At 38.8% G+C, this 144,179-nt stretch overlaps 3 protein-coding genes across 3 annotated transcripts in view; all 3 read right to left on the bottom strand.

Moving 5' to 3' along the window:
- Positions 1-41,563: 41,563 nt before the first annotated feature.
- On the bottom strand, positions 41,564-79,767 carry LOC139721741 (valine--tRNA ligase-like). Its single transcript, XM_071633063.1, has 24 exons — positions 79,744-79,767; positions 79,381-79,615; positions 77,983-78,058; positions 77,245-77,345; positions 76,142-76,269; positions 71,638-71,802; positions 70,070-70,271; positions 69,074-69,182; positions 68,152-68,331; positions 67,211-67,335; positions 62,875-62,978; positions 61,968-62,126; positions 60,642-60,732; positions 60,269-60,374; positions 58,799-58,869; positions 56,943-57,173; positions 54,348-54,495; positions 52,875-53,002; positions 51,529-51,684; positions 50,411-50,617; positions 48,873-48,984; positions 47,492-47,664; positions 46,779-46,928; positions 41,564-44,278 (listed from the first exon to the last, which is right to left on the bottom strand). The coding sequence occupies exons 2-24, from the start codon at positions 79,603-79,605 to the stop codon at positions 44,204-44,206; spliced, it is 3,222 nt and encodes a 1,073-aa protein (XP_071489164.1). The 5' UTR covers positions 79,606-79,615; positions 79,744-79,767; the 3' UTR covers positions 41,564-44,203.
- Positions 79,768-82,887: 3,120 nt separating this feature from the next.
- LOC139721742 (flotillin-1-like) lies at positions 82,888-111,604 on the bottom strand. The gene is made up of 11 exons (XM_071633064.1): positions 111,467-111,604; positions 107,212-107,378; positions 104,886-105,029; positions 103,223-103,342; positions 102,359-102,454; positions 99,105-99,257; positions 96,904-97,085; positions 96,166-96,211; positions 88,995-89,132; positions 87,429-87,593; positions 82,888-86,327 (listed from the first exon to the last, which is right to left on the bottom strand). The coding sequence occupies exons 1-11, from the start codon at positions 111,513-111,515 to the stop codon at positions 86,304-86,306; spliced, it is 1,284 nt and encodes a 427-aa protein (XP_071489165.1). The 5' UTR covers positions 111,516-111,604; the 3' UTR covers positions 82,888-86,303.
- A 24,000-nt stretch (positions 111,605-135,604) lies between these two features.
- Positions 135,605-144,179, bottom strand: part of LOC139721726 (uncharacterized) — a 9,266-nt gene continuing 691 nt past the window's right edge. The window contains exons 3-10 of the mRNA XM_071633048.1: positions 143,067-143,179; positions 142,527-142,647; positions 141,374-141,453; positions 139,772-139,921; positions 139,231-139,414; positions 137,966-138,119; positions 136,882-136,973; positions 135,605-135,697 (exon numbers count right to left, since the gene is read on the bottom strand). Coding sequence (XP_071489149.1) covers positions 135,605-135,697; positions 136,882-136,973; positions 137,966-138,119; positions 139,231-139,414; positions 139,772-139,921; positions 141,374-141,453; positions 142,527-142,647; positions 143,067-143,179 — 987 coding nt within the window. The remainder of the gene's footprint in view (positions 135,698-136,881; positions 136,974-137,965; positions 138,120-139,230; positions 139,415-139,771; positions 139,922-141,373; positions 141,454-142,526; positions 142,648-143,066; positions 143,180-144,179) is intronic.

Below are 144,179 nucleotides of genomic sequence, written 5' to 3' on the forward strand. Positions count from 1 at the left end.
ACAGCGTTAATCATGGTTGTATACCGGTACTTGTTTCTTAATCTTATATAATTTCCATTAACCAGGTAGGCCATTTTTTTTTTTTTTTTTACCTGAACATTAGGTGCTGAAGTGTCTATCTGGGTTCCCAGGCTGTCAGGGATGTGTACTGAAGAGGCTGACAGGGTTCCCTGGCAGTCAGGGATGTGTACTGAAGAGGCTGACAGGGTTATTGATCCCTGACTGTCAGGGATGTGTACTGAAGAGGCTGACTGGTTCCCCAGCTGTCAGGGATGTGTACTGAAGAGGCTGACTGGGTTTCCCAGCTGTCAGGGATGTGTGCTGAAGAGGCTGATTGGGTTCCCCAGCTGTCAGGGATGTGTACTGAAGAGGCTGACAGGGTTATTGATCCCTGACTGTCAGGGATGTGTACTGAAGAGGCTGACTGGGTTCCCCAGCTGTCAGGGATGTGTATTGAAGAGGCTGATTGGGTTCCCCAGCTGTCAGGGATGTGTACGGTACTGAAGAGGCTGACTGGGTTCCCCAGCTGTCAGGGATGTGTACTGAAGTGGCTGACTGGGTTCCCCAGCTGTCAGGGATGTGTACTGAAGAGGCTATGACTGGGTTATAGATCCCAGACTGTCAGGGATGTGTACTGAAGAGGCTGACTGGGTTCCCAGACTGTCTGGGATGTGTATTTAAGTGGCAGACAGGGTTCCCTGGCTGTCAGGGATGTGTACTGAAGAGGCTGACTGGGTTCTTAGACTGTCTGGGATGTGTATTGAAGTGGCTGACAGGCCCAGACTGTCTGGGATGTGTACTGAAGAGGCTGACAGGGTTCCCCAGCTGTCAGGGATGTGTACTGAAGAGGCTGACAGGGTTCCCAGACTGTCAGGGATGTGCACTAAAGAGGCTGAATGGGTTCCCCAGCTGTCAGGGATGTGTACTGAAGAGGCTGACAGGGTTCCCAGACTGTCAGGGATGTGCACTAAAGAGGCTGACATGGTTCCCTGGCTGTCAGGGATGTGTACTGAAAAGGCTGACAGGGTTATTGATCCCAGACTGTCAGGGATGTGTACTAAAGAGGCTGACTAGGTTCCCCAGCTGTCAGGGATGTGTACTGAAGAGGCTGACTGGGTTCCCCAGCTGTCAGGGATGTGTACTGAAGTGGCTGACTGGGTTCCCCAGCTATCAGGGATGTGTACTGAAGAGGCTGACTGGGTTCCCCAGCTGTCAGGGATGTGCACTAAAGAGGCTGACTGGTTCCCCAGCTGTCAGGGATGTGTACTGAAGAGGCTGACTGGGTTCCCCAGCTGTCAGGGATGTGTACTGAAGTGGCTGACTGGGTTCCCCAGCTGTCAGGGATGTGTACTGAAGAGGCTGACTGGGTTCCCCAGCTGTCAGGGATGTGTACTGAAGAGGCTGACTGGGTTCCCCAGCTGTCAGGGATGTGTACTGAAGTGGCTGACTGGGTTCCCCAGCTGTCAGGGATGTGCACTAAAGAGGCTGACTGGGTTCCCCAGCTGTCAGGGATGTGTACTGAAGTGGCTGACTGGGTTCCCCAGCTGTCAGGGATGTGTACTGAAGAGGCTGACTGGGTTCCCAGACTGTCAGGGATGTGTACTGAAGAGGCTGACTGGGTTCCCAGACTGTCTGGGATGTGTATTGAAGTGGCTGACTGGGTTCCCTGGCTGTCAGGGATGTGTACTGAAGAGGCTGACTGGGTTCCCAGACTGTCTGGGATGTGTATTGAAGTGGCTGACTGGGTTCCCTGGCTGTCAGGGATGTGTACTGAAGAGGCTGACAGGGTTCCCAGACTGTCAGGGATGTGCACTAAAGAGGCTGACTGGGTTCCCTGGCTGTCAGGGATGTGTACTGAAGAGGCTGACAGGGTTCCCAGACTGTCAGGGATGTGCACTAAAGAGGCTGACAGGGTTCCCTGGCTGTCAGGGATGTGTACTGAAGAGGCTGACAGGGTTCCCAGACTGTCAGGGATGTGCACTAAAGAGGCTGACAGGGTTCCCTGGCTGTCAGGGATGTGTACTGAAGAGGCTGACAGGGTTATTGATCCCTGACTGTCAGGGATGTGTACTAAAGAGGCTGACTATGTTCCCCAGCTGTCAGGGATGTGTACTGAAGAGGCTGACTGGGTTCCCCAGCTGTCAGGGATGTGTACTGAAGTGGCTGACTGGGTTCCCCAGCTGTCAGGGATGTGTACTGAAGAGGCTGACTGGGTTCCCCAGCTGTCAGGGATGTGTACTGAAGAGGCTGACTGGGTTCCCCAGCTGTCAGGGATGTGTACTGAAGGGGCTGACTGGGTTCCCCAGCTGTCAGGGATGTGTACTGAAGTGGCTGACAGAGTTCCCTGGCTCTCAGGGATGTGTACTGAAGAGGCTGACTGGGTTCCCAGACTGTCTGGGATGTGTACTGAAGAGGCTGACTGGGTTTCCAGACTGTCAGGGATGTGTATTGAAGTGGCTGACAGGGTTCCCTGGCTCTCAGGGATGTGCACTGAAGAGGCTGACAGGGTTCCCAGACTGTCAGGGATGTGCACTAAAGAGGCTGACTGGGTTCCCTGGCTGTCAGGGATGTGTACTGAAGAGGCTGACAGGGTTCCCAGACTGTCAGGGATATGCACTAAAGAGGCTGACATGGTTCCCTGGCTGTCAGGGATGTGTACTGAAGAGGCTGACAGGGTTATTGATCCCTGACTGTCAGGGATGTGTACTGAAAAGGCTGACTGGGTTCCCAGACTGTCAGGGATGTGTACTGAAGAGGCTGACAGGGTTCCCTGGCTGTCAGGGATGTGTATTGAAGTGGCTGACAGGGTTCCCTGGCTCTCAGGGATGTGCACTGAAGAGGCTGACAGGGTTCCCTGGCTGTCAGGGATGTGCACTAAAGAGGCTGACATGGTTCCCTGGCTGTCAGGGATGTGTACTGAAGAGGCTGACAGGGTTATTGATCCCTGACTGTCAGGGATGTGTACTGAAAAGGCTGACTGGGTTCCCAGACTGTCAGGGATGTGTACTGAAGAGGCTGACAGGGTTCCCTGGCTGTCAGGGATTTGTACTGAAGTGGCTGACTGGGTTCCCCAGCTGTCAGGGATGTGTACTGAAGAGGCTGGCTGGGTTCCCTGGCTGTCAGGGATGTGTACTGAAGAGGATGACTGGGTTCCCAGACTGTCAGGGATGTGCACTAAAGAGGCTGACAGGGTTCCCTGGCTGTCAGGGATTTGTACTGAAGTGGCTGACTGTGGGGTTAAAAGAGACAGTGAAATAATTGGACTGGGACCTTCTGTGCCTTGCCTGCAGTTCAATGTAGCTTTTTTACTGCTAATAAGTACATGGTCATTACCCAAAATGAGCTAGAAACAGTCTGCTCAACAGTGATACACATGTAAAATTTGCATAAGTTAAATCATATTATAGAGGCCTATTCTTTTCTTCTAATATGGCTGCCTTTTCACTTAGTTCTAGACTAACAAGTTCTAGATCTAATTAAACTCGGCCTTAAACTCGAGGGTCATCTCAGCCCACGGGGTCCCAATCAGCTCCCAGCCCCATCATTGCCAAATTTCTCACCATTCCTGACCGAGACGCAGTGCTTAATGTTTTCGAGCAGTTACAGCGACAGCGTGGAAGAGCCTCGACCACTCAATGTGGGCCACCTCAGTACCCCAGGATCTCGGTGAGGACGGAGCTACATCCTGCCCTTAAAGTGCGTCGCAGTATCCTAGCAACAGAAGCCTACAAGCTTCGCAGGGATAGAGGTGTCTCCACCAAGACTGTCCTTCAGGGGGATAAAGTTGTTCTCAAATGGAAAGAGAAAGGCTCTACTAGATGGAATACCCATGAGTAACTGCCTCTAAAGACGTAACCCTGCTGAACCTGAAAAAAAAATGCATTTTCTCATGGTGTATCATTTGATGTCAAGTTTTTTTTAATTAGTCCTTCACTATTTCAGGTAAGGCTCTACACCTGACACATTTGCATATTCTTTAACATTTCTCTACCTTGTCAAAAAAATAAAAAATAATGTGTTTAGTGTCAAGTTTTCAATGACATGTTCTTTCTTTGTTATCCTGACACTAAATATTAACACTGTGTATCCTGGGTGTTTATAGCCAGCCCAGGCCAATTGGTAGCTGGAGATATTTTTTACATTTAATCTTGAATGCTTGTGTCAGATTTTGACATGTTTGTTAGTTTTTTTACTACCACACTGCTGTGTGACTTTTTGTACATGTGCATATGTGTCCTTCCGGTTTTGTGTTTTGTGTGCATAGTTCCCACGGCAACACCCATTATAATCTCTATTCAAAGACAAGTGTTTGGTTATTCGTCAAATGAATTACTGTTATTGAACACAGTAGTTATTAACAATGTCTATTGATAAATTGAATGCAATCCCTTATTGCAGTCTATGCAATTGTTATGTTGATCCGCTGGTATGGAATGAATCTTACTCCTCTTGTATCTTATGTTCTGCTAATATATTACCTTTCAATCATCTTGATGAACTAAATTTTCAATCTGTGTTAAATGATATGCATGGAAATAGTGCCAACCAGAATAGATTGGACGGCCTACAATTTGACGTACTCTCAGCTGGTGATACCCTACTACAAAATCAGGGTCTTGATCCCGATGCATTTTTTTTTCCAAAATTGCCATTTGCAATCCAAGTATTATGATACTGATGATTTTGTTAGTCAATTTAAGGATGCTAATGCTAGTCAAGCTTCTTTCTCTTCAATACATTTCAATTCTAGAAGTGTTCAGAAGAATTTTGATCAAATTTTAAACTCAAAGTTGACTTTGATGTTATTGATTTATCTGAAACCTGGCTCAAAGATGCCGACAAACTGCCTAATATACCAGGCTACAACTCTGTGTGTTATAAAAGACGTGGGAAATTAGGTGGCGGAGTTGGTTTGTACATAGGGCATAAAGGACTCTTACTCTTATTTTGAGAGACCTGATCTGGTTAGTGATGATGGTATGTGTGAGTCTGTTTTTATTGAGATTTGTCAATCAGTAGGAAAAAATATTGTGATAGGCACTATGTATAAGTCCCCAGGTATAAATACGCATAACTTTAATGCTACTTTTGATTCAAAGATCTCACCGCTACTGAAAGAAAGCAAATTGGTTTATATTATGGGTGATTTTGATATTGATTTATTAAAATAAAGCACAGATAATGATGTAACTGATTTTGTTAACACACTTTTTAGTAATTATTGTCTCCCTCTTATAACGAGGCTTACACGCATTACCAATGCCACTACTACTCTGTTGGACAATATTATTACCAACCAGTTCAATAAGCCTGTTCAAAGTGGACTGTTGTATTGTGATATTACTGATCATCTACCTGTCTTCCAGCTAACTGATCTAAATCAAATAAAAAGTGACAGACTAAGTATTGATATTTATGTGAGAACTGTAAACAAAGACAGTATTGACGCTTTCAGGAATAAACTTGGTTCACACTGTTGGGATAACTTGCGTGCTATGGAAAATGAAGCTTATGATTATTTTGAGTCTGTTCTGTCAGGGTGAAATAATAAACACTTTCCCCTGACGGAAAAAAAAAAATCGGTGTGCAAGAAAGCTTAACCCCTGAATGACTGACTAACCACGTTCTATCAAATATAAAAATTTGTTATATAAGAAACATATGAGTAAACCAAGCAACTTTAATGAGTTAAAATATAAACGCTTTAGGAATACTCTGAATGCTGCATTAAGAAATGTGAAGAAACAATATTTTGAAAGGAAATTTGTTGCATATAGAAGTAATATTAAAGCAACTTGAAATCTCATAAATACACGCTTGAATAGAGGTGGTAAATGTGTTACTGATACGCAAATGAAATGTAATGGTGAACTTACTACTGACTCTCACAAAATTGCAAATGCTTTTAATTCATATTTTACTAAGGTTGGTCCAAATCTTGATAAGTTGATACCACAAAATAATTCTAACTTTATGAGTTATCTAGTAAACCTTTGTTTGAATACCACTTGAAGCAGAAATATGTAGCATTGTCAACTCTTTTCGGAATGATACAGCCTTTGGAATTGATGATTTCAGTCCACGTATAATCAAACATACAATAAAAGAAATTAGCAAACCGTTATGTCATATATTCAATTCATCTTTATCATCAGGAGTCTTTCCAGATAAATTAAAAACTGCTCGTGTAACCATTGTGTTTAAAAATGGTAACAAATGTGTATTGTCAAATTACAGACCAATTTCAGTGCTTCCTTGTTTTTCGAAAATTTTGGAAAGGATAGTCTGCAACCGTGCTATTAAGTTTCTTAATCAAAATAATATTGTGGGTAGTTATCAGTACGGCTTTCGCAGCAATTATTCAACTTCCATGGCCCTAACCGACATTGCGAATAAGATTGTTGATACGCTTGAGGAAAATTCCTTTCTTATTGGTGTTTTTGTTGACTTGTCAAAGGCCTTTGACACAATTAATCATAATAATTACGTTATGTTACCTAAATTAAAGCACTATGGTTTTAGAGGTGTAGCATACAGTTGGTTTAAAAGCTACCTCTCCAATCGATATCAATGTACAAAATACAGTTGTATATCAGACTTAAAGAAAATATTATGTGGAGTTCCACAAGGGTCCTTATTAGGACCACTGTTGTTTATATTATACATAAATGATATTGTAAATGTTTCTAATTCCGATACCTCATCGTACATATTATATGCTGATGACACTAACATATTGTTCAGTGGTAAGGATCTTCCTTCTTTGCAAGATCAAGTAAATAGTAACCTCTCAAAATTGTGTACATGGTTTCAGGCAAATCAATTATCTGTTAACCCCAGCAAATGTACTTTTATTGTTTTTAGTAATCGTAACAATTTTAATCATATGACACTGCTTTTGTTAAAGAGGAATTGAATGATATTCAAATTCCCAGGGTAGTGAAAACAAAATTTCTTGGTGTTATTTTAGATTCAAAATTAACATGGAAGCCTCATATACAAGAGACAGAGAAAAAAATATCAAAGAACATTGGTATTATATCCAGACTAAGCTACATGTTACCTACTGATGTATTACGGATGTTATACTCCACTCTTGTTTTACCCTATTTGTCTTATTGCAACATGGTGTGGGGAAGTACTTTTCAGTTCAGTCTAAAGAAATTTACTTCAAAGCAAAATAAAATAGTAAGAGTTATACATGGAGCGAACCCGAAATCTGAAGCAGGCCCGTTATACTCAATACTAAAATTGCTTACTTTGAAAAATATCACCACCTATCAGCAATGTATTTTTGTATATCAGTGTGTCAACAAACTTATGCCTGACCGTTTTGTTCAATTGTTTGATATCAATCAGAATGTGCATAATTACAATACACGCTCCTCGTCATTAATGCATTTGCCCAGACCCAACACGCATTTCCCATAGACGCTTGCCAGAGTATACTCGGGACTCGTCCTCAACGAGTTAAAGGGGAAATCCAGTCTAAAAATAAGTTACTCTGATAAAAAAAGAGAAAAATCTTACGAGTTCAACGGTAAGAATTTGACTGTAATCTGATGAAAAATAAGGAAGTTACTTTTTTTTTGCTAATTTTTGCAAAACATTTCTTGTACAGTGGATAAGAATATGCAAATGAGTGACCTGATCATGTCATAACCTCACAATTTTCCATTGATTGTGTACAAAAAATTAAAAAAATTCAATGTTTCAGTTATTGAAGTCTGACAAATGATGTTATTCCTGGTTGCATAACTTGAGTATAGTGATATTAGATATATCAGGATTTGAGCCTCGAGCATAATTGCGTTTGAATGAAAAACTGGAAATGTCAAAATTTTATGTACAAAATACAGTCAAACTCGGATACCTCGACATCGGATAAGCCGAATATCACTTATGTTCCTATTAGTCTGAGAGCTGGCTGCTGGTCAATTTACCCCATCAAGCCCAAAAGGTTTGACCCCTCAGAGTTGCTGGGGCCACCCTCCTCATTAAAAAAATGCCCGTCAGCCTGGTCCCTGAGGGCAGGTTCGGCCCCCAGGGACCCCCCGAAAAGGCCCTCCGGCGGGTGTAATTTACCCCATGGAGCCCATGGACCAAACTTGGCCTATATGAATGTCCTATGGGTGTACATAATCAAAATATAAAAACTGACAAAATATCTGGTCGGGAAAGGGGTTGCCAGACCGCTTGTTTGCAGGCATAAAACCTTGTTTTTGGTCAAGGAGTCTGCGCCAAGACTACACTGTCCCATAGGCCCTGTACTGTAGCGTCTCCCAACAGGCTAACAGACAGTGCCAGTTAGTGCATGTAGTAGTCTTGGCGCAGACTCCTTTACGCCCAACAAGGGTTATTGCCTGCAAACTACCCGTTATACCCTGGGACCCAGGGTAGTTTGCATGCATAAATTGACCACACACACACCCACCCCCCCACACATACACACATACACACACACACACACACACACGCACACACACACACATACACACACAATTATGTTTACACATGACTCTATGTACAACTGTATATACCATAACACTAAACATGTTACAATTAATAGGTTTTCATTAATGCAGCCATAATACCTAAATGTCAAACCTATAAGATGTTCATACCTTTTGAATGTTTTACATGGATACTATCAATACACCTTTAAGGAACACTGAAGAAATTTGAAATTTGTGTGAAGTTGTATTAGGTTTTATTGGCCACACAGCCTACTCTTTCTGTATGATGTATTCACCTTATGAGACTCAAATAGAGCTTTTCAGAAAATGCTGAAAAACCTTTGTTGTGAGTAAACTTCAGTTTAAGACCAACCACAACAGCGCTAAAGGCCAGTTGTATAACACATTTAAGTAAACATTTTCATCAACCGTGCATTAAACATAACTCTAATAAAGTTTATGTCAACAAGTGGGATGTAGCTTGGATTACTTCTTTTTCTCCTGCTTGATATCCTCTCTTAGATACAAATAACAAGTCTCAATCCTAATATAAGATTCCTTTGAAAACCTCAAACTGATAACATTTTGTGTTTTTGGCTGATAAAAACCACCCTTTGATGGATAAAATTGGCAAGGATTACAGCATCCATGCCAACATTTCCTTTATTTGACTCTAATAAATTCCAAATCAGAATAAACTGCATAACATAAGGAAGGAGCTTAATGGTTTTGGAAATGATATTGATCAATTTTCATACTCAGTAGTGCATGTCACCTCATAGTTTTGGACAAATATCTGCATATCTATAATACTAATGAACATGTAATTACGGTGTTCTATATACATGTATTTCTTCCTTGGAACCTCAAATAAGAAGCTTCACAATAGAATGCTAACTTTCTGTAATGGAAATAAACAGGCCAAGAGCATTTACTTTGATCTTGTGTTCTCTTCATCTCTTCAGCGCTTTTTTTTTTTTTGTGGTCATCTTCTTATTTCTGGAGATATATTTTATTTATAATAGTTCCCAGCCCCACACAAATGGTGTCACATACTGCAAACACTGCCAATGACCGTGACCAGTACACACCAAGTTGAAACATAATAGCCCTCTTTTTATATAGCATATAGGCTGAAAGTATTAACTTGGTCTTGTGGTCTCTTTATATCAGCAGTTTTGTCAACTCCTTATTTCTGGAGATACACTGTACTTCATCTTCAGTTCCCCAGCCCCACACAAACAAAACTCAACCTACGGTGTCACACACTGCAAAGAGCGCATCATAGTATGTGATTGCCGTTAACCCGGGACATATACACACAACGTGAAACATAAAATTACCAGCTAATTGAAATGTTAGCTTAATTTCTTTTCTTTAACAATAGCATGCACGTTGAGAGCATTTACATGTTGTGTTCTCTTTTATATTAGAATTTTTGTCAACTCCTCATTGAGATACTTTGTCTACCCCCCTCCCCCCCCCCCCCAAAAAAAAAGATAATACTTCCAGGGTGTCACATACCATCTACAGTTACAATGCAGGTCCTAGTTCATATTTATGATTTAGTTGCCATTCAAAACCATGGCAATTACACATCAAACCATGCATCACACTCTATGGAAGACTAAAGCTTACATAAATTACGTATAATGTAGGCCTATAATAAGCATTGCACATGTTTCAGTTGCAGTCTTATGATTCCTGAACTGACCAGTATTTGGCATGAATTTATTTCATATAATATAAAACATAATTTCACATTTTAGTCTATCATACAGTATAATGCATGATTTGAGAAATTGAAGTCTACTCACAACAAAGGGTTTATTTCAGCATTTTCCCAATATATATATATATATATATATATATATATATATATATATTTGTCTTATATGGTGGATACATAATAAAGGGTAAGCAGGTTGTGTGGCCAGTAAAACAGAATACAATTTCACACAAATTTCAAAATCTCTTCAGTGTTCCTGCTTGAAGGTTCACTGATAGTATCAATGTAAAACATTCAAAAGTTATGAACATAATAATTATAGGTATGTGCAAGGTATCATGGCTGTATGGAGAAACCACTGGTCATGTTTTGTGTTACGCCTTACGGTATTCTTAGTATACATAGAGTCATGTGTGAATGTGTGTGTGTGTGTGTGTGTGTGTGTGTGTGCGTGTGTGTGTGGGTGTGTGTGTGGGTGTGGGTGTGTGTGTGGTCAATTTGTGCATGCAAACTACCCTGGGTCCCAGGGTATAACGGGTAGTTTGCAGGCACAAACCCTTGTTGGGCGTAAAGGAGTCTGCGCCAAGACTACTACATGCACTAACTGGCACTGTCCGTCAGCCTGTTGGGAGACGCTACAGTACAGGGCCTATGGGACAGTGTAGTCTTGGCGCAGACTCCTTGACCAAAAACAAGGTTTTATGCCTGCAAACAAGCGGTCTGGCAACCCCTTTCCCGACCAGATATTTTGTCAGTTTTTATATTTTGATTATGTACACCCATAGGACATTCATATAGGCCAAGTTTGGTCCATGGGCTCCATGGGGTAAATTACACCCGCCGGAGGGCCTTTTCGGGGGGTCCCTGGGGGCCAAACCCGCCCTCAGGGACCAGGCTGACGGGCATTTTTTTAATGAGGAGGGTGGCCCCAGCAACTCTGAGGGGTCAAACCTTATGGGCTTGATGGGGTAAATTGACCAGCAGCCAGCTCTCAGACTATATGGAGTTTCCGTGTATTAAAATTCGCGTAGCTCGAAAAAGATAACTCGAAGTTCGGTTACCTCGAAGGGAAATCTAATGTCCCGATCTTAATTAACTTATTGTTTTTCCCAGCATGTTGCTCGAATCGAAATTGTAAACATCACTCAGCATCTCCGATTAAGCGCGCGTGGACAGCGAAGACGTGTCACATGTTTTCACACTCGATTGTAAATATTCTGAGACCAGAACAATCGCGCGCCCAAGAAGAAATACCCGATACACAGCTGACAAGGAAAATCCCCAACACCACACGTACATGGTATGCACATAGCACCCGTGCCAATGGAGTGCTTTACGATAGAGCACTACGCGCTGCCCCCATCATTTGCTTTTCTTTAACCACTGTGTTTTGATTTTTGATCGAGACAGTCATACCGTGCGCGTAGATTTCTCAACCGTCGGGGCGCACCTGCTTACGTTGACAGTTATATCTTTGCCATTAATCACGCTCCACTGTCAAAACATCAATCTACCTCGTAGTGCCTTTTTTTAAACTATTTTTTTTTTGCCTTTCACGAAGTTTACTTCCCCGAGAACGCAAGTACTGAAACTTTTTTTTCCAGCAATGCGATTATGAAAATCTGGAAGTATAGGCCGATCACAATGAAGAATAGAATACACAGGGGTCCGCACTAAGTTTTATCGGGCCACCAATATCATTGATTTTTATTTTCTGGTGGTCGAAAGTAAAATCTGGTGACAAAAAAAAAAAATCAGGAAAAACATTAGAAAAACTAAATCGGTCCTACTAAACATAGACAAATTAATATTAAGCATTATTGAAGTGATACAGATGTCCATGTCTAAAACAAATGAATAGAAAATTCAATCATCTTACTTAGTGTTTAAAGATTTGACAAGTTAATAGGCGTAGATATTATTATAAAAGTTGATGCCAATATATTGAGGAGGTCAAAACTTACGTTTGAAATGAGAAAATGGGAGCATTTGCTGACATTTGTTAGCATCCGACATTTGTTTTAGCATTGTAAAAAACCGAAAGTTACCGTTATTCATTTCTAAATGTAAAAGCAAACAACCGACATTCATTTTAGAATCTTATGGAGCTGAATAATATCGTAATCCATTTCCAAACGTGAAAGCAAACATCCGCTATTTGTTTTAGCATCTAACTGAGCGGATTAATACCATTAATCATTTCCAAAATTTAAAGCAACAATCTGTTATTTATTTTTGCATCGTACGGAGCAGAATATTACCGTTATTCATTTCAAACATCCGACATTTATTTCATTATCGAACGGAGCCGAATGTTACTGCTGTCCACTTCCGAAAGTGAAATGAATCATCTGACAATTATTTTATCATCGCACGGAGCCGAATGTTACTGTTTTTCATTTTTGAACGTAAAGGCAGACATCAGACATTTTGGACTATGAAACGTATAGCTGAATGTTACTGATATTTATTTTGAAATGTACCGTAGCAAATATCCAATATATATATATTTTTTTATCATCGTATGGGGCAGAATGTTACTGCTGTTCACTTCCAAACATGCCAAACGTAAAAGCAATCATTCGACATGTATTTTAGCATCTTCCAGAGCTGAATGCTATTGACATTTACTTTCGGACGTATCCGGCATTTATTTTATCAGCGTACGGAGTTGAATGTTATTGTTATTCACTTCAGAACATCAAAGCAAACATTCGACATTTATTTTAGCATCTTTCGGAGCTAAATGTTATTGCAATTTACTTTCGAACATAGAAGCAAACATCCAGAATTTATTTCATCATTGTCAGGAGTTGAATATTATTGTTACTCTTTTCCGAACGTCAAAGCAAACATCAAACATTGACTTTACCATTAAACGCAGCTGAATGTTACTGTTATTCATTTCGAAATTTAAAAGCAAACATCAGACAGTTATTTTAGCATCATATGGACATGATGGAGCAGAATATTACTGCTATTTTCTTCCGAACATAAAAACGATCATCTGACATCTATTTTAGCATCTTCCGGAGCCGAATGCTATTGCTATTTACTTTCAAAAGTATAAGGAAACATCCGACATTTATTTAACCATCGTACGGAGTTGAATGTTATTGTTTTTCATTTCCGAACGTCATAGCAAAAATTCGACATTTATTTCAGCGTCTTCCGGAGCCGAATGTTATCCTTATTCATTTCCGAACGCAAAATCAAATATCTAACATTAGTTCTAGCACCATACGGAGCTGAGTCTTATCGTTATTCATTTCCAAAAGTATGAGCAAACATCCGACATTTATTTTAGTATCATACCGAGTCGAATATTACCGTCATTCATTTCCACAATTAAACGCAAAACTCTGACATTTATTTTAGCATCTTACGTAACCGATTGTTACCGCTGTTCATTTTGAAAAGTGAAGGCAAATATCCGACTTTTTTTTTTTTGGTGGCGCGATCGGGCCACCAAAATCTTTATTTCTGAAATTTTGATTTCATTTCCTATTTTCACTCAATTCATTCATATAAAAGTTGATTCAATTCAAATTGACAAGCATGCAAACAATCACTAGGCACTATAACAGACACCATGTTGAACATCGATAAACGTTGAACATCGATAAACATCAGACAAGTCGAAGAAAATTCGACGTACGCGTACCTCGAAATTCGCGTACGTCGAACCATTTTCTTCAGTCCCGACGAATTCGAGGTATCCGAGTTTGACTGTATATGGCAAGATGTGAGGGGATGACATGCTCACTTTGTCATTTGCCTATTCATATTGACCGTTCAAGAACTATTTCCTAAAAAAATAGCGAAACTTCAAAATGTCATAACTTCCTTATTTTTCATGCGATTTCGATCACAACTTTACCATTGAACTCGTAATATTTTACACTTTCTTGTCAAACTATTTTTTATTTGGACTGGATTTTCCCTCTAGATAAAGGCCTATAACTAGTTTCACGATTAAAACACTTATCTCAAATACGCTGCACTCACTGGCACAATTCTAAATACTGTATCAGCCATGGATAATATTTTGACATGATTTTTCCTCTATTTTCTTCAGAAATTGCATCTACATTGAACTTGTCACCGGAATGACACTATACAATTCATGATGCATAATTGAGACAATGGACTTTTAGAGGCCTAAATTACTTTAATGTTTGTTTGTTTGTTTTTTAACTTCGGAATGCTAACTTGCGGGTTCTTGGCGGTTCTGTGGCATAGTGGTGAACTTTCGACTCCCGATTGGAGGACCCGAGTTCGAGTCACGATTCAATCACGATGTACACTTTCTCGATGGTAATGATTATATTAACATCATTATCTGATTTTTTTTCGAAAATTTGGGAATATGGACTTGCAGGTCATCGACAATGAAGTGGGCATACATGAGGTTGACAAACTTAAAAGTCCACGCAGTTTTTTACAAGTTCTCACGCTAAAACATCTAAATATCCATTATTTGTGGTTAAATCATTAAATGAAATAAAGTCTAGTCTGGATATTAGATAAATAACCATGTTTGATTAAAAAAAAAAACAAATCAGGCATTATCTTAATTCAGGCATCTTCTGTAGACATTTAACTTGAAGTCAACACTTTTGTTAGATGAGCCGTATGGTGCCTTATGGATGTCCAGAAGCTGACGCTGATTCACCGGGTGCACTTCACAAGTTCGACACAAACGAATCATACAACCCATGAGTCATACAATTATACAGCCTGTGAGTCCTAAAGCCCATGAGTTCGACACCCCTGAGTCTGATACTAGGCAAGCCAGGCCCACGAGTTTGACACGTAATAAACAAGACCCACGAGAAAAACACATTTACGGCCCTGCGATGTATCGAACTCGTGGATCGTTTTTAACTTTTTTTTGGGGGGGTGGGGGTTGTTGCTTTAAAAAGTATCAAACTCGTGGACCTTGTTTGCCTAGTGTCAAACTTGCGGGCCTTGTTTGCATACTGTCGGACTCATGGTCCTTATTTGCTTGCTGTCAAAGTCATGGGCTGTACGACTCGTTTGCTGTATGATTCGTGGGTGTCGAACTCGTGGGCTGACAACAAATCCCTTTGCCATCCTTTCAAAGTCTGAAATTCTTTTGAGCTCTGAATCGAATTCCAATGTCACCATCATTGTCATTTTCTGAGTGTATAGGTTTAATGAATTAATTTTTTGCTCCTGTCACTGCTTCTATGCCAGTATCGGGCTTTGATACATCAGCCATGGTGCCTTTCAGGACGTCCACAAGCTGATGCGGTATTACCTCTCCCGAGGTGAAGTCAACAGAGGTCGCATTAGATCTTCATCCTTCGTCTATCCATGATCTTCATTTTGGTCCGTTGCTAACTTCCATATTCTTAGTTTGATAATTGCTACGGAGGACATGCTGTTCAGAGACGTCTCTGAGAAGCCATATCAAAAGTTTTGCCTTTGTGACATAAATCATTTTACCGCACTTAGACAGTATTGTCAAGAATCGCAGAACATTCACCTCCAAATTCTTCTGTTACCATGCAAAGCACAGCAAAATATTTTCTGTTCATCCATCACCTCAGCTGTCCCATTTCATGATTCAGCCCTTGTATGTACATCATTTCTAGGACTCCACGCATTTTAACTGGCTGCAATACCACGAGTGCCTTTTAGGTATAAAGGGGAAGGTAAAAACAATGTCGAGGCTGATGAGTCATTTCATGCTGTATTTCCAAAGCTTGGTGAATCTTGAAATGTTATAACTGAGATGACAATAAACTGGAACGATTTACCTGTGCCTTGCATGGTAACAAAAGAATCAGGAAGGTGAATGCCCTCCAAACTCTTTACAGTCCAAGTGCGGTGAAATGGCTAATGTCACAAAGGCACAAAAACTTTGATCTGGCTATGATACTGCCCTGCTGAAAAGTTTTAAAACAGCATGTCCTATGCAATTATCAAATAAGAATATGAAAGCTAGCAACACACCCAAACGAAGGACATGGATGGACAAAGGATGAAGATCTAATGCGACCTCTGTGGACCTCATCGCAAGGGAGGTGCTGCCGCGTCAGCTTGTTGGCATGCATCCTGAAAGTCACTGTGGCTGATGAATCGGAGCCGATACTGGTATGACAACAGTGACGTAAGTAAAGATGGTTTAATTCAACATATACCGCACTCAGAAAATGACCATTATGGGCATTGGAATTTGATTTGGTTCAGAACTCATGCGCAAATGAATATCAGACACTGACAGGATGGGGAGATGATTCCGCATCAGCTTGGGGACATCTCGTTAGACACCATGACTTATGAATCGGAGCCCGATACTGATAGTGACAGTGAAAGTAGTGAAAATGAATTCATTTAACCAATAGAATCACAGAGATACAATGATAGTGACATTGGAATTTAATTGTAACAGTGTTCATGGGCAAACGAGTGTCAGACTTTGAAAGGATAACTTAGAGCTGGTAGATGACTCCATCATTTTCAAACATATTGGTATTTAGCCAGTGGTAATCATTTGAAGCATTTCGATGTTGTACTCTCAATAATTTCATCGGAAGTAAATAATGCTGGAAAAAATACCTAATAATTAGCAAATAATCTTTATGAAACATCATATAACAAATTCTACTGTGAACAATGTTACATTTCAAAAGTTTCTTTATACTTTCAGATGGAATGGAAATTTTAAAAAGAGGTATCACAAATATAATCGGTTAGTGTTGACTAAGTATGAATGCTAATAACATTTTCAAAGCATAAGTTACGAAACCTGACTAAACAAAAGAATACTCTTGAGAAAAAAAAAGGCTATGGGAATTTGAGTATCTAACAGCAACCGACCTTTATCAAAGAATGAATATATCATATGCCTCATATGATCTATGAAATCAAACTCTTATTACTGAACTATCATTGTCTAATAACCATTTCAGATAATGTCCCATGAATTGGGGGATTGCTTATAATGAACATGCCTCTATAGTCACATTAAATGATTCGTCGTGGTAAATTATGACAGAATTATGTTGTCATTATGATCATTAGAAATGGTGACAAGAGAACTGTATAGTTGCCTCTAATTTCTCATTTTAAGCAAATTTCTCTTAGTTATTTTCTTAATTCAAATTATAATACTTGAAGTTTCTGATCTTTGATGAAAAACTGACAGCAGAAAAGAACTCACGGCGGCTTGTTTCACACACCTTGCATGCACACTAAACATCTTGACTTCAGGATTATAAAAAAAAAACACACATACTAAATTCTCTTTAAGGGATTCGAGTTTGTTGAGAAGGCAAAATGCAGATGTAATCAAAATCTTCTTTTCCTCGTAGCTAATGGTGTTAATTTTTAAGGGTCGTCCTGAACTAATTGCTAAATTCAGTTGAATTTGGTATTTAGACGAAACTCCAATGTAAATTTTGTCATCGACGCCGCTGTCTTTGCCGTCATCGCTGAAGTCAAATGTATTTCAGCAGGTGTTTGATGATTTAAACAAAATGATTAAAGTTCCGATTTTACTTGAAATATACGAGTTAATATTATCAATTTACTAGTCACCAAAAGGGACATTTTGTTGATTCTTATTTCGCACTCCTCCTGCCCTCTTAAACGTCTACAGAAGAGGCCAGGATTAAAATGATGGCTCATTTGTTCCTTTTTAATCAAAGATGGCTATTTATTCAAAAGGCAAGTTCAACTTCACAGACATGTGACATGTGGATTGAGTGAATACAGCAATACTAGTAGAACACATTGGTGAGAGTTTGAGGAAAATCAGACAATCCGTCCAAAAGTTATGAATTTTTGAAGTTTCTGCTCGCTCACTGCTGGATGGGAAGACTGATACAGCTTGTGATGTCACTGTCATGTGTAGAACGATATAAAGAAAATAATACAAAGAAAATTCAACATATTTTCACTTTTCTTACAAAATAAAGAACACTTGACTTGTCTCTGTCAGAAGGCAGGAAGAATAATATCCTTAATATAAGTCACGGACATGTCGAAGAAATATGCACGTTTTGCAAAAAATAAGATTTTGTAGAATTCTCGTTATATTTTCCTTACATTGTATATATCGTTCTACGCATGTGACATCACACTATAGTAGTCTTCTCATCCAGCAGTGACAGTGCAGATACTTTAAAAATTCAAAACTTTTGAATGGATTGTCCGCTTTCCCCAAACTTTTACTGATGTGGAATTCTACGGATATTGCCGCATTTACTTCACCTACATGTACACGAAGCTGGCCTTATCCTTTAACATCCAGAATAAATTCCAATTAATATAGTGAATTAACCACAAAGTAATGAATATCTAAATTAGCATAAGAACTTGTGCTGACTTAGTTTGTCGACCTCACAAATGCCCATTTCGTTGTTGATGACCTGCAAGTCCCTATTGCCAAATTCTCGAAAGAAAATAGTACAAAAAATAGTTTAGGTCATACTGCGTATTAATCAAATGAATATCAATTCACTGAAATCAACTGAAGAAACAAACAATCAGATATTGACGTTAATAAAATCATTACCACAAGGAAATGTACATATTTGACTGACCCAATTACAAACATGACTTATAATATTTGACGAAATTTTAAAAGAGACTAAAAGATATCTAAAATAATCTCTGCTATGTCGTAATTCTAGTCTTTGACGTCGTCTTCATCTTCGATGTCGTGACCAACGTCATAATCAAAAAGAACCATGGTCACCTTTGATTTCTCATTTTAAGGCAACTTTATTCAATCAGGTGGTTGCTGATTGCAAAAATTGGTTTAAGTTGTGAATTTACATTCGCAATATAGGTATTATGAACAGACTGAAATTTTATATCCCTAAAAAGTCCTTGTTAGTGTTATACTCCTCTTTGATACTCCCTTACCTTAATTATGGAATTCTAGCAATACTCATCAGATGCTGCTGAATAGAGTGTTATTACTGCAAAAGATAGCCCTCCAAATCATTTCCAATTCTCCCACTCGTTCGCATACAAATGCATTGTTTGACTGTTATAAGCTTTTAAAAATCAACGAATTATTTTTATTCAACTTAGGTCAATTTATGTATATGTATGATAACAGTTTACTCCCACCTATCTTTGGTTCTATGTTCCAAAAAAAAAAAATCAAACACTTCATAATTACCCCACCCGACGCTCTAACGAGTTTCATTTACCACTTCTTCGAACGATATTAGCAAAGAATACATTTATTTACACTGGACCAAATTATTGGAATTCCCTAAATCATGATTTAAAATCTGCTCCTTCTATATATTCGTTTAAAAGGAGATTAAAGTGTTTTCTTTTACAATCTTATAATGACGACTCCCAGAATCAGATTAGTTTATAGGCTTACTTTGTTACCCGTTCGCAATATCTGCATTACTGTTCTTTTTATTATTGTTACTATTCCTTAAGCCTTGACTATAAGATCTTCTTTAACCTATACTTCGCAGTTGAAGGGTTTGTTCTATACAGCGTGTCCCAGAAAAAACGAAACCAAGTTTCCCCTTAATTTTTTTGGATCAAAATCGTAAGTTATTAAATGTACATGAATGGAAAGATACGTTTCTCCTCTTTCATTTGGTGTACAACACAAAGTTTATCATCCACGCATAACTGAGTTAGAACAATAGACAGTAGTACTAGTAAATTTTCATTGCACGAGGAAATTGTAACTTTGAGCGATTTTTCCGTGCTTTTTCGCCATTCCTTTTTAATGATGAAAGTTATAACTTTAATATTAATTATTTTTCCTGTCATATGACATCTCGTGCGTAAAAAAAAAGGTTCACATATGCTAGAGAAATCTTAATTTGAAAATATGCTTCAATTCTACGCTGAAAGAGGGATGATTAAAGAAGGAGCCATTAAGATTTCCCGACTTCGCACATAACAATGGCCGTCATGCTCCGATGAATTTACACAAATGCGTGTGCGTGTGTGGGAGGGGGCATAAAGAGAACAATAGAAGCAGTTCGATTGAGAATAGGGTCGAAAAAACAGACGATCATGAGCTTGCCTGACCATGCAGCTGACCACAGAGCAAAGAGTGTTCATTGTAACGGAGTGGTCTCGTTCTGGGAGCCTGCAACAAGTTGCAGCAGCCTTCCATGACCGATTTCCAAATCGTGATGTTCCTGCGAACTCAACGCTTTGGAGAAACATCAGAAAGTATCGGCATGAAGGGACAAGCCTCAATCTCAACAAGGGTCGATCTGGTCGAAGAAGGACTGCCAGGTCAGAAGAAAATGTGGCTGCAGTAAGACGTACCATGGAAGACAACCCCCAAGTTTCCATGAGGAGGAATGGGCTGGCGACATCAAGGTCTTCATTCCATCGCATTGTTCGGCAAGATATGAGATGGTACCCCTACAGGATGCTGTGTCGGCATCAGCTCCGACCTGGAGACCGTGCAAGTCGTCTACAGTATTCCAGATGGCTTCTTGATCATGGCGAACGATTTCTGGAAAACATCGTGATCGGCGACGAGTCCTCCTTTTTCATGAACGGCCGCGTCTGCAGTCACAACGTCCGCCAGTACGCACCTCACCATGATCCACCTGCATTCATTTATGAAAGGAATGCAAGCCGAAAGAAAGTTTCTGTGTGGTGCGGTCTCTGCGGCAACGGGGCTCTGATAGGTCCTGTTTTTTTTTTTTCAACGGCAATCTACACGGAGAAGCCTACATGCACCTGATCGACGAAGAGATAGTTCCTCGCCTTGAAAGGGAACATGCACGAGATGGAAACGGCGCCTTTCGTCGCTTGTGGTGGATACAGGATGGGGCGCCCGCCCACCGTCAACTGATCGTGAGGGAGAAATTGCATCAGCTCTTCCAAGACAGAGTCGTCGCCATGAATCATCCCATCGAATGGCCTCCGCGGAGCCCTGACCTCACCCCTTGTGACTTCTTTCTCTGGGGTTTCCACAAGGGAAAAGTCTTCGTCACTCCTCCTCGTGACCTTGAGGATCTGACGGTCAGAATCGTCGAAGCGGTGGACGCTCTCCGACAGGACAGAGGATAAGTCAGTTCGGGGTTCCAGTTTGAGCATGAGCAGAAAAAGGTCATTTGTACCGAGAGACAGGTTGGTTTTTAATTTCACTGAGATAAGCATCTGTAACGCGATGATTATTCATGGAATCCTTATAAATGGTGACTGCCAGTACATCCACCTGACAGCAAGCCTGGTATTTGGCAATTTTAACAGAAAAGGTTTGTTAATGTATTCAATACAGCACAATGAAATAGATGCTTCCCAAAGCGTTGATTGACGAACCATTCTGGTCACTTCATCTACACAGGTTCATTCTTTGTTAGAATGCGAGTTCCATAAATTGCTATGTTGGGCAACTTGCTGCATTATGTCGCTTTGAATTGAGTAAAGTGCCTAACCAACTGAGAAAAATGAAAGGTCATTTGTACCCATGTGCACATGAGCTATCTCCGAACTGGCTCATTGATTCACCGCACAGTGAGAACCATGAGGTCGAGGGCGCAGACATGCCTCTAAAGAGACGGCGGTCATGTTGCATGAACTTGAACTCTCATTGACAAGCTTAATCAGTTTATTTTTGTGTTATGATCATGAAATAATAAAAAAGCACAATAAAACTCAATTTAGTTCAAGTTATTTCATTTTAAATTCCAAACATAATTTATGCTTAATCAGCGAATGATTTGAAAAATTCTTAGTGCGATCTTCCGGTTTGCTTGATTTCATTGATTGTGTTATGATTGATTACTTGTACGAGATGTTGCTTGAAGTGTGTGAATGAAGTAGTGGCAACCAAATGATTGAAGTGAGAGTGACCCGCCTAAAAAAAACAAACAACAACAACAACAAAAACCCCACACGAAACAAAACAACAACAACAACAACAACAACAACCAAAAAAGAAAAACTTGCATGCAAAAGTAAATAAACAAACAAGCAAACACACACACACACACCAAATCACACAAAAAGCTCAAAAGGACTGTCTGCACTGCACTTGTACTTTTGAATTGTTAAGAGTGCAAGTTTAGTGATAAAAAGTGGGGAACCTCATCTCTGTTTTTCCCTCCCTTTAAAAAAAAAACGTCCCGCCTTCCCTTTCAGTTATGAAGGAAGAACCATTATTGTCTGTGAAATGTAGCGAGAAACGAAAAGACTGAAAGAAGCATGAGACTAACAAGAATATTATCAAAATGTTCGGATCATTGTAGCATTGATTTTCCATAGTCATTAGATTCCATGCAGCCTGAAAATACTCACGATATTAGTCTTTAATTATTAGTTAAATCTCAGTTTATTCCAAATATATTACAACAGCAGGCATTCTGTCCCCATACAGCATTCTCTGTAATGCCCCTCCCCAAACAGCATTCACTGTAGCACAGCCACTGCGGTTGTTTTGTGTGAATTCAATAGCGCAGACGAGCCCATTGTCTAATGCGAAATCGGGAGAGCTGAATGATTGTTTTTCGACTATCCGTGGAATCGGTAGAAATGAATCATATTTTCATGCAAATGTTTTCCGACCATGCGTTGTTCATTTTTGAAGAACAAGGTCTCATATAAAAGAGGAAATTATGGAGGCTCGGGTCATGAACTTTGTTTTTCGAAAACATAATTGTAAAAGTCTGAAAAATTAACTTAAAATCACCATTTCCTCGTGCAATTGAAAATTGAGTAGTACTACTGTCTATTGTTCTAACTCAGTCATGCGTGAATTATAAACTTTGTGTTGTACACCAAATGAAAGAGGAGAAACGTATCTTTCCATTCATGTACATTTCATAAAGCAAATTTATGATTTTGATACTAAAAATTTAAGAGGAAACTCGGTTTCGTTTTTTCTGGGACACGCTGTATTCTTTTTTCCTCTTCCTTTTCTTCTTCTCTTTCTTCCTCAAACCTCCGAGGATCATTGTCTTTGTCTTTGTCGCATATTCCTGTCTATTCTGTTACCTCTTTATCACGCTATAGTTTTGTTTCCTCTTGTTTCCTCTTGTGGCGTTTAGTCATTTTTTTTCCCTACAAGTAGTCGTGTTGCAGTCTCAGTCCTCTTTTATGCTCATTACTCTGTTTGTAGTTGTTTCTTGTATAACTGTTTGTCTGTCTGTCTCTAAGTAGGCTGCCAAACTTTTTTGTGACAAACTTTTTGTACCGATTTGTTGTTGTCTTTAATTCAATTTTTGCATCGGGCTTTTAATACAAGAGGGGCCCACACTCTACAAGCTTTGTCTTTTTAGTGGGTCCCTCCGTTTTTTTTCCACAAAATGCATATATTGACAACTATTTCACTATCGTTACCTCGTTCGCTACTGTTTTTTTTTCTATTACTGTTGTTTTCTCTGTACATTTGTATGTATTGTTTCTGTCACTCAGGAAAGTGAGATTTATGTTTGTATATTGTGAAAAAAAAACGAATAAATTTGAACTTGAACTTGAACTTGAACATGACAAAAAGATTCGTTGTAACTCATTTTTGATACTGGACATCAAAAACAGGCATTTCAGAGGCTGATTTCCAGACACCGCGCACTTGAATGTCTACAGAAGAAGATTGGATTACAATTAGGCCTAAATCTTTTTTTTTTTTTCGTAACAAGGGATATTCATTCAATATCCAGATCAAAGTTCAAGTCATTTAACAAATTTTCACAAAATTATACAAACTTAAAGGGTGAAACTTGAAAAATTGCACAATTTTTGTAAAATTTTGTTGAATTTTGTCGACATCGTTGCCCATTTCTTTGTCGATGACGACAAACTGAGGGCTTATATTGCCAAACTTAGCTTTGCATCATATTTCCCATTTTCGGAGAAATCTAGAAATACCAAAATCTTTGGTTATCATTGAAAAATAAAGGCATGGGGCCACTTTATCAGGATAATACCCGAATGCTATTAACCCCACGTTCGCGAAGAGGTCGTTCCGGAAGTGACGTCACAAAACGTCACGGGTCGGGTCTTGGGACCCAACGTTTTGTGTTTCTTTTTTTTTTTGTTAACGTCACTTTCCTCACTCTCCACACCAAGGGCTACATGGAAACAACAATGAATGTTAGGTGCAGAGGGGGTGCAGGTTAACCCCTACTAGCCCATGGCCTAAAACGGACCAGTTATTGTATCCCCCTGCCCGCAGTCGAAAGTGGCGAAGGCCAGCGGCCTTCCGTCTGCGACTGGGAAAGGGGGGGGGGGGAATGGTTCTGAGGAGGCTGTTGGTGCCCCCCCCCCCCCCCCCCACTTTGGAAAACGTTCCGCCGGCCCTGTGTACTAAATGATGTGAAATTATAAAAATCGTATGAAGTTCCCCGTATAAGCTTGTATACCTTTAAGTTAAAGGTACTCCAATATTGTGATCATAATGATGTCAATTTACTTATTGTATTTTTCATTTATTTATTTCCTATTCATTTATCATTTCTGGTTCCAACGCATTCAATCTATATACAATAAATAGAGTTGCCCTATTTAGTAGCAGTTCCAAAGAAGCTATGTAATCATGATGGCGAGAAAAAAAAAGTTAAACCTGCTGATGGAGATACTTGTTTCCTCTGCTACAGTAATTAATCCAAATACCCATATTTACGAACGTGACAATAATGACTACAGCTGAATTTCTGAAAATTTATGGCAAGGGCTCAGGGTTATTGACGTAACCGGGTCAATAATGAGTTTAATCTAGTCTTTATTTGTTTATTTTAGTATTTTATCACTTTTTTATGATGTCCCAACGTTCCAGCTTGTTTCCGTTTATTAACACTTTGGAAAAATTACTGAATAATACAGTCGCGTACACAATGACGGTAGTAAAGCACGCAATTAAGCAAAGCATGAAAAAATAGTTGTGAGCTGTACGTTCACGAAAGAATATAATGCTCACCTGCTCGCGAACAGAGCTATAGGGAGCGTATCATGTCGACGCTTCTCTTGCTGTCTTTGGCGTGCCTTTGCGGTAAGAATATAATGTTTTTGAAGAATGATATCATTGTCGCTACAATGTCATGAAACACTTATTGGCATGTTTGTTTTGCTTTTGAAAAAGCGTCGAGCATTTTGTCTCTTTGATGAATGTGTCATGTTATTTTGGAGTCAAAATTCTTTGTTTTGCTTTCTTCTCTTCTCTTTCTGTGTCTCTTCCCTCTTTTTAAAATATTTCATCATAGAAGTTTGCATTACAAGAATTTATATCGTCGGCAATATAACCATTCTTGGTCTCTATGCATAGTCTATCAAATATAAAATCTTATTCTTTTGATTTTTTTACCGTGCTTTTTTTTTTCAGGCAAAGAAGATGTTTATCATATACGACTTCAATTTAAATGTGAGGTAGTGACAAGTAATTATAAAGATTTTTTAGGCTTATGCCCTTCCAGTTTAACAATCCATGCACAATTGCGGAGATATTTACTTATTCATGATTTTAATTAAGCAAGATTTCCAGGTAACTAATCGTAGCGTTTTGTTAGGTCTAAATTGAAATTCGCTTATCCTCGTGGGGAACTCTATTACCTCAAAATACTTCACCCGTAGTGTTCGTGGATCTTAACTTCTACTGAAATGGCTAGCATTAAAATGTCCCCTACCTGACATGCAATCTTTCAAGAGGACACTAAGTTAATTCTATAATTTTGTACTCCAGCTTATGTAATAATGATAATGATGATGATGATAATGATAATAATAATGATAATAATGATAATAATGACAATAATAATAATGATAATAATAATAATGATAATAATAATAATAATAATAAATGTTTTGCCATAATGTAATTATACGACTCGAGCCAATTATGTTTATCCTGCTATGTCATGCAAAGGCATCAGTCGAGTCGCCGTTACCTCGCAGAGCATTATCTGTCCCAAGGTATGGGCTATGTCAACACAAGAAGAGGTTCAACTGGTTCAGAAAACTATAACATCAACCGTTTCTGCGATGATGCTTCGATCGTTCAACATGACGCCAACACTAGAACTCATCACTTGTGTGAAACCCGGTACGTGACAAGACTTCAAATTAGAATAAAATATACATTAGAAGTAGAAATAGACAGCGAGAGCTATGAAAGAAAGTAAAATGTGCTATGAGTTCATAATCGTAATACGATTGTTACCCAGGTTTGTTAATGATTTAAAGAAAACCATACTCGACAAGAAAGACAACTACCGGTACGTAACCAGCAGTATGAATGTGTATAGTACTATTATATCCTGAGAATAGGCCCTATACATGTATAGTATACCACCGTTTGGAGATTCTATTATTATACCCACCGCGTTTGGATAATATTGTTTGCCTACTTCTATACCGTACATTCTGCCAGACAGGAATATGTGCGAATAATGTGATCACGCCAACAAGAGATCTTAATATCAATAGGCCCCATCTCACTAGACAGGCGACCATCCTGACCATGGCGATCTGTGAAAAATTTACAAATCGTGGCACGATCGCCGTCCGTCTCTATATTTTTGGCCTCCGATGCGATTACACTACGGTTTCTCCACGCTCATCCTGCGCTGTAGACGACAGCGTTACGATGATAATACGACTCTGCCCGTTGTTACCGCATTTCCAGGCCGACGAGATGTGCTGCTACTGCGATCGACTTGCGATATTCTATATGCTTATCAAGACCTTGCTACAACCATGACAACAGTGATACGATCGGAGAGACAGTGATACGTTTACGCTGGGCTCATGCTACGATCTGAAGCGAAATGGATTTCATGATTGAATTTCTTCAGGCAGATGTCAGTGTCAAATTAACATGGATAATTATGAAGAACATGCAAGGTTTTACCCTTACATCTTAGCATTCTAGAACACAACAGTTAGAACATGATGTGAAATTGCACTATTAGTTAATAAGTCATCCATTCAATTAAAAGAGTAAAATGTGTATACAGTATCAAAGAACCGGCTACAAAGATGTGATTATATTTGAAAAGATTACACCTTAATTCACTTTCATTGACTTACAATGGTATATGACAAACAATCAATTTAATTAACAGGATAGATTCGTACTGAGTACACGTGGAAAATGAATATTCTATACGCTTTTCTCCATGTCCCCCTTCCTGGTGTGTGCATCACTTTCTTTCGTTCATGGTTGGTTCCTGTTATGTAATACTGTAAAAGTGGTAATTTCCATGGGCAATGGGGGCCGCTTTCGATGCTCTTGAGTTTCACATAACGCGTTAATTGCTACCCCGTCAGAGTTACGAATGTGGCGCTTTTAATTCGCTCGTGAGGTGATTGTGATACGCTCTAAAACTACAGCGACCTCGCTATGGAGGTTTTGGACATGTTCAAAACTTCCGTAGCGAGGTCGCCGACCATGGCGATGGTGGCGACCCTCCGCAATTCTGAACCGCTCAAGATATAAGATGGAGAAGATTTAAAGCGATCAAGCCACGATCCGCCACGCTTTGTAGATTTTTTATCATCGTAGCGGAATCGCCGTCCAGTGAGATGGGGGTATTAAGAGTTGTTATTGTTTTCTAATTTCAACGACACGTTGCAAATTTTGTCGTTTCGAGCATTATACATCAGAATCTTTTATTAAATGCAAAATGATTTTGCTCCGTTCATCCTTCGTTACACACGTTTCTTTTTCCTTTGATTTTCTTCGGCTCGTTTATATACAGAAAATAAAAATCAGACAATAGTAACAGCAAAAACGACGGTGGGCAGATTTGATTTCTTATACTCTTGTATTTGCGCTTGTTTTGTTTGTTTGTGTGTTGATTTATTCATTTGTATTGTCCGCTGCAAATACCGTATTAATGAATAAACAGAAACCCTAAATACATTAATGAAAATAATATTTATAGTAATACTAATAATAATAATAATGACAATAATAATAATAATAATAATAATAATAATAATAATAATAATAATAACTTCAAAAAATGATATGGTTAAGACGCATACAAAAGAAGGAAAACGACATAAACTATAATGTTATTGAATGTGTGTAGACATTATGCAGGTAATGTGCATGAATAATTCGATTTTCGATGATATCATCTAGATGGATATATTCATATATATTTTCTGTCAGATATAATTGCAAAGATATATGTAGGCCTATATATATATATATATATATATATATATATATATGAATATTGCTTCATGTTATCTGGACTCATTTGTCGAGATTCCTTGTCATCATAACTGTCTCATTGTCTCATTGTAATGGATTTCAAACAGTCTGCCATATTTCCACTAGAGGCGGGTACGTAGGGGTTGGTGTAACGGAGAGGGCCCTTGCCCCTGTACCCAGCGCAGTTCGCCGCTTGAGATTCAGCGTGAAGGGGTCATGCTTCGCCCTCAAGATAGCCGCGGTTGGTCAACAACTTGTCTATCGAGCTAGTAAGATTTTGACCTCCAGAGAGGTAAATCTATTATTTTTTTTATCATTAAAAAAAAATAAGATTGCTTCATATTTCCTTTATGTCACTGTTCTGCTGTGACATCATCAACTGTTGTAGTCTTCTTATCCGGCGATGGCGGCACCGAAAGTTTAGAAATTCATAACTTTTGAATGGATAGTCCGATTCTCCTCAAACTTTCACTGATGCGTTTCAGTGATATTGCTGCATTCACTCAATCCACGTATGTGAAAACTTCCCCTATGACTGAGTGTGTTGCGAACATGAAAGGTTCTACGATGTTTTCAGTCAGATTTACTTTAAGAAAAAAATGATGGCAAGTAGGCACACTAAAAACTGTTAACACTATAATTGTATACTCGTCCTCCAATACATATACATACATAACTTCTTTAACTAATTTCATTGCTGTAATCTAGTTAGCAGTTATAACCCAGCTGACACTTAGACGTCACTGAACGTTCTTGAAATGTTCCAAGTTCGTTATTTGGACGTTTTGTCAAAACGTTTTCAGAACGTCTTTTTGTGGAAGGTTTTCGACGTATTTAAAACGTTTCAAATGGACGTTATAAAAACGTTTTTTAAACGTTTAGAAAACCAAAAAAAAAAAACTTTCGGAATTTTTTAGGACCTGCAGAAAACCTTTTGAACGCTATAGACGTCAGTGAAGCCTTTTAAGAAGATTCAAAACGTTCTGTGGACGTTCTGCGGACGTCCAGAAAAACCTTGAAAACCGTCTAGAACGCTAAAAAAAAACGTTTTAAGAACGTCTAAAAAGTCGTATGACCCGTTCCAGAACGTTTAGAGAACATTTCATATCCGTCTATAGAACGTAAAGAAAACCTTTTAAGAATGTCTAATGTTTATTTTTATAGGGTATTTTTTAAAAAAAATTATAGTTATGAGATTATACAGGCACAAACTGAGATTAATGTACCCTAATCCTAATCCTATATAATCCTATCCTAACCTGTTCCTAATGTCCTATACCACCCATACCTTATACTACACCGTATTTCCAATTGATGTATCTGTATCATATGTGATTTGATTTGATTTGAATTTATTTTCCGTTAAAAAGTCACATTACATATAATCATTGCATAAACAAAATAGTACATAAAATGAACGGAAGGATAGCCCTACTCAGCTATGTTTGTCATAACACAGCTGTTTTCCAGAGGGGTCCTAGAAATAGCATTGTTGTGATACACATAATGATAAAAACATGAATTACTAATACATAATAAAGAAGAAAATCGATAAGTCTTAAATCAAACCAAAAAAATAAGATTAAGATAAGAACAAAATGGAAACATACCTCTGACACCTACCAGTTGAATCAAATAAATTGCAACCCCAAATATCCCATCATTATGACTCACTCTCCCCCCCCCCCCCGCCCAAAATATCCATGATACCTTTATATATATGTATATATATATATATATATATATATATATATATATATAAACAAATCCATTAAAGCCATTTTGGTATATATTGATCAATTTCTTTCAGAAACAAATTATATGAAATTAAAAATTTAGCGTCACGTGGTAAATCATTAAAGTAAAAAGCTCCACGATATGAAAACATTCTTTTACAATAATCAGTGTGAGCCTTTGGTATGGAGAGATTTCCATAGGAGCGAAAATTGTATGGATGTGAAACAAATTGAAATGAATTTTGCATATATGGTGCACTGAGATCATCTAAACTTTTATACACCAAAGATATAATATGTTTAATACGTCGAGATTTTAGAGATTCCCAATTCAAAATTTGATGTAATTCATGATTGGATATATGTTTATACGGACTTATTCCAGGTATTATTCTACCAGCCCTATTTTTTAATTTCTGCAGTCGATCGGTATATTTCAGGTGGGAGGAATCATACACTGTATATGCGTAATCAAACAAAGGAAGAATTATTGTGCGGTAAATCAATTTCAAATTACATTTATTAATATAAACTCAAAGACGACCTAAAAAAATTAACCAATTTACCGATATTTTTACAAAGATATTCAATATGATCATTCCATTTTAATTCTTGGTCTATTATCACCCCTATGTATTTCACGCCTTCTTTGCATTGAATATGTTTTCCACTATTACAAACATATAAATCTTTGCGTTTTGTCAACATTGAACGGGTACCAATCAATATACTCTCCGTTTTATCGATATTCACGCTAAGTTTGTTCAAACACATCCAATCATGTATGCGTTCCAAGTCTGCGTTCAGAAAATAATCGTTACAATTAACATCTTTATGAGAGTAATACAAAATGGTATCGTCTGCATAAAGTTGTAGGTCGCAGTGTTGTACCTGCTGAACTATATCGTCTATATAAAGAGTGAACAGTAGTGGTCCAAGGATTGAACCTTAAGGTACGCCGTAATTGGCATCAACAAACTCAGACATTTCAGAATAAAAATAAGTACATATTTGACGATAGGTCAAAATCCTTGCGCACCAGCATTTTTATATTCTTGTATGTTGTTGCTGTTGTTGTTGTTGAGTTTTTTGGCATTTTTCAGTCAGACTTGACTATTTACGCCACTCTGTACGGTGCGTTTGCAGGTGTGCTTGTGTACAAGCACAACTGCAAACTGATATTCTTTTATACCATTTATACATTCTTTCATATACCACCAAAATGCTGTAATGCATGAAGACATGGCTACTAAAATTAGATCACACATACCTTAATTTGAATATTGATAATTAGGCACGAATATTCATGATAAAGAAACCAATGACGAACAAGTAGCGGACCAAATAAAAACGTTTTTAAACGTTCATTAAAGACGAGTTGACATAGCAGACCTAATAAAAACGTTTCGTGGGCGTTAATAAAGGACGAAGACGTTGCAGACATAATAGAAACGTTTTGTAACGTCCATTGACGTTTTTAAAACGTTTTCCAAAAAACACGTCCATTTTACACGAAGACGTACGGAATCTCAAAAAAAAAAAAAAAAAAAAACGTCTAGGAAACGTTCTGAAAACGTTACGTGTTTGCTGCTGGGGAAAGTCCTTCTTCAATTGCTTTCTCAAAGGGAATGCAATCACACCCAGATGCAGCTATCTGAAATTTAGCAAAGTAAAGACTTCAGTGTTTAGTTGGTCAGTGGAATTTCAGCTTCAGTTCCAGTTTATTTCATTTTTGCACTTAAAACCATGTACAAATAAAATTATTATGACAAATCAACATGGTTCAAAAATCAAAATATAGATAAGCGTATACTTCGGCCTATACCAACTCGCTAATTGGCACTGACCTCTGCATAGTTCGCAAGCGTACTCGGAGGGAAAGACAAAAAAAAAAAAAAAACACCGATGATCAAAAGATTTAAATGCTCCCTGAGCTCTGCAATTTCTTGGAAAAAATCATTAAAAAAAGGTGAAAAAAAAACAACAAAACGTAAAACATATGCACTCTGAATTTACGCAAATTGTGCACAAAAGTGAATAGGTGAATGCGAATAGAATGGGAAAAATAAACAATGTTTACACTTTTTTCAGGATTTCGAAGAAACCCACCAAAGTAAAGGCACCTAGATTTTCAGGATGTACTGAAATCAAGGATAAGAAGAATAGTTTTTTGGATGAATGTCATTACGCAATCAGTCGGAAAGTATATTGATTATATTTCAACGAAGCAATTGTCCTCTTGTTAACTGACTGAATCGAAATTAAACTTTGGAATTGACAGAAGTGTTTTATGTATGACTCGTTCGTAGGCTTCTGCTTGGTAGGGAAGTCGGCAGACAGCCATACGTTGGTAACGTGGCCACCCTGTCCCCCGGGAAAAAGATCGTGCGGCAAGAAAGCCGCATTTCGCCACCCGAACGTGTGTAGTGACTCGAGCTTCGTCCACTTTCGGCTAGATTTTGAAGACACCCGTTTCGTGTTGCGAATACAAGGACGACAACGGCCGGTTGTGAACAAGAAGCACCCAACGACGGTCGATCCGACGGCAATCATAAATGTTCAACCGCTGACGATGTATCACTGCGCAGCTGAGTGGTTCTGGGAATGGTCGTGTGCAAAGGGTGAAAACTAGGTCCCAATTAAACTGTCAAAGTATACGATTCTGCATCATGTCGACGCTGAATTTGGTCAACGCAGTAAAATGAAAATGAGCTTCTTTCATAAGACTCTGATTTTTACGGTGAGCACAGTTTGGTGTTTTAGAGTTTCACAGTTGATTTTTTTTTATTACCACTTCTATTAGCTTAATATTAAACAAAAAGGAATGTGTAAATTAGCGGAGGTGATCATGTAATTAAATTCAAGCCCTCTCGTAGCCTGTGCAAAAACATCACAACTTAAAAATCGATGGACTACCTGATAAGTGAGCAACTGCAATTTTTCTAAAAAACTAAATGTTATTACTGATGAGTTATTATAACGCAAGAAAATTTTGATGACGAGGATACAATTTTTTCTTCATTGTTTTATGTTATGAAAACAAAAACAATAGTAAGATTTGTGCACAGTCGAAGGGAACCTTGTGAGGGTATACCCCATCACTTCATTTAATGTTAGTAAGTGGTTGCTTATCATATCACTTTCTGTTTCAATTTGGTGATTAAGATTTCACAAAATTCTTATATTATTACAATGTACGTCCCATTTTGATGAAACTTTCTTCTATTTGTTCAATACAGTCGTAAGTTGCCACGAGCATTGCGAGGAATTACTCGTTACTACTACGTTTACTTTTCTTTATCTAAGTATGTGTGTGAATGTGTGTGTATGTCCACCGTAACAGCTAGGTAGAATCATTGATTCTCTTTAAATTCATAGATTGCAGTATTCAAATGTTTCTTTGAGTAATGGAAGTTTTTTCCATGCCCTAGATGCCGTGCTTCATTGTTCAGATTGTTGGCTTGAAAGAATTTCCTTAAAATCAAGCATTTGAAAGGGATATTACCCGAAACATAAGTGATGTCAGTTCATGGGAAAATATCAATAAAAGACATTGGTGAAGTTTTAAGAAAATGGCACTATATCCGTTAAAAAAAAATTTCTACAGTTTGGTTAAACCCATTTTGTCTTCATTGATGGATAAGAAGAGTACAATCATATGAAAAAGGTCCGTGACGTCAAAGAAGGAGAACGAAATAGAGAAAACTTGCAGAAAATCCCTCAAAATTTCATATTTCTTTATGAAAATTACATAATTCATATATCGATCTGTTACTTACACAAAGGGTATTGTTAGGGGAAAATGTCAAAGCTAACTGAACTTTGGTAACAAAGGAATTTAAAGGTGTTACTTTGAGTAAAGATTTCCAAAGCAGTGTGAATGAATATACAATTACGAGTTAAAAGTAAACTAGATATAATTATAAAGAAAAATGAAAAATTTACGCCAAAGCACTGATGATAGCGCCGTTAGATTTCACTGAAGTCGGCGCATGAATGTTTCGCCATGCTATTCAATTTTCAATTCAATTCATTCATTTTTCATAAAATCGCATTCGAAATAATTACATAGATGTGTGAGTCAAAGGAGGAAATCACGAAAAAGCCTAGAGCTTGGTGGTACTCGAGATTTCAAGCTCCTCAAATTTATACCTTAACCCGTTGAGGACGGGCTGATTTTGCTACAACACGCAATTCCCATAGACATTTGCCCGAGTATACTTGTTTAATAAAGTTGTTATTTTTTTCGACTTTTTGCGTTTACTGTAAATGACTGGGATTTCTCAAGAAAAAAAAATGAAGCTGAAAAACACTAGTTCACCCTTATTGTAAGTGGGCGTGTATAGGTATATCAAAAAAAAAAAATCCATTGCACCGAAATGTAGGCTTATGTTCTTGAAACTCGACCATTAAATTTCCATGATCTTATAGATAACTGGCACTCCTAGGTGAATTATTTGAATAATGTACATCAAGGGAAGAGGCACTCGTAGCCTGATGAAGGGTGAACAAGAGTGGATTACAAACAAATAGTTGCTGGGATACAATGTGATCAAGTGTGGTAGTTTTCCTAAAAATGTATGAAATCATTGTTTGCCTTCACTGTTGAATATATATATATATATTGCATATGTGTGTGTGTGTGTGTGTGTATATATATATATATATCAGTGAGCACGAATGAATGACGTAAGCCTATTTAGGGCTAAAAGCTCTTTAAAGTTCAAGTTCAAGTTCAATCATAGTTTATTTCCATTCAACGAAAATCAAGAAACATAGTACAAATTTCCAATCAACAGAAATCAAAACATAGTACAAAGTATACATATCATGAAATGATATTGTTCGAACATTTGCAAAAGATTCATGTAATATCCGAGATAAATTACATGTATATAACAACATATGTTTATATATATGTATACAATAATACAAATATACTTCGTGGACGTGCGAAAAATAAATTCGATTATGGAAAATAGTGATCCACTAAAAAGCAAAGCTTGTGGGACGTGGATCGCTAGATAAATAATGAGTAAATAATATATTATTTCAAGGGTTTTTATAGCTATTATATTTGATATAGATTATTTAAGTCATTTGTAAAAAATATATGTGTAGTTATATTGAGATACGCAGGTCGGGAGAAAAGTGTATAAAATATCAATGTTAATGCCTGGACACTGTTCACTGAACCATGTGTACCGAGAAAATATGACAAGGACAACACACTCGTACGCACATTACTCACACACATATAAGACGCGAGACAGTACCGAGAGGAGAGAAGACGGTAACAATGCAAGTCTGCGAAGAACAAAAGACAGGAAAGGAAGAAGAGAGAAGAAAGAAGAGAGGTCCGCATGCAGAACACGCAAAGTGCTGCGACATCAGGACAGGTGAAAGCTCTCAAACATGAATTAAAACAATTTAAATTATCTAAAATTATAGGTAGAGAGTAAATATTTTCTGAATTTGTATTTAAATGTGACGAATTTAGGGGAATCTTTTAAACTATTGTCTAGATTATTCCAAAGTTTGGGTCCGGTATAAAGAAATGTACTTTGGGCATTTGCGGTTCTCATTAATGGAAGATGATATTCATCGGATCGTCGCGTGGGATAATTATGTACATGACTGTTTCGATGAAATAAGTCATGAAATATTTTAGGTAAAAAATTACTGTTATAATTAAACATAAACTGACCAAGTTGAAACACATACAAATCTTTTATTTTTAGTATTTTATGATCAAAAAACAAAGCATCTGTGTGTTCTCGGGTATGTAGATTAAAAACGATTCTGAGCGCTTTCTTTTGTAATAAAAGAAGTTTATCTAGTAATATCTGATATGTATTACCCCAAGCAAGAATTCCATAATTTAAATAAGGTAATATCAAGCTAGAATAAAGAGTTAATAATGCAGAAGAAGGAAGATAATATTTTAATCTGTTCATGACGCCAATATTACGTGAAATGATTTTACATATGTTATTGATATGATTCCTCCATGAAAGCTTGTTATCAACACAAACACCAAGAAATTTAAAAGAAGAAACTTCTTCTAGGGGAGTAGTATCAAATGTTATATTACCTGGGAGGCTGTCTAAAGAGTTACTAAAAAGCATAAATTTTGTTTTTTGAATATTTAGTGACAATTTGTTTGCGTATATCCATTGTATAACCTTTTTCAATTCATCATTTACTGTGCTTGTTAAGATATTTGGGTCTGGGTGGGAAAAGAAAAGGTTAGAGTCATCCGCGAATAATATGAGAGATAGTTTCTCCGAAGATCTATGAAAATCATTGATATAAATAATGAATAACAGTGGGCCTAGTAAGCTCCCTTGAGGAACACCACATGCAATTGTTTTATTTTGAGAGTCAAAGCCGTTGACATGTACAAATTGGGATCTTTTTGATAGGTAACTCGTGAACCACTCCAAGGCCTTTCCACGTATGCCATAATGAGATAATTTGGCGAGAAGTATTCCATGGTTAATCGTGTCAAAGGCCTTGGAGAAGTCCAAGAAGATACCTATTGTGTGTGAAAATGTTTCGAGTGCGTGTGTGACTTTGTCGATGAGGGCGAGTAATGCGTGTGTTGTGCTGTGATTTTCTCTAAATCCAAATTGAGAATTTGAAAATATGTCACAGGTTTTAAGAAAACGTGCTGTCCTGATATAAACTATTCTTTCGAGAATCTTAGAAATAGAAGATAATAAAGATATAGGTCTATAATTATTGACATCATCCTTCTCCCCTTTCTTATAAATAGGAATTACTTTCGCAATTTTCATACTATTTGGTACTTGGCCGGTTGTAAGCGATGAGTTGATAATGTGTACTAAGGGATCCACTATTTGGGGAATTATGTTTTTTATCAAACGGTTGTCAATTCCGTCATGGCCAGGACTTTTTCCTTCTTTCAAATTGGCCACGATCTTTGTTACTTCTTCTCTATATGTTGGGTCGAAAAATATAGTTTTGGAGTTAGGTGAATCCAAAAAATCACTAAAAGATTTACTAGAAGGAGGAATATTTTGAGAAAGATTTTTTCCAATTTTCCAATTTTCCAATTTAAATGACACACTCTTCCGCTTATTTTTTTATTTCTTGACGACAGCATCTTTGATGAGAGGTCAAACATGCCTAATTTCAAAATTTTGAACGTCCGGATGATGCAACCATTAAAAGCCATCGCGATGCCTTCTGCTTTTACTTGTCATCTATACTCATAACTTGTATATTTGTGCTCATTTCTACATTTTCCTAAAGAAATTCTCAAGGTTTGATATAAATGACAAGCTCTATTTCTAAACCTTATTGCTCTGATCCCTATCGCAGTGTTCAATGCAAAAGGAAATGATAGTTAAAAACAAAAGAAAAAAAAGAAGAAATCGTAAAGTCTGCTGCGTGCCTGAGAGCCAGTAGACTGTGTTGGTGAGAGACATAAAGTTAAGGATATCCAGTGTCGTCGCTATTAGCCTGAATAGTTTATGACTACTAGTAGACTCTTCTGACCATGCATCCGTACACATGCATGAGCCCACACACAGACACAGAGACAGACAGACAGACACACACACACACCACACACACACACACTTTTTTTTGTTTTATAATATTCTTTATTTGAGCTTCATTCAATGTGAAATCCATATTAACTATAAAATTAATACATCCACCAACAAAAAAGAAAGCAGCTGTATTCTTCTTTCTTGTGCTGCTAAATCATTTTTCAAACATACAGTACGATATATTTGATTGTTTTTACCAAATCATACCCTGTTTTTATAAGAGAAATGACATAAAAATCTGCATAATTCTCAGAAAAAGCTATTTTGATCAGCCTAATCAAGCCAATCCGAATGTGCCTTATCACTCACACACCGAATAAGAAATGTGTGCTACTCAATCACTTTTTTACTTAACTTCCTTCCTTCTTTTTTTGGCAGAGCACACGCTATATACATAAATATATTAGATAAAGTATAACTCTTACAAGGGAAAAAAAATTCTTGATCAACTGGATCAGATTGCTCAATATCCACTTCATTACATAAATTCTCTTACACTCTCTTGAGAATACAGCATTTCCTGAAACATATCATAACAAGGAAAAGTAGAACTTACGCGGTGCGTAATATATGTCCCCGCCGGAAGTAGCATTTTGTAGCAAAATGTACAATATAGGTCAAAAATCAAGGTCAAAGGTCAAAGAAGTCAAAGGTCAAAATTCTGTGTAGAAGTTTTGAAGCGCTCACCTAGTGCCATCACATAAAGCAAACGGAATCGAAATCGGGTTAGAAATGGCGAAGGAGTAGCATTTTGTAGCAAAATGCACAACAAAATGTAGGTCAAAAATTAAGGTCAAAGAAGTCAAAGGTCAAAATTCTGTGTAGAAGTTTTGAAGCCCTCCACCTAGTGCCATCACATAAAGCAAACAGAATCGAAATCGGGTAAGAAATGGCGAAGGAGTAGCATTTTGTAGCAAAATGTACAATACAGGTCAAAAATCGAGGTCAAAGGTCAAAGAAGTCAAAGGTCAAATTCTGTGTAGAAGTTTTGAAGCCCTCACCTAGTGCCATCACATAAAGCAAACGTAATCGAAATCGGGTTAGAAATGGCGAAGGAGTAGGCCTAGCATTTTGTAGCGAATGTACAATATGAGTAAAAAATCAAGGTCAAAGGTCAAAGAAGTCAAAGGTCAAAATTCCGTGTACAAGTTTTGAAGCCCTCACCTAGTGCCATCACATAAAGCAAACGGAATCGAAATCGGGTAAGAAATGGCGAAGGAGTAGCATTTTGTAGCAAAATGTACAATACAGGTCAAAAATCAAGGTCAAAGGTCAAAGAAGTCAAAGGTCAAAATTCTGTGTAGAAGTTTTGAAGCCCTCACCTAGTGCCATCACATAAAGCAAACGGAATCGAAATCGGGTTAGAAATGGCGAAGGAGTAGCATTTTGTAGCAAAATGTACAATATAGGTCAAAGGTCAAGGTCAAAGGTCACGACTGAAATTCTGTGTACAAGTTTCAAAGCTCCCATGTAGTGCTATCATATAAAGCAAACAGAATCAAAATTGGCTCATAAATGACAGAGAAGTAGCAAATTGAAGATTTTGATCACACACGGACGCACACACGGACGGACACACGGACGGACACACGGACGGACACACAGACACACACACGTACGGAGCCCGTTTCATAGTCCCCTGCTCGAACTCGTTCGGCGGGGACAAAAAAGCATTCTTTACTTAACCAAACAAAACTCATCATTTTTTTTTCTATCTAACCTATCAACCACCCCTCCCCCCCCCCCCCCCCCCCCCCGTACAGCACAAAGTAACCATATGTGTATATCATCAAAACAAACCATATTCCTGCCTAACCCCATAACCATTATTCTACTATTGCCTAACTACATCTACCTAACCCTAACCATCCCCACCTATTTCCCCACTAACCATCTCTACTCTTACCTAACTACATCTACCTATAACCCTAACCATCCCCACCTATTTCCCCACTAACATTACTCTTACCTAACTACATCTACCTATAACCCTAACCATCCCCACCTATTTCCCCACTAACATACCCCCCCCCCCCCGTAGCCTTCCCTCAACACACACACCCATATATGCACTACACATCAACCAAAACAACAACAACGACAACATACCCACCAGTGCGCACTCACAAACACCAACATTTGCACGCCAAATCACACTACATACTTGTGGTATCTTGGTTACCTGTTTCTTTGACAGTTAGACACACACCAAATTAAAACCGAAGCTAACTAAACATTTTACATGGGGGAAAAAAAAAGTGACCACCATAATACTGATACATATACCAATTCCTAAACATTAATACGGCAGAAACCTATATAAACTGACCATACATCTGACTCTATGAAAGTTTCAACTGCTCCCATTTTTGCAAATGAAAACCAAGCTTACCTGCTTTAGCCGCAACATTCTTTTCCTCCTCTATAAAATCCAAAACAAATTTCTTTATCTTTTCCCTCTTGGGTAACTTATTTTGTTCTCTTGACCGAAATATTACAATTTTCATCAAAATTATCAAGGCATTCACGCATTTGATTCGATTTGAACTACCTCGTAAACCCAAGAAGATATCTCTCCATTCTAATTCTTCTAACTCAACTAAATCATGAAACTCAATAAGAAACTGCCATATCGGCTTTACTTTCACACAATCAAAAAATATATGTGAATAAGTTTCCCTTTCCACACACGCACACACACACGCGCGCACACACACACACCACTTCTAAAGTTATCAAACTTGCCACCTGTAGTACAAATACATCCACTGACCATGACATTGTAGTAGATCCTTTTCTCTACGTCTGTAAATCTATGTCTGGGAATATCAACACAAACCAACAACAGGCGTCCCCTGTTTCATACACAGACAAGTGATTTCTTTAATACGTCAACAATGTGTTACATGTACATGTATATCACTTTTCCGCAATATATGCTCTGCATTATGTTTTAACCAAAAGTCGTAACATAGAGCATGAATATATTGTACAGCTGCCTATACAGACCTTGGAATGCCAGCATGGCTCACAATCACACGTCGAGTTGAAACTCTGTCGTAAAATGTTTCCTACATGACTCTAAAAATCAAGTTTACAATTTGCCCATGGATCTATCAGTTTCTCTGGGGCAAAGAGCTTATCATGGAATCCCTATAGGGTCTCCTGATGTTTTCTGGATGAAGAACAAGTATTATGGGTTAGGACGACATCTCATGCTGCATATCACCAAACGTCCTAAATTACAGTGTACTGCTAACTGTGCCAATCAGAGTACAATTATCTAAAGGACTGAACTGCTTTCACAGTTCAATCAATCCTTGTACAGTACAATACAGAGCTAAAATACAATCTATTCCATCATCTGTTGCATCTTTCCAGTGCTCTGTAGATCACATGGTATACAGAAACAATACTTAAATTCCCCCTTTCCCTTGTTTCAAGTTTTAGTATACTATCAAATTTGCCCTGTTGCATAAAAGTTGAAATCAAACGTAAACTAGAATATTCAAACAGAAGTCGCGGAATACTCAACTCTGATTGTTTCATACCTGACTTTGCATGGTTTGAATGTCTGACTTATGTTTGAGTGCATCTTTTTGGCCAATGCCAGCTAGTTTAAACACCCAAAAGAATGCACCATCCACCAGTCAACCACAAAACTATGATATAATGAAAAAAAATTAAGGAAGCACAGAGGTTAATAGCCTACTTCAGTCAAAAAAAAAAAATACTTAAGAGAAATTCAGCGAGTAGATACAATTGCATCTCTCAGATAAAATGTACCTATTCCAACTATAGAATGATGACATCAGTTACACATGAGGTAAAAGCAAAAAATGAGATAGGGTGAAAGGCAAAGAATAATGAATCAAATGAAAAACCTTTATTCTCTGAAAAATAAATCTTGGATACGTAAGCTTCACACTAATTTCACATTCAATTCTGCATCTTTTCTAATAATATCAAGTGACTTTCCATATCAATTTCCACCCAAGTTTGCCTTGCCTAAAGTATGCTAATTCAATTCCATGATGCATACTATTTCCTTGTCCTTAATCTGGCCGTGGAAACAAATGTTAATTATGTTCGTGGGTTGTTTTTTAGACAATCAGAAGATATCTTCATCTGCCATTCTAGAGCACTTTTTTTAATTCAAAATGCGGGACAAAAATGTATAAGCCTTTGATATATGTGTCAATAATTTATTATACACGTCATCAGTACAGAGCTCTATCAAACATCTCTTGCATCACTCCATAAATATAACATGAAGTCAGTGGGATTTCTTGTTTCTGTGTGTATTTTGTTGGCTCCTTTACATAGGTGTGCTTTTTTCTCTTCAACCCACACTGCTATAAAATCCACGAGCATCCTAAACTCTACAAAAATGAAACCCCTTCACAGCACATGTATGATTTACACTGGCACAGGAAAGACAGAAACCCAATAATCACATTTCAGGTTTTTACACACACACATTAAGATGCAAAAACTACCTAGCGCACTAATCCAAGATCCTGCAGCAAGGCCATATTATTTTGAGCTGTTCCTGTAACCCATTCTGAAATGGAAAATGAATATTCTGTAAACTGCTTAGATTCTAATTTACAGTAACTTTTAAAACTATTATTTACAGTGATAGTTGGCATGATTATCAAAGACTTCTGATATCTTTCTAACTTTGATTCAGGTCACAATTAACTTATTCTTATATCAACTGGTACATCAACTTATACACTTATATCGCTGGTATGAAATGTATACAGTGCTAAACTTGATTCACAAACAGACACATTAAAGTAGATTGCTTGAAAATTTTGTAATTCTGAATTTATGCATTTCCAATCAGTTACACCATTCTCTACCCAACTGCTTTGGACCAGTGTTGAGCCTTTTTATAATTCTACAAGCAATGAATTTAATGACTTTAATAGTGTCATTGATATCCTACAAACAACAGCACACTATTCCAAAAGAGAATCTTATGGCTTTATATTGAAGATTGATAAAATATCTCTTGATATGAGGGCAAGATTTGCCTACAGGTATAGTATACTATTGTTTTTACATGTACACTCACACAACCCTGTATGTTGTGAAATATGCGCATTTCTATATACCACTATTAAATGTAAGAGTGGATATTTTTGTGCCAGTAATTTTTTGCGCTTTGCCTAGTACAAGTTGTACAATGAATTTCACATGTTTAAACTCTCAAGAATCGAGACAACACATAGTGATACATATACATAACAAGAAAATATATTCATGTGTGTTTATTTTCACGCTAGTTTCTGGTCCCACAAAATGAGCAAAAATTTCCATATCACAAAAATTTCCACTTTTACAGTCAGATGGTGTTTCACAATCTCCTACAATCTTGGCCTTTATTGTATGTTTTGTTTGACTATCTCAACAATAAACAAGAGCTACTGCACAGAGAAATATAACTAGAACATAAAATCTTTGTGTAATCATATGCTCTCTACCATCGCAACACATGGCAGAGTGTTCAACCTTTACAATGAAATTGAAGTATCTGGAGCAAAAACAAGTTTAGCAATGGTAAGTATATGGGTACATAGGCAATTTACAAAATCATATATTTTCATTTCCAACTGTCTATGAATCTTCAGTGTTATGGAGATGAAAACATTACAGTTACGTGCGCAGAACAAAATTCATGAGCACAGACAAATCTCTTCCCATGCATGAATAAAATATTCTTGGATTGACCAATTGAGGTACTTTCGACATAAGACAGGCAATAGTAATAATCCATGTTTTTGTGGAATGAACTCAAGTGGTGGTTGGATTAAATCAAAACATTTTTCCCTCTCTGATAACAAAATGGTGGATAAGAATCCCACTCCTCTTCAAATGCTCCTTGCAAAGCAACAATCCTTTTCCCCAATTTTACTTTTCAATGCAACTTTATATTCTTTTAAATCCCATCACCAAACAAACTACCATCTTGAGAAAACTAATGAAGATATTGAATACATGACAAGTTTCTCCACAGACTGCACACTTAAACCATGCTTACATACCTACAGAGCTAAAGAGAACTACAGAGCACAAAGATGGGGATATTTGTGGCCTACTCCAAAGACTTCTGAGTATAGTTGTGCATCACATCTTACAGAACTTGCACAGCAAATTTGACATTTTTTCTAGCAAACAGTAAGAAAAAGTGTGGCACATTCCTATCTTGCATACAGGTATATCTTTATAAAGACATACAGACAAGCACAAACACACACACACACACACACACACATATACGCACATACATCAGAGGGATCCTGAGCACTCTTCTGAAAGTGATTGCAAGGGCAACAAAAAAAAAATTTTAGGTCATCAAATATAAGTATACATACCAGTTAACCAAAAGCAGGCGACTCAAAGAGCCTACATTTAAGTCTGGGACTGAATGGAGGCAAGCAGACATGCAAAAGAGACAGGATAACACATATTATCCCAGAATTTTTTCCTGTTGACATTGTGGCATGCAGACAGTCCATAGGGCTATGCATGATAATCCGGCTATCACTTAGAGATGATCACGACGTTGATAGTGACGCAAACATCCGTATAGCCTCCTCCAAAGTGTCCATCTCATTCATGGTCTGCGACAGCTGTAAGGGAGAGGAATGGCGAGACGTATTCACAGTCTTGTATTAAAACACACACTTGCCATCGACAGAAGGAGAACATTCTCTGCACAATTAGAGTTTCATCATTATCTTGGTATTGACTCCCTGAGATGACACCTGCTGCTATTGCAGACTACCCACCAGAGATGGGCTAATTTCATCAGGGTCATAGTTAAACCCACATTCCAAGATCAGCCATATTCTTCACTGTGGATGATTTCCCATTTTATCGTTATGCAAATTCATTTCATATGAATGCATCAATAGATTTGGTAATTTTTAAACCGTTGAGGACTATTCCCCGAGTATACACGGGCAAGTGTCTATGGGAAATGCGTGTTGTAGCAAACTCAGTCCGTCCTCAACGGGTTAATTGAACAAGTGGACCTCTTTTTTTTCTTTTTTTTCTGATAAAAGCTAATAAATTGGACAAACAGCTTTGATTCCACAGAAGAAGAAAGTCTCAAAAGTGCCAGTCACTAGGCTTTTGCCATTAAATGCCCACTGACAGAGAAAGGTTACACATACAGTTCTTTTTAATACTTAAAATCACGCTTGATAACTTTGCAGATGTGAAATATTTGAATACCAGGTATGATATATTTTGTGCTTGATCATTGCGGTTTGCTCGTATACATCAATTCAACACAGTCTTACATCAAGTTTTAACTTTATCCAGTAGCATTATAGCATACTGATAAAGAATCAACGGACTCAACCCATCAAAATTCTTGACTGTAAAGCAAAATATTTTTGTGGCATGAAATTTTGCTAATTGCCATTGGCATTCAATGCATATAGTGCAGACAAGAACTTTTGCAAGCATTTTAATTTTGCAAATTTTGGCTCTCACAAGATTCGCCTAATTAAGATGCACACAAACATTTCTGGTTTTACAGTGTGTCACTGGAGCCAGTTGTGCAGAACACATAATGTCAGTTTTTCATCACATATCCAAGGGAAAGGGTTCAGATAAAATGGAATTCACCGCACCACTCTTCTACATTACTCAGTTTGGGCAAAGAAAAAAAATATAATAAATAAAAAAAAGAATGAAAATAAAAGGAGCATTTTTTGTATTCAAATTGACTCTCACTTGTATTTCTCTTGGAAGAAGTCCTAATGACTCTAACTTTCAGAAAAGTGACTACTCTTAATGAAGTCTCCCTTTCATGATGAGCACAAAACAAGTACAAGTGCTCACCTTTGAATTAGACATTACTCATCAAAGGAAACCCAAACCAAAAAAGAACCGTGGATTGAGTGAAAGCAGCAACATTAGTAGAACATATCAGTGAAAGTTTGAGGAAAATCGGACAATTGATGCGAAAGTAATGAATTTGTAAAGTTTTGGTGTTAGAACCGCTGAATGAGGAGACGACTAGAGGATATGGCGTCGTGTGTGGACAACAATAAAGAAAATGTAAAGAGAATTCCAAAAAAATTCATTTTCATGAAAATTACACATTCCATCAACTTGATACTGACGTATGTTAAGGGTAGCAATTATTCCCCCTGCTTTCTGAAAGCAGGTAGTCAAGTGCTCTTTCATTATAATAGAAAAGTGAATTTTTGTGGAATTTTCTTTATATTTTCTTTATATTGTTATAATCTCATAGTTCATAATCATACAGTTCATAATCATCTCACAGTTCTCATAGGTCATAATCTCTAGTAGTCTCCTTATCTAGTGGTTTCAATACCAAAACTTTAAAAATTCATTATTTTTGCATCGATTGTCTGATTTTCCTCAAACATTTACATGTACTGATATGTTCTACTAATGTTGCTGCTTTCACTCAATCCAGATTGCTGTTTGGGATTGGGTTTCCTGTAACAGTCACCTTATCCAAAAGAGGTAGGTCTGATTAAAGAGTTGTCATTAACATCAACTTGGACCTGCTTCTGCAACATGCCATGACTACCAAACTTTATCCTACTTGAGAGGGAATGGGAGATTCTTGCCTGACTGAGAGGTTGTAAAAATACATTACTGGTTCAGACTTGCTCCAATGAAAACTGCCAGTAATCACTCTACGGACATAATACTTTATTAAATTGCCACTTGGTCTAGTCCTACTTCGTTCAGTGCTCATTTGGTCTCATCCGACATGGTTCATTTGTGTGCAGACCAAATGGGTTTAGCTGAATTGACGTAAAACAATCTGGGAATTACACCAACTGGTATTAGACAAATTGACTATAGACAGCAGAGGTATTTTCATTAGCAGTCAACTGGACAAATTTGTATTCCTGTCAGGGGCAGATCCAGGATTTCTGTAAAGGGGGGGGGGGGGGGGGGGGGGGGGGCGCAACTAATATTTCTGGTGCCACTTCCGGGTTTCATTTCATTTTTTTTCTTTTTATTTCTCTAGTTTTTAACGATAAATAAAGGGGGGCGCCCCCCCCCCCCCCTCTGGATCCGCCACTGCCTGTTTTCTCACAATCATCAAGCACCACAGCAAGTATTAAAGTCCCTTACCTTCTCTGAATTGGCCTGCCGCACTTTCTCTGGCACTTTTGTCTCGTAACCTTCGACCTCCATGGCCTTTTGTAGTCGGTCCCTCTGATTGGTGAGGTTGGTCTTGCGTTGCTCCAGCTTGGCGATTTCCTTGCTGGGGTCAACAAGACCCTGAGGAAAATGAAGAAGGAAACTATATTATAATGTCTGCATAATGATATACACGTACTTCAAGGGGGGAAAAAAGACAACAATGAAGGATGATACATGTTAGTAAACAAATAATGCATGAGAGCGTGTAAGTCAAGATGCAGTGCACTTGAGGGTATTTATAATGGTGAAAGATGCACAAGGCGCAGCAGAGTGCATGCTACATGACACTGTAAATACCAAATTGTGGGCAGCATCTTCACTAACGTCATGAACTTAAACTTGTGCATTATTTGGTTATAAAATGTGTCTATGAATTATCTTAATGACATCAGGTGATTAAACTTTGTATTTCCATACGATTGGGCCGCTCTTCGATCGGCCGAGCAGACAACCATGTGAATCAAAGTATGCACAGCTATAGCACACAGCAGAGCAATCTGCAATTTGCATTAGGATAACGCGCAGTGCAGTTTAATATGCTTTTAAGCAGCACACTTCACAATAGAAGTAACCGTCTTTTTCATTCAGCCCTCCAACACACAGCACCATTCTTCCACGCTCAGAAGCTCAAACGCCCGTACCTTGAGCAGCATGTGCACTTCACACTTGTCGGAGACGGTTGCCATAGCGCAGCCACTGGGAGGGGTGTCGCCAACAAGGAGATTGACAGCCGAGGAGGTGGTCAGGGTTTTGACAGTGTCCGCATACGGTGACAGGAGGGTGGCAATGTCTTGGTCCGAACATTTCAAGTACACTGCAGGACAGTGAAACACAACACACCTTGGTCAATCATTTCACAATGCACACCAGCAAGAATAAGACTGATTGCTTGCAAAGTATAATGTGACATGATTCAAATTTCAAAGCATCATCAGAACCAGAAACCTCACAAAGAAAAGAAAATTCATTTTGAAATGGATTTTCCACACCTCATCACTAAAAACAACAACAAACAGAAGAAGTAAATTGGAACACAATTTGACAAGAGCTTCTTTGATAAAAAGAATAAGGGGAAAAAGGGGTAAGGGGAAAGTCATCTACAAATATGGGGATGAGGTTGCATGTCTTGGAAGAGGGGTGAGACTTGTGAGCTCACAAGCCAGCCTTAGAGGTCCTGTTTACCTTAGGGAGCAGTGATTTCAAAAACGTTCAAGATATCAAATGTCATGCATAGTTAGTAGGTCAGTTGTATCACAAAACATCTTACCATACAAAAATTTTGCAATAAAGCCTAAAATATAAGGAGATATCACTGTTTTTCTCAATAAACCATAACTGTAGATGGTTTAGTCTGGAAACATTTTTATTATAACTATTGTTCACATTTTGTATATTTAACGATGCTTAACAGCGATTATATTGATTCAAATTTTTACATTGGTTGCTTCTATTCCTAACTCAAATGTTCAAACTATTTTGAAGCACTAATGCTGGGTTTTTGTTTCATCTGCAAATACATGTAGTAAATTATGCCTTTAACCTCACTCCAGTTATGTCCCCCAAAAAAATTATAACCAGATTTTTGCAAAGATAACACCCAATATGATTGAACTGTCTAAATGCCACTTCAGGGTCTTAAAATATAACATCTTAGCTCTATTTTGCAGAAAACCCCATTCAATTTGGTTAAGCGGTCACAGAGAAATGTGGATTGTTGTAAAGCATGTCATGAGTCTGATTCTTCCAAGTTTAGCACTTGGATGCTCGTGTGTGTGAACACAATAGACAGAACTTAGAGGAAAGAGATTCCTGACATCCTCTACAAAATTCCTCATTTCTCTTTGACCACTGAAGCAAACTGGATGGGATTTTCTGTAAGATGTGGGCAATGAGTTATAGTTTCGTACCCTGAAATTGTATTTGGATTGATTCACTATTTTTAAAGTTATCATTGCGGAGAGTCCCGTTGTAATTTTGGGGGGACATACGGTACAGTCACTGTACATCATAATAGTAACGTACGTTCTGCCTTCTGCTTGGTGAGTTGGTAGTCTGATCGCAGTGACCTGGCCTTATTGATGATGCTTTGTACAAACTCCATGTCTTTCTCCAGCGACTCGTTGCGCCAAGTGAACTATGGATTTCAACGAAAACAGGCAGAGAGATTAAACATTACATGTATTTGCCAGATTTTGATAAACACATCAAACTTAACAACCTGTGTGTTAAAAGTATTGCACTAATATACAAATTAATGTTTATGAGTGCAATGGACAGACTATTTCATGAGGTGAAAGATGAAATGATCCATTCAACGAGGTGCAGCCGAGTTGAATGGTTCAGTAACTTCAACTTTCACCAAATGAAAAATATATATCACTTGTTTTATATAACACCTAGAGATAAATCCTTGTCATTTGGTGTTTTATGAATTTAGAAACAAAAGAGAATGTGCAAGATCTGAGATTGAGAGAGTGCTAAGCACTAGACGCCACCACACTGTGCTTGATCGCATGCACACTGCAAACGCAATCGTTTTACGTACATAGTGTGCCGGCTCTCACCGTGCGTGCAATAGAGCAAATTGCATGGATCCAAGATTGCACGAGAAATGGAGCCACAATTACACAACTGATGACGGAATAGTGAAATGGGACAAATGATCAATATCAAACAACCAATCAAATGACAAGGATCTACTCAGGTGTTCTATAAACAGTGATATCATAAAAGTTACCAGTATTTCACGGTACTGTAGAGCAAGTCTATTATCACGCACTATGCTCAATCCTTTCTTCTCGCATCACTTGAAACAATAATGTATTTTGATAAAAACCTCACAGCTGAAGGTTGTTTGTCTTTCTTTGTTTTCTGAGGTCAAAAGAAGGATTATATATACCTTTAAATGATATAGGATTGCATTGATTCATTTAGACCATTCAAATGAAAATAACTAGGATACACAATGCTTATATAGTGCATAAAACTATTCAATATGTCCCTGTGCACTCAAGAGAAGGAGAGACTGTAATAAACAAGCCCCTCACAAACTCGGGACAGGTCAATATTAAATCCATCAAGATATGGCCATATTCCATTTCATGTACCTGCACAATAATCCCTAAATACATTGAGGATATCTATGGAATGCTCATTAATTATGTATGGGAAGCCACATGCTCTTATAACCCATTCATTGCCATGGAAACGGTAAGTAAATGTCAAGAGCCTTAAGGATTTGTACAGATGGCAAACTTCCTCAGTTGACACATATACTTTAAAAGCTGTTATTTTCACAAGGGTTTCATTAAGCGAATTTCACAAATCACCATTAGGATGTGTATTCTACAACATATGAATATATCTTGATCTTGATTGAAAGGTATATTTGCAGAGTACACAGACAGGCAATAGCGCACTAACAATAACCTTCGTATCAAATTACAAATAAAACATCTCGCAAAATTGTCTGTGACCTCCTCATTGGCAAACTTATCTGTACACAAACAATACAGCTTTTACAGTACAGCAGAAGTCAGACGGAGTCAGGTGGAACTCACATCCTTCGTCTCCGGGTAAGGCGTGATGCCGATGCTGGGGGGAGCCTGTGCCGTCCTCCGGGGCAGTCGCTGGAACAGCTCCTCAGAGATGAAGGGCATGAAGGGGCTGATGAGGCGCAGACCAGCGTCCAGACAGGTGTAGAGGATCTGGCGCACAGTAGCCAGGCGGGGGTCGTCCGGTGTCTGCAGGAGGGGCTTGGTGTACTCCTTGAAGGGGTGGAGGGGGGGAGGGGAGGAGGGAAGATGGAGTTATCAGAGGAGGGTGACCGGTTACAAGTAGGATGCATGACATCAATCACTATTTCGTTTGGATTGAACATACAAACTCTTACTTAAGCTTTTCAGCACAAATGTAGATAACGCCATGAGAATATCAAAAGGCACACATCTTTTCACAACCACCAAAAGGAAAAACATAAAATCATTACTTCAACGTAAATTCAAAACTGGTTCCATGAACTATTCTAATTATCCAGTACTTTATACCAAACCAAACCAAATCACCTACAACAACAAAAGTTTGCTTTCCTATTGTCTTCACATTATACTTTATCAAATACAGAGCAAAGTTTGCAATATCACTTTCACAGCTTTATTCCACACAATAAAAGACTGTGTCTTCATATTTTCCTGTTCATTAATTTACCAACCACCACTTACATAATGGCACAGCAGAATCAGTCTTCATCCTACAATCTTTTGTTATACATCGTTATTACAGTTCAACAATTTATACAGCATTTGAGCGAGCAACAGATTCTATAATCTTACATCTTTATATGGCACCTTGTGTTCATGAGAAGGGCAGGACAGGCTACGTATTACAGACAAGACTGGGAAATCAAAGCATACGACATACAAGGAAAACAAGGAGTGTTTGTTTGCATTTAAATTTCAAGAATTTTGCAAGAGCCAACATTCCCGAAATTAAAATGCACGCAAAAGTTCTGGCCTACACAATATGCACTGGATGCCAGTAGCAATTCGCAAAAATGTTATGCCGTGAGAAAGGTCGTCCGCTCCAATTTGCGAAATTTTCATGCCGCGAAATATTCATGTTTTACAGAACGTGAAATTCACTGAGGAGGGGGTTAGACAACAAATAGAAGCCAACTCACCAGGTAGACGTCACAGAGTTCATAGAGCCAGAAGGCGTAGATGGCGGTCGTGATTGCCGGGAAGTCAAAGATGGGCCAGCCTTCCTCGCAGACGGCTATCGCTGATGACAGCCGACTCAAGATCCACATGTCCACAGGGGTCTCACTACCCGACAACTATGAAACAAGACAAAGGAAAACCTTTTGATATGAACCACAGACAAAACTTACAAACTTTTCGTGCATTTCACATGACATGAAACAAATGCAGAAATAAAAGCATGTGAATCTCTTACTTGTTACACATTACTAACACTATTTTGTTTTGTTATTTTATAACCCAATATTAAAAGCACAGGAAATTCATCTTACCCTGTCGAGTGCAAAATACTACTCGCGCTAAAATGTCCATTTTTACAGTATACAAATGAGGGACAGAATAAGAGAGTGGGAGAGAAGGAGAGAGGGTGGGGAAGGGAAGATGGTTGAAGATATGGCCTCAAAGTCCTAGTGCAATTGCTTGAGAAAGAATCACGCATCAAAGACATCAAACAATGTACAATATGAAAATTGCAAGAGAGACCTTCAAGGACAAAGCCAGGTAAATGTTATTTGATTGGCTACACTCCTGTTTCCCAATGCTTTCTCATGTCAAATAATGACATCCATGCCAGACCTTTCAAGAACCACCATCTCAAAACGTCTTTGATATTTTTTACCAAAATCTCACTGTAAATTGTTAAGGACAAAATAGCACCCCTCTTTTGCAACTGGCAGAAATTCCTAAAATGGTTTATCTGTCAGTAACAAGAATAAGAAAAGCATGTCCAGCATTTTCATTGAACTGTTTTCTAATCATGTAACAGGAAATTAATAATGTTACTATATAATAAAATAAATATCGTTCAACCAGCAAAGAATAATGCCTTTAATATTGAACTCCAACATGTCGCTTTAAATTAATCTACAAAATAATACCCCTTTTCTGCAATAAAAGTTTATCTATCTGTTATCAATGATAAGCACAAGGAAAGTATGTACGTATGTAAGTAATTTTTGATGAAACTGCCTCCTAGTCATGCACTGGATATCAATAAATGGTTTACAATTCAACCAGCAAAGAACAAACACATTAAAATAATTGACCATACAACCTGTATGTCCATGCAGAATCCTTCAAGCAGACTGTAATCTCGAATTCATGGAATCTTCATTTTACTTTCTTGGATGATCATTATTTTGTAACATTAGTGTCACACGTGTGCCCTCACAAATAATCAAGCAAGCTTATTTCACTTCCAGAAAGATTCCTCCTATATAGACCTCCATTGTATTTGACGAGTTGGGTGACAAGAGAGAATTCTCACCTCGAATTTCGCAGCTGGCTTGAAATCATCCCCCAGAGCCATCATGGCAAACTTTGTGGCATTCCACATCTTGTTACAAAAGAAGCGGTAACCCTGGACACGCAGCACATCAAGGTTGATGTCACGACCTGAAATTGACCAGAAAAAGCAGAGAAGATAGTCACTGAAACGTAAGGTTCAAGTTTAAGGTTTAGTTTCAAGCTGAATTTTTTCCACTAGAGCAAAAGCAATACATTTATGAACAAATAGCAAATTCACAAACAATAGCAATAAAGTTTAAAAGACATTGAAAATATAGAAAATGAGGTGGTCTATAAAAAATCACGACTTGTTTATCTAAACACATATCACTTTTGCAGAAAATTGCTACAACTCTGCAAAAAGAATAAAGGCACATCAAAGAAGAAGTACACTGCAGTAGGATAATGATACACAAATAAGTATAGAATAAGGGATATTGAATATATGTACAATGCAGGGAGAACAATTCTATTCCAAGTCACCTATACTGAGAGTGAATAAATATCAGATCTATCACGAAATTACAAAATGTGGCTATTTCATGAGTTAAAATGGCAATTCAATACTCAGTAACATGAATTGAACATGTATTCACAGAGGGGGGAAATGAAATGATCGTCTCTGGTAGGCACTATTAAACTAAGGGAGCACTACCTTGTTATTACAAGTCATTTTGAATATTGATCTGAAACTGAATAATCATGTTTAATCAACCATCTGATACTCATCGTTTTACTTAGATTTTGTTCACCACTGCAGTAAGTATACACACACACAAAAAGGAACAACCAAAACTGATGATAGTATACAAATAGTCAATGGTCACAAGTGTGATGGTACAAGATTTTGCAAGAGGTGAAAGATAGAGGCGATCTATTCAACGAGGCGAAGCCGAGTTGAATAGTGTGCCTCATCTTTCAGCAAGTGCGAAATCTTGTTCCACTACATGACTAAAGACCAATACATGCTACATGACTGAAGACACTGGTCGTGTTATACAACACCACACACATCAAAAGATGTGGTCCACACAGATTCTTGAATTTAGCACAGAAACGGAAACCACTTTTATGAATAGCAAATGAGTAGCTGCACAGTCACAGTCAGCCGTCTAGTGCATATGAACATGTGGATACATACGCAAAACTGATTGAAGTTGTTTACAAAAATGAGACAAAAGTGCGCTTGGAAGCATGGCGAAAATTAATATTTTGTTTATCATGACATCAGAGCTGTGGAATGGAACACATGCATTATCCATTTTGGCTCAAAGAAACCTGTGAGGCTTACAGCCTCAGCATGCGATGGTACTTTGAACTGAATGTCACGTGATAGGCAATCGACCAATCGGATGCAGTAGCTCCATCGTACATTCTTTTTAGGTGTTGTATAAATGATAAACTCTCCCACCAAAAGCAGGAGAGTTGGAATCTATCGGTTTTAGCAGCTCACCTTGTGCCGTGTAAGCACAGAGGGCGAAGCGTAGGGCGTCTGTACCACACTCAGGGATGCCGTTGGGATAGTCGTCCTTCTGGCCCTTCTTTGCCTTCTCCACCTCCCTGGGGTCCAGGTTACCCGTCTCCAGGATCTTGTGCAGGTCCTGCAAAGGGCAGGTAGAAGATTAATCACACAAGTGAGTGGCATCATTGGAGCACTTCCATCTCTACCAAACCTCCAACATTTCAAATGGCATTACTTTCACTTCCCTTCTCGTTTTCATTCAATCCAACTTAATTTCTCTCCCTTTTAATCAGTGTCTTTGAGATATTTGTGCTTGATCGTTTCATAGAAAGCACTAGTCTTCTTTTTCCAAATTTATCGAACTCATGCATCTTCCTTTAACACGATATTCAATGTTCATGTTTTCTATTTCCCATATTAAAAGCATCTTCCAATCACAATCAGTCAAACATTTAGTCTATCTGTAACAAATATTTCCTTCACACCATTCATTCCTTCTTCTTTTTTGTACAACTGTAAATGTATCTCATGTTAGCATTTTTTTTTCAACATTCATACCCACCCTTGCTCAAAAGCAGCTCATTTTTCAGCCACAAGCATGTTTCAAATAAATAAAGTAAACCAAAAACTGAAATTAAGCTACCCAGATATGATCATCTCAAAACTACTCCAAAGTTGATGACTATCGTCGGGTAGGGCATCATGTACGGTTGCTATCAAAACCATCACTTCTTCATGAGATAAATGCTACAATCACACTGACATCTTTGTCAGCCTTTATATTTTCCCATGTGAATGCCAGTACAACATTACTGCAAATATTCTAGGTTTAGCAGCTATCTATAAACTTCCTTGTGACTCTTTGGCAAGGATAGAAAATAGTGTTGAAGACATCCCTTCGCAGAAACAAATGTGGCATTGCAAAACTAGAAATGTCGCTATGGTGACTGGTATGCCTCTGCAATAATGCATGGATCTCCCAATAGGTGTATAGTACAATGTCTTAACAATGTGTAATGACAGTTTCACATAACATAACATAACTGAAATGACAGGTTTGTCAGAAATGTCTTGAATGTTCACTTTCCTTGAATTAGGTTTGCTACTGTCTAAGAGTGCAGGTACATGTATTTGGGGAATTGAGGATTTTTACTTGACTTCTGACCCTTTTATAAGTTTATGCATGGAGTAATATTCAAGGTATGAAGAAAAAGTGTAATTACAGTATAAAATAGAATTTTTTTTTTTTTTTTTTGCATTTTAGCCTGGCCTTTGACCCTTAACCTTTGATCTTCTGGCAGGGAATTTCCCACAGAATCTCCATTAGGTAATACATGTATATATTAAGTTTTAAAAATAATCCTGCAAGCATTGCATATACTAGTATATGAGTATATGAATAGTGAAATTTTGAGGAGTTGACCTTGACCTTTGACCCCCTGGCTATTGACCCATGACCCCTAAATTCCCTAGATAATCCCTGCCAGTCAGTAAATGCATATGTAGCAAGTTCCATGAAGATACATTGAACCATTTGCGAGAAAAGTGAAATTGTAACATTTTCACTGACCTTTGACCTTATGACATGAAATTCTCTCAGGAGAATCTTCACACAGCAATACATGTCTACACTAAGTTTCAAGAAAATACCTTTTGGCATTGCATAGATATGGGGAAATAGCAAAATCTTTAGTATCTGACCTTGACCTTTTGACCTTTGACCTCTTGCCAATTTCTCTAAAAAATTACTCTATTAATTGCATCATACGTCATCCTTGGACTAAGTTTGGTGATAGTTGCTTCATCCAGTTCTGAGTTATCGCGTAAACAGATAAATTTTAGGATTTGACCTTGATCTTTGGCCTTTGACCTCCATCCGATTTCATTCAAAAACTAATCAAGTAATTGTCCCATCATACATCATCCTCAGACAAAGTTTGGTGAAATTTCCTCGATCCAGTCTTGAGTTATCGCGTAAAAGGATACAATTTCGTGATTTGACTTTGACCTTTGACCTCTGGCCTATACCTGATTTCACCCAAAATCTAATCAAGTAATTGCCCCATCATACTTTATACTTGAACCAAGTTTGGTAAAATTCCAGTCAATATTCCTCAAGTTATTGTGTAAACGAATGCGGACGGACGTACGTACGGACGTACGGATGGACGGACAACCCGAAAACATAATGCCTCTGGCACCACTTCGTGGCGGAGGCATAAAAAAAATAATAATAACTCAGCATAATCACTTTGGAATGTATTTCATACTGATCAGGCAAATAAGAAAGAATAAAATGTCCCAATACAGCATTACAATCCTGTGTGTACAATATCATTTCACAGTTCAAAATGAAGCAACATTGTAATTACGAATCACTGATATTGAACAAGGCATCTTTTTTTCAGTTGCTGTCTATTTGTTTGTTTGTTTGTTGTTTGTTGTTTATTAGTGTGGGTTTGATTTTGTTTTGTTTTTTGGGGGGGCACAAATTCTGGCTAAATTGTTCGATGTATTGCTCAAACTCAAAACATTTTGCACAGAGGTTGCAACCTTGAACTCGACAAAGGCATGAAGACAACCCACCTCCAGCGATATGCCCTTGATCACGTCAACAGGGTCAATGACGTTGCCAAGGGACTTGCTCATCTTGCGGCCGTGGGCGTCGCGCACCATGGCGTGGAGGTAGACCTCCTTGAAGGGAAGCACATCCATGAGTTTGAGGCTCATCATCACCATCCGGGCCACCCAGAAGAAGAGGATGTCATGGCCCGTCTCCAGGAGGGTGCCCGGAAAGAACGTCTTCAGGTCAGCCGTCTTGAGGGGGGTGAAAGAAGAGTTATTAGTGTTGGTTTCAAGTTTACAGGTCAAATGGGTGTTGGTGTTAAGAGTTCAGGTCACATGACTTTTGGTGTCAAGACTGCAGGCCAAATGAGTGTTGGTGTCAAGATGAGTGTTGGTGTCAAGACTGCAGGTCAAACTAGTTTTGGTGTCAAGACTGCAAGTCAAGAGGGTGTTGGTGTCAAGACTGCAGGTCACATGGGTTTTGGTGTCAAGATTTCTGGTTAAACAAGTGACTGGTGTTGGTGTCAAGACCTCATATCATATGAGAGTTGTCATGTCATGGCAGCGGGTCGCATGGGTGTTAGCGTCAAGACTTCAGAATAAAAGGGTGTTGGCATCAGAAGGTCACAATCCATGCTCACTAGAGCCTACACCTGAGCTGTGATGAAGCCCCAAATGGACGGACATCTGGATGGGCAATCCACACAGCCAAGAGAAAATGTTGCCCCCAAGTGGTAATATGAAATGATATGCACATTCAATTAATCATTTTTTTTCAAATCAGGCAAGATCAACTTCAACTGAAAAAAAAAAAAAAAATCAACACTTTATATTAGACAATTATTATTCTCTTCTAGACATTAACCCTAACTAGGCCGGGCTTTTTTGGGTGCTCTGTGGCCGGGGAGGGGTTGATTCAACCCCCCCCTCCCCCCCCCCCCCCCCCCCCCCCCGAGATCTCGGCCGTCGATCGTGCAATCGCCTTGAAATTTGGCACATGCATTACCTGTGGCGTGATCTACCAAACTATACAAAAAGAAATGGAAATCTTTGTCATAATAATTAATTACACTGTATGCTAATATACATCATGTATGCATAAAATCATACATTTTGCTCTAAATCAGAAATTAAAGCTCCTAGAATCCTAACTTTTGGTGAAAACATTCTTTCTAGCATTCCTAACAATGTACTACAAAAAAAAATTTGGTATCAAAATCAATTTCTTATGTATTTTATTGTTTTATGAATTTCTTACGTATTTCTGTTTTTTCGACCTTTTGGTTTATCATTTTTTTTCTGCAAAATTTATGACAGAACCTATTTCAAGCATAATTATGCTAAAATTAATTAGTTTCAGCCTATGAAAGTGAAAATAATCATATCTATGAATGAGAAGAGAAAACTCCATTTGCATAGACTTTATACACAAAATCACGTTTTTGAGCCATTTTCGGTCTGACAGGCATGTCTAAAACATCAGGCAGCGTGGTAACGGTATGCACAATTTTCGCGAAAATGATGTCAAAAGATGCACGAGACTTGAAAGTACAATGTCAGCGAATGGCGCGGTCAAAAAATTTTGCGCGGCGGAGTAGTCGCGAAAAATGTTATGGGGGGGTTGATTCAACCCCCCCCCCCCCACCTTTTTAGGGTTAATAGATATTTCTACCAGATGATTATGATGTTCAGGACTCATATTCCACTCTGAATTGCTTACTTCTTGCTTGATTGAAAGCAAAATGTCTGCCTACAATGTAAATATCTCTCCAGCATGACCTCTGATACAACATAAGTGTTAATCACATGATATAATGGCTTTCTAGTGTTGAATTGTTTTGTTTTTTTTGAACTGATGATATTCTTGCTAAACCCACCTCATCCGGCCATCCAAATATGGAAAAGGGGAATATGCCTGAGGAGAACCATGTGTCCAAGACATCCTCATCTAAACAGGGAATAAAAAAGCATTAATGGATTAGAGTCTTGGGGGTGTGGCAAGAAAGTTGAGTTGCAATAACATGCAATATATTTTGCAACAGACAGATCAAACACAACTGGCATTTAACTGCAAATTCGCAATCAATCGCAAGACAATTTATTTTGAAAATTTGAACAATGAGTGCACGTTCCATGCAATATCCCTTTAGTGCGATGCGACCAAGATTTTCTACAGAAAACTTGTAGACATTATGAGTTTGCATGAAAAATATAATATAATATACTACTGTATCCCTTCACAAACAGAAATTTAGGGGATATAGATATGCTACATGAATTGAAGAGGGCATTTTGGAAAAATACATATACATTACAATAATACATCCAGCAACTTGCACGACTCTTGGTCGATTTAGCAATCCAATTATGAACAAACCCACTCTTGTTCAGTTCAGAATTGCTCACATTGTGCATGCTACAGTATTTACTTGTAGCATGAGCTCACTCCAATTTCCAATTTTCCATAAACACAGCTTCTTCTTCTTTTTAGTTTGCCACTTTTTAATGAATTTCATTTTCATTAAACAAGCAGAGCTTTGTCTCCTTGTACGCAAAGGCAACTTCATAATTAAGCAGTTGCATCTCGCTTTAGAGTTTGAAGTTCAAAGAAGTGTAAAATACTATGTACCGATTATTCCTCTTACATGCATTTGTTACAAAACTCCAAGTCTGAAAGTGATGAAACTGAAACCCTAAAATATAGCTATGGGTGCTGAAGCATCAAAACGGTCGGTCGGTCGGTCGGTTGAAATTTCATTTTTCCCTTCAGGGGCCAGACTGACAAATGTAGTATACGGTACAGATGGGTAAAATGGGTCATCGGTATTCCAAGATCCATTGCACGAATGAAAAACATTTATTATTTGTTTTATATAATACCTAAAATAGATCCTTTGTCATTCGATATTTTTTTAATAATAAAGAAACAAGAGAGAATATGAGATCGCAAGAGTGCTCACTGAGCACTTTACGCTAGCGTGCTGTCACACACACACACACATTGCTAAACGCAAGCGCTGCCCGTATCTATAGGTGTGTCTGGCTCTCAGCGAGCGTGCACTGGAGCAAATCTTATGGATCCAAAATTGCACGGTAAATGGAACCACAATTGCACTGGTGATGACGTCATAGTGAAATGGGCCGAATGATCAATGTCAAACAATCAATCAAATGACAAGGATCTCTTTAGGTGTTATATAATAGGCTCTAATTTCGACTGATGGTCTCCCTAGTAATGGATACCAGACTGCATAATATTGCACAGACACTAACAAGGCCATTGAGGTCTGATGATATTGATGCAGTCCGTCAGTAGTTCCAAAGCTGTTGACCTTGAAATCACTCACCCTGTTTCAGTGAGATCTTGTCCTCTGTCACCTTGAATCGTTCCGCTGCCTTGCGCTTAGCCACCTCTTCAGTCAGAGCTGATACCCAGTAGTGGTTGTCAGTGTCCTGGGATTACAAAATAAAAGACAACAAACTTGGAAGAAACGGACAAGTGACATGCTTCATAACAATCCACATTTCCCTGTGACCACATAACCATATTGAATGGGGTTTTTTGCAAGATGTAGGTAAGACATAAATATAGTTTTATTCCTTGAAGTAGCATTCAGATTGTGCAATCATTTTGAAAGTTATCACGGCAGAAACTCCATTGTATTTTTTTTTTGTCCAATATACTGTACAGAAATTGAAAGAAATCAGGTTCATACTCACATTTCCTTCTGGAACACTGGGATCGTTGATGGTCACAAAGTATGCTGGGATACGATGTCCCCACCACAGCTGACGGGATATACACCAGTCTCTGGAATCATGAAAGTCATGGGGGCATAATAATTTTTCATACACTGGAAAAGGTCGATTTCTTAATTTCTTTTTCTTCTTCTGCTTTAGGGTAATCTACCTCCTTGACATCTGAAGAATATTGCAGATATTAGCCAATTTGTTTTTCTTCTTTGGTGTGAGTGTGTGAGTGTGTTAGCGTTTGACTATCTCACCTGGATATCTTGTATCTGCTCATTACAAGAGAAGTGAGGAGGGTTCTTTTCCATGGCTAGGGTATGACTCTCGTTCACACGGAACCAAAGTCTCCTCCAAAAGACTTGGTGACAAGGATAAAATGCCTTGCCAATGAGCACTACTGCTGGGCTGGGACTCAAACCTCATTCAAAAAGTGCACTCCCATTATAACGAACAAGGGTATAAAGAAATTCCGGTTCAATGAAAGAAAAATTCAGGCCGGAACATCCTCTCTATATTTTTTCATGTTTACGTTTATAACAAAATTTCAAAATGACAAAAGAAAACTGCTGGCCCCAAGGACTTCATTTTAATGGGAGTCCACTGAATATGTGAATGGAAGGGGCTCCTTTTGGGGTTTACTTTGAGTGGGGGGTGGATTTAGGTTTTTTCTTTTCTTTTTTTCTTCTTTTTTTTTAATATTTATTTATCTATTTTTTTGCTTGGCAGCAGACTTGGGGAGAGAAGTGCCAGCAAAAGATGAGAAGGCCTTTTTTGTTTGTTTTTTTGTTTTAATTTTGCCTGTCAGCTGATTCTGAGAGACAAGTGGCAACAAAAATATGTGTGAAGATTTTTTTTTTGGCTTGTCATGACCAATCACCATTGGGTCAAACCCTCCCCCCCCCCCCCCCCCCCCCAGCAAAGAGCTAAATTCACCCTTGGGTAACAATATTATGACAATTTCTCATTTCAAAAGTATCTGCTGACTTACTTATTACGTGAACCCCCCCCCCCCCCCCCACAAAAAAAAAGAAAAAAATGCATATACATTCCATATAATTATACAGCACTTGCTATTGAAAAAAAATGTTAAAATGGGAGAAAGACAAGTAAAAACAAACTGATGAAATTTTGGGGTAGATTTATTTATTCATTTATTTTTCATTTATTTATTTATTTTTTTTTGGCTGATTTTTTTTTTTCACCAATGTTGGGCAATTTCTTAATCAGTTGCAATAAAACTAAGTATAAAGCATCCATTTGATATCTATATTAGTTTCAGAGTTCACACTCACTCACCTGATATTGTTGAGCCAGGCATACCATGTCTTCTTGTGCATCTCTGGTACTATCTTCAGCGACCCATTTTCCACGACCTCCACGGCCTGCCTTGCCATGTCCCGACAGTTGACGAACCACTGAGACTTTAGGAGGGGCTCTACTATGTCCTTGGAGCGGCTGGGGGTATTTCATGAGACCAAAAAAAAAAAGAAAACAATGAGATAAAACAATGGTGAGACCTGCATATCGATAGTGGAACATGAGGGACAAAACAAAATACACTGTATGTGACGCAGCATTCACACATTTACATGTATACAAGACAAATTATGATGAATAAGATGAAGTTAGATCATCATAACAAGGACAAAGGAAAATTTGCAGAAACGATTCAAGCAGAAAGGGAATTCAAAATTTAAGGGCAATGTTTCTTTTCATATGCTCAAACACATAACTCACATATACAATGCAGGACAATTTCAGAACAAACAAAACAACAGTGCACGAATATGCTGTCGCACCATTATATCATCGGCTGAGAATGAGAAGGGCATTAAGGTGCTTCAAACACTATGGCTTTAGTGGCAACTAAACATCCTTATCATTCTCACCCAACGATATGGACTCGTGTCAAACCTAAGAGAAGCTGTAATTAACTTGAGTGAAGAACAGCCTCTGACCACACATCATCCTCACACATGTCTTTTCATCAACCAGGGGGGGAACAAAATGTAGGCGTTAAACAGGATATCAAGACATTAAATGTCAGTAGATACATGTATAACATTTTCATTATGGAAATTTTATCCCAAAATTTGAAAAGCCACTGAAATCTGCAGATCCATTGAGAAATCTCATGCTTGATCTTTATCAGATCCCAGTTTGTCCAGCAGTTTTCTACTGATCACTAAAACTGCACTCTTACCTGCAAATTGGCACCACCATGGGGTTGGGCTTGGTTCCCCTATAGAGGTCCTTCTCCTTCAGGGAATCGAGGACGGCTCTCCGGGCGTTGAACCTCTTCATGCCCTGGACATTTCACAACAGGAGAACAATAGGACTTATCAAGTGACTCTTTATCTACAGGATGCTTTCGGAGAGTCCATTGCACAATATACATCTGAGTCTCCAGACACAGTTGTGCCACAGGATCAGAAAGAGATCAGTGGCAGCAAAATGGCAGTGCTTCTTCTTAGAATCTGGTGATTTATGAATACTGGAATCACAGAATTTTCACTGGTCATGAACTAAAACAGACACATGGCCTGTATTAAGTGTCATCTGCAGAGACATTTGTCTGAACATTTGATCCAAGGTTTTCTTTTTAATGTGGTAGATAAATACTTTAATAGGAAATGACTCACTGAGCTAGTATCTAGCTGGCATTTGGTAATCGACCCAAAAAGTTTGACTGAATGGTAGGTTTGACAAATATGGCATGGCAACGGTCACTGTGGTACCACAGGAATTAGAAAGAATACTGCGGTCTGTATTTATTTTACAGATAGTATTGACCAATCTAGCCAAAGCAGCACAGGAGGTTCAAATAAGATCTTTAAACTTTGTTATACAAATAACAGAGAGCCATGCACTCTTCATCCCTCTACAGGGGCAGATCTAGCTTTTTGCTTTTGGGGGGGGGGGGTTGATCCAATGATGATGCAGTGGGGAATCCGAGAGGGGAGTGTCCCTTCCCTTTAAAATTGTTTTTGTTTGTTTGTTTGTCTGTTTTTTGTCTGAGGCTGATCCTGAGACAGTTTGCTAGGAACATACTGTGTGGGTCTGGAAACACTATGGCATCTTTATAAAGCACATCACATTTTCACTTGGCAGCCCAAGGTTTGGGGGGGGGGGGGGGGGGGGGGTGTTAAATCCCCTAAATTAGATCCACCACTGATATCTCCACATATCCTCGCTGGTAAACTTGACCCGAGCAAGGTAGCAACCAGTTAGAAGGAATACAGCTTATTGATTTACCAATGCTGCAAACAAAGATATGGCTGATCCATAAATCTCAAGGGACTCTCCCAGCCCCACAAAAAGCACAAACCGCATAACTACTGTATACGCTATAATTTTCGCGTACATAAATTTTCGCGAATTGCCGCTGTCACACATTTTCGCGAGTGGTTAAATTCGCGATTGGGGGACCAGAGAAAATATGAAGTGGCAAAGAAAGTGTGAATTTTCAACTTACTAGCATATAAGAATGATACTAGTACACTGCATGAAAAAGACTTGCCAAACTCTGCGAACTAGTAAGTTAGAATTCAACATTTTTGAAGTATTTAAGTCCATCGCGCTAGCTGGTTAGATTTCTGACGAGTGGTCCCCTTACGATAATGGATTGGCTCTCTACAGTATTCGTAAGTAGACGTGAACGTGCGTAAACAAGCTTAGCCAGTATGGTCTGTTCGGTAAGCCGTGACATGGTATTCTAATACTGAAATGTTCGTATCATCAAGGCAAGGGATTCATTTTGGAAGGTAATATTTTCGCGTGTTGTTAATTTCGCGAATAGCTCCCGACTCGCGAAATTCGCGAAAATAAAACCCCCGCGAAATATATAGCGTATACAGTATATTCTTGCACTAATCTTGATACACTGTTTATTAGGTGATCCAAGTATCCTTCGGATCACCTATTGTATCTGTGCAGATTCTTTATTCTTCTTCTTTATTTCTGGACAAACTTTGTGCAGCGATTAACTCAGAAAGTTCTCAGACTATCAATTTCAAACTTATACCATATATGTATCGTGTCGCAAAGATGACAGATCTAATGTATCTTAGTGATCAGTCGACTGTGACGTCACTATGATGTCATTATATGAAAACACATTCATAATCATCTCATTAATAGAATGGAATTTTTCAATGAAATTTACATCACATACATTGTATATTTCAAATTATGCACATTCTACTCATGTTCTCAAAATTCATATTTTCTCTTAAAACGTGCGCGTACGCGCGTGTTGAAATATTTGTATGCTCAAATCGAGCTCAAAGTTTTTTTGCACACATTTTAGACCATTTGGAGCATTTTTTGAAAAATTAAAAAAATCGGACGGACGCGTACGCGCGCGCACATATACAAACGCACAGCTCATATGCAATAGAAATTTCCCATTTTTTCACACTTATCGGATGCCTGAAATGTCAAGGAATATTTCTACCAAGTTTCAAGTCAATCCGACTCAATATGACGTCATACGGGCCCGTCAAAGTTGAAATTCCGCGCGCGCGTCAATGGCGATATACAGTGCAACAATGCCAAAAAACCGCCAATTTTAAATCCGAAGTTACTCGTCAGGATGGATGGTGACCCCCCTTTTCTTTGCATATTCTGAAAGCTGATGAGTTGTACATGTCATTTCATGGGTTGGCGATGCTGGAAAAATGATTAAAAGATATCAAATTTCTTAATAAAATAAAAAAAGTAAATTTTCAAAATGACGTCATCGAATTTCAAGTTCACTCGACCGTATTTCACTTATCCTTTGCCAATTTTCATCAAGATTTCAGTATGTTGTAGCTTATTAAATGCTCTTTCATTAATGTAATGAAAACATTTTGATTGGATGACGGCATCACCTCGTAAAAATGGATTGAAAGTAATCTTGTCAAATTTGACCAGTTTACGTGTTATCTCTATGGGAGTGCAGTTTTTCTGGAAATGAAAATTGACATGACTGTCCTTTTCAAGCACTAGCTCACTTATGCTTCAGTGAATTTCTCCCAGATTTTAATATGTTGTAGCTGAGACTTTGGGCTATCGACAGTGTGCCCTTCATTTTTTCGTACGGTGTCGGGTTCACGACCAAAAACTTGGTTGAAATTAAAGCTTATCTTCGATGTATTTTCATATTCCTTTCTTTTTGCAACTTTCTTTGCAATAACTTAAGAACAACAAGCCATATCAGCCCAATATTTTGCACATGTTTAGTTCATGTCACGTACATTATTTCTTAAAATAACAACTACTTGATCGGACACCATCTTGGGTATGTAAATTAGGGTCAAAGGTCATAAATGTTTCATCCTGTATCTTGGTGAATACATGTCCTATCTTTCCCATATTTTGCACACGCAAAGACCATGTTACAGGAATCATTTCACAAAATAACCACTTTTTGTTCAGATGCCATCTTGTCTGTGCAAAATGGGGTCAAAGGTCATATGCACTTCTTTCTCTATCTTCGTTATGACGTGTTATCTCTATGGGAGGGAATTTTTCTAGATGTGAAAATTGACATGATTGTCTTTATCGAGCACTAGCTCACTTACCCTTCCGTGAATTTCTCCCTGATTATTATATGTTGTAGCTGAGACCTTGCGTTATCGTTATGTGTCCTCCGTTTTTTCATACGACGTCGAAATCATGTCGAAAAACTTCGCTAAAATTAAAGCTTAGCTTCGATGTATTTTCATATTTCTTTCTTTTTGCAACTTTCTTTGCAATAACTCAAGAAAGACATTCCCTATTACCCCCATATTTTGCACATGTTTAGCTCATGTCACGTACATTATTTTATAAAATAACAACTACTTGATCGAACACCATCTTGGGTAGGTAAATTAGGGTCAAAGGTCATAAATGTTTCATCCTGTATCTTGGTGAATACACGTATAATATTTTCCATATTTTGAACATGCAAAGACCATGTTACAAGGATCATTTCACAAAATAACCACTTTTTGCTCAGATGCCATCTTGGCTGTGCAAAGTGGGGTCAATGGTCAAATATACTTCATTCTGTATCTTCGTTATAGCGTGTACGGAATATGGTACCAAAGATGGCAGACCTGACTCCCTTTTCTAAATGAGAATCCAAACATCACACGGCCAATGTCCATGAACACAGATGAAACCTGTATGGTCATGCCTATTGGGATCACGACTCAAATCATTGATTTTCGAAAAATCGGGTCACCTAATTTGTCAGTGTTGACAAATTCCAAGTCTAGTTTGCAAGGTTTTTATTTTCACAAATTTTGCCGGTCGAGTGCTTTACTCGACCTTTTAGCAACATACCAAATTATTAACTCTGACCTTGACATGAATGCAACGTGCATGCGTTCATGTCTTCCTTCATTACTGTACTCCACAACCATGAATTTAACCACTTGAGAAATTGTCGAGAAGTCCCGATTTGAAAAAAAAAAAAGAAGATTAGACTCTGTAAACATATGGCATATATTGCAGCTTGTAGCCCACGTATTGCAAGTCTGGCTCTGACTAAACACACGGAGGCACACCTTGAACTGGCCGCCAACTTCTGAGATGTTCCCCTCGTCAGTGATGACAGTGAGAAACTCCAGGTTGTGTTGCTTGCCAACCTGGTAGTCAGTGTGGTCATGGGCTGGGGTGATCTTCACAGCACCTAAAGAGAGTGACAGAAAGCCAGAGAGAGAGAGAGAAGAAAGAGAAAAGGACAATAGACAGGAAGAAAAGATAAAAGAAAATAAATAGGAAGAAAGAGAAAGAATGACGACAAATAAAAGAAAGGAAAATGTGAACAGACTGACAGACAGAATTGGGAAAATCTGTCATTCAAGATTTCCTTCACAAAGCAAACTCCAGTGGCAACGGTATTCCTTCACTCCACTTCTGCTCAATTGTATTTTGACATCTTTGAAAAAGATTGCACAGATCAGTTTGAAAAATGAGGGTTTTACAGTATCCTCTCTCTCCCATCCTCCCCTTCCCCCCTTTCACTACATTAACTGAGTTCAGAACAGACTTCTCTTCAAAAGAATAATACTTCATTCTTCTCAACTTTCCACTCATCTATCCTCTTTTGTCACTCTCCACCCCATCCCCATCAAATTATATTCCACCTGGAATTTAATTTATTTTCTCAGCAAAGGAAAATAGCAACATTATTCTCAACTTTCCACATAGTTATCCTCATTGATGCCCACAATCCTTTCAAGGACTATACCACATGGTGTTGCACTAAAACTACATCTACCCGCACACAGAGATATGCAAAGACATACAATCCAAGATGCCAGCAAGTTATATGACTATGGCAAGCTAAATGTTCCATAAATAAAATATCTTGTTTATCAACCACTTAACTTTTGATACCAAGTTGTTGTTTTTTTTTTTATTTATGGGACATTTGGCTTGCCATATACAACAACCAATGTTCGTGGCAAAAATACACAGCTGCATACGAGAAGTGGTGACTTACCAGTTCCAAACCCCATATCAACAAAGTCGTCACAGAGGATCGGCAGGCTGCAGTTTCTGAATGGGTGAACCACACGTTTGCCGTGGAGGTGCTTGTAACGCTCATCCTCTGGGTGGACACAGACAGCTGTGTCACCCAGCATGGTCTCGATACGCGTCGTGGCAACCACAAGTTCGTCATCTGTACGCAAACAGTCAAGTGTTCACATTAATTTGAATTCACTTTTGAAGTCATAGTTGCAGACATATTGTCCCAGACAGCTGTTAAATGATAGCAGGGACAAGAGTCAGGTTCATTTCCCACTTTGTGAAATTAATCATTTTTTCTCTCTAATCATTACTGTGGTTATCATTATCATCAATGTCATCAACATTATCATCATTAAGAGCATCACATATTGAGGACAATGTACCTCTAAAGACTGACGTAGAATTGCAAAAAGGCCATAAATCCAATGCGCACAATGAAAATACAGTAAACGCATGCAAATACCCTAAAACTGGAAACATTTGCAGCATTTCGCAAATGAGAGCTGACGGCCTTTTTCACTTCATGAAACTTTTGTATATTGTCATTGGCAGTCAATGCACTGCGTAGACAAAACCTTGCACATGCATCTTAGTTTTGTGACGGTTGGCTCCTTGAGATATTCACGTAAGTTTCACGAGTGCTAAAACTTCTGGTTTTACAGCATATGAATATATTGGAGATTACAGTGATGTCTTTTGAATCATTGTTATAAAGAGTTTTTACAATTCATAGCCAACAAGCTCTCAGTATGTACGGTTTTAGTCAAATTACTGAATTGAACTGTATTCTTCATTCAATCGCTGCAGTGAAGCACTTAAACGACAATGTCGTCACTTATTGGATGTCACCATATTTGAAATCCTTGAATCACCGAAAAACTCCTCAGACCTACCAGAGTTCTCTACTTTGTAGGCAAACTCTACCAGCACTCCAAACTCAACCTTCTGCTCGTATCCTGGCACAGCCAGGTATGTTCTTCCAGTCAGCTCTCTCTTCTCTACCTAATTGGACAGAAAAATAAATATGACAAAAAGTTTTCATTTCAAGGACACACAATTCTGTAAAGGTCACCTTTTTTGTGCAATTACCGTTTCCTACGATATTCTGAAATCCCCTTTAACTTTGCAAAAGACCTCCCAGGTTCTTGGAGGTAATGGGGTAAGATGAACAAAGTTTTCTGGTAGAGAGACTAGCTTCTTGAGAATAGATTTCACAAAGAACTTATTATAATACAGTGTCACAGCAGTCTTGCTTGCCTACTACAAAGTAGGTATTAATAGGTATAGCTCCTTCACTGCCTCAAGGAACCACGAGGAGTGCAGCTAGTTGTAAATCTGATGTCCCTTCCTATATTGCAGGCAACAGTTCTAACTCCCAAAGCACTATAGTCAGTTTCACTTGGAAAATTCACGATTTTCTCACAAAGTGGCGACCAATTCATTCCACATTGCCTGAAAAAAAAATTCAAGTTAGCAGTAGATACCCAAGTATATACATACAGCTGTAATTGCACTACTGAACAATGGTATAAAAGGGAGTGAGGAAGTATCCATTACAAGGTTTTATATTACACAGCCTACATAGCAAACACATCATATTATTTTGTATTTGCATTACTTGAGAGATGTAATGACTTCACCTCTTGGTGACTACGATCAGCAACAGAAACGACAGTGTTCAAATTTTACAGTCACCCTACGACACAATAGAATCTAACATCTCTACCCACTGCCAACATCCCTTTGGTTCTAACAGCAATTTGCACAGGCTGAGACAACAGTATTACAAGCCTGTAGGACAAATTTGCAGTACCTGACAACCTTACAAAACAAATGAAACATGAACATTGACAGGAACAGCTTAAAGCACCAGTGACCGATCACCATACTTCAATGTCGGAGATGGCCGACTTGAGGGTGCAGGACCAGTTGATGAGGCGGTTGCTGCGATAGATTGTGCCATCCTGGTGAAAACGGACGAAGCACTCTTGGACAGCACGATACAGCTTAGGGTCCATGGTGAAACACGCCCGGTCCCAGTCCAGTGACGAGCCCATGGTGCGCAGCTGGTCGTAAATCCGCCCTCCCTTCCTGCCAGGCAAGAGTTGTACCTCCTTTGACTTTTCTGACTTTTGATTCTAAACAGACCATTTTTCTTGCTTTCTCTACTTCGATACTACAGTAACTGTCCATTTAGTTCCTAGTGTACATACCTACACTACATTTTTACTTAAATATTGCTGACATTTCACAAATTTATTATTTTGAAAGAATCTGTTATTTCAAGGAGTCTCCATATGAATGAGGTCAATTGCCAAATTATCAAATCAAAATGATATAAAACTTCTATAAAACTTTAAAAAAAAAACAGAAAAGAAGCCAAGCTTACAGCTTCCTCTGGGAGGACTCAACCACCTAACATCATGACAGAGCTTGACCAAATAGATCCTTAGATTTTGATTTGATTTGATTCCTGCATTCTTTTTTCATACATGAATGATATCACAAAGTCCACTGAATAGAACTATTAAGACATTTTTTAAGCTAACAGTGGATATGATAAAAAATGATGTCAGGATAGAGTGTGTTTGACTTTAAAGTACAGCATTGGTTCATGACAACACAAAATGAAGATGAGCAGGTGTCATTTCATGCACGTATAAACTTAAGATTCTGGTACCTGAGGTTCAAGAGACAAAATACGCAAATCTAATTCAGTGCAGTGGAATAGCACGAGACTATTATCATAAGCAGATGCTTGAGGATGATAACTTCTGAGATACATATTATAGAATACATCCAAATACAGGGATAATGAGTTAAGTTACCATTCACCGAGTTGGTGAAGGGTACAGTCATGCATACTGCACAAGTGCAGAGAGATAGACATGTTGAAGGAATATAAAAAAATATATAAACTAGAAAAACACTCTGAGAGCGCAGACCTCCACCAAGCATGCAGCTCATTTTCACCACTGATCTTGTTCTTCCATAGAGATATCAGTGATTTCCACCCATACGTACTTATAGCATTGTGTGCTGAAAGTCGCCCGATTTCCAATATAAAAGCCTTTGTTTTGTCATAAACCCTCAGCTGCACGGCGCGCCTCGCCCTAGCAGAAACTAGAGCACGCATTTTAGTGTGCGCATGCAAACCTCAAATACGTGCAGCCTGAACTCCCAAGTTCATTGACCCTACCTGCCAAAATATCAAAAATCCTTCATAAATTCCCCCCCCCAAATTATCGGATCACTGCCAAAAGTTAATCATGTGTTACTTGTCTCATTCTTAACCTTTCGTGCAAGTTTCATCCAAATCCGTTCCCTACTTTTTGAGTTTGAATATTTTGCACACGGACAAACTAACTAACTAACTAACGAACAAACAAACCAACAGTAACGAAAACATAACCTCCTCCCTTGGCGGAGGTAATAAGTAAGATGGACACAAACTCACTCATTCTTCCACTTCCACACCTCCTTCACAAACTTGTCCCTCCCGATGTCATGGCGACTCAGCTTCTTCTCCCTCCACAGCTTCTTCTCCACCACGACCTGCGTGGCGATGCCGGCGTGATCGCAACCAGGGTTCCATAGACACACTTTGCCCTTCATGCGATTCCTGTGGTAAGCAAGTCACATACGAAGATGAATGGATGGATTGAGGGAAAGGGTGCGCTAAGAATAAGAGATATCTCTTCACTCCTACCAAAGATCAAGTGATCTTGAATTCTATCATCTGATCAGCATTTTTCATCCCATTTTTGTCAACTCCACAACAAGTCTATAACAATAGTGCCCTAGTGAATATCAAAATTTGTACAGGAAGGTCATTGTTAATTTCACAGCACTCATGAAATCTTAACCCGTTGAGAACAGTTTGATTTTGCTACAACACGTATTTCCCATAGACACCAGCCCGAGTATACCCTGGACTCGTCCTCAACGGGTTAACATCAATGAAGAAGACAAAATTACAAGAAAAAAATTACATAAAGAAATCACTGCTTTTTTGCATTTGATCTCTAATCTCATAAAATTAAGTTTGGTGAAATTCTTGTAGCAATTTCTCTTAAAGGGGATGGCTAGTAACTGATCAGTGGGAATCAGTGGGAATGCTGAGGGATGATTGTTCCAATCCTTGTGGGATTCATTTAAAAATACATCATATATCTATTCTTGTGTGAAAATGATTTGCTTCAGAATGGTCTCATATTCAAGTAATGTGCAGTTTAATGTTTCCAGGTAAGCGTCCCTGGTCAGTGACGGGGCATTAATCTGCACATTACTTGAATATGAGACCGTTCTGAAGCAAATAATTTTCACACAACAGTAGATATATAATGTACTCTTAAATGAATCCCACAAGGATTGGAACAATCATCCCTCAGCATTCCAACTGATTCCCACTGATCGGTTACCAGCCATCCCCTTTAATGCCCATTGCGAAGAGAAGATGGCAGACTGATGAACCAAACATTCGCAAAGTCTGAACCTTTATACGATTATGGGCAAGTCCAAGAAAGGTCCCCTCAGAAGGTACATGTAAAATTTCATCTTTGCTCAATATTGACATATTTGGTATCATTTTGAAGCTTATGAGTTGAAGTTTTGATTTCCATGGAGGAAAAAATGATATTATGTAAATTTATGCAAATTTCAAGGGCTTCATTTGCATAAATGTAAAACACTGCGTTGCGTATGGGACATTTATAAAAATTCATTATTCAAAGGAAAGCAAATGATATTTGATTAATATGAGGACATAAGAAGTTCATCAAATAGTTTAACTTGGTATAAAAATTTAGGGATTATGCAAATGATTATGCAAATTAGCTCGTGTCCTATCATGAGATGTCCCATACGTAACAAAATGAGGTCATTTTTTTAGGTTTTTTCTGAAATTGCTAAAGGTTATTTGAATGCCCTTTTGGAAAGTTCTAATTTATTGTTTAGAGAAATTAAATACCATAGGAAAAAGAAAAAACAGTAAAAGAAATATTCTTTATTAGGCATTGAAATAATGTTACGGTTGGGACGAATGCGTTACGTATGGGACATCCTCATATATATTGCATGTGAATGCATGTAGCTAGCTGGGAAGGTCTCTCAGTACACAAATGGTCAATCATCCTGAAGAAAGCATCCCAACTTTGTAGCTACTTTTTGAGTTATAGACACTTGAAACAATACATGTACTTGACTGAACAATTTTCAGAAAGGGGGAGGGGAAGATAGCAAAATACACAATGAAAATCAGCATTGAAGGGATGGTATAGTTTTTGTAGAAATGGGGATTCAGTTTCCAACATTTTATGAGATGACTGGAAACCAATAATATGAATTACTAAAGAGCATACAATTCTAAGACTAGAGGAATTCAAAGTTAATTCAATGGAGATCCAATTTGAAATGGTTGTGATATATTAAAAAAAAATAAAGTAAAATTATTTTTTTTATTGCAAGTGATACACAAATTGTCCTTATTCAGTTTTCAATAGTAGCCACAACAAAATTCATGGGTATACATACTAAGGTGTGACTCACATCAATGACCTGACTGCTAGACAGACATCATACATCTACTCGATTACTGGAATTCCACGCAGCAGGTATTGCTTATCTATTAAAATTAATATTTCTTGTGTCAAGTTGTTTTTTATTGAAACTAAATGGCAAACTGCCCTTCATCAATGGAAGTAAACACTTTAAACTATTCAATTTTTTAGTAGTAACTATCCTGATAAAAACAGGGCATACATACTCAGGTTGGTCATAAAAAATATAGAATATGATTGAATATGATTATGATGGTAAATATTTGGGAGATGTTGTTCCCTTGACAATCTGGATCAGTATTTGAGTAATTTCAACTGATTCCACCTCAATAATTATGCAAAAATTTGTTTATGGGTATTTTGCAAAATTATTTTGCAAAATACCCATACACATGGTTCTCCACACACTAAACAAATGGGGGACAAAGGGCATGCATACTCAGGTTGGTCATAAAATTATAAAAATATGATTGAATATGACTATGATGATGAATATTTGGGGAATATTGTTTCCTTGACAATCTGGATCAGTATTTGAGTAGTTTCAACTGATTTTAATTCAATAATTATGCAAAATACCCATAAACATGGTTCTCCACACACTAAATGAATGGGGGACAAAGTGTCCCATACGTAACTGTCCCATACGTAACACGTCATGTCTGTCTTTAATTAGAACCTGTAATTAGAGCTTTTTGCCTAATGACATGAAACTTACCTGTGATAATCTTGAGTGTTGTGACTTTCACCACAGTGAGTTACAAGTTGTAGAATGAAATACTTTCAGAGAGTTTTGAGGTTGAAAAAAATGTTCAAAAAAACAAAATTTTTCTGGTCCCATACGTAACAGCACATATTTTCTCTTCTAGAATATAATTGTCAAGGTCATTTTTCTCAACTTTTTACATGATTATACTTCTCCTAGATATCAATCACTATGATAAAGTTCAATATGATCAAAGGCCATTAACACTATTTTTCAGGTCATAAAAGTCTCTGAATGTCCCATACGTAACGCGCGTGTTATCTTGGACTTGCCCTTATATACAATTTATATATGATTATACAAAATACGATTCTGTATACACCAAACATGAGTAGTATTGCATCATCAGCTGGTATGTGATAGTTGTCACTTGCTTCATTCTGTTCCTTCTCACAGATATTCTCCACGAAAATTTTGGTTCATTACATCAGTTTCCCATTAATATTACCTAAAGAATTATATACTCTTGGTTCATATTTCTTATTGTTCAATGCAATAACCTGTAAATTGCCATTCTCAAAATTAATTTCATTAGTTTCATCAGTGTACATAGTTGTACAGCTGTGCTACCTTAGGGGCACAATACAACAGTATCAAGTAGTGCACTTCATAATACACAACTGTATGCATGGAGAGAGCAAGCACAAGATTATAGACAAGTTCTAATCAAGAGCTATATATATGTGACCATGCATCACAAAACTAACAAAAAGTCGCACGCACTGATTTTGTGTTAGAACTGAAAAAAGGTGAAATGGGTCAACCCAGCCAATCTTGAGTTTTTCATATTTTCTGAAAAAGCAAGTCTTCTTCTACATCATACTAAAGTTTGGGATCATAAAACGAACAGAAACTTGTGTTTTTAGCAGTTTTTCTCAAACACTATTTGGTGGAATAGTGTAATTAGGTGTTTCTCACAGAGTCCTCTTTTCATTTCTTAAAACCCCTGTTAATATTCTTCACTTTCAACTCCAATAACTCTGTGGAAAATGATGCTACTGCATTGAAAGTTGGCATTAATCATTTACAGAATGTGTTATCACAGTATCTTTAATTTCAGCTTAATCTAATAATCCCTTCATTGTTGCTGCTCCAGTAGTTAACATCCTGTTTTTTGTTCCATTCATCGCACAGCCAGCATGGCTTGGTAAAGATTAAGCACTTGAATAGACCCTATACTTCAGAGCCTCTTTTCTCAGTTCACACTTTACAGAGTGTGTGCTTTCTTTCCAGTATTAGGATAGGTTAGGAGAGTCCACTTGAATTGATTTATACATCATTTTAAAGAGTAAAGTCTGCTCTTTCAGCATCTGCTCTTAACTAAAAATCCATGTCTGGCAGCTTTGTGTTGGTTTTGTGATGCAGGGTCACATATGCTCAGTCAGAGCACAATATAGACATGTAACCACACTCATCTCCAACCCCAGCCAACTCTTTTGACTCTGCCTCTCCTCTTGGCCACTGTCAATGAAATACCAGGATGTTGAGATTTCTAATTTTCTGTGATGTTGTACACTGTATTCAAACATTTTCCAAATAAGTCCTATAAACTCCTTCCATACACAGTCTATTCATGAATATTTTCAAAATGAAGTCTAGTGGATGGAACAAAAATCATGCGCACAGCATTCACTCACCATCTTGTGAGGGCATCCTCCACAGCATTGGTCAGGGCGTGGCCAAGATGTAGGGAGCCCGTCACGTTTGGTGGCGGGATGCAGATCATGAACAGGTCTTCCTGCTTCAGATTGGAGAGATCCCGTCCCTGCAAACCATAATTTGACGGCACATCTGATTAATTGCAATAATTCCTCTATTAATCTATACTTCACAATTTCACGTAATGAAATTGAGGGGAGTTAACTTCAAAAATTTCAAATAATGAAAGGGAGAATAAAGAAGAAAGAGAATGAAGTAGCTATAATATCTACCTCAGAGGGCAGAAAAATGCAACATGAAACGTGCAGTGTCTTTACTTTCAGGAGCTCAGGACATTCTCTACAAGAGCATCACTTCAGAAACCAAAGAAAAGTCTTCCCAAACTCATCCACTGTATATATAAACTAGTCATCGTCAAGTGCCTGTTATTATACACTTGCATGAATGACAAACAATCATTGAAAACATTCTTTACTACACTTCCAGCAAAAAATTCTGATGAAACGGTCGTCACTATTTATGTCGAAATTAATCACAATTGACATAAAATACTCCAAAATGAAGATTTCCAATCTCCTTTTTATCTCTTGGTTTTACAATAACAGAAGAAAACATGTATATCTATATCGAAATTACATTCTTCACAAAAGAAGTTGTCATGTACCTGGCAGAACGACACAAATGTATGTAATTCAAGGAAGGTGTGCCCGGCAGAACAACACGATCACATGCAACTACCGATGCAAGGCACGAGTTATACAATGTACTTTACGCGCATTGCATGCATTCATGTTGTTCTGCTAGGCACACCTTCCTTCAATCCCATGAGTCCATGTCATTCTGCTGGGCACATGGCGAAGTCACAGCCACAATCACATCTGTCCTCTCCCATGTTCTTTAACACAAACAAACAAATAAAAGAATCCCATACATATCATCAGTTTGTCTAATAGACACGATTGAATCACATAGCAAAACATTATCTGTCAGGGCCAAAAGGACTCAGAAGGGCAAGAAGAAGGTGCCCATCATCGTCTGTATGAATGCAACGGCTGTCAGGTAAGAGTCCATCTACACTCACTCCATATTCAGGCTTGAAAAACCCTTCTTTCTCCCACCATGCATACCAAGCTGCTTCCACATACACTGGGCTGTAGGCATTAGGCATTGCACCACTGACATCTGGGGGGTTAAGAAAAAGTATTATAAATATAGAAATCCATAAATATCCAAACTATGTATCTCAATATCAAAAGAATATATGACCGAAAGTATACCATCGCTATACAACTGTACAAACGACAATATCTTGATAACATTGGATATCAATCACCGACCATTCAAATGGGTAAAACATACAGTGTAAGTGACGCCTTCTTTTCGAGAAGAAATGAATGCAGCAAAGTATCTCCAGTAACCTTTATTTTGTCATTGAGAATGTTTTTTAAAAATCTGACACGATGATAACAATCCCAGGTAAATAGACACATAAAAATACTAGAGAGGAGTGAAGGACTACATGTATATCATTCTGAATACTTCACGATATTGGCACTATACCTTTCACAGCTCACAGTGCAACAGTTCTGCATGTAAATTATACAATATTCCAGGACCTGTATAAAAATGTATCTTACCCTATATGCAAATCATTAAGACATGCATGTGACACAGAAAGATGGTAGTATTCCACAGTTCCAAGATCAATACAAATAAGTTTTAATAAATTCCAGCCAAAATATATAGTTAAGCACCAAGTTTTGATTGTTTGTTTGTTGTTGTTTTTTTGTACCACATAACTGCTGTATAAAGAACATACCTTTCTTTTCCCCAGGTGCTGTGTTCTTGTCATACGTTATTGCTGCTTTTTCCTCCTTTTTCTTTCCTTTCTTTCCCTGTGAATGGACAAACAAAAACAAACACAAAACATGTGCAGACATTCATGTATTGTATTTCTGTGTGAGTTTGATAAAGGGAAACAAATCTGTACGGGTGCCAGTACAGCAAAGGCAATCCATATGAAAAGTTTGGCCACCCCATTAACTTTCATGAAGAACAAAAAGGGTCCCCTTGCTTGTTAAATTCTAATGCAGACTCTTTTGTGCCAGGGTCGGTAGGAATATGAAAGTACCAGCCATATGAAGGTGCAATTCAACACCAGAGCTACCAAGTCTCACGCATTCTGAGTGAGACTCAAGCATTTAGGGTCTGTCTCACGATCTCACGCATGGCACCCATTTTTCTCACGCATCTGGTGAACTCTTTACAAAACAGTCAGACAGTAGAATGCAGTAAGAAGAAGAAAAAAAATCTTGGAAAGGAAGTGATTCAAAAAAAAAAATATTCTTCAGAAATAGAGAAACTCATAAATCAAGTAAGAAAACAGAATCGATATCCTTCAGAAATTGTGCTAACCTTGTACATGTTCTCGTGGCTTCCAGTACAGGCCCTAATTGATAATTGAGCTGCTATGTAAACAGTACTACTTTTGCAGAAATTGGTCTTTGGTTTTGGTAACAATACTTTAAATGCCGAGTTCCTCAGATTGTAATTAGATAGACGTTCACTTGATAAGTCAAAAAATCAGGCAAGAGGTTATTTAAAACTTTGTAAATAAAAACAACAAGATCTTTTTTCACTTTGGCACTGAGGCAGTCAATAGGCAGCCTCCCATACAAATCTCGTCTATTGTGACGATAATCCACTTTCAGAACAGTTCGCAAGGCTCTGTTTTGAAGTATTTGCAGTATTTAATTTTATGTTACCGGTACCAGAATTTGGTTTCATCCATGTATGGATTGCAAACATATAATGTTAACACTCCTCGACACAGACAGTTTCCCATTACAGACCACCCCGGCCCCCCATAAAAAAGACATAAATAATCAATAGTGTTTCATTTTCATTTTCTAACTGCCTCTCTTCTCCATTCACCCTGGCTATATGTTACATATATGCATGCTTAGTTAGGGTTTCATGACTTTACACAACAGAGACAAGGGTGTGCTGTGTACAGACAGTACTGCAGCAAGCAGGGACAGGGCTAACCCCGTCGCGGGGCGCTGTAACACAGTAACGTATTTGTCCGTATGGGGTCGCTGCTGCGGTTAGGACAGGGCAGGGTTGGCTGGGTTTAACTTCTAACGTTAGACCCTAGTTTCTCCCCTGAGCAATAATAACTAGCGTTAAAGGTAAGCTTTAGCTCTAATAGGCCTACCTCTCCACCTTTGTTCTCTTGCTGGGCCTGCTTTTCCTGTTTCTTTTTGAACTTGTCTAATTTCGCCTGCTTTTGGGCCTCTTTCTTCAGTTGAGCAGCTGTTTTCTGCACCGGCTGGTCACCACCACTCTCAGCCGTATCTACCGGGTTACCATTTCCATCCGTTCCCGCTGAGGCTGACGGGTCTCCAACAACCTTGGGTGTGACTTCTGATTGCTCTGCCATTTGACACAATCTGCAGCGAATGAGGAACCATAAGCAGAAAAAAAAAATCCGTGAATTATGGGATTCCGTTTGTAATTTGAGACTTATATAGACTTACAGGTCCCATTCAAGCTTACAAATGTGAGAACCTCTGCTTACTTTTCGGTCACGGTCGAACGAGAAGTTGCATCAGCCTGAAATGGACAACGTGTGTGAAGCAAAGTTGCCAATTTGAATAATAGTGATCGTGATTTACTTACTGCTGTCAGTTTGTCTTTCGTTTGATGTTGTCTTGGTCATTTTTATTATTCTATTTTTTTTTTAATTGCAGATGAGCGCTCGTCGGGTATATCTCTAGTCTCATTATTTTACACTTTTATGTGCATCCTAATCTATTCTTAAAAATGATGAAACAGAAAGAGTTTACTCACAAAAAGATTAGAAACAATGACAATCAGATCCATCTGTTGACACTGAAAGATAAAGGAAAAATAAAATCTAAGTAGAAAAACAGAAACTACAGCCGCATCATAAACAAGAGGAATGACGCAATCACAAAAAACATCCAAAAATAGAACCGATGGTATCGGTCAGCTGTAGGGGTACACTGTGTCAGCATTTTTTATTACAATTACAAATATATTGCATCATCGGGCATTGAGAGTTCGTATTTTCAAACATAGGCCCTACATCTCTTCACCCTTTATGAGGCTTTAATGAGGGTTGCCCTTAACCCTATTCCCACTGGGGGGGGGGGGGGGGGGCGTTTTGCCTCCCCCCCCCCCCTCACGTGATTATTCCGCAACGCATGATGCTCTCGCCGCGACATTTTATGACTTTTTTTCTTTCAAGTATCGCGCAACTTTTGAGACCAAATTTGTCGCTCCCAGGCATACCATTTTGAAGCCACGCCCCTTTGAAAAAAAAATTCAAACCAAAAAGTGCTCAAAAACATGATTTTGTGTACAAATCCGATGTAAATTGTGTTTTTGCAATTAGTTCATATAAAAATAAATATTTTTACTTTCAATGGCTGATAATGATTTATTTTAGCCTGATTATGCTTTAAAAAACCAACAAAAACAAAAAGTAAAAAACAGAGAAATACATACGAAATTCAATAAACAATAGAATACATAAGAAATAATTCTGAAACCGAATTTTTGCTTCAATATTATTGTTGAGGATATTGAAAAGAATATGTTCACCAAAAATTAGAAGTCTTGGAGCTTTATTTTTTTGATTTATAGGCAAAAAATTTGTTTTTGCATATAGTCATTTGAAAAATCTAACTGTACAGTCTTGTAGATTACATTGGCCTCTACCTTATAGCACATTTTCGCGAGGATCGCCTGATCCACGACCGAGATCTGAAGGGGTGCCAAAAAGCCCCCTCCCCCCCCCCCCCCCCGTGGTTTCAAGTCCCTCAAAAAACCCGGTGGGATTAGGGTTAAAACGGCTTCCCTATCCATCTACTTGTCTACATGCAGCCATCCATGTCTTTCATTCTCATCATCACTTTCCTTCTTAACATGAGTGTCACAGATTTCTCTCACAATCATGCCTCATTAAAAAAAAATAAATAAATAAATAAAAAAATAAACTCTGCTCGGTGTATATGGCGTAGAACACTAAACGTAGTCATATATTCTCTTAGGTATAAGTTAGGTTTATCATGTAGCACTCACAGAAATGACATGCATGCAAGTACAGATGTTTCATTACCGCTGGTTGAATGTTGATAACATCATTTACAAACATGCAGGCCTGAATAGGTAAAGAGGGAGGGAGAGAACATATATTTTTTCCTAATCGTGGACCATTATTGATGAGATCTTTCGGTCAAAAAAGTACCCTTTTCTATGTTATATATTCTGTATCAGGCATAGGCCCTATCATGAAACAAGCAACCAATTGTAACTTATAAGGTGGGTGGATTGACGTAAATGACAGTGATAGAAAATAATCAGAATGATGATTGATTTATGTCACACCGAACATCCAAGTTCTTGATGATGTTATCAATTCAATATGTTTCTTATTGGTATGTGCGCATAAATATCCTAATTTTTTCATATTTATAGATAAGTAACCCTCCCCCCCCCCCTATTGATACTACCTGTATATACTAGGTGTTACAAGAAAAAATCCCTCTTTTGATCCTTAAAGAGGATATCAAAAAAAAAAGTGAATGGACTTTAAAATAACGAGAAAAATATTCCCTACAGAGTGATACAAAAATGACAAAAATTGGATAAGAAATAAGGAAGATATGACATTTTAGAATTGCAGGTTTTTTTTCAGAAAACACTCGACCAATCCTTATAAATAATCGACGCACCTCATAACCTCCAACCCACTCAGAAAGATTGTTGAACTCGACCAATATTTTTTTGCCGAGGCGGCCAATACTTAAAATATTGGACGGCAAGAGGGGGATCCCCCAAAGTTTTTATAAACTGCACCCTGATTGGTCGAGATATACAAGATGACCCGAAATATGAAGTAAAAACGTCTGTGATTGGTCAATCACAAATTAACTAAACTACGGTTTTTTTCTCAAATTCTGTGTTTGTATTGTGTTACTAGATTTGTTTCAAGAATAGAAGATTTGTTTTGGCGTAGTTCGACATTGATCTAAGTTTCCTTTGGAATGTGCATCAAAATACATAGATCACTGTATTATCTGGATATGAAGTGGACTAACTTGCACTGAAGAGTGTACCATACCCAATGTCAGGAGGAGACCAAAGGGTAAGTGATAATGCTCTTTGCTAAAATCCTCTGTAGGATAATAATGATAATATTGGGTGTCCTACTAGTATTTTTGGTCAATACAAGGAAATATTGGACTCGCTAAGCAAAATATTTCCTTGTATTAACCTCAGGGCCATCCAATATTGTATAAATATTAGTAGTCAATAAACAATACAAAATTAAGGAAATAAATTCATTGGGACCGGAGAAATCAATTTATTATGTCAGATATTTTGATATCAGATCTCTCTGTACACATATTGAGTTTCCACTGTATGCAAATGGACAACTATGCCTTCATGGAAGCCCTCATAACTACCCCAGCCCCAAGATTGCAATGTTCTCAGGTCGTAGTTTGTAAGAATGCATGGAGGTGAGCGAACTCTCATATACATTGTGTATCAGGTAAACAGGTTGAATACAAAGTGTGGTTTATCTGCTCCCACACCTGCATTTGATTTCTGTATGAAGACATCATACACCTTCATCATGTACAGAGACATTTACAACAGATAATGAAAACACACCATTACATCAGAGTCCTCATCTACAGACATTTATTGACAATATGGGAAAAAAGATACAACTTGATACAATAATATTGTACACTTCAAAAGAGCACTGTCATGGTTGGATACGATCAACAGCATATCCTATTTCTTTTGTATTATTTTTTTTCCATGAGGAAAATTATGTGATACGGAAGAAATTATTATCACAGAGCCTAAATTTAGAGGAGATCGATTAGAATAGAAATGTATAAACAGAAGACATATAAATGAAAACAGCAGTGAAAGGAAGGAGCATCATCATATACATACGATAACAGTAAATGATGAAAACTCTCCCTCTCTTTATTCTGCATGAACTATCACAGTAATCAAAATATCAGTAATCATCCTAAAAACTTGTACATGTATTGCAAATACCCTCCATTGATGATGATGAAAAAAAAAAGCTCATGAACTATAGAAAGTTCATGTATACCAAAAAAAATATATATTTGTCTGTAATTGATTCCAAATCAATATTCTAAATAATTGCAAATGTGAAGAAATTACATTCCCTTTTCTCCCTCACACTGGTAAATGGGAATTAATGGATTTAAATGTCTTAGGCAGTTGGATGTGACTGCAGTTTAACAATCTGATATATGCTTGTAATGGCACCTATACACAAAGATAGCCCTACATTAAAGCCCTACATCAGGAGTTTACATCTGTCAAAAATGTTGGTGGAAGAGCATTCTTCCACACAGTAAATAAAATAGTTCACATGTTGTGTACAAATATGCACTTCAATTCTGTTGCTTTTCTGTATAACAAAAACCTCATGAGAACATAATATTACAAATGCATGCAACAGGGAATATGCATGATGGATTTTCCCTTTTCCATTTTTTTTTCTTTTAATGCATAGTAGTAAGTCAGTATAAAATGGTCACAACTGAAATCCTTCTTGGGAGTATCTCTAGACCCATCAATATACAATAGTATTACAACTGTGCTCATTGGTGGTAGAATCACTGACATTAGGTCACACAGAAGCCTTTGTGGTGTATCAGGCAGCTTGCATGCAGCTCAACAGCGGTAGCTTTGATGGTGCACACTATGTGATATGCATGTCTGGTTACTAGGACAAAATTACGCTTCCACAGTCAAATTTTTGCACCTTTTATGAGTACTTTTGAATGTTCACAGCATTCTCCACCGACATGTTGCCATTTTGTATTTCACAATGTGACAAATCCACAGGGGGTTTCAAACTTACTAAAACCCTTAAGCAGAATGTATGCATGATCATACATGGGAAATGTATGTGACAGCCATTTAAACAAAATATAAAATACAAATTGTACTATGGAAAATAGTTAGTCTTGGGTCCAGACTTGCACTTCTCTTTGCCAGGGAGGTTGCCACAACTTCCACACTCTTTCACATTCCTTTGGCTCTGGAATACATGTACTACTGGCCCTACTTCAAGATCACGCTGTGTGGTAAGGCAATACAATCCATTAGAATCAAAAGTTTGTAAGTCAGACTAGGCAGTACTGTATTGAAGTATTTGCATGCATTAGTAGTAAATGAAATCAATTGCATTTCCATGATCAATAATTGAGAATCATCCCCCCCCCCAAAAAAAAAAAGGAAGAGAAATAAATAAGTAATGCAGACCATAACCTAGAAGTAACCCTTAATTAAAAGGTAATACATGTACACAATTTTATGTTTAGACCATGAATATACATTGTATGATTACAAAGAGTTCAATCTTCAAGCTGAGCTCCATCAAGCTCATGGCATTGCGAATTATTCTTTGTTCTTGAAATGATTACCCAAGAAGAGTTTGATTATGATGTATACATTCATACAAGTACTTTACCATCGACTCTACAATTTTGTAAAATATCAACATTAATGACAATGATGCAAAAGACAAATACAGTTTTATGACAACTCTGCACAAACTGTTTAAACAAAATACAGATATGATGCTTTTAAACAGAACCTGGAGAAGTCATTGAATGACAAATGTCAAAGATATGACAGACCATTAAAAATGTAAAATGTTGAAAGATCAGTTCAGTTTATCAAATACATCTGCATATATACACTAATAAAGAACATACATATATTGTGTATAAGTAAATCCTAAAAGCTGCAAACTGCACATACAACTGGCATGCTGATAGAGTAAGACGACACATTACAATGTGTATTTACAAGACCGGTATCACAGCAACCAATAAAGTGGAGAAGTCATGTGGTCTAGACAGTGTCAAATACTTTCCCTCGTTCCCTGAAGACACAATAGCGAGCTTTAGATCTGCAATGGAAGCAGCTGTCTCGCCCATATGCAGAACACCACTTTGGGTCTAATTAGCGTAGTCTTGGCGTTTGCGACGCAGATTTAAAGCACGATATTATTGTCACTCCAACCAATCCACACTGCCACTTGTTCTAGGCTCGGTCTGAGATTTGGTCTGCAACTGCGTCGGGCCCAGCTGCCGAAATGCCTGCGTCTGAGAGGGGTTGGGATGTGGGGAACTCTAAACTCCAGTTTACATCTATATCATGGCTTGGCAACAGGGCCTACGACTGCGAAGCATGAGTGTGTTCACACTGACATAAGCCTTGTACTCTCTGACACATTATGATTAATGCATCACCAGCTCTTGCTATATAATGCCTTATACGCACAGCCTAGACCACACTGGCAATGTGAACAGACCCTTGGGTTCTTTTTCTACTTCGGCTGTTTCATACGAAGCCTTAAATTTAATCTAAAGCAGCACACATTTAAGTCCATAAGTCATCAGGCCCCTTGAAATACATAAAGATGATGTGGAGTGAATAGAGTGAAACATGCTTCTATATGCCTCCACCCACAACAGACTGAACTGTGTGATGAAAGAAGAGCTTGCAATGGCATAAAACACTGAAAAGCCTCTCCAGATATACACTCAGAATAACTCTATGTCACGTTACCATGAAATTAGACATGACGGGGTATAGCTTTTCAATGACCATAAATACAGAACAGATTCACAAAACTTTTTTATACATTATCTTCTTCATTCCAGACTTCCAACTCTTTTCGCTTCTAATCAATTTCACATTCATTAAGGAATACCAACATGTTTGTGCCATATATAAAATATCACAAGCAATTCATCAACACGGTACTAAAAAATGACAAGAGGTATGCGGGATCATAATCAAACCTACTATGAACTAAATAATTGTGTTTTTTTTTTAAAAAGAAAACATATACAGGTGTTGGTTGGGATAAACATTGTACATTTCTAGACCTGATCAATACAAAAACATCAAACTCTCACACAAGACCACGCATCGACACATCCCAGTATATTTGGTTGATGAAATGAGGCCAGATGCCTGAGTCTTCACATGTTGGTCTGATGGAATAGACGATACTATCTCTACAGATATCCATCCACACTAGACCCGGGTGCCTTTAATTGCCTGCAAAGGGTCAAAAAAGAAAAGAAAAGAGAAATATAGGATGTGCTGTTATACGATTACTGCTTTGTTAATTTAATTCTTCTTTGTTGATGAGAAAGAGCTGCATTATCTAAATAAGTACAGGTTATTATAAGCTATGATTCATCTTATTTCCCCCTTTCTTTTGTTATTTGCTTGTATCAACTGTAATATACAATGTTGTTTTTGTTGTTTTTTCCTCTCAATCTATGTACTTCACATATATCTTCATGTTTTCAACTCTCATAATTTTATATCGAATTTGTAATTTTCATGTCCTGGACCCCATCAAAGACCAGCGATGCCAACCTGAACATGAGCCATCCAGCCATTGTTGTTTTTTGGTGTGTTGTTTTTTATACAGAAAATGAAATCAAATAATCAATCAATCACATAGTCAGAACCATCAATATGTGATGAGAAACTGTTGAAAACTGCATTCAACTCCTCCACCCAGTGACATTACGCAACAATAAAGCCTGTATGGTCAGAGGAGATGTTTACTGCCTTTCTGTGCTTTGTTTATGCATTGGCACATCCACTGGAGTCCTTTCATCTCCAAATGGGCACAGATTCTGTGTCTGACAATACTGTTTATGCCAAGTATTTCACAAGTTCTGAATTTTCGCGAATTTTGCAATTCACTTGTTATTCGCAAAACTATTATCTCTAATCCAGACTTGATTGTGACATTCACACATACGTGTACATTTCTCTGTTCAGTACTGTACTCCATAACTGCAAATTTAACCACACGAAAAATTGTCGGTAAGTCCCATTTTGCAAAAAATTTGACTCACTGACCAGTTGTATACGGCATAAACAGCAAGTGCCAATAGATAGAGATTATGTAATTCCACTTATCTCTATAACGTCACAATGAGCTTCCCTATGAGTATGCGAGAAGTTCTTCATTTCACAGATAGTATGTGTATGACAGCATAATCACAACTGAATTTAGTAACATCCCTTTCCTGTGAGTTCAAACCATCATCGGCAACACCCATGCTATTCTCATTACTGTGTAACAATGTTTGTCATCTTGAACAATTACTACCACAAGTCCTCTTGGTCACTTCTCACCTTGTTGATGTTGACGCTGGTCATGTTCTCCACCAGCAGGGGCAGTCTGTCCATGATGTCCATCACCTCGCCGGTCAGTTTCTGGGCACCCACATCACCCTTCCCACTGGACACCATCGTGATCTTCTTGGCCTGGGCCAGCGGAGCAGCAACCTCAGCAGCAACCTGGGTTATGGGACGGCGGGAGGGAGGTGCATTGGAAGTGAACAGACAATAACAAGAAGGTGTGGACCCACTGAGGTCGCAAACAAATAAATGGTTTACTCTTTCTCCCGCAGTTGTCCTCTAGGATCCTCCAAGTAAAGTACAGTCAAACCTGTCTATAGTGGCCACCCACTGGAGACCAAAAAAAAAAGTTGCTCTTATAGACAGGTTCTTTAAAATGCTTTTTCTCTCCGAGGGAATTGTTTGCAGTGGTGGGGTTAAGGGGACTTACCCCCAGGACAATTACCCCAGGCCGTTTCCCAGACCCTAACCCTAATCCTGAACGTAATCCTAACCCTAACCTAAACTCTAACCCTAAACCTCAACCTAATCCTCATCTTTACTCTAACCTTACGACTAATCAGTATTTAGGCAGGGGGTAATTTTCCTCCACGGGTAATTGCCCAGATACGCAGTGGTCATATAGCCTACAGCAGGTGGCTAAGACAGGTTTGACTGTAGTTGTGTGCGGGTGTGTACAGGTATTAGCGTGCATCTACAGGATGTGTGTGTGTGGGTGTGTATTATGTTTCTATGTGAGTATGTGTGTGTATTGTAGGCAGTGGTGGCTTTATGTGGCTGCTTCTGTATCATTCTGCCTACTTTTTGCTTCCACAGTGCCACTCTTGCTTCTTGATTGAAGAACAATTCTTTCAATTTCTTGAATTTCTTCCAGAATCTATGTAGTCAATTCAAATGACACGTTTTGGGGGGCTTCTATAACTTTGTAAATATCAGTGATAACTGCTCTTACAGTGCTAGCACTGCTCAACCAGGCTGTCACCAACAAAGAATTGAAATTATCAATGAAACAAACTGAATTCCTTTTTTTTAATGAATAATATACATGTATGTTTCATAAATTTCAACAATTTTTCTATGAAGGGCTGTGCATAGATATTCTCATTAGACCAGTTTCCCCAAGTATTCAAATCAAAAGATATTTCTCAAACACATTTTCAGCTGAGAGCCTCTGATTGTACCTCTTGCACAGTATTCCTTGTGGTCTGTTTACATGGCTCACTGGGAAACTTTTTTTAGATTCAGGCATGGTTTTGGGGGGTCACAACACTTGAATCTTTTTAGAAGAAGCATGCATTTAACTAAAATGCATGAAAAGGCTGGCTCATTCCATCATAGCATATCTGGGCAGCCAACACTTACACATGTATGTGAACATTGGGATGGTTCTGTATAGCAATCAGAAAGACACTTATAGGATATATGCATCTCTATCAGCAAAAATAGCTCCCAAATTTGGAGGGATTTTACACTCGCTCTTCAGAATGTCAAGAGATATTGAAGCCTCCAGAAAGCCTCAATCAGAGTTGGTGAGAGGTGGCTGCTTCATCGAGACCTTACCTTGGGAAGGACGTTGAGCACCATGTCGACCATGGCAGCATCCTGGTAGTCCTTCCAGGCATCAGCCTTCTTGGCCATCTGCTCAGCTTCCGCCTTGGCCTTCTCCTCAATGGCAAAGGCCTCAGCCTCTCCCTTCACCTGAAATGAAGACAGATTTGCATTGTGATGTACATGGCAAAGGGTCATATGGTCTCAAACACCCTATTTAAATGTTTCCACAAATAACCGGAGGGCCAAACCCCAAAAAGTCGCTTACTTAACGAGTGAGTTGCACTCTCTCTACAAACTAAGTAGACCATGCTTATTTTCAAGTTTTTATTGTAACAAACAACATTCCACTGGTCTACCTCAAAAAATTTGTTGCGAAAGCCTCCAAATCCAAGATGGCGTCCAAGATGGCCGCCATATTTACTGAATTTGTTATTTGAAAGATAGAATTTGATTGAAAAATCAGATTTCAACAAAATTGATGTCATATGAAAGAGAATAAAATTTTCTACAAGTTGATACCATTTTTGTGGGTTATTGTGATAATTTGATTGAGATTTTAAGGAAAAAACACTCATTTTTTGATATTTTTCTGAAAAAAGGAAAATCATGAAAATGCTTGATTCAGCATAAATCAGAGAAAAACTAAAGGATTATCTTGAAACGTTTCAAGAATTTTGTTTGACATATAATTAATATTTGAAGAAAATAAGGGGTCAGTACCGTTTTCAGTCTCAAACTTGAAAACTCACTACGTAAAAATGGCCACTTTAGTTGTGACAAGACCTTGTTGGTCGTAAAAAAAGCCTGTGCGCACCAAGACTACTACACGCACCACTGGCACTGGCGCTTGTAGCAGTGCCAGTGGTGCGTGTAGTAGTCTTGGCAAATGCAGACTTTTTCTTTGACAGACAAGGGTTTGTACCTGCAAACTAACTTTTCATACCAAGTGGTAGCTCAGGTGACGCTGATTGCTATTATTTCAAAGTAGATTGTTCTGAAGCAGATGAGATGAAGCAAAAAATATCTTTCAAATAGAGGTAGAAGCTTGAAATAACCTTGCTATAGAAAGTTTAAAACAAAATTTGGATCAATCACTCAAAAAATTCAAGATTGCAGGCCATCAAAGCTGACATATAGTGTATTGCGCCAAAGTAAATGTATCATTTCGATTTTGATACAATTTTGTCTGTTTTGCTGTCTATTCATATGGTTTTTATATATTCTGAACATTTCAATGCCATTTCAAACCATCTTAGGTTTTTATGGAGACATTTTTCAGAATGCACCATGAATATTTCTCTCAAAAGTTTAAAAAAATAAAATTAAAAATGTTTATGAAAACCATGCAGAAATTAACATCTTTCCCATATAATCAATATTTGGAGAAAATTAGAGGTCAGTATTGTATTTGGTTGAGGAGTTATAATGTCTCAAACTTGAAATCCCATTTTACATAATGTTATTTACACGCATCTGTTCCCAAAGACGTCACAGAGGGTCAAATCGAAGATCGTGCTTACTTTTCGAGTTCCACTCTCTCTATAAACAAGACCATACATAATAATAAGCATACTAAGCAATGTTCCGTAAGTACACCTCAGTAGATTTGTTGCAAAGTACAGATGCGGTCCAACAGGGCCGCCATTTTATTGAAATTAACATTTCAAACATAAAATTTGATAGAGACATTGGATTGCAACAAATTTGATGTCTTATGAAGGAGAGTAAAACTTTCTAAAAGTTGATACCACTTTAGCTGTGTATTGTGTTATATGGGGGGGGGGGGGTTGTTTGCTTCTCTTTTTTGGGGGGGGATCCATATTTTCATATTGTTTTGAAAAAAGGAAGAAATGTAAAAATGCATGATTTAGTATTTATCAAAGAAGAACTGAAGAATTATTTTGAAACCTGCGATTGAGATTGAGACATAATTCATATTTCTAGAATTACAGGCAATATCATACACTGTTGACAAGTTGACACCTAAAACTTGAAAAAATTAAATTTATGCATTATAAATTTTGCTTACAATGTGTTTACATGGTCACATGTAATACTGTAATGGTCTAGTGACTTGCAAGTACCTGCAAACTAACTTTTCATGCCAAGTGGTAGGTGACGCTGGTCGCTATTACTGTAGCATTTCATCATAGTAGATTGTTCTGAGGCAGATAAGATTGAACAGAAAGTATTTTCCAAAAAGAGATAGGAGCTTAAAATTATTTGGCACAAATTTTTGCCAATGTGTAATATTTAGCGATAACAATAGTATTCACACAAAATTCAAGATGGCGGTAATTAATCGAGGTTGTCGTTCAAGGCATTATTTACCATTAGTGCACGTAAAACAAAAACCCAGCTTTACTTGATTCCTCAAACTAGTTCTACACTGTGAGTTAGGGATTAATGTACAAACTTGAATCAGTATAATTAATGCTAAATATTGTTAGATATACTAAATAGATCTGATAAGAATGTTTTTTTTTTTATGTCAACAGTTATCATGGTTATGGTTTCTTGAAAAGAAATGGTGATATCTCCGTATGTTTTAGGCTTTATAATTTTTTTACATGGTAGAATGTTTTGTAATACAACTAACCTGCACATATGAATCGAATGTGATATCTCTCCCAATGGTAAACAATACCTTTAGTGTGTTGCGTCAAAGTTATCTCAACTTATAACTTATAATTTGATATGTTTTTTTAATCTCCTTATATTGCTGTCTATTACATGTTTCTATACATCCGAACGATATTGTACTAGTGTAAACCATATTGAGGGTCTTTTTTTTTTTGGGGGGGGGGGGGGGGGGGGTGGAGCTCATTCCAGTGTTTGGGTAAGGCCCAATCTTTGATAAAAAAGAAATGCTTCTGTATCGAAGATATGCTTTTTTACTTGTATGTTACTCTGCTGTTGTAGAAACGTGAATGATGATGGTATATGACTGTGTAATAATGTCTGATCCGTAGATGTCCTTGAAAGCCCTTCTGATCCGAACCCCCCCCCAAAAAAAAAAAAAAAATAAAAAATAACAAGAGACCCGCGGGTCTAGCGCTCACCTGAGTATCGCAAGTTCACCTTTCACGCAGTCACTAATCTGAATCATTCACAGCTCTACCAAAATTTGACTAGGCATTCTCAAGTAGAAGATGAAAATGTACAATAAGGGCCCAAGTTTTTTAAGATTCCTTAATTTGGGGAGATTGGGGCCCCCTGGGGCCCTCTGGGTGGGGCATTGTGCCCATTTTCATAAATTGAGATCCTGAGCCCCTAGGGATGCTTCCTGCCAAGTCTGATCAAAATACATCATGAGGTTTTCAGGAAGAAGATGAAAATGTACAATTCAGGCCCCCATTTGGACCTTCCCAACCACCCCCCCCCCCCCCTGCCCCCAAGAGGGGCACCCCTGGATCTCCTATGAACAAACTTGAAACTACAGTCATTAATGTACTCACTCATAGTATTATCTTAGCTCTATAACTTCTGATTCTAGAGAAGATTTTTAAAGATTCCTTCATTTTGAAGGTTTGGGCCCCCCTTGGGGCCCCCTGGGTGGGGCATGGTGCCCATTTGAACAAATTGAGATCCTAACCCCCTAGGGATGCTACCTGCCAAGTTTGGTGAAAATGGGTCATGGGGTTCTCAAGAAGAAGATAAAAATGTACAATTTAGGCCCTATTAGGACCCCACCTCACCCCCTCCCCTGGGTCCCAAGGGAGGCACCCCTGATTCTGCCATGAACAAACTTGAAACTGCAGTCATCAATGTACAAACTCATAGTATTAACTTAGCTCTATCACTTCTGGTTCTAGAGAAGAAAATTTTGACAGATTCCTTAATTTTGGGGCGTTTGGGCCCCCTGGGGGCCCCCTGGGTGGGGCATGGTGCCCATTTTAACAAATTGAGTTCCTAACCCCCTAGGGATGCTACCTGCCAAGTTTGGTGAAAATGGGTCATGGGATTCTCAAGAAGAAGATGAAAATGTACAATTTAGGCCCCTTTAGAACCCCTCCCCACCGCCCTCCCCTGGGTCCCAAGGGGGGCACCCCTGATTCTGCCATGAACAAACTTGAAACTACAGTCATCAATGTACTGACCCATAGTACTAACTTAGCTCTATCACTTCTGGTTCTAGAGAAGAAGATTTTGACAGATTCCTTAATTTTGGGGGGTTTGGGCCCCCCTGGGGGCCCCCTGGGTGGGGCATGGTGCCCATTTTAACAAATTGAGTTCCTAACCCCCTAGGGATGCTACCTGCCTAGTTTGATGAAAATCAGTCTTGGGGTTTTCCAGAAGAAGATGAAAATGTAAAAAGTTTACGCACGACGCACGACGCACGACGCACGACGGACGCCGGACGAAGGGCGATCGCAATAGCTCACTTGAGCCTTTGGCTCAGGTGAGCTAAAAAATCGAACATGGCAGCAATTTCTCAAGTTTGCTCTTAAATGTGTTGTGCGAAATTACTTTTCAGTATATTGTTCGAATAAAATTGTCCAAATTGATTATTCGCGCTGTATATTCACATTAACAAATAAGCATGCTGAAACTGTAATTTCCGTTATCAGATTTTTCTTACATTGTTTTTAGGCTGATTTCATTTGGGTTATAGTGTCACAATTGATCTGAACTTATGCCATTGGTAGATGCTTTCCTATATTAGATATCAGGATCACTCGAGAGTCGGTGAAAATGTTCATTTTCATTCATTTTAGAGTGACCTCGGGGATCATCCCTAAGGCAGGGCTCGACACTAACGGTGGTCCGGTGGCCCAGGACCACAAAAAAACGCACGTTGGGCCACCAAAATGTCAGAAATGAAGAATTTGGTGGCCTGATCGGGCCTCCAAAAAAGGTCGGATATTTGCCTTTAGGCCACCAATAATAAAAGTTAGTGTGGAGCTCTGCCTAAGGTCACTCTAAAATGAGTGAAAATGAACATTTTCACTCAAAAGTCACTCCAATTTCACTCTAAATTCACCGTTTTCTGTTATTCACTCCTCACATCAAAAGTAAAAACTTCCACTCGATTTGTTTTTTCTTTTTCGGAGAGTAGAATATCACTGGTTTAAAAAAATGTGTCCATAAAAACTTAAGACGGTTTAAGATAGCACAACAGACAAATTTGTATCAAAAACGAAATAATACATTTAATTTGGCGCAATACACTATGTCAACTTTGATGGCTGTCATCTTGATTTTTTTTTTTTGAGCGGTTGATCTAAATTCTGTCTTAAACTATCTATAACAAGATTGGTGCCAAGTTTGAAGCTACTACCTCTATTTGATTTTTTTTTTTTTTTGCTTCATCTCATCTGCTTCAGAACAATCTACTTTGAAATAATAGCGATCAGTATCACCTGAGCTACCACTTGGTATGAAAAGTTAGTTTGCAGGCACAAACCCTTGTTTGTCAAAGAAAAAGTCTGCGTTTGCCAAGACTACTACACGCACCACTGGCACTGCTACAAGCGCCAGTGCCAGTGGTGCGTGCAGTAGTCTTGGCACGCGCAGGCTTTTTTTACGACCAACAAGGTCTTGGTCACAACTAAAGTGGCCATTTTTACGTAGTGAGTTTTCAAGTTTGAGACATTATAACTCCTGAACCGAAAACGTTACTGACCCCTAATTTTCTCCAAATATTAATTATATGTCAGACAAAATTCTTGAAACGTTTCAAGATAATCCTTCAGTTTTTCTCTGATTTATGCTAAATCAAGCATATTCATGATTTTCCTTTTTTCAGAAAAATATCAAAAAATGAGTGTTTTTTCCTTAAAATCTCAATCCAATTATCACAATAACCCACAAAAATGGTATCAACTTGTAGAAAATTTTATTCTCTTTCATATGACATCACATTTGTTGAAATCTGATGTTTCTATCGAATTCTATCATTTAAATAACAAATTCAGTAAATATGGCGGCCATCTTGGACGCTATCTTGGATTTGGAGGCTTTCGCAACAATTTTTTTGAGGTAGACCAGTGGAATGTTGTTTGTTACAATAAAAACTTGAAAATAAGCATGGTCTACTTAGTTTGTAGAGAGAGTGCAACTCGACCTCTGTTTTTAGCTTTTGGCCCCCCCGGTTAAAAGTTGGGTACAGAGGCGCTCCTGAAGCACTTCAAAATATGCCCCTTTAACCCTAATCAGGCAAGCTTTTTGGGCCATGCTAAATATGTGGGAGGTGGATTCCACCCCTCCACCATCGAGATCATGGCCATTAGCTGTGCGATCGCAAGGAAATTCAGCACATGGGACACCCACATCGTAATCTACAAGATTGTGTCTAAAGATTTTTAATTGTCAATGTGTAATTTTGATTAATTAGTTGTAAGAATTAAACCCAAGATCTTATTTTAGCGTATTTAACATTAATCAAAAGCATTGAGAGTCCAATTTATGGTTTGCATTTTTGAGACATATTCAACAATTGTACATCCAAAAACTTCCAAAAGTCTTTTTAATTCTTATGTACTTTGTTTTTTGAATTTGTTATGTATTTCTTTGCCTGTAAGCTCTTACTTTTTCCTTGTTTTCATTGGAAATATTGTCACTGAATACTTTTGTACTGTAATTAGCATAGAAATAATAATTCAAAATGACAAATGATCAAAAAAACATCAGTTAGTTTAATGACATGGCACTGTTTTCTTTAGGAAATGTACCGGTACACAAAATCACAAACTTCAGCTCATTTTGGGGGGCATTCCATGAAGAATTTTGTCCGAAAAAGTTGTTGGACAAATTTACTCTCCACCAATCAGATGCAAAGATTTCAGTAGCTTGTAGCAGTTTGGCAGAAAAATATGCGACCACACTGCTTCATGAAATGCCCCCCCCCCCCCCCATGGTTTCTTGAATCTATGTGTACAAACTTCACTGGGATGAAGTCCCCACATGCAAATCATGATGGGAGATCTGCTTTGATAAGTCCTCTGTATCACAACTTTCTTCAGCAAGTCGGCACATAGCACTGCCATGACGAATTTCACATTTCAGTCCCGAAGACCATGACATGGGCTCCAATCCAAAACACGCCACCTGTCACGCAGGTACCACCTGCACCCCACATTACAGTTGGCAGGTATGTGAGGGGAGGGGTAGAGAGATGGTTGCAAAGACAAACGAGGTTCTATTTGCTATGAATCACAGGAAGTGAGATTAGTCTTACTTTGATGGCTTCTGCTTGAGCTTCAGCCTCCAGCATGACACGCTTCCTGCAGAGAGAGAGAGAGAAAAAAAAACATACAATTGCACAATTACCAATCATATCACTGTATTACATCATACAAGCATTCGTTGTTGCTTTTGCTGTTTCATTTTTCTATCTGAGGAGATGACTGACTAGCCCATACTCGGCTGCAGTAGCTGATCTTCATTGGTGCCCAGATAGATTGGAAGCTGACAACTTCACTTGGTTATGAACCCTCCTCTTTGCGATGAACGCATGAAGTGGGATCTTTAATGTGCATTAGTTGAGACTCTCTCACACACAGGACATCCATTTCATGTCCTATGTGAGGGATATTCTTGGTGTGCTTTCACAATTTCGCATTCATTTTCAGTTTCTATCAGAGACAAGCAATGAAACTTTCATCATTTGACTCAGTGAAATAGACTCAATTTGATGTCTTTGATCATTTTGACAGATTGATGACTGAAATGTCACTGAAAAGTCTCCTTTTGACCTTTGAATAAGAAGTATGAACCAGTTGTACTGTCTTTGCTAATGTCCATACTGTTACATTATTTCACATCACAAGTTGGATAATTTCTGAAATTCATGTATTTGTATGTCATCTTGTACCTTCATGTTTTATTGTATGCTCTGTATATTCTCAATGCTTGGTGAGAATAAACTAAACTGAGACAGAAACTGAATGAAGCGGGAGAGCCAAAATGTACTCACATGTTGGCGTTGGCGATGGTCTCCAGTCGGTAGCGCTCCGCCTCGGCGGGCTGCTTGATGGTGGCCTCCAGTTCCTTCTCGCGCCGGGCGATCTCCTGCTCCTGGACCTGGATCTGCTGGGAGCGCTCCACTACCTTGATCTGCATCTGCTCCTCCTTGATGGCCTGCTTGGTCTTCGCAGCCTGGAGGGGGGTCAAATCGAGATGAGATAGAGGGAGGGTTGGGGTAGAGAGAGAGAGAGATGAGATACAGATGCAGAAAGAGAGGGAAAAGGAGGAGAGACAGAGATTGTGAGAAACAGACAAGCAGAGAGAAAGCAATGAAGAGATAAAGGCAGACAAAGAGAGATGGAAAGGAGATGAGAAAGAGAAAGACAGCAAGAGGGAGAGAGATGAGTTACAGATGCAGAAAGAGAAAGAAAAGAAGTTGGAGAGATGGTGATTGTGAGAGACAGGGAGAGATAAGAGATGGTAGGAGAGAAGAAGCATGAAAGATATAAAGGTAGACATAGAGAGATGGAGAGGCGATGGGAAGAGCAAGAGAGTGAGAGGGGAGAGAGATGAGATACAGATGAAGAAAGAGAAAGAACGGAGGAGAGACGGAGATTGTGAGAGATAGGGAGAGATAACAGATGGTAGGAGAGAGGAAGTGTGAAAGAAAAAGGCAGGGAGAGATGGAGAGGAGATGGGGAAGAGTAAGAGATCGAGAGAGGAGAGACATGAGATACAGACACAGAAAGAGAAAGAAAGAGGGAGAGATGGAGATTGTGAGAGATAGGGAGATAACAGATGGTAGAAGAGAGAAAGTGTGAAAGAGAAAGGTAGGGAGAGAGAGGGAGGAGATGGGGAGGAGTGAGAGAGGGAGAGGGGAGAGAGATTAGATATAGACACAGAAAGAGAAAAAAGAGGGGAGATGATGAATGTGAGAAATACATACATAGGGAGAGATAGCACATGGAAGGAGAGAGAAGAAAGGAAGAGAGAAATGCAGACAAAGAGGGAGCAGAGATGGGGGAGAGGGCAGGTGAGAGTAACAGAGAGATAGAGAGAAAGAGATGGAGGGATTTCAATATTTATTACAAAGAATTTGCTATTCCATCACATTCATATTGTGGGCTGGTTTTTGTTTGTTTGTTTGTTTGTTTGTTGTTGTTGTTTTTTCATTGGTACTCATGGGGAATAACCCCCTATGTATTTTTGCACTCAACAGACCTATGAAGCATTCTCACTGATGTTTGGATAATCCCAAAAATAATCATTTGGATACCAAGTAAGTTATACTATTACCAGTCAGGTGAACAATGTGACAGTCCAAACATACAGTGCACCAGCTTAACCCGTTGAGGACAGGCTGATTTTGCTACAACACACATTTCCCATAGACACTTGCTTGAGTATACTTTGGATTTCTCCGCAACAGATTAAAGATGAAGAGGATTATGTAATCCTTATTGACTGATGGTTAGTTCCAGCCCATCTGTTCTTGTCAGCAAATGTAGTATGACAGAAAATGTGAAAATCAGAAAGCCAGCCATTCTTGATTACAGTACCACAGATCACTTTAAGGGTCCACATTGCAAGGTTGTTATCATTCTATTCATTTTTTCCTACATTTGTTTTGTCTTGAATGTATAAGCTATACTTTGTCAGGGCTTTTTCACACAGACAGTTGATTTCAAAGCACACAATGAACACGTGATTTGATAAAGTGTTACTGTCTTATCAGCCATAATAACAAGACATTCATGAAAGAGAGCAATAATCATACAGCTCTGGGTGTTCTGGCAATTAAGAGTTAGGAAGAGAATATACATTATTTGTGACTGTGCATCACAAAACCAACAAGAATTCACAAGCCCCGATTTTATGTGAGGACTCAAAATATGTGAAATGAGTAAACCTTGTGAGTCTTTAATTTTTCATATTTTCTGAAAGAGCAGTTCATCTTATACAAAATTCTGAAGTTTGGGATCATCAGGCCAAGAGAAATTTTATTTTTGCAAGGATTTTTGTTTTGTTATGTTCTTTTTCTTTCAACAAATATACATCAATTTAGTGCTTGAAGTCTGCTCTTTCAAAACCTATCTTGAACCAAAAATCCATGTCTGGCTACTTTCTGGTGGTTTTGTGATACAGGGTCACATGCCCTCTCCTGTGGCTACATCACTCCAATATGGCTTTGATAATGGCCTACAATCCTACCTGCAATTCATAGGCCATGTCTGAGGTGGCCTTCTTGACTTGAACCTCATAGTCGTAGGACGCCTTCTTCAGCTCAAAGTCACGCTTAGCCTTGGCAATCTCGGCATTGTTCAGGTAGGTGGCAGCCATCTTTTCCTCCCTAGCACGTGCTTCCTACAAGCAAAATTGGATTTTACATGTTGTAGGTGAATAAAGTCAGCAAAGGTCAGCATGTAACAAGCAATCAAAAAAGGTATCCCAACATGATATAGCCCTACTATCACTTTGCTCTCTTCACCCTAGTGCCACAGCACTTTATGATGTACTCATGTTTCAAGTCCATTATACACTGTACCAAACTATACAAATGAAATGTGAATGAAATGAATCTACCACAAATTGTTAACAATTGTCTCTGTGGATTTCGGAAGTTTTGGTAAACAGTACATATAGAAAGCTATAGTGTTAAACTACCATCTTTCTCCTCTACTGAAACCTGTTTCAACTAAGAGAGGTTTCCAAGTTTATATGTACTAACGGACTGAAAATGAAAAAAAATGTATCTTCACTGTACATCCTCTTTTTTTCTCAATATCATTTCAATTTGGCAATTTCCACAATATTTCCTATAAATTGTACAATACACTTCAATTACAGAATTTTGGCATCCTCTACAACTCCATTTTGCAAAGGCTACAGTAGCTGTGGTAACACTACACAAAACTATGCATAATTTCATTAGAAGTGAAATACATTGGTACTTCCCAAGCGCATGCAGGAAATTACATGTGATGTTTCGCTAGTAAACTTCTTAAGAAGTTTGCAGACGTACTGCCCAAATTACGCGAAGCAAAATATCGGATAGTGGAACCATGCATAGTTTCACTGAGTTTCAAACCGCCCAAACTACGAAAAGAAAACTAGAAATGTCGCTATGGCGACTGATGCCTCCGCCATAATGCATGATTCTCCCAATACGCGTATAGTACAATGTCTTCACAATGTGTGATCCATGACATTTTCACATCACTGGCAAAATATTGAAATGACGGGTTTGTCAGAAATGTCTTGAACTGGGTTTGCTATAATTTTCTAAGAGTGCAGGTATACATATTTGGGGAATTTTGGGGAAGTTTATGCATTGAGTAATTTCAAAGGTATGAAAAAAGAGTGTGATAACGGTACAAAATAGATTTTTTTTGGGGAGGGGCATTGAAACCTGGCCTTTGACCCTTAACCTTTGACCTTTGACCTTCTGGCTGGAATTTCCCGGAGAATCTCCATCAGGTAATGCATGTACATAGTTTTGAAACAAATAATGCAAGCATTGCATATACTAGTATATGAGGGAAATAGTACAATTTTGAGGAGTTGACCTTGACCTTTGACCCCTGACTATGGACCCATGACCCCGAAATTCCCTAGATAATCCCTGCCAGACAGTACATGCGTATGTACCAAGTTCCATGAAAATACATTGAACCATTTGCGAGAAAAGTGATATTGCAACATTTTCACCTAACCTTTGACCTTTTGACCTTTGACCTTATGACATGAAACTCTCTCTGGAGAATCTTTACGCAGTAGTACATGTCCACACCAAGTTTCAAGAAAATACCTTCGGGCATTGCATGGATATGGGAGAAATTGCAAAATTTGTAGCATCTTACCTTGACCTTTTGACCTTTGGCCAATGTCACTAAAATCTACTCAACTAATTGTCCCATCATACATCATCCTTGGACCAAGTTTGGTGAAAGCTGCTTCATCCAGTTTTGAGTTATCACGTAAACAGATAAATTTCAGGATTTGACCTTGATCTTTGACCTTTGACCTCTGTCCGATTTCACTGAAAAACTAGTCAAGTAATTGTCCCATCATACATCATCCTCCAACAAAGTTTGGTGAAATTTGTTCCATCCAGTCTTGAGTTATCGCGTAAACGGATACAATTTCATGATTTGACCTTGACCTTTGACCTTTAGCCGATTTCACCCAAAATCTAATCAAATAATTGCCCCATCATACTTCATACTTGGACCAAGTTTGGTAAAATTCCAGTAAATATTACTCAAGTTATCGCGTAAACGAAAGCGGACGGACGTACGGACGTGCGGACGTACGTGCGGATGGACAGACGGACAACCCGAAAACATAATGCCTCCGGCACCACTTCGTGGCGGAGGCATAAAAACACATTGAAACTACATTTGAAGCAGTTTCGTGATTGTGCCTAATGCGTATGTGACAATACTATACAAAATGGGATTTAGTTGCCCCTCAAAAGTGAATTTACTAATTTTCCCTTTTACAATATAGTTAAACTCACCTAAGTCGACATCGCATATGTCGAATAATCGCGCAAGTCGATGATTTTAAAAAGTCCCAATTTTTCCCCATTGACGTACGTGTATTAATTCACTCACAAGTCGAATTTTGTAAGTCGAATACTCGCCTAAGTCGATGAAATTCCAAGAACACTTTCACGGAAAAACCATTAAATTCACCGTGCCTAAGTCGAATAAGATTTTATTGTGCAATAAATCACTGTCAAAATCACGAGACGCCAGTTTTGTTTATATAGGAACTAGCCCGACCAGACAGGTGACAAAAAAATGATCTAAAATATCAAAATTCAAAGCGATCGCATGCGATTGTTGAACTCTCTTCATGTTTGGAGATCCGCTGGTCCAGCCCTGTCGCGCTAGCGCTACATACGTACAGCGACTGGGCTGTGTAATAGTTGTGCGTACAGCGACTGGGCTGTGTATAGTCTGTGTATGTTTGCAGTCTGCGCTGTGCAGTGGATGGATGAAGCTGCTGAGTTTTCAAAGCGGAAAGTAGGGGAAAAGTTACGGGCACGGGTAATTCAGAATTACACCTCTACACGCATTTCAAGCCACAGTATGGTAAACTGGAATCAATCACTGCTCAAATATCGTTCATATTCACTTCCCCAAGGTTTAACAAGGGTGTAAAGTAATCGGACCTGTGCCAATACTAATGCACTGTACATGCGAAGTTAGCCGCGGCCCTGCCGGGCGACCCGTGCTGCGGCACACCAACTCTCCAGCTCTCGGCTCCAGAGTAGACAACATACATGTACATTTATACATAATGTATGTGTGGTACGTGTAACTGTTGTTAAGTTGATTTTTTTTTCGACTTACGCACAAGTCGATGTGTTTTGCTCAGTCCCGAGAAGATCGACTTATGCGAGTTTAACTGTATAAGTCACAAAACCATAACTCCCTGTCCCAGAGATGCTATTGTACCTTGATACCGGCATCCCGCTTGGCCTCTGCTTCACCAATCCTGGCGTCCTTCTTTACCTCAGCTGTTCTGGCCATACCCAGGGCTTTCAGGTAACCCTAGCAAAGAAGGCAACACAGTGAAAGCTTAGACATGACATTACACATTGTACACAACCTCTCACAAAGATACCTTTTGATGGCAAATACAGACTTTCATAATTCATAATGAAGTTTCTACATGTATTTCTCTATCATTTACAATGTATGAAACATGCATGTCAATGATCAACTACTAGTGGAAGTCATGTTTCCCACTACTGCAACAAACCTCAAAACATGACAAATTTTGTGTAACAAAATCTGTTGCAGCAGTGGACACCTGTGGACATGCGCTCCATGTAACGCTGCTCTATCAAAAAATGCAAGACATAAAGGCTCTGTGTCTGTACACTGTACATGTCATCTACTGTTACTGTCCATGTTTACATGAAACAATACGCAAAAAAATGGGATCATATGGCTTACAAATTACAATCAACCTGGCAAGATATTTGCTCTCTCTTGTTAAGTTTGTGTGCATTTTGCAATTGAACTGGCTGAATAGCAATGATTCCTCGATGTAAACTACAACTGCACTTTAAGCTTTTTTTCTTGATTTGAGAATTATAAACTTCTGTGCATGTAATTTTTGATTTACGCCGTCTTGTTTTTATCCAGTTTGACAGTTGGTGATTATGATGAGATCAAAACAAGAAAGCATGATATCTAAAATGGTATTGTAACACATTTGACAGAAACAAAAGTTTGAATAATTAAGGAGAGTGTAGTACGTTCATGTGTAGAACATAGTCCATGGCATGACTCTCAAAATATGAATCATCTTACATGGTCATCCCTGACGTCTTTGAGGGTGTAACTGACAACGAAGATACCCATATTGAAGAGGTCTGATGAGGCAACCTCAAACACATTCTTGGAGAACTTCTTCCGGTCCTTGTAGATCTCCTGTAAAGGGAAATGATATGAGACCTTTAAATACACACTGAAAGATGTTGTACACGACTATAATGCAGGACTCTACACCATTTACAATGTATCAGAAGAATTCAGCCACTTGGACTATGCAACTTTCACAATAGGTGCATTTGAGTGGTCAGCAACAGAAGGAATGATCCCAAATGGCATAGATTTTAAATTACTTCACACTGCTTGTCATGAGTGCACAAAGGAGAGCTATGAGTGCTGTAATAGCATAACATTTCAATATCCATTTACAAGGTGTCATTGTTTTTTAATCAACAACTTCAAAGCATGACTAATTCAAATGTACATGTAGTTACAGGTTTTCTATACAACTGTAGTTCATCGTATTTCATCTTGTCCATATTAACTCCAATGTACGTGTAGTTACAGGTTTTCATAGTTCATCACATTTCATCTACATGACTAATTCCAATGTACGTGTACAATATAGTTACAGGTTTTCATAGTTCATCACATTTTATTTACATGACTAATTCCAATGTACGTGTAGTTACAGGTTTTCATAGTCATAGTCACATTTCATCTACCTTCATGAGCAATTGTGGCCCTGATCCCACGCTTATATACAACTTTGTATACGCTAGAAGTGGGAGGAGGAAGTACTGAAAATACAGGATCCAAACAAAGTACACATTGTACATGCAAACTGGGTGAATTGAGCAGCTGCTTGTTAGATTACTTTCATTTCCTCTTTCCATTATATAGGCCTACAGCACTTCCATGACAAAGTGGGCAGTTTTGTCTGATCAAGTGTAGAGTAAATTAATATATTTGAAGGATAGCCGAAAATTTGCATCTGCAGGAGAAATGTCCCAGAAGAGCCTTTCCATGTACTGCAAGCAAATTCCAAACAGTGGGAAGATGAATTTTGAGCCCTCCGGAGAACCCTGATTTGGCTTTAACATACATGTACACAAGTATGTAGGTTACTCAGTTCTTACAAACACTCTTTCATTTGTCGCTGGGTGTACAAATTTTATGTAAGTCCACACATATGATTTTTCACTTTGTCATTTGTAAGGATGTGTGAGACAAGACAGCTCTCATCAAGTAAAAATTGTAATGAACCCAGAAAAGCACTCATAGAGCGCAGACCTCCACCAAGCAGCTCATTACCACCCAATACATCATCATGCATGCTGAAAATCGCCAATTTCCCAGAAGCCTTTTGTATGTCATCAGCTTCCAGCATGTGTTTAAGAGCACGTATGCAAACATCAAATATGCCCAGCTTGAATTCCCAAGTTTATTGACCCTATCTGCCAAAAGATTAAAAAATCCTTCATGAAATCCATTAAAAATTCCTGGATCACTACCAAAATTGGATCCTCTGTTCCTTGTGTCATTATCAACTTTTCCGGCAAGTTTCATGTAAATTCGTTCACAACTTTTTGTTTTATTTTGCAAACAGAGGGAGGTAGTATTTGGTAAATTTATATGAAAAGAAATATGTGCTGCAAGACATTGATTCTCAGTGCATGACTGAAATTGCTTAACAACCCACCTCAACAGTCATAGTACCCATGATAGCTCTCTGATGGCCCTCCAGGGTTTCCATGGCGATCTGCTCGATCTCCCGCTCTGACTTGCCGAGGAACTGCTGTGCCGCAGCCTTCAGCATGTCCTTGCTTGAACCCTGAACCTTGACCTGCACAGAGTGATGTCATGATTATTGCACTATTAGCGATGCATCTCAGCAGAACTACAAACAAAAGTGTGCACATATATTTACAGTTTGTATCATATACCGTGCAATATCTTTGATCTTCAAGTACGTACTCCTTTTCATGTTTATTCCAATTTGATAAAAAGAAGAAAATGTAGCAAACAGAGCAGGGAAAAGTCAACTTCAATCGGATGAAAATACTTGAGTTCATGAATTCAATAGTTTACAGCATCACAGTACACAAACAAGGTACATACACGTAATGTACCACTTATCACTACGCCATACACTGTAAACCTATAACCTGCAAATACGCAAGTCTTCAGACTTTTCTTTTTCTTTTACTTTTTCTTTTTACATGAATTGCTGAAGACATGCTTTCAAGTGTAACAAATTATTCTGGCCTAGGAATCCCATGTTCACAGCAGTCATATCTTTCTTTTTACAGTGGCAAAATTAATGACATGAAAATACAAACACGTGTTTGTTGTGGGGTTTTTTTCCAGTGCTTGTGTGTACGCAGCCACATTACATGTATACAGATCCACTACTAAAGTTGCCCCTACATGTCAGGATTTTTCTTTCTCAATTCACTTCGCGTTTAAATGCATTGAACTATTTTCATCAAATTAAAAGAAATACATGTACATGTAAGAATACATACAAGTGTCACAGTTCTGTGATTTTCATTTCTATGTCAAATTTGGATCAAATTGAAACCTTCCTTCTTATGATTGATTCTGAGCGAATGTGAACCTGCAATAGAATTCCCCTTTGTATCGATATCATACATTGTGCATCATACATTTTACTAGTGTACGTACAATGTGCATGTGACAGGAGATACACCAGTGCACATGCAACCATACACATTGTATTTATTATGCATATAACCGTAATCACAATGTAGACATGTGCAAGCATCAATTCCAAACATACAGGGTAATCCATGAAAGACATTCAATTTAAAAACAATTTTCATCCACACAAGTACTGACAGGAAGCCTCTGTAAAAGTGGCTTTACGCATATAATACCACAAGGCCACAAAGATCAAAGTCTGTGGTGGTGTACGTGTGTGTATTAGGTGGTCCTTCATATTTGGCAAAGTTGGTCACATGACTTATGAGGGCTAATACCACTAAATGTGCTGAATTCCTGCACTGCATGATACATTGTTCTCTATCAAACCCTTCTGATGTGAAAATGCTTTATACAATGTAACAACATCTCTCTTAATACCAATACTCTGATCTACAACATAACATACAGTACACACTCTGGTACAGTACGTGTATGCTTGCATTTCTCATCAATTTCATGTCATAATAATGTACCATAGTGTACCCTTACACAACCAATGTTAACTTTGCATGAAGCTACAATACAAACATCTGTATACAATTTGTAAGAGCTTGCCAGATTGCCCCACGCAAGTGAAAATCAAAGTCGGGCAAGTGATTTGGAACAATGAGAAAAAAAATCCTTCCCCAAATTTGGCAAGCAAAAAGTTTTGAAGCCGCCTTTTTTCTTTCACTTTCCCCCTAAAACCCATGAAGTCAGCCATACAGAAGCCCAAAGATAATGAGTGTTTAATGATGCAATGCACTTTTAAATATTTCATTTCAGCTCCTTTCCAATGCTTACATGAAGAAGTCACAATGTAATGCACTACATTGTACCAACACTTGATCGAACCATGTTTGTTGAATACTCCATTTGATGTGTTTCATGGTTGTGAATCAACGTGTGCTGTTTATTCAAATGATTGTGTTTTCTTTAAAAGCCGTTGACTTACACTACAGGAGATTTTTTTTTTTTTAATATGGTTACACTTTCATTTCACTTGCTCCTGTCTAGCTGCTGCCGACAAAGGTACAGTGTTCGGCTAGTGCAAGTTAGAGGCATTGCCAGCTATGGAGTACCAATACACTTATAGTACAAGTGTAGAGGGTACACTGTAGGCCTACATGTACACACACAGTGGCGGATCCAGAGGGGGGCGCACCGGGCTCGGCCCCCTCTTTATTTGTTGTTAAATCAAAAGAAATGAAAAGAAAAAAATGAGATGAAACCCGGAGGTAGCACCAGAAATACTGTTTGCTCCCCCCCCCCCCCCCTACAGAATTCCTGGATCCGCCCCTGCACACGACAGCTGTACTCACTTGAGCAATTCCAGTGACAGAAATGGGCACGCCGAGCGTTGTGTAAACATTGGTGGTGTCAATCTTCAGTGTCATCGTGTTGAGTGAGAGACGCTGGCTCTGTTGGATGATGGGGAACACGAAGGCACGGCCTCCAGACACCATCAGGGGCTCCGCGTGGCAGCATCCTGAGAGGAACAAAAGTTGTTAAACATTTTCTAAAAAATGTTTCTGCTAAATGAGCACAACACCAGTAACGCTACTGTTAGAAGAAATGTAAGATACATAATTAAATATTAATTGTGTTGCAGCACTGTACTTGTACATGCCACCAGTATCTACACTGTACAATCTGTATTTCAAACACAAATACATGTAACTCGATGTTACAGTGTTTTATGTGCATATTGTGTGAGCTACAAACTTCATTTGCTGTGTTTAATGGGGCTCCATGACATTTGCTCCAGCAACTATTGCTGCCATTAAACATCTGTACACCATGGAAACAAATTCTAACCACAAACACAACCCTAACCCTAATCCTCATATCAAACTAAACCTAAAACACAATCACAACCCTAACCCCAATCCTACGTCCTTGGAGAAAATAAGATTGAAGCAACTGTTGGAGAGGCAAATGATGTGTCACTGTTTACCCTAAAAAGACTGGGGGGGGGCCTAAAAGGCCCCCCCCCTCGACATTTCGCGCGATTACTCAGCAACACGCAATGCTCTCGCCGCGATGCTCTATGACTTTTTTCTTTCGAGTTTCCCGCACATTTTGACACCAAATTTGTGACGCCCGGGGGTACGGTTCTGAAGTTACATAACTTTTTGTACATGCACGTGAGGCCGAAAATGGCTCAAAAATGTGATTTTGTGTACAAAGTCAATGCAAATTGAGTCTTTTCACATGGTTCATATAAATATGCTTATTTTTACTCTCAATGGCTAAAATTAATTTGCTTTAGGAGTATTATGCTTCAAAAAGTGTCTGCCACAAATTTTGTTAAAAAAAACAACAAAAACAAAAGGTCGAAAAAACAAAGAAATACATAAGAAATTCATAAAACAATAAAATAAATAAGAAATTAATTTTTATACCGAATTCTTTTTCAAGGACATTTGCTAAGAATGCCACAAAGAATAATTAGACGAAAAATGAGCACTTTTGGAGCTTTATTTACTGATTTAGATCAAAGAGTCTGATATCTTGCATAAATTAGCATAATTAATCAAAATAAAATAAAAGAAGACTATTTTGTAAAATTTAAATATACGATCTTGTAGATTACATCGCACACTACCATTGTGCAAATTTCCGCGGTGATCGTGCGATCCACGGCCGAGATCTTAAGGGGGGGCCCTTTAGGGCCCCCCCAGTCTTTCGAGCTACCAAAATAGCCCAGTCTTTTTAGGGTTAAGACACATGCATCATGCAAACATGTACATTTGAACAAACAAGCCATGCAATAAAATGCATATTGTACAGAAATCTCCTCCTGTGTATGCACAAGGCTAGGCTCACTCTAGAAATCCCACCACTTGCATGGCCTGAGCACTGTCTGCGCTTGATGCAGCATAACGCTTGCACAAAAGGTGCAAAAGGCTGGTTCATGGTGGACAGCAGAATTCGCAAAGAAAGTGAACCTGTAATATATACAAAGTGATTAGTTTGCTGACAAATTTGAGTACCCACTCACACGATTGTACTCTATCACTCAGTGTGGAATAGTGACTTTGTATGTACAAAATCAGGTTGGTTCTGATTTTATTTTCTCTTACGAATATTTGTAAAATTGATGTCAGACTTCACTTTCATGGTGCTGATTCATGCCTTAAAGAAGCGAGAGCCAAAGAAAAGAGCCCCGAAAACTTCGAGTCGGATCAGGGCACGGCGATAACTGCAACTAGCCCAAACGCGAAGCTCCCACGGTATAACTATTTTTAAACTGTGTGAAGGAGCGCACTAGGGTTAGGCACAGCGATAGGCGCAGTAGCCCTGCATGGAGCAAACTAGACAGAAAGATCCATCTGAGTCTTTTTTCTTTTCTTTTCTTTTTTTGACGTTATCGCTCTCCTCCAGAGACATACAGTGTAGGACTGTTGTTAGGAGGGGATCCGTAAAGCCAGACGCAGTCTCCGAAGAACATCTAGGTGTATCCCAAACGATCAGATACACAACGATCTGTCGGTCAAGGAGCAAACCAGCTGGCACCCGGCGCCATGTTTAGGTGAGTCGCTGCACATCTGTTGATTAAAACTCAATTTTTCTCAAAAAGTGTAAGACAGAATTTTTTCTTGTCATCATGGGAGTGCATATCATGTGCGAGTAACAAAAAAATCACCATGCGAACTTGCGACAATTTGTCAGATGCGCTGGGTGATATAAAGTGAACAGGGGGGCTCATAAGCATTCTCTCGCCCCGAGGCAAGAGGGCTTCATGACATGAGCAACCAGCCAGGCCATGCTCATGAGGAGGGGAGGGGAGGGATCCTTCAGAGCAGGAGCTCCAATCATGAGCGGGTTTCCCTGACTGATACAGGTGAGTGAATTCTACACAGCCTACATTGTACACTTGTGAGTACTCTCACTCTCAAGAATCTTACTCTTATTTACTCACATGAAATCAAATTAGGCTAATTTATTTAGGAGACTAGGTGCCTAAATTTTAATCAAAATCTAAATGGGTGGGAGAGCTAGTGACATACAGACCGATCTTGCGGTCAAGTTCCACTCTGCGACAGCAAGATTGGTCTGTAATGGTACTAATACTCAATAGATCTCACGTTAGTCGTCGGGGATATGTTCCGCGGAGAGCTGTGTCTGGCTTCACGGATCCCCTCCTACGAGTCCTACACGTACTACCAAGTTTAGCCCGACCAGACGCTGTAACGCTATCGCAACGTACCATGTACAGCGACTGGGCTGTGTATAGTTCAGTTCGGGAAACCCACTCACAAGGGGGGCCCCTCCTTATAAGTAACCCGTCCCCCTTATAAGTAACCCCGTCCCCCTTATAAGTAACCCCCGGGGCACCCCTTATAAGGAGTCTCCACGCTTTTTTGCAATGCAACGCGAAAATGAAAGGACTGCGGCAATTCGCTTGATTATGTCCATAAAGCTTCACAAGTTTCCTAATTACTCACGAAATTTGAGCAAAATCGGTTTGAGGCATCATATCTAAAATCATGGATTTAAATGCGATGTCAAACGACCCATGCGAATGCTGTAATGCGAGCGATTACTGGCGCGAGTGTCGCCAGGCGCGGCGGCGCGGCAATGCTCGAGTGCAGACGTGGCGACTGAGTACAACACTCAGTCGCCATGTCTGCACTCAAGCATTGCCGCGCCGCCGCGCCTGGCGACACTCGCGCCAGTAATCGCTCGCATTACAGCATTCGCATGGGTCGTTTGACATCGCATTTAAATCCATGATTTTAGATATGATGCCTCAAACCGATTTTGCTCAAATTTCGTGAGTAACTAGGAAACTTGTGAAGCTTTATGGACATAATCAAGCGAATTGCCGCAGTCCTTTCATTTTCGCGTTGCATTGCAAAAAAGCGTGGAGACTCCTTATAAGGGGTGCCCCGGGGGTTACTTATAAGGGGGACGGGGTTACTTATAAGGGGGACGGGTTACTTATAAGGAGGGGCCCCCCTTGTGAGTGGGTTTCCCGAACTGAGTTATACCGAGTTATGTCTCTGGAGGAGAGCGATATCGTCAAAAAAATTAAAAGACTCCTCCGGACAGACGGATCTTTCTGACTAACGCTATAGAGTGGACCAAGGGCCTAGCCAAGATTCTGATTGATTTCTGGATTAAATTTTATAACGTTACGTCGTTAGACTCTACCGCCTGTTTTCAGCAAGGCAAAAGTAAATTTATTCATTGCTGGTTTCTACACTGTCAATGGCAATGCACACCTACACTCACTAACGCTACAGCTGAATATTCAATGGGGCCTGGGGTGGTGTGATACAGAACTTTTTAAAGATCTTTTTAAATTTTATCGCACTGTAGATTAATTCTATGCGCTTGTGCTGTACACAATTGTGCAGCAAGCACGATCGAGCTCTGGTGTGGATGTGCTTGTTGATCATGTTGATTGAGGAGGGTCCACCCGATCGAAGACCGGCAGGCATACGAGTAAAACACGCATACACGTCGAGCAAAATCAACACAACAGTACCGTAACAAAATTGTAACTTACGAAAAAGGAACGCTTAAGAATAATAATACAGTTTGTAAACATATAGAAAAAAAACTCACCTGAAATGATTAAGGCCTCATTAGGACCGCAGGTTTCAAAAAACACCATGATGTACCTACACTTTGTTTACCAAATGTCGGTTCTGAGATGGGACGTTCTAATTGCAGACTGCCTTGCTTTGCACGGCACGTATAGCGTATACAAGGAATGGGCAATTGCACAGTGACATCACACAAGTATACAACCAGCGTGTGTAATACACACCCAACAAGCTCGCAAGCGACCAAGCCTTCACATACATTACGTCATGGCAGGATATATAAACACGAATTCCAGTCGAAAAAATGTGAGATTATAATACTTAAAAACCAAATTGTTGATATCTATGTTAAAACAATGACTTAAATAAATATTTATCACACAATGTAGTATTACAAGTACAAATTTTGTGATTAAAATTTTATTTACATATATTTTGAAATCCATCAGTATTGAATCTTAAATTGACTTCATTATGTAATGAGTACGGTGAGTACCTGGGCCGATAGCTCGGTACGGAAACAAATGGAAAATTTTTTGTGTGTCTGTGAGTAATATGCGCTGACATCAACACCGCAAATGTTTTATAGAAGCTTGTTCTTGCTGGCTGTTGTTGGTTGAGTTTGATTATTTTTTTACTTTATTCATCACAGAAAGCGATTGGAGTAGACGGAAACTAACTAGAGTTAGGCATGGAAATGCGCCGAAGAATCATTTCGCTATGAACTACGTTTTTGTTTGTTTCTATGTGTGTGTATGTTTTAATTGTCAAGTGGAGCTTTTGACTTCTTTCTTTATTCCCCCTGCCTTCAAAAAGAACTCCAGTCAAGGTTTCCATTTGGCTAGAAAAATGAAAATAGGAATACCATGTTGAATTCTTTTTGTATGTTCCACATACCGTTGCCCTGCTGTGACATCACGAATTGTCAAGGTCTCCTTATCCAACGATGACGGTATAATGGTATGTGGGTTGATTCCTAAGTTTTTAATGGATTGTCTGATTTTCCTCTCTCTGATGTGTGCGACTGTATTTCTTGTATACCGAATTTTACCGAATCGAAATGTGCGCCCTACATGTAGGCTCCTATCTGGGGCCGGGTGAATTCTCATGCGGAAAATGTGTCGACGCTGACTACTTTAACCCGCTGAGAAACATACTTAAATCACTATGAAGAAAAGAAATACTCAGCAGGCTAATTTTATGTCCTTTACAGACATAATTTACGGACAAATTAATTTGAGGTATATGGGTGTGGGTGTGTATGTGTATATATATAAATACACACACACACACACACACACACACACACACACACACACACACACACACATATATATATATATATATATATATATATATATGCAACCCCCACACCCCTAATTGTCTCAAGGGGCCGACCAATGTTGTACAGAGGCGGATAAATTTTGGTCTGGTCTGTTAGCTTCTCTCTGTACTGGTCGGGGGTTAGCTTATCACATAGACACCAATCATCAACAAATTTCCAAAAGATAAAAAGAGACTAAATATTGCTTCACAACAACAGTGAATATAAAATGCGGGAGAAGGGGTAAAATTTACAGGGATAATGTCAATGCTGCTAACAGTATATTTATTCACCGACCTGCCTCCTCGTAGGTCTGAAATATAGATACTGATTACAAACAAATTCCTTTTCCTATTACACAATGGAACACATCACATCGCTTAACTCTTCTACACCTGTGGAGACCTTTACTTCTTTAAAACTTCTTAAGGGAAGGAAGGGGAGGGGTTTTGTTAGTAGGGATATAATGAGGTTAATGGGTGTGGCCACTTATCTCGACGTCGGCATGGTCGCGGGGTGAGGTTCTCGCCTGCATGTCGATCGAGCTCGTCCAAGGGCTGGGGCGTCTGTTAACCGGTCTGCTTTCACTGCTTCCTTAAACGATTCGTCACCACTGCCGTCCACGTTGTGGCAACCTGACAGGATGCAACATCTCTAATGACACGTACCAGTCGACTATTTGGAGTTCATTACACCCCAGATTGGTGTAAACCAAAGTTCTGTCTTGTCGTGGTGTAAAGTTTCTCAACTTGTCGTTGTCCACCAGTTAACTCTTGGGCAGTCCAACCATGATCCTCGTCTCATTCACAGCGTCGATAGAGTTTAGTTGATTAATATGGAGGGGAGCATGATGGATAGGGAAGGGGATCTTCTGACTCTATCTCTGTGGTCTCTGTAATCACGCAGCTCCTCTGTTGTGTCCCCTCTTTTCTATCAATAATCTAACTCTCCTCAAACATGGTCTTTTATAACAAATTCACTATTGGTATCCTTTCCCTAAAAGTATTTCATTGGCTAAATCTTATTTTGGGGTGTGATCTTCACTGGAAATTAACTTCTTATTGGTCAGATCTTCCATTAGCTCCTCCCATTCGTTTCTGTGGAACTCCGTTTTCTATGATTCATCTCAATTTCTGATTAACTTGCCCACTGTCTTTTAGTTTCTTTATTTCCATCTTCTCTGTAACTACTGGTCAAGACTTATTGCTTCTTGGATAATAAAATCATAAAACAAATGAATGTTAGTGTCCTTATGACGTCCAACGTCATCGTCATCATTTTTCTGGGTTGTTGTCCCTGAATTTGTCTTTGGAATTCCTGTCTGACCTACTGCACTAAAGTACATCAAAATAAAGGAGAAGTTCTGCTGGAGAACGACCTTCTAGACCAGCGAGGGTCATTCATGTTTTAGGGATCAGAGGGCAAAAACACGTCATTCCCATAATTTGGATTGGGGCTTTGGGGATGGAGAGTGCGGAGAACTGACCACTGGCTGGAGAAAGTAGTCAATGTCAAACTCATAAATTCCTACGACCAATAACTTTTCTTGGGAGAGGAGAATTGACAAAACAAAAAAAGGAAGTCTAGCTGGAAGCAAAATAAAGAGTTTCAAAAACTCCAAGAAGGGGAAAAGACTGATTCATACTGACGTCACCTGGGTGACTTGGAAAACAACTGTAATGCTTCTGTTTTCTTTAACTTTCTATCCTTATTCTATTCTTTTCTTTATTATATGTGCTAGTAGCCATCTGGGTTACATCTACCCCACCTCCGAAAAATTTCGTCCTCGAAATTGGGTAGAACGTGTGTCATTTACATACTATTTACAAGCAAGCATATTATCAAATCACCCTGCCAACCTGGCTTTAACCGATCTTAATACTCATCAAAGCTAAGGATACACATACAATACTCCCAATGGTAAATATCAAGATAGCATGTCACTACCTTCATTAGACATGAATAACATTATAACAATCATAACAAAGTATCTAGCTTCCAACAAATTAATGATAAGTGTGCACCTCTCAAATCTGAGACTTCATAAACTTCGAGAACTAATAACAAAACTCGTAAAACATCAACGCGGATTTAATTGCAGGGCTTGCTTAACCTGCACTCCCGACAGCAGGATAATCGTCCTCGACAGAATCAAAATGTAATAATAACTCTTTCACAAATTCTTAAACTTAATGTAATGCCATTGGAATCACACTAAACAATTCAAACATAATATATCACAATACTCGTCCTGGGGTAGCTCTTCCCCATAACAGAAACACATCATATACGAATTAATGATAACATCAAAGTGTCCATCATTACATGACAATAGTTCAAAAAAATACGCAGGATGGGTGGTTATTCCTCATCTCTAAAGTATAAGGCAGGTTCGGAGAGCCTAACAATCTCCTGAACTCGATAGTCCTTATTCCTTTCCTAAGCCTCTATATGTTGCTTCTTTTTTTTTTTGGCAATAGCCCTTCACCATGGCCTTGCTGCCATGAAACATACAACACAAAATAATCAGACTGTTGAATACATCCTATCCAGACTTTTCAACTCTAGTAAATCAAAGCACATACACAACAATTCAAATCGAGATGGTCATGGTTAGATGACGCAAAACTGATAAAGTAACAATATCAAAATTCGACAAGTTATGGACACTCTCTTTCTAATGCCCTAACTCACAGATCGTTTGATCCGCATTCATGTACGTCAACTGTACATAAACATCTCATCAACTTTTGAGATACACATTTAAAATTCCTGACCTTCCTTTGTCAGTCACACACAAATCGCTATCCGACACATATTATACAACTTACAGTATAACTTTATCTAGCGTACGTTCCTCAGCTAGAATTTCATAACAATACAGTTTCACAACGATACTTTATATACAAACGTAAGTAACAAACAATATGGCAAATTCAGTGGCGACTGCCTGCACTATATAAGAAAAAAAGTAGCGAGGGGGCTAATTGAAAACAACACGCTGACCAAGTAAGTTCATTAAAAAAAATGACATCTTCCTTGATTTGGAAAGGAGGTACAATGTCAAGTGCCTGCCTGCATTGGACCATAATTCAAACAGAAAATAATCCTCAAAATGAACAGACGCGTTTCAATATTTAACGCAACACAATTATACTACCATCACTTCTGGGGTTTGTAGGGTGTTTCTACCTGCAAATGCATTCCAAAGAAAGCTTCCAATTTCAAACAATGAATTGTTACACGTTGAATCAGCAGGCAAATCATTCTCCACATTAGGGTAATTAGCACTCAGTGAATGAGAATATCCCAGCCTGTCTGGGGGCTTAGAGGTTCTACGAGATCGTCGAACTTGACTATCCTCTTCAGAAACTTCTTGGGGAGCTGGAATAGGGTCTTGAACCTCAGGTTCAACATTAACTTCTTCAGCCTCAATATTAACTTCTACATCATCCCTCTCCTGAACATTGTCTGCTTCATTTTCGGGGATGACAGGTTCATTATCCTCAACATTTCTAGTCACATCATTTTCATTGCTTTCGCGATCTACCTCAGCATCATTGTTCCCTAGGGGCGTGGCCTCATCTACTACGATAGGGCGTGGCGTCGCCCACAGAGATACTTCTCCATTATCACTAACGTCTTCATCATTAATTCCTTCTACTTCTACCTGAGGCACATGTCTTTGGGGGCGTTCAGGTTGCTGCTTGGGTTTCGGCACACTGGGGGCGGGGTCCTCAACTTTGGGGAGGAAATTACAGGGAAGGAGAAGGTTGCGATGGAGTGTTCTGACTCTCCCTACTCCATTTTCAGGGCGGACTCTGTACACGGGGATCTCGGGGTTCGGTTGTGAGACTACTACATAGGGGCATTTTCCCCACTTGTCTCCAAGTTTATGCTTCCCAATGATACCCACGTTTCTCACCAAGACTCTGTCACCTGGCTCGACTGTGTTCTCACGTAATCTAGTGTCATACTTCGCTTTGTTCCTAGCGCCTAGCTTACCAGTCCTCTCAGATACTAGCTTATACGCATAATCCATGCGTTTCCTTAGGTCCTCTACATATTTGCCAGCATCAGTTCTCCCTTCATCTCTGGGATCTAGCCCTAGGTAAACATCCACGGGTAAGCGGGGGTGGCGTCCATACATGAGGTAGTACGGTGAATACCCCGTAGCATCATTCCGAGTACAGTTATACGCATGGACGAGAGGGGCTAGGTGCGACTTCCAGTCGGCTTTGTGATCATCTCCTAGGGTGCCTAGCATACCGAGAATGGTTCTGTTCATACGCTCACACATGCCATTCCCTTGGGGGTGGTATGGGGTAGTGCGGGATTTCTCAATACCAGCTAGCTTACACAGGTGTCTGATCACTTCCGATTCAAAGTTTCTGCCCTGATCGGAGTGAAGGCGGGAGGGGAAACCGTAGTGCACGAGGAAATGGTCAAACAGCACCTTGGCAGTAGTGTGTGCGGTTTGATTTCGGGTCGGGACAGCTACTGTGTAGTGTGTGAAATGGTCAGTTATCACCAAAATATTGGAGTACCCTCCTTTGGATTCTTCCAAAGTGAGATAATCCATACACACTAGTTCTAGGGGCCGGGTAGTCCTAATGTTTACTAGTGGGGCAGTCACGTGAGACTCGGGGACTCCTTTTCTTCTCACACATCTCCCACACGTCTTCACATACTGAGTGACGTCATTGGCCATGTGGGGCCAATAAAACCGCTCTCTCACCAAGTCAATAGTACGCTCTATCCCCAGGTGCCCTGTGTCGTCATGGAGACTCTTTAGCACTTCTCTCTTGTACTTTTCAGGGAGGACTAGTTGCCTTGTCTTCCCTCCTTCCATACACTCTTTCACTCTGTATAACACACCGTCATGTACCACTAACTTCTTCCACTCTCGCAACAGCACTCTCACTCTCTCACTCTCCGCATTCCGCTGGTCAGCAGACGGGGGAAGCCCCTTTTCTACGTAGTGGAGCACACGTTTGATTACATCATCATCCCGCTGCTCCTTTGCCCAGTCAGGGGGGTTCACCTGGGAGTTAGGATTCGGGAAGGGTGGGGACTGGAGTTCGGGGGGCACTACATTACCTGCATGAGCTACTACCTCAGCATACGGGTCCTCGTCAACATTAACATGTATGGCATAACTACAAATAGCCTCAAATGAATCAGACTGAATGTGGCCACACTTGTTCACATCATCCTCACTTTCACCATTTCGTCCATCATGCAAACGGGAGAGTAGGTCAGCATCTGTGTTGGACTTTCCTGATCGATATTTAATGGAGATGTCATAATTCGCCAGCGCAGCTAACCACCTGTGTTGGGTTGCGTCTAGCTTTGCTGTCGAATTCACGTAGGTCAGAGGGTTGTTGTCGGTCAGTACTTGTACTTTGTTGCCGTACAAATAGTCGTGAAATTTGTCAGTCAAGGCCCACTTCAGCGCTAGAAATTCGAGCTTATGCGCGGGGGCATGGCTCTCACTCTTGCTGAGGGACCTACTTGCATACGCTATGACTCTTTCTTTTCCGAAATCATCTAGTTGGTACAGTGCCGCGCCAAGGCCTGAAGTGCTGGCATCTGTGTGGAGGATGAATGGTTTCTCAAAATCGGCATAGGCCAGAACAGGGGGACTCATTAACTTTTCTTTGATTGTTTGAAATGCCGATTCACATTCGGGGGTCCATTTGAAGGTAGGGGGCTTGTGTTGGGGGGTCTTACCTTTTCTCTTACGGGGGCCACCGAGGAGCTCATTTAGGGGCTTCGCAATTTGTGAGAAATTACGGATGAATTTCCGGTAATAACTCGCAAATCCGAGGAACGATCGCACATCGCGCGTGCGCGCTGGTCTGGGCCACGTCCTGACAGTTTCGATCTTGTCTGGGTCAGTCTCGATACCGTCTTCCGATACCACATGTCCTAGGTACTTAATTCTACTCTGGAGGAGTTTACACTTGCTGGGTTTCAGTTTGAATCCATGCATGGTCAGTCGGTCTAGTACTTGTCGTAGTCTGTCCTTGTGTTCTTCAATTGTCTTGGAAAAGATAATTATGTCATCTAAGTAAACGACACATATCTTGTGATTCAGGTCGCCAAGGCAACGCTCCATCGCTCGTTGGAACGTACCGGGGGCATTGCACAATCCAAAGGGGAGACGGTTGCACTCCCATAGTCCTAGGGGAGGGGGCAAGACGAAGGCGGTTTTATGCTTGTCTTTCTCTGTGACTCCTATTTGCCAGTAGCCAGAGCGCAGATCCAGGGAGCTAAACCACTTCGCACCATTGAGAGCCTGCAAAGTCTCGTCAATGCGGGGGAGGGCATAGGAGTCACGAATTGTCTTTGAATTAAGCTTACGAAAATCTACACAAAATCTTAGAGAACCATCTTTCTTTCGCACTAAGACTATGGGGCTGGCATATGGGGAAAAGGATTCTCTGATCACTCCTGAATGCTTCATCGTGTCTAAATGGGCCCTAACTTCGTCATACAGGGAAGGTGGTATCGGGCGGTATCGTTCACGGAAGGGTCGGTCGTCAGTCAGTTCAATGTTATGTTCGACTATGGTACTATGTCCTAGGTCAAACTCATCCGTACTGAATGCAGAGGGGTATTCTCTCAAAACATGTCTCACATCATCAATCTCATCACTTGAGGCTGGGGACTGGGAGAAATCTAGGGAACCTAACACTTCATCCGCACTGGGAGGGGATTTCCCGTTCCCATGGTTACTACCACTGGAGGTCTGGCTATTGCACATTACGGGACCTTGGACGGAGCACAAATATGCATCCCCCACAGCTGTCTTCCTAGGGATCCAAACTGGGTATGGGGCATGATTCTTCAGGGCTATTGCTACATTACGTCCCTCTCTCTTACCTACTGTCACCACGGCAGACTCGACTAGTATCTCCCTAGCAAGTTGTCGCTTAGATGTAGTTTCTACAAGCACATTGCACTCAAAATGAATGGGGGCAGACACCAATTCACACTGTACAACAATCATCTCATTTGCAGGCACACACACAGCTTTGCCACTACACAGTCTGAACGTGCCTACTTTCCCACTCCGGTCAGGCGTGACATGTACGCTATGTGATAGACTACGATATGCAGCCTGCCAGGTTGGGTTCACACTGCCACTGTTTACGCTCCTACCTTGAGTTGCTCTACCTTCTTCCATACAAACTAGGATTACATTAGTGCCAACGGTTAGGGGTACGCGTTTGTTGTAAGGAGTATCTCTTACAATCAAAATAGGGGCAGTCATTCTAGCATCACCAGGTAGAGAGCCGGGGAGTTCAATGTCAACTTCAATATATCCTGCGTAAGGGACTGGCTGACCATTTGCAGCCTCAATTCTGAAATTCTCATCCAAATCATGTAACTTGATATGTCGAAGGCGTGATCTATAGTACGACAAGGGGAGGGTGGTCACTTGGGAGCCGGTATCAATCAAACATCTACATGGTCTACCGTTTACAACTGCATTAGTCTCCATTGGATTTCCGACAAGCTTAGGCATTTTATGGGCATTTGTTCTGGGCCCTTTCGGCTTGTGACCCTGACTTTGACCTACTGTCCGCCCGGCGACAGAGGTCCTATTCCGTTTAAATACGGATCTACTGGCTGGGACATGAGTGGGGGAATGTATAGGGACTGAGATGAGGGGAAGGGAGCTGGGGCATGTGACTGCACGGGATTGATAGGGGGACGAGTGGGGCAATTTCGTTTATAATGTCCTACATTTCCACAGCTATAGCACCTATTCTGCCAGGAAATTTGAGGGGGGCTTGTGGGGACATGGGTGGGGCAGTTACGTTTCAAGTGCCCCGCTTTGCCGCATGTGTGGCACCTATTGTGCCATGGGTTTTGTGGGGGCGCGTGGGGGTTACCTGTGTTAATTGGAGTTTGGGGCGTGAACTGGGCCTGTGGTTGGGGTATCTTACGAGCTCCCTTTTCCAAACTGGCTACCTTTTTAGTCAGCTCCCCAATTTTCGTTAACAGTTCAGACTCTTTGTTGGACACATTTGTGGCAGAGAATGAGCTAGCTACCTGGGTGTTCTGAGTGGGGCGGGATTTTGTTACAGGACTCGGGGCTGTGGCATGAAAACTAGCAAAATCTATGGCCTCTTGTTCAGCCGCACGCGCCGCTCTAATCAACTCATCGAATGCATTAACGACTTCGAACTTGTGCTGAATTGCCTGCTTCACCTTTTGGTTCGACAGTCCCCTCCAGAACACAACTTTCAGGGTTTGATCTCGTGCCTGCGCGGGAATTCCCCCTCTCTTTTCTGCCTTATCAAATGAGAGTTGCAAGCGGGCACAAAAGCTTGCAATGCTCTCATCTTCCCGTTGTTTCGAGTCATACAATTTCTGCAGGAGGACAGCACCGGACTCGACTGTCCCGTAGAGCCCCTCTAGTTTTGCTATGATTTCATCCACTGAGGCATCCGGCCCCATGTGGAGGACGATCTGGCCTGCTTCCCCACGCAGTGACTTTCTAACAATCAACCCTAAGGACATATTATCATGGTCTTTCTGGAGGCACTCAACCTCATACCTCCACATCTCAAATGTGACGTCAGATCCTCCCCTTTTTGTATCTCCCGAAAAATTTGGTAGCCGTGCACTGTTTTGGAGAATTACGGGGGCAGTGCTAGGACTAGGGGACGGGGCATTTTGGGGGGTTGGTGGGGATGTTGCTCTTAAGAAAAGAGCGGAACGGGGTATCTCACATACTTCTATTTTTCTTCCTTTGAATTCTTTGCCGTTTTGGGCGAGTGCCTGGGTTGCATCCTGTGCAGTTTTAAAGCTGCAGTATGCAGACCCAGTCATCTCACCCGTCAACGAATCTTTCCCAAAGGAAATCTCAACTACGTCCATTTTAAAGAAATCATTCAGATCTTTGTAACATTTCTCTGGGAGATTTTTAACGTACACAGTACAGTCACCCTTCATGTTTGCCATATTGCCACAATGAATAAAAACTAAATCAAAATATCTGGATAAAACAACAATGATTTAAGAACTTAACATACACTGTACCAATTCAGAGGTGCACTCTACGTATATTTCTTACACTTAAAACAAAGTACTAAAGAGCATCGTGCTGATAAACGGGAAAGAAGGTCGGTGAGTTCCGTGCAACCCCCACACCCCTAATTGTCTCAAGGGGCCGACCAATGTTGTACAGAGGCGGATAAATTTTGGTCTGGTCTGTTAGCTTCTCTCTGTACTGGTCGGGGGTTAGCTTATCACATAGACACCAATCATCAACAAATTTCCAAAAGATAAAAAGAGACTAAATATTGCTTCACAACAACAGTGAATATAAAATGCGGGAGAAGGGGTAAAATTTACAGGGATAATGTCAATGCTGCTAACAGTATATTTATTCACCGACCTGCCTCCTCGTAGGTCTGAAATATAGATACTGATTACAAACAAATTCCTTTTCCTATTACACAATGGAACACATCACATCGCTTAACTCTTCTACACCTGTGGAGACCTTTACTTCTTTAAAACTTCTTAAGGGAAGGAAGGGGAGGGGTTTTGTTAGTAGGGATATAATGAGGTTAATGGGTGTGGCCACTTATCTCGACGTCGGCATGGTCGCGGGGTGAGGTTCTCGCCTGCATGTCGATCGAGCTCGTCCAAGGGCTGGGGCGTCTGTTAACCGGTCTGCTTTCACTGCTTCCTTAAACGATTCGTCACCACTGCCGTCCACGTTGTGGCAACCTGACAGGATGCAACATCTCTAATGACACGTACCAGTCGACTATTTGGAGTTCATTACACCCCAGATTGGTGTAAACCAAAGTTCTGTCTTGTCGTGGTGTAAAGTTTCTCAACTTGTCGTTGTCCACCAGTTAACTCTTGGGCAGTCCAACCATGATCCTCGTCTCATTCACAGCGTCGATAGAGTTTAGTTGATTAATATGGAGGGGAGCATGATGGATAGGGAAGGGGATCTTCTGACTCTATCTCTGTGGTCTCTGTAATCACGCAGCTCCTCTGTTGTGTCCCCTCTTTTCTATCAATAATCTAACTCTCCTCAAACATGGTCTTTTATAACAAATTCACTATTGGTATCCTTTCCCTAAAAGTATTTCATTGGCTAAATCTTATTTTGGGGTGTGATCTTCACTGGAAATTAACTTCTTATTGGTCAGATCTTCCATTAGCTCCTCCCATTCGTTTCTGTGGAACTCCGTTTTCTATGATTCATCTCAATTTCTGATTAACTTGCCCACTGTCTTTTAGTTTCTTTATTTCCATCTTCTCTGTAACTACTGGTCAAGACTTATTGCTTCTTGGATAATAAAATCATAAAACAAATGAATGTTAGTGTCCTTATGACGTCCAACGTCATCGTCATCATTTTTCTGGGTTGTTGTCCCTGAATTTGTCTTTGGAATTCCTGTCTGACCTACTGCACTAAAGTACATCAAAATAAAGGAGAAGTTCTGCTGGAGAACGACCTTCTAGACCAGCGAGGGTCATTCATGTTTTAGGGATCAGAGGGCAAAAACACGTCATTCCCATAATTTGGATTGGGGCTTTGGGGATGGAGAGTGCGGAGAACTGACCACTGGCTGGAGAAAGTAGTCAATGTCAAACTCATAAATTCCTACGACCAATAACTTTTCTTGGGAGAGGAGAATTGACAAAACAAAAAAAGGAAGTCTAGCTGGAAGCAAAATAAAGAGTTTCAAAAACTCCAAGAAGGGGAAAAGACTGATTCATACTGACGTCACCTGGGTGACTTGGAAAACAACTGTAATGCTTCTGTTTTCTTTAACTTTCTATCCTTATTCTATTCTTTTCTTTATTATATGTGCTAGTAGCCATCTGGGTTACATATATATATATATAAACACTTGTTTATGTCTCATAGACTTTTGGCGAAATGCTATGCCTATTATATACCATGTGAAATGTGAAAGGTAATTCAATTGGCTATCAACGTGGTAGGTGAACACATTTGTTGTTTTTTCTCTTCCAAGGCACAAAAGTGAAAATTGAAGAATGATCAAGTTGTCATAAATCATTCACGCGTAAATGCTCTTCCATGTAACATTAAGAACAAAAGACAAATCTAACACAATAAAAAACATCGATTCAGTTGCAAAAATAAATCTATGATCTCTATAATATCTTTGAAGCCCAAAAGATCGATAAAGGCTGAAAATAATGGAGGAAAATAAAGAATATTCTGTGAATCCAAATTAAAATGAAATGAGCGTAGAAGCAACATTAACAAAAATGGTAGAATTTTTATTTGATTTCTCAAATTAGGAAAATTGTAAATCATATTTGGTTCTTGAATTTTTATCATGAATTCTTATATGAAATAAAGATATTCTGTTTATAAATCATCTTTGTGCCCTTACTCTCTCATATGAAGTTTGAGTTGAGAGAAAATTCTTATTTTCCGCCCTTAGGAGGGTTCCAACATTGATTTTGTTTGATGTTATACAGAGATAAAGAGAACATAAACTTATTTTTGTTATTTCATTCATGTCTCTCCTTGCGTTAAACTTTTTTTTTGGTATCATTTTTATCTTTAAGAGCATTTGAAAATGAAACACATGTCAACTCAGTTTTGACATTTTTCTGTTTTTTGTGCCTTAGGACAAAAACAAATATGTTCACTCATGCGTCATATGTTTCCCAGGCAAAATATTGACCTACTAGGTTGTTATCCAATTATATATACCTTCAATATGGTATATAATACAGTGATTTTCATCAAAATCTCCTATGAAAATTTTGAACTCGAAAAAGTGTTTACTTTTTTTTTTTTTTGCTGAGTGTATATACACTGTAATTGATATCGATATTGATATCATGTACCGTTGCGTGGTATACAATCAGGTGTGGTGCCATGGCAAATTGTGTATTGTGTATGAAAACTATTGGTATTTGTTGTTGTTTTTAGTCTGCTCCTCCTACAGTCGGAAATTTCATATGTCATGTCAATTAATTATCTATTTCATATGTCATATAGCGTATATTTCATATGTCATGTCAATATAGTGTATACCATATAGTAGGCTCTATATGCAAATCATGCTCTTCTCCGGAAACGAATGATAGCTCGGTCACAATAATGGTTCACATTTTAGTATATTTCTCTCTCTCTCTCTCTCTCTCTTCTTTTTTTTTTTATCACACATAAGGCATACCCGCTTCTCTTATTTGGTACCATTAAATCGCCTGGTCTTATTTTCTATCCGTTCTCCGTTTCTTTTTCACAAACACTGATTACTCGGGGCTTACAGCCAAACAAGCTTGCTTTCATGTGGGTCCCGTCATATTTCTCTTTGTTTAACTCCATTTCGATTTCGACTAGTTATCATTACAATTGCTGTGTTATTACCAAGTATATTGTTTGTTTTTGCACATTGTCTACAAGGTGAAAGAACTTGTATTATTTCTGATGTGATATTCATAAATGAGAAGTATGAAATAAATAAATTGAAATTGAAATTGAAAATTGAATTACTTGATATCAAAGCGGAGATAATACTGAATCTTTGCATGAGATAGGCCATAAAACTCAGTTTTCCTATTAAATCAATCCGACAATCACTGGCATGTATAATACAAGCACATAATCATGAAGCATTCTAATGATGACTGCATTATTTTATTAATCCAAAGAAAGAAAGACTTCTATGGCCCATTACATCTCGAATTTGCTTTTATATTGTTCACTGATCAAGTCCTTAAAATAAAACTCAACCTAATTTCACCCCTTTCTCACCCAATGAGTTGAATCAATGTGAAGCAAATTTCACACACACTCCCAACAATGGAAACTTGGGGAAGAAGAAAAAAAGTATAAGAGCGCACTTTACTGAGCTCGTCGAATGACATCATCTCAGCAAATCGGGATAGAGCGTCAGCCTCACAGGAGCATAACTGAATAATGAAAATTCACCCTCAAAACATTAGCCGCCTGTAATCGATTAAAAGCAACGATGGAACAAATCCAGATCACAGAGAGTTCTGTGATCCAGATAAGAGAGTTAGGAATATTCGGTGCGTGCCGTTGAGGGCAGTGTGTGGGACACCAGTAAATCACACACAAACAAGCATAAACCTGATGTTAGTTTGCGGTGAGCATTTATATACAGGCAAAAAAAACCAAGTACAAGACTGGCGTCGTATAGGAATGGAATTGTCGAAAACAGAGAGAGGAGTGACAGCCAATTTGATTTTTAAAAGGAATCAATCTATCAGTTAGGTATTACAAGAAGCCCCCTTTTTAAGAGCTTTAAAGGACAAGTCCACCTTTATAAACATGTGGATTGAGTGACTGCAGCAATATTAGAAGACATTAGAAGAGTTCGAGGAAAATCAGACAATCCATTCAAAAATTATGAATTTTTGAAGTTTCTGCTCAGTCACTGTTGGATGAGAAAACTACTACAGCTCGTGATTGTGTACAACGATATAAAGAAAGCATAAAGAAAATTCATCATTATTTTCACTTTTCTTGCATAAAAGAAAAGAAGAACGCTTCACTTGCCTCTTTCTGAAGGCAGGGGAAATAATGTTACCCTTAACATACGTCAGTGACAAGTCAAGGAAATGTGCACTTTTTTTTTCAAAAAGTATAACATTTTGTGGAATTCTCTTTATATTTTCCTTATATCGTTGTACGCATGTGACATCATACACTGTGGTAGTCTTCTCATCCGGCAGTGACTGTGCAGATACTTAACTTTTGAACGGATTGTCAGATTTTCCTGAAACTTTCACTGATGTGTTCTACTATCATTGCTGCATTCACTCAATCCATGCATATGAAGGTGGACTTGTCCTTTAATCTGTGTTTTGTCACGACCAGCGAAACCATGGGTTTACCGATGGACAGAGGAGCATGATGAAGATCATGGACACACATGAATGTATAATACTATAGTTGTTACACCATTTTGGCAGATGGTGACGTAAATCTTGAGCACCTTTCGCATAAAATGTTGAGGTCCTTATATCCTGTTGCACATAATGATAACAGTACAATGTGATTATTTGAAACGGTTAAAACATAAGGAGCATTTAAAAAGTGTTTTAGTTGTTCACATGCATATATCATAAAAAGTCTTCTTAGTCTATAAAGGTACAGCGTGAGTAAAAGTCCTATTTCGCAGAATATGTAAGGCACAAATAGCATTGTGATACAACGGAGGAGATGGAGGACAAGTTTAATGTGAAGTTGAGAAGGTTTTCTGGGGAAAATTCTTCAAGTATAGCCACTTGTTACCCAATTATGGACCCAACGTCTCTTTACATCAGTGACTCGTCGCGTGTTTCACGTCCTGTCAGGTATACAGGCTTTATAATAACCGGGATACGAACACCGTGCGTACTTCGTCGTTGCTTATACAATTTATAAGCATTGATCCTCTCTGACTCAATTCTTTCAATTAATGTATAATATCCTCGACATTAGAGATGACAGAATTAACTTTTTCTGTTAAAAAAAATAAGAAGAATAGAAAAACTACAGAAAATATATAAGATTAGTCAAGTGTCTATATTACGCTACTACTGGTTCCCCCTCAATCTTTGAACAGTGGAGACTCAAAAGTCAGGGACTGATCGACATGGCAGTGAATTTAATAGCTTGTGATGAGTCACTCATTCTGCGTGTGTTGAATGGAAGTAGGCTATTACTACTAAACATGATGATTATCTCTTTACTGAGTGTTTTACAACGGATGTCATCAAGAAATATCCGTGTAACTTGTCAAACGTATATACCGTCCTGTATCGGAGTAAGCGTATAGGCCTATACCCATAGCTGTATAGCCAAGAGACCACAAGCTGAGGAAGATAGGTGCTATACTATACGACTGAGATGTGTTGCATGGGAGAGCTTCGCAAGTTGATGAATAAGAGAAGAGAGACCAAAAGGCCAAGGGGAAAATGTTGGTTATGCAATGGAGTATAATGCACTACATTGTATATGGCACAGTGGAAAGTACTAATTTGGAGACGATGTGAAGAGTTCTAATTTCATGCTTTTGTGGATTTTCAGTGCATGAGGGGAAAGCGTAAAACCTATTAGAATGTGTCGACAGACAGCATGAATGATACGAGAGAACAAACTACTCCCCTGCCGAATCGATCCGCGAAATCTATCCAAAGAACCCTTTCGACATGCTTCTTTATATGCTAGGTTTTATCCTCTGATATCACAATCTGCGATATTTATCATGACCCGTCCTTCTGTCGTTAGAAGCCGTGAAAATCTTATTGTAACAAGACGTTCACACAATGATGTGAGACACTCGTTTTGAAGCTTCGTCTGTGTGGCTAGAGCCTCTGGATCATTCTGTCATAAGTGTATTTTGACCCTCTCGATATGGCTGCTATTTATGTGATGAGTTCATTCATTAATTTTTGTTATTTAAAAAAACCAGCTATGCTGTTACACGGTGGTATTCCATGATGAGAACGAGACATAACACTCCGCCATAAAATAAATATAATTAATCAATGATGGGATTAAGTGTACACTGCATGTAACATAAGCCTGTAAGCTATAACGAGTATTCATGAGAAGACAATGTTGATGATGAACATTACAAGTTTGACGTTTCTATTCTATACTTAAGATTAAACTGACAAGTCATAATTTTCAACAGCTCAGATATTGCGTTATGACCAAGTCGTGCTGCTTTGATACCATTTGATAAAGAGATGTCACAAGGAGACGAATTGTCTGACGAAGTTATATTGGCTGAATAAAGAAAGAGATTGAAAGAAAAAGTGTGAAAGAGATAGAGACAGCGGGGAGATGGTTATTTCCGTGTGTTGCAGTATTGATAAGTACTATTATAGTTGACACTTATTCTGTGCGTATGTCGTACACCCAGACTTGACGAATCAGTCATCACAGCGAATAAAACTGCCGATATTCTGCATGTTATGTCGGTTTATCGTAAGACAGGAGTAATACACAATAGTAATTATTACTCCATATTAAGTAATATAAAATCAATTGAGATTTGATCTGAACTGAATTGAGAACCCCCCCCCCCCAAAAAAAAAAGGTAAATAAAAACAAACAAACAAAGTCATCTCACGAAATCCACATTGTGTTAGACTAAAACAATTCATAAGCCCCCTTTAGTTCAGGCAAGTGAGAGAGAGAGAGAAAAAAAAAGAAGAATATACCTTTAATTCCAAAAAAAAAATGATATGTGTTGGTGCTCCTGAAGCTCACTCATTTTGTCATTTTCTTTGTGGCATTCGCGTGTTTTTGTTTTTGTTTTTGTTTTTTGTCCTTTGAGATTTTGATATTACGGTAAAAGACAGTTTCTCGCACAAGGAATGCAAGGCGAAGCTGCTTTACAGTATACTATATAATATACGTATAATACTCAACATCTAGTGCATAATAAAGAGACGCTTCGAGGTATTTATAATGTACAGGTACTGGTAGGCGACTTCAGCCCACTTATTACCAACGACACTGAACTGAGAACACTCCACATGTACAAGACTCGCCCTTGCTACTGCATGCAGCGGATACAGCAATAATGCCCACAGCTATCGTGACAACCAACGCACCGAGAGACCAGTTCTCTCCGAGCTTCCTACCCAGTACGGTCCGGTTGATCAGCGACCTTCTCGACAAACCATTCAAGGTATAGAGTTCGTGGTAGTTTTTGGTTGCATTAAATTGATAAGTAAAACTTGAATCTATTTTCTTTTGGTTTAAGGAGAAAATAACAGTATCTGGTGCAGGAAAGTATGCATGATTCCTATACCCATAAAATGTTGTATTTTGTAATTGTATGATTTTTACTTCAGGGACTCACAGAACAGCCATATTGGCTAAAGTGAGTGACCCGTGGTGAAATAAAATAAACTCAAACTCAAACTCATGATGGGTACAACCGCGCCTTCCTTTTATCATGTTAGTAGGGACCGATCGGGACCAATGAGTATGACATTCATGAAAGGCCGGTACACGCGTCGCTTTCACTTAAAATCTTGAAACATTGAGCCAGTCCCGGTGCAACAGACTGCTCAGTCTATTCTTTGCATGAAGTTATTTAATCTGATTACTTTCATACGCTTTTGACAATTATCCACGAACAGGAAGCCTTGTGATACTGTATATAGGTTAAACCTATACCACAGCCAGCTATTTACATTACCACCAGTGAGCTTGTGGAGCCTGTATTCATACAGTAATTCACCACATCTACACAGCGCGTGTGGTATTTGATTCTTGTCGTATTTTGTGTGGTACCGACATGTACCACAGGGAATACCGCAGGACATCGCATCAGGTTATGGAGAGTGTAATACCACATGGATACCACAGCCGGCTATTCACACCATCACCGTGAGCCTGTGGTAGCATTACCCATCGAGTCCGTGGTGTTGGATATTCTTGTGCATGGTATTTTGTGTGGTAACATCGTATACCACAGGATGCATTGCATTATATACCACATAGATACCACAACCAACTATTCACATTGCTACATGATCCTGTGGTGCATTACCAAACAGTACGACGTATACTTGTGGTAAAATGTATCATTGCGTGGTGGCAACACGTACCATAGGGAATATCACAGCACTTTTTTGTTAGGTTACATTGTGAATTACTGTGCATTAATTGTGCCTATACGTTGTGCAGGCATACATTGTTTTGAATTTGCTACTGTTATAACTGTGAATACTACTGTAACTTTAATGATTATCATGTACAGTGGTCTGCAAACGCATTTCTGTATAATTTCGTCCTAATGATGTTTTTCCCACTGATACATGTTTATCTGGGAGTTTGTTGTATAGCTACATGAGTCAACAGCAACATTTATATGTAACAATAATAGTTAGTTTTAATCCCTACTTAATATGATGGTTTGCTACATTGGCGGTAAGATATCTTAACTGTCACAACCTAAGGAGAATTTACTCTGAACGCAATGTGTCGATTCAATGAATGCAAAAACAGTGCTAGGATGTAGGCCTATCAGGGAAATCCGCGGAAAACTGGCAAATTCTTAATTTCAAAAGTTATATTTTAAAGATTTTGTTTAGCAGGGGTTCACATGCCGCTTTTAGGCTTCAATAACGATTTTGGATGTCACAGGAGTTGGAAGGAAAAGCAGAGAGAATTCCACAAATTCCCCTTTTTAACATTAAGATATACATGCCATACAATCGACATTACTAACGTATTCGGCAGTATCATTCCCCTGCACTCTATAAAGGACCTAAGTCATATTCTCTTCACTTTGCACGAAGTCGTAAAAACAGCTGTAAATGCAGGGAGATGGTCCCACTTTCGTGGTATTTATGTGTGCATGCAGGGGCGGATCCAGGAATTCCGTAAAGAGGGGGCGCGTGTACAAAATTAAAGGGGGCGCACGCACCCCTCCCCCATTTTTTTCTTTTTATTTCTTTTGTTTCAACAAAAAATAAAGGGGGGCGTGCGCCGGTTGCGGTCCTCCCTGGATCCGCCACTGGCATGTGTGTGTGTGATTGTGTGTATACAAAATATACATGCCTGGATTGCAATAACGGACTGTCTAATTTTCCTCACGCTTCTTTGAGCAGCCTATAATTACATAATTGCACCCCAATAGATATAATAATTGTATACATGTATACATTATACCAGACTCCGTGCAATTCATTTAGTCGCAATTCAATTTCAACAAGTACCTAACATTTTTGGTGAATTTGATCCGAGTATACCGATCTTTGAATAAAAAGAAACATTACATTTCCAACAACCTGCGTTTTATTTTGTTATGTCCGTGTCAAGTTTTATTAAGCAATATAAAATTATGTTTATTTCAAGACACAATGCAAGAAGGAGGCGGAAGAACTATCAAATCACTCTGCTGGTAAAGGAAGAATCTTCTTATTTTTAATTGATTATCAATTTTGATCGCGTAGAATACCATGCCTGTCGTGCATGAACGTCGACGTGCAAGGATAAAGTGGCATGTTTTAAAGGACTTGACCTAAATATCATAAAAAACACGATTGAATCATAAGTCGGGATAGCAACCATAAAATGTAAGCACAAAAAATATAAAAACAGACACTATTGAAATTTGGTGATACATTTTGATCATTTTCAACTGCAAACTTTTCAGAGCTTCTCTCATACAGACGATATATCAACGACACTAACAGAACGCAGAGCCAGACCTTAATTTGAAGATTGTTTAAAAGCTAATTAAAACAATGGTTTCTGAATGTTTGCCATGATATATACCCTCCCATGTGACTATTCCATATACAGATGAACACTTTACTTGATGCAGAGTTGTTTTCAATTTCGTAGCGCAGAGCATCATACGGTATCCAAGGAGATGTCATGTGCAGGTGACATTAAAGACCGTTTCAGCATACTTAGTATCTGTTTGTCACAGCGGTGTGCCCGCGGAAATCTTAAAACAAAACAGAGTGCAATAATTATTTTTTTTATTATATGTTTTATTTCAAAATCACATAAAATCACAATATTTACAAATAATCATCAATCAGCAAATCTTCTGAAATTATGTTTGGTCCGGTTTTTGTTTATTTTATTTTGGCATGAATTTTTGATAATAAAGTACCATACAAAATATATCAGTTTGGTTTTTATATCGACGTGAATGATACAGATCCTGTGGGGGAGGTCCTATCTAATGCGTGTATGTGGTGATATTTATCATCCATGCGATTTGCGGATAGCTGTTGACATTTTGGGGAAATGCAAAATTGAAGGATGAAGTCTTACATTGAAGAGGTGTTGTCTTTGTCATATCTTTTGTGTTTACAAACAGGGTATAGCGGTTATTTTGCGAAACGATGTGGCAATGGACGTCTACCACGCGGGTGATCACGTGGTTTGGATTCGGATGATCGGCGTCGGCGACTTTGCGGACGACAAAAGGAACGACGAGTATGTCTCGAAGATCACACAGCACGTGTCGGAAGATACGGGCATACCCTGCGATTTGTAAGTTGGGACAATATTGTGCATGTTATTACTCAGACACGTCTAAGCTATCAGATTGCACGAGGTCTATACGCTTACAAGCCCACATTACGCAGGGCGCAATTGCGAAAGAATACAAAGAAACCATAACCTATTGTGACAAAAAGCATTCAGATATTTTTATGGATCTTTCTTATCCATCTTAGGTAGCTACCAGCATAAATGGATATACAAACCAAACACCTGTGTGTTCACATTAATGGCTAATCTTTCTTTTGTTTTTGACAATGAGCTGGTTACACAATGTAATCGTTCATACTTCTTACACGAAAGTGAAAATTATGAAAATTTGTATAATTTACATACTTTCATTAGTTGCTGAGCTCTGTGTGTGTCTGATTCGGACTCCCACGACGCACAGTATTATTTCCTATCACAAATAAGGAACAAGAGTAATTCCGCTCTTTCGTTATATCGAATCAACCACATGATCAGCCTACTATACCTGAAACCATGTTCAGCCTATAAAATAATCTATTTCACTTGTTTGTTAAACAGTGCACACAAAAAACATGATCACTAATTGTGGCAAAAAGTATTCAGATATTTTCATGTATCTGTCTTATCTATCTTGGGTAATTATACCAGCATAAATTGGATGGCAGGATTAACGATTTACTCCTTGACCTTTCATTTCCTTCATTCTTTCCTCTATCCAGAATTTCTGTCTCACTACAAGATATATCTCCGACTCAAGTCGGTTTCGTCGATGGTGAGTTGGCTCTTGACCGGATACGGCGCAGGAAAGCAGCTTCTTCGGTCGCGGCGACTGCATGTCAAGACGCTTCCACAGTATCTTAGTTCGCCTTGGAGAATTTCAATGTCAATTCATTTTCAATTTATTTTCGCAAACCATTCACCTGTAATATGTACAAACCGCTTGTGGGGACACGTAAATTGTTTTGTATAATTACAAAAATTGAACAAGGTTGATGTTTACATGGAATATTGCGTGGGACCTTGAAAAAGCACGGCTTGTTAAACAAGGTAAAAAAAGAAGAAGAAGAAATGAGAAGCTCCATCATAGGCCCGTTTTTATGACGAGGTTTGCTGTGTAGAGCCGTGATATTGATCCAAGTGAATGCGGACATACAACAAAATTTGACATTCAAAATGATTTATATTTGCCATCTATAAAAAAAAACAATCTAGAAAGCTGGATTTCGCTTATGGACGAGATCCCTTTAGTCACTGCATTTTAATAGCAATGATGATGGTGATAATGGCGGCTACTTGCAGAGCACATTGCTCCACCTTTTAATGCTAATGGTGCTTTGAGGAGCAATTATACATGGCATGACACACAAGAACAGAGAAGCAAATAAACACCATTTAGACACACTGAAGTTATACATATATCCAAGGCATGGATAAGTTCAGGTTGAACAAGTTAGTGTTAAAGTCTTTTGCGGAAATGTTTTGCGGCAAAGATTTGGACCTATAACAAAAAATTATCGATTACGTTATGAGTATTCGAAATACTGTACATGAAATATCCTTGCATCGGTTGCATGAAGAACGTACATTTCGAGTTATATCAATTGGTTTGCACAACGTGATAGATTTATTCACATGATCAGGGGAAGTCAAATACATGTTTAGATTACATGTGTGAGGAAAAGGATTTCGAAGGAAATTTTGTCTACTCGGTGTTCGTGAAGACACTGCAGAACTCGTGATATTACGGTCAGATTTTCAAATGAGTGTTAAAAGAAGACTTGGTAAATTCTGAAGTCAATGGAGTTTAGATACATGTATTTGGAGTGTCATAAACAAATAATTTGCAAAACGGTTCTTGTACAGTGGACATGAATATGCAAATGAGTGAGCTAACCATGTCATACCCTCACAAATTCCCATTGATCGTGTACGAAAAATAAAATGACGAAAATTAAATGTTTCTGTCATTGAAGTCTGAAACATGATGTTATTGCTGCTGGAATAACTTCAGGATAGTGATCAGTTAGATATACAAGGATTTGAGCCTCGGGCATAATTGCGTTTGAATGAAAAACTGTAAATTTCAAAATTTTATCTACAAACTATATAGTAAGTTGTGAGGGAATGACATGCTCACTTTGTCATTTGCATATTCATAATGATTGTTCAAGAACTGCTTCCCCCAAACTAGCTAAACTTCGAAATGTCATAACTTCCTTATTTTTCATCCGATTTCGATCAAAATTATACCGTTGAACTCGTAATATTTTACTTTTTCTTATCAGACTAACTTATATTTGGACTGGATTTCCCCTTTAAGTATACCAGCAACTTGGAAATGACATGATTCTAATCTATACATCATTGATGTCTTCAAAATATTCATTTTGCAAAGTAAGACAAGGCGTGTGTATGGAACTGAGACTTGACTGAAATGCTGATTGTATTCGCTTGTCACTTATAGATATATAAACTGAAATAAAAGTATATAACTTATATGAAATTGTTTTCTATTTCTTGATTGTTGAGTAGGTGTAACGATGCAACCATTGTACACATTTTCAGTTGGTGTCGTGACTATTGGGAATAATTCCAGCGGGGGGGGGGGGGGGGGGGGGGGGGGAGAGAAAGCAGGATCTCAAAGCTCCGACCAAGTGCTGAGCTTACATCGGAGTTCATAAACACGCAGCAAAAATTTGGTGGACGATGAATATCCTATGTTGTACATATAGCTTCATTTATAGAATGGTTCAACGGATAAGTTTAAAGGGTATCTGAAATAAAAACATAAGCTGATTCATTTATACATGTTCTGACGTCACTACAATTTTAATGATCTATGGCGTCTTCTTTTCATTTATGTCATTCAGTCGGCTGGGCTTTGCTTTTCGTGCAAGACCATACTCCGGTAACTCGGTCTCCAGATGGCCCTTATACGAGACACAAGACAAAAGAGACAAGACAGAGAATTAAACACAAACATACAAGCGAAAACACACAAAAATATTACACATTCAGAAACGTCGCTACTCCAAATTACAAGTAAGTTTAGTTGACCAGATTTACCGATATAGTTCATGAGCCTGTCTAAATATTTTTCCCCTGTGGGGAGTTGAGTGAGAGTTAAAACTGCGACGTCACAAACCAGGGAAATTACTATTACAGGTATCAACGTTTACACTTGTTATATACAAATATCACTATGATTGAAAAAAAGAAGGTTCTTAACGCATATATTCCTTATATTACCTTGAGAATTTGTTGTATTGTTGTATTGGTGTCACGAGTTGAACAATTATTTCTTAATCCGTCTACCATCACGTTTATCTCGAGCCTATAGCAATACCACTATAGCTGCTTTTCCAACAAGGGGCTCACGTAATATTCGAGTGACCGACTATGGAATATTAACCCGACAAAAATAACATTATGACTATATAGATAAAGCAGGTTGAGTTAAGACCATGTTGACTCGACTGTAAAAAAAAAAAAACAAAACAAAACAAAAAACACTTAGAAGTTCATCGGAGGGTGCAATGTATATCCGAGATTTCTTTCTTTTAACATCTAAAATAGACAGATATGGGCCCTTATTACAATATAAAACCTTTTAATTAAATTGTATGATATCTGTCAGTTTCTGATGAATGCGGTATAAGATCACACATGAATGAATATGACTTTAATCGTATAAACAGGTGGGCCTATACGCACATCATAATTATTATCATGTGTATAGTGTGAGGGTTTCTTTTGTGTGTGTGTGTGTGTGTGTGTGTGTGTGTGTGTGTTTGTAAGGACATGCGACTAGTGTTTTATACAAGTTTGGAAATACAACTGTAGATTAAAGCGCTTCAACTTTCACCTTCTACATTTTTAATGAAAAAAAGACAGATGCACAGTATATGCACACATACACAGTATATCGTATCCCAAATAATGTGATATAGGTATGAAGAACATGAAATATGTACGTATGTTGTATGGAAACACAGAAATGTTATACGTGTGAGATTTGTTTGATACGCAACTATGATGGACACAGATACACACATAAATACATATCTATCACGGAGAGTGTATGCCTCATAATGACAATGGATTGATCGAATACCTTGATAGCTCCTCCAACATTCGACAGATCGAGCAGAAAGGTGTCATGTCCATAGATGGAGTTGATCTCATAGAAGGTTATGGCGTCGTTACCTGAAAACACAATGCATGAAACATTTAGTTGCAGAAGAGCAGATCACGCGAAGATTTATCAGCACCGCATTTTTGTTTCTTTTACGTATGAGGGTGTGTCTGTGTTGTGAGGTCATTTTGTAGTATAGGAAAATCAAAACTTGAAATCAACAAAAGGAATTTCATTTCTTCAGTTTTAAAGCATGATGAGATTAAAAGCACGAAAGTATTCAGGATCATTGCACATCACCTTAAATATTGTCAGCTGACTTGAAACCCCAAATAAACTTAACATAGGACTGTTCTCGACTTGTCGTTTTGTACAATTAAGTCAGTTATCACCGCAGTTATTAGGTCACGTTATTTTCTGAAGTTGATAATCGCAAGAGCAATGTATGAATTTGAACACAAACACGACTGGAAAACCTGAGAACTTTCAGGACCTACACTGGTACCACCTCAAAACACTGAGGCAAAATGGGGTTTCAAATGTCAAATTGGATTTTTCATTTCACTCCATTTTATTTGTTTTCTGAAGAACTTCAAAATGAACGTAAATTTCACCACCCCCCCCCCAAAAAAAAAGCACCCAAAACCACTCATTCTCATTCAAGATATGAAAGTAAAGGTACATTTTAGATCGTGATATCTTATCATCGCAGGCTTTTCAAAATCAAAATGTCTTCTGATGTTTGATGTGTATCCATCATTGGGTTGACGAGTTTCCATGGGTTGACACAAAAAGCAGAGCTTGAAAGCGTGGTAGAACCCTGAAAGAAACGTGTAAGCTATGTTTACTTTGAGTTTTTGTTAACCTTCGTGGACACAGAGGTATTCAAGTAACGACCATGGTGCTGTCTAATTTGCGCTTTATACGCTTCTTTGGCATGTTTGGTGCTTGTCCTATAGTCCACGGTCTAAAATGTAATCCTTAAATTGTTTTACAAAGGTGGTATATTATTATACGGGCCACTATGGCTCTTTGGCGTGATAAGAGTTCACTACATACTCACCGGAGGCTTTGAGGAGGTCCACCAACTCCCTTTGCTGCCCGATTGGGAAGAGGATATCGGAGTTGATACCTAACACCAGGACAGGGCATCGAACCCTAGACATGCCATCTCGCAAGGAGCTGAACCCTTCCCCCATGTCAAACATGTCAATAGCCTAGTTTGTATACATATAAAAATAGTAGGGAAAAAAGGAACAAGTTAAACACAAAATATCTATGTACAGGATATCTCATTACCTTGCCACACAGGATGTGATACGCGAAGATCTAGCGCGCCATTTCCTATTGTGATCGTGTTTGTTTGTTTGTCTGTCTGTCTGTTAACTTGTTTTGTTTCTGCATTTTCCAGAAGAAACAAACAAACACGAATAAAACGACGAAATGAAAAAAGTTCGTGCGAAAAAAAAAAATTATAAAGCAATAATTATTTCAACTTATAGTGATTTATAAAGTCATAGAACGAATTATAGATACTTCGTATAATATCACGATTCGTCGCTTCTTACCACATTGTACCATCGAAGAACAAAAATTGGAAGGGGGAGGGGGGAATACAGCAGACCGCCATTCATAATTACAGCTTGACTGTGATTGAGTTCTCGAAACATATTAAAATATACAAACAAATCTTACGGTTGAAAAGAACAGAAGATGAATGTATATCTGTAAGAGTGTCTATCATTTGCAGTGAGGGTTTGTGTGCAAGTCTTTGGGTAAGTCGGTAAATGCATTTTATGATTATGTGCTTTGTGCAAGGACTGATGAATCTGTGTCTCACAATGTATGGTACATCAGAGCAGAGAACGTCCTGATAAACGTATATGTTGGTTAGAATCCTTTTCCGAAGTAGACCAGTGGGAGCAATTTGCAAATGCTGCAAACCAACAACTGTAATTACTGCAAGTGTCTCCATCGATGCATAATGCGTCTTTGAAGGCACGCCTCTCAAAACAGGACCAGTTCTTCTCCGTGTGTCTCTGCTCCGAGGAAAATTTAAGTAAAAGATATAAATAACCTGTTATCTCTTTGGCGCATCAGTGCATGACTGATACTTCAATTTATCTGAGCATTACATCTCATTGAAAAAAGGAAAGAACGCAATCAAGTCCTACATTAATTTGTGTGAGGACCGTCAGGCACTTTTGTTATTGCAAAGAAATGCGCCATTACTGGTACGGATGGCATTCTTCTAGGCTCTGAATTTGTTCTTGCAACCTCACCCAATGTTCTCGTCGTGTATAACTAAAGAGCATTACCCAGTCTCACTTTTGTAATGTAGAGCAATGAATTTGGGTCATATTTGTTGCAGAAGGTCTCCCCTTGGTGCATGATGTAGGCCTCTATCTCAAAGGATGGACAGAGTGAGGGTGGTTCATCCTCATCAATAAGCTTTCTCCCGAAGCGTTCTTTCCACTCTGGGCCACTCCTGTAGGTCATGGTAGCTATCTCCCTGTTAAAGGTTTCAAAGTATAGAATACAAACCATTGGCTGCAAATGTCTACCTTGGAGATCAGGGAGATGGAAAGAGATTCTTTCCACTTCCCTCAGGTGATGTAATACTTAGACGTAACAAGGTAAATTGATAATGAAGATGTTTGAATTCTGCGTCTTGCATCTCTCCGTAAGAATCATGATATTATTACGTACGGATGATGCATGTACTAATATCATACCAATTAATGATAAGATCTAAACGTAATGATGATATTAATCTAACTGACATTGAAGATCAAGAAAGAAAGAAAGAATGAATGATATCATGGGGTGTAATTACGTTTGATTGTAACAGAAAGAAAGGTAAAATTACCGTGCCAATTTAATGCCCATTGTGGGAAAGGAAAGGCCATAGTAGTGACCGCCTTTCCAGTTTGGATCGATCATAACGGCTTGCCTCAGGAGGTAATTGGGAGCAATACAGCTTGGCTGAGATTGGGCACACGCCGAAATAGATATCACCCTACATGATAATACAGAGTAGTTACCATTGGAGAGCGAAATGTAGATTCAAGGGAGAGAGAGGTCAAGAGGACAAGACAAAAAGACAAAAAATATGCAAACATGAGAGTGAAAGAAGTTAATCATTGATGTTTCTAGCTTCTTTGGATTCCGGTCTTCCATCTTTTATAGCCTTGGATAAAACCATATTATACAATTGGGTATTCAAACCATCCAGTGTGTCTTATTGTTATCTTTACATAACAGCAGACGTTGATTGAATAATGTGTGAACCCTGGCAGACACACGAACCACACTATAATTTGAACTGTTCTATATTCATTCTAATTCTGACATGCATGTACATTGTATGTATATATTTATATATAATTCATGATAATCCGCAGTCATATAATAGATTAGTGAAAATCACTATACTTTCACTGACAGGTAAACTGAATGGTCCATGAGTCATACAGCCCACGAGTCATACAGCCTATGAGCTCGACAGTCAGCAAACAAGGCCCAAGAGTCCGAAGTATGCAAATACGGCAAATTAGTCCGCCACAATACGCAAACAAGGCCAGTGAGTTGGACACTACTCAAAAAATGGTCCACGAGACCGACACTGAGTAGATAAAGCTCCGTGATGTAAAGAGCGTCAAACTCATGGGCCTTTTTTGCCCAGTATCGGACTCGTTGGCCTTGTTTGCGTGTAGTGTCGGACTCATGAGTGAGTCCGACGCTAGACAAGAAAAAAAAAAAGTCCACTCATGGGCGTTATTTTCCTAATGTCGAGCTCACGGGCTGTGTGACTCGTGGGCTGTATGACTCGTGGGTGTCGAAGTTCTGACGTGCTGCCGTTTACACACTCTATCAGTGAAACACTAATATTCGATCGCAATATGATACAATGAACTATAAATGACGTGGGTATTTTGTTTTTAAATATTATTAACGTCATGTAGCAATGCTCTGTTTGTCCAATAACCCCATGTAGAACAGTCGGGGTCATCCCACTATAGACCGACACCCACGAGTCATACAGCCCATGAGTTCGACATTGAAAACAGGTCCATGAGTTATACAGCTCACGAGTCATACAGCCCATGAGTTCGACACTAGGTAAAAACAGCCCACGAGTTCGACAGATACAACACGTGGTTTAATGTGTTGGTCTCGTGGGCCTTGTTAGCTTAGTGTCGAACTAATGGACTGTATGACTCGTGAGCTGTATAAGTCATGGGCTGTATGACTTGTGAGCTGTATGACTCGTGGGCTGTATGACTCGTGGGTGTCGGTCTCGTGCCGTGCACCCGCTGTATCTCGCTGAACAGGATTTCTTAACGCAGACTATAAAGTAAACTATAGGCATGACCCTGCAGTGCATCGACGGCACAATCGTCGGAAAAACTGTTAAACAAACGGTTTAACAGCGCGTACAATTCGTTTTTAATGCTATGATTATACTTACCTTCCCACTCTGTCGGGGTAGAGGGCAGCAGACAAGATAGAGCACATTCCACCGAGGGATGATCCTACACAGGCATGGAGCTGGAAAGTTTTAGGCACACGTTGTCGATAATAATAATAAGACTATCTTAAAGGCTACTAGTGATTCCAAAGTAATGTGAGTCATGAAAACATAATTATTGTATAGTAATCTTCCTTGCCTGACTAAACTAGTGTTTCATCGAGAAACCAGCCTTCCGGAAAATTCGATCTATGGCTGGTATATGAACACAAAATCAACCACTTCTGGTAACAACGAGCTTCATTTGTCGACGGTTTCTTTGCAGGGATATGCAGCAAATTGCCAAAACTTGGCAGTTGTTCTTGTCCCACTTTTCTTCCTGCAAGAAAGCCACTTCCAGATATTACTCGCCTTAAAATCCTTTAGACTCTACTACTTTTGCCATTACGTTGTATTCTTTTGGGGTTTTTTTTCCATTTTTTGGTCATTCCCTCTGTTTACAAAATCCGTATACGGTTTAGTAAGTTTAGTAAAATTCCATAGCTTGTTTCCTTTCGAATGCTACAGCCACACACGGCCGGGTCACAAAACGGATTTGATCCGGGTGAAAATGAGTCGGATTAGTCCCGGAATGGAGGGTAACTTACATACTGGCGAGATGCGGTTCTTGTACGCAGATTTAAAAACTGGCCATGGGGATATGAAAAGGGCCATTACGGGTCGATAGGGGTTACGCTGCGGGTTGCAGCGGGTCGATGCGAGTCAATGCGGTTCGAACCGGGTCAATTCGGATATCAATACGGAATTGAAATCCGTGAAAAAATTTTGAACAAGACGTATACATTATGAAAAACGTCAGAAGATTAAATCGGGGACTGTCCCTTTGTTCACGTCGACCTCCTCTAGCCGTATTTTTTCCTCTCTCTCTCTCTCTCTCTCTCTCTCTCTCTCTCTCTCTCTCTCTCTCGTGTCTTTTTTTTATTGCAAGATATTTTGAAGAGAAGACGCCATTTTGACAAGTTACTTCCATCTCGTAACAGGGTATGCAGCATATGGGATTATACACACACACACCACACAAAAGGTGGATGACAATCTCTGGTCCGTCAAACTTTGTCTCATTAATGTTCAAGGTTCAGAACATAAAAGGTACCTTGTCTACTCCAAGATGGTCCATGAGAAGGAACTGGGCGTGGACCATGTCTTCCACCGACACCATTGGAAAGGTAGTCCCGTATGGCTTTCCAGTCAATGGGTTATTAGATGAAGGTCCCCTATATATAAAACATAACGATAAAAACGGCAATCAGTAATAGGATTCTTCTTCTTCTTTTTTTTCATATAGTCGTGTGGATTGCAGAATATTTTTTGTTCATGCAATACGATACCCACATTATGTGATATTGGCAAGAACATCCATGACAGCCTACGGACATTTTGGTGTCCGCTGCTTTGACTCCTTCATGTTCCACTGAATTTTGAGTGCACCTGTAATTGAAGGGGTCTTACCATGTTCGAACAAAATACTTTCACGTTTAATTTAGTATTTCTTGGTTTCGTTCCAAGGGGGCAAAGGATTGAGAAAGATTCTATTCTAATTTAAATGTCTTTTTGCGGCTGTCCACTAAAGGCTTGAGCGAGTAATGTGTTTACGATATTAACTTGCATGGAAAATGTTTGATATTGCTCTCACGTGGTTCCGAAGCAACCGCCGATATGATTGCAGCACACGACAAAGAATTTGCTGGTGTCAATGGATCGCCCCGGTCCAATGAACTTCTCCCACCAACCCGGAGTGGGATTATTCTATGAGAGGTGAGGATAGAAAAGGGGGATTTTAAAGACTCCATGCAAGAGTTGATGGTACATAATACTGACAAACATGCATTAATTCATTGAAATAATACCTACTAATCTTTTTATATACATTGTTGACGAGAAAAGTAAAACGTTATCACTGGTTATAGAATCCTTGGTGGACGGAATTGGATCCGATAAATCAATTATACGACAACTCGACCTTTCACCTCCATTTTCGTACACACGCCAAAAATGATTTAAACACAGTTCCTTTTATACTTACCGAAGTTAAGGACATGGAATGCCTACCCACTAATGAGTTCGAAATATCTATACGACAAATACCGTAAATATTTTATTCAATTCTAATTTTGTTTCATTTTTCGAAAAGAACATAGACATTTCACTTTCCTTGGTAACAGAGAATAAGGTTACAAAAGCAAAACAAAGTAAACTGAGAAGATTTTATAGAATAATTGTGGAACCTTGTAGTATTAACACGTTGTCATGAGAACTAAAGTGATAAAGACGAAATAACAATGCGCAAACTTCGAAAAATGGAGGGACCTACTAAAAAGACAAAGCTTGTAGAATGTGGGCCCCTCAGGTAGAGAATGTCAAAACGAAAAGTAAGTTGATGCACAAAGGAAAAAAAATCTGGAAAAAAGTCTAGAAGCCCAAAAGAAGACAGAGAAACTAACAGACACACGTACACACGCGAATAAACACTAAACGAGACTGGGACAAAACGAAACTAATAAAGGGAGACTAAGAGATAAGACAGAATGAGACAAGGCTAACATGACAGGAAGACAATACAACGGACAGAAAGGCACAACAGATCCAACGATCCTCGGCAGAAGTATATCGCAAAAATAATGGGATGCGTGAAAAGGACACAGAAATATAGAGAAATAGATGCAGAAGTATAATATAAATAAAATCAAATTTACCCTGCATATAAACTAAATATAAACCAGTAAGCCGAGTAAGCCGCGGTATGTGC

The sequence above is a fragment of the Diadema antillarum genome, unplaced genomic scaffold, assembly GCF_040938485.1.
Source record: "Diadema antillarum isolate AM-2024a unplaced genomic scaffold, OU_Dant_1.0 scf00000148, whole genome shotgun sequence".
Lineage (NCBI taxonomy): Eukaryota > Metazoa > Echinodermata > Echinoidea > Diadematoida > Diadematidae > Diadema > Diadema antillarum.

Coding starts and splice junctions, on each gene's coding strand:
- LOC139721742 (XM_071633064.1), bottom strand. CDS start 111,515: ATGGTGTTTTTTGAAACCTGCGGTCCTAATGAGGCCTTAATCATTTCA. Junction 89,133..96,165: donor CTCAAGCAGAAGCCATCAAA/GTAAGACTAATC, acceptor TCTTCATTTCAG/GTGAAGGGAGAGGCTGAGGC. Junction 87,594..88,994: donor TGCTCAACGTCCTTCCCAAG/GTAAGGTCTCGA, acceptor CCCATAACCCAG/GTTGCTGCTGAGGTTGCTGC.
- LOC139721741 (XM_071633063.1), bottom strand. CDS start 79,605: ATGGCAGAGCAATCAGAAGTCACACCCAAGGTTGTTGGAGACCCGTCA. Junction 62,979..67,210: donor AAGTTGGCGGCCAGTTCAAG/GTGTGCCTCCGT, acceptor TGAAATGTCCAG/GGCATGAAGAGGTTCAACGC. Junction 50,618..51,528: donor AACTCTGTGACGTCTACCTG/GTGAGTTGGCTT, acceptor CACCCCTTCAAG/GAGTACACCAAGCCCCTCCT.